Source organism: Trichoplusia ni, chromosome 17 (genome assembly GCF_003590095.1).
Source record: "Trichoplusia ni isolate ovarian cell line Hi5 chromosome 17, tn1, whole genome shotgun sequence".
Lineage (NCBI taxonomy): Eukaryota > Metazoa > Arthropoda > Insecta > Lepidoptera > Noctuidae > Trichoplusia > Trichoplusia ni.
This window is the reverse complement of record NC_039494.1, coordinates 2276585-2398480: the sequence shown is the minus strand read 5'-3', so window position 1 is coordinate 2398480 and position 121896 is coordinate 2276585. Positions and strand designations below refer to the sequence as shown.

At 34.8% G+C, this 121896-nt stretch overlaps 8 protein-coding genes across 9 annotated transcripts; 3 read left to right on the top strand and 5 right to left on the bottom strand.

Moving 5' to 3' along the window:
• Positions 1-14188: 14188 nt before the first annotated feature.
• Positions 14189-15126, top strand: LOC113502454 (protein FAM32A-like). Its single transcript, XM_026884026.1, has 2 exons — positions 14189-14498; positions 14814-15126. Exons 1-2 carry the CDS (start codon positions 14283-14285, stop codon positions 14934-14936), a joined length of 339 nt encoding a protein of 112 aa, XP_026739827.1. The 5' UTR covers positions 14189-14282; the 3' UTR covers positions 14937-15126.
• A 221-nt stretch (positions 15127-15347) lies between these two features.
• Positions 15348-22454, bottom strand: LOC113502453. The gene is made up of 9 exons (XM_026884025.1): positions 22275-22454; positions 22075-22189; positions 21405-21639; positions 20839-21055; positions 20213-20406; positions 19557-19717; positions 19239-19343; positions 18654-19127; positions 15348-16792 (listed from the first exon to the last, which is right to left on the bottom strand). Exons 1-9 carry the CDS (start codon positions 22324-22326, stop codon positions 16510-16512), a joined length of 1836 nt encoding a protein of 611 aa, XP_026739826.1. The 5' UTR covers positions 22327-22454; the 3' UTR covers positions 15348-16509.
• Positions 22455-22852: 398 nt separating this feature from the next.
• Positions 22853-23642, top strand: LOC113502534 (transcription elongation factor 1 homolog). Its single transcript, XM_026884142.1, has 3 exons — positions 22853-22962; positions 23078-23195; positions 23267-23642. The coding sequence occupies exons 2-3, from the start codon at positions 23080-23082 to the stop codon at positions 23397-23399; spliced, it is 249 nt and encodes an 82-aa protein (XP_026739943.1). The 5' UTR covers positions 22853-22962; positions 23078-23079; the 3' UTR covers positions 23400-23642.
• Positions 23638-32768, bottom strand: LOC113502528 (vesicle-fusing ATPase 1-like). The gene is made up of 15 exons (XM_026884135.1): positions 32553-32768; positions 31965-32053; positions 31634-31763; positions 31335-31420; positions 30868-31013; positions 30347-30485; positions 30053-30195; positions 29673-29872; positions 29457-29589; positions 29104-29306; positions 28505-28826; positions 28050-28207; positions 27617-27801; positions 26680-26838; positions 23638-26408 (listed from the first exon to the last, which is right to left on the bottom strand). Exons 1-15 carry the CDS (start codon positions 32562-32564, stop codon positions 26273-26275), a joined length of 2241 nt encoding a protein of 746 aa, XP_026739936.1. The 5' UTR covers positions 32565-32768; the 3' UTR covers positions 23638-26272.
• Positions 32769-33554: 786 nt separating this feature from the next.
• On the top strand, positions 33555-39121 carry LOC113502526 (calcium homeostasis endoplasmic reticulum protein-like). Of its 2 annotated transcripts, XM_026884133.1 has the most exons (14): positions 33555-33813; positions 33897-34067; positions 34167-34456; positions 34717-34879; positions 35049-35196; positions 35608-35684; positions 35862-36060; positions 36132-36693; positions 36774-36907; positions 37009-37176; positions 37397-37527; positions 38105-38234; positions 38454-38623; positions 38914-39121. In XM_026884133.1, the coding sequence occupies exons 1-14, from the start codon at positions 33789-33791 to the stop codon at positions 39015-39017; spliced, it is 2472 nt and encodes an 823-aa protein (XP_026739934.1). In that variant the 5' UTR covers positions 33555-33788; the 3' UTR covers positions 39018-39121. The 2 variants fall into 2 exon arrangements, with proteins under 2 accessions (XP_026739934.1, XP_026739935.1); XM_026884134.1 differs by lacking the exon at positions 33555-33813 and having other exon boundaries at positions 33975-34067; positions 34256-34456.
• Positions 39122-39750: 629 nt separating this feature from the next.
• LOC113502532 (protein misato) lies at positions 39751-42228 on the bottom strand. The gene is made up of 3 exons (XM_026884140.1): positions 41738-42228; positions 41384-41511; positions 39751-41302 (listed from the first exon to the last, which is right to left on the bottom strand). Exons 1-3 carry the CDS (start codon positions 42078-42080, stop codon positions 40142-40144), a joined length of 1632 nt encoding a protein of 543 aa, XP_026739941.1. The 5' UTR covers positions 42081-42228; the 3' UTR covers positions 39751-40141.
• Positions 42229-42789: 561 nt separating this feature from the next.
• LOC113502531 lies at positions 42790-56010 on the bottom strand. Its single transcript, XM_026884139.1, has 9 exons — positions 55862-56010; positions 49760-49867; positions 48760-49670; positions 48553-48677; positions 48366-48473; positions 47953-48122; positions 47308-47457; positions 46595-46679; positions 42790-46386 (listed from the first exon to the last, which is right to left on the bottom strand). Exons 1-9 carry the CDS (start codon positions 55919-55921, stop codon positions 46277-46279), a joined length of 1827 nt encoding a protein of 608 aa, XP_026739940.1. The 5' UTR covers positions 55922-56010; the 3' UTR covers positions 42790-46276.
• Positions 56011-56377: 367 nt separating this feature from the next.
• Positions 56378-68479, bottom strand: LOC113502523 (protein slender lobes-like). Its single transcript, XM_026884128.1, has 15 exons — positions 68296-68479; positions 67451-67582; positions 66155-66403; positions 65706-65789; positions 61764-65486; positions 61215-61316; positions 60585-60740; positions 60020-60199; positions 59675-59767; positions 59214-59315; positions 58503-58592; positions 58229-58333; positions 57837-57920; positions 57638-57711; positions 56378-57553 (listed from the first exon to the last, which is right to left on the bottom strand). The coding sequence occupies exons 1-15, from the start codon at positions 68318-68320 to the stop codon at positions 57089-57091; spliced, it is 5664 nt and encodes a 1887-aa protein (XP_026739929.1). The 5' UTR covers positions 68321-68479; the 3' UTR covers positions 56378-57088.
• Positions 68480-121896: the final 53417 nt, after the last annotated feature.

Sequence of the window (121896 nt, the reverse complement as noted above, 5' to 3'; positions counted from 1 at the left end):
TAAATCAATTTTATATTTATGTTATTGAGGTAAACCTTTTTGTGGTATTTGTTTGTAGGCTTTTGACCTATTGTCATAATATATTATAGATATATCCGACACCCTATATGGCTATACAGGTTTTTTAGCAAATATAAGTGACATCCACGCGGGCAAAGGCTAGTGTTATAATTAACGTAGCCTCAAAACGTGGAGAGGGTAGCTAATATGTATGCTTATTTGTGCAATATTGTAGGTCATATTAATTGCTGTCGAGAAAATGTACAGGACTAATAAACATCCAATAAACATCACCATACTTTTACACTTTCCATACATTTTGAGATAATTATGGCTGAAATCAACTTTGTCAACTCATTTAGCGATGGATAGGCATGTCAAATGTGAATCCTTACTACAGAAGGTCAAATTCCCTAGCGTGGGAGAAGTGTTATTTTAAAGAAAGAAAGATTTCGTTACAATCCGTTTGTAAAACCCATGCATCACATCACCGTCATATCTGTTTGTAACTCTCTGCTTAGTCTATTCTTGGACCCCCGCGATTCTCCGGCAGCTGGTGTGTCTCCTCTGTTCAATACTATCATTAATATAGTCCATACTAACATTAAATTGATTTTAAAATACATTTGCCTTTCCAATATGGTTTGCTGTGAATTCATACGAAGGAATGTACGTGATTCCAAGAAGTTTCTTATACTATGTGTACTTTTGTTGAGTCTTAATATTGGACTATTTACATTTTTTGTTTTTTTTTTCAAGCGACTCCCTCAGTAAGCAATTAAATCTTCGTGTCGCGGAGGTTTTCACAAACATACAAATCACGTGCACAAAGACACCTAGACTCAGAACTAGCATTCGTGGATCACACAAATGCTTGTCCTACACGGGGACCACGACACGACGCCTACAGTGGGCTTGGCTTGGTGACCTCAACCACTCTTCTATCCCTGCAATCGTAATGACCACTCATTTTCATATTCCATTTTACATTACTCTGTCGGTTTTGTCAATTTCTTCTATTGACTGAAAGTTTTCTAATCGGCACAACTCTCAAGAGTCACTATTTGAATTAACGATAGAACAAATTAGTATTTAAAAGCCAAATAAACTTTCGTACCCTGTAACCGCTTCGGTGGTCCCCACAAGCAGACACACGTGCCACAGTTTGTCCACTCCACGCAGTAGAACAAAAGTTCCGGAACAATACGAGTACCCCGTGTCGAGTGCTGGATACTAGGGGTAAATGGCCACCGGCGGAATTAATCGATCGAGACTTCGGGACTTTTAAATTAGTATATTACATTTAGGGAGGGAGGATTTTTGAACGAAGGAGTTAGGGCATCCATCTTCTTCGGTCGAAATTCGACTGTTTAGAAAATCTATAATTTTCTGAATGTTTGGGATTCCCAAATGGTCGTACGGTACGTTTGCTCTACGAGAGGTGATCTAATTGGAATAAATCTGTTACTTCACTAGTTAAAAAATTGTGACGTATCAAGCAGGAATTATAGTCATGTTAGAATGAATTAAAATGTAATATCAGCAAATTTATAAAATATTTAATATAATTTCTATATTCTACCTCGGTGGTCGACCTCCCATATTAAGCACGTACCCTTTGAATCCCTTAAACCTTCCGGCACTTCAGGATAAAAACCAACGTGTTTTATAGTTCATTCATGAAAAAATGTGTAATGCTACCAGTGTCCCAGTTTTCGTACATAAATTCAATTCAAAAAATTAAGTTTTATCTTTACCGTAAAGCTTCGTTTATGAAATAAAATTGAAATCCTGTAAAGTACAAAAAATAGTATTTGCAAGCTTATGAACTGCAAAAAATTACCAACTTAGCACAATAGAATTGGTCGCATTTCAATCCAGGCAATTAAAAAGTTTGCAACCTCACTTTGATTTTGTCCCTAGATCCCTATATTCTAACTTACTTACTATAACAACACGGTGGTCCATACTCATGTAGCACGTGCCTCTGTTTGCCTACTTTAGGGACCACTCAAGTAAAATTTCCGGAACAATACAAGAGCTTTACACTAAGTATTTGATGCACCGCATATTGGCAGCTGCGCACGCGCTCTCAATGACGTCATTGTTTCTAGTGTCAAGTATCGGCAATACCGGTGGTCTGGTGAAGTGACATAACGATAGCCTCTTTCACTTTCCTGCAATGAAAACAATAGCAACAACAATTGAGTGGTTAATATTCCCCTTGCTGCAAACGTTTTGCCAAACTTTGCTTATTCAATCAATCAAAATCAACATGTTTTCGTTCCTAGTAGGCCTACAATGGGCTGTTACGAGATGTTGCATTTCAGAACCGGTGCGATTAGCATAATAAGCTTGGAAAAGAACTGCTTATGATCGGCAAAGCCAAAAAAATCTAAGAAACTTACCATGCGTCTGCTTGATCTTCTGAATTTGGTTTGGAACAGCTTCCGAACACATTATATTTGGCTAAATAGCTTTTCTTCAGATGGGAAATCTTCAAATAACGTCTTTCGCTTTGGTTTAATCTCCAACTGTCTTAAACTCGCCCATGTACCTTAATTTGCCTTTCATGTACCGGGGCCACAGCAACCTTTTTGGACAATCCCGATGCCCTGGCAGGCATCGGCTTATACCTGGAATGCATATCTGAATTAAGTCTATATTTTAACTAGCTATTCATCTGAAAACTAATACAGACACCGCACATAGTTGTTTAACAATCACTTAGAGTAGGTGCCTTATATAAGTTATATCCTGTTATGATACATATGTACTGGTCTCATTACCTCATATTAGTCTAAAGTTGGCGGCACACGGCAGCTGCGCTTTCTCGCGGTTTTGTTTAAACTATTCAAATATTTGTCAATGTCCATATCGGTACCGTAAGTATGCTGATAATTTCTCTGTCACCTAGCTTTAAACAATAACTAGTTCTAATCTAAACTACAATTGAAACGGAAATAGACATTCTAAAATACCGCAATTTTCTTTGTAGCTGTTGTGTTGGTTAATATATAATACCTTATTTGGATGCTTTGGGTAAGTTTAATTGGTAACTATTGCTTTTTTTTTATTTATCCGCATAACCGAATGGTCGTACTGAAAGTGACTTATTAGAATTGAGTTTACGTTTACGCAAACCAAGGTGAATATTATTATATTAAATTAATTTCTACAAGGCATTGCTGTTTTTCGGAAAGTTGAGCCTACAGTCTAACAAGATAATTATATTTTCGTCTAACAAGACACCTGGTTTTATCTTCATAATTTTGAAATAGTTTAATTTAGGGCCAATCTGTCGAATATGTTTGACGTTGTGACAGCCTTTGTACGGAAAATATGACAGCTATATTTATTCCTCAGATAGAAGTTAACTCATGATTGAAAAATCGGACCCTAAAACGTTTTTTTTTTATCTACTTTCTGTGTTGTTTTTCATATTCTCGTTTTACCAACTAAGAAATATTTTTAAGACACTTCTAAGACTCTGGCCTATTAGAAAATCACAAGTATTTTTATTCTTTGAAATACTTGTGAACTGATCTTGTTAAATGTTAAATCATGCCTCGTTTCAGGCTCTTCCAGCAGAGGGTTCATTTTTTGTCTTATTAGAATCTACATGCTGATGTTTTACTGATCTTTCGAACACAAACGTAACCCTGCAGTTGACAATACAGAAACAGGTTGATAAGTTAAAATTTCTGTTATGTCTTTGTAAATAAGCAAGGGCGGGTCGTTTGAAGTGGTGGTACAAAGGGATAAGGGATGGGGGCAGATCGTATCGCCGTGTCCAAACTGCCACAGACAGATAACGGCGTGCGTGTGTGCGTTGAATTTTAATACACCCTGTATTAGTTGCGGCTAAATGCTTAATTGAAACTTATTTTATGTGGATTCTGGATTGGAGGTTGTTGCTTTGTTTAATGATATGGTTTTTAAATGTTGTTTGTTTTTGAATGTTTCTTTGTGTAGGATTTGTGTAGAGGTTTTATGTGGTCATCGGTTAGGTATGTTATTTATTGTTGTATGGAGAAAATACATGAGAATGAGAGCTCAAGAACTCTTTGCTTACCGTATTGCATGTGTAGATAGTAGAACCAACAGTTAAAGCTTGGTGGCTTTAACACGGTTTCTTCTACTTATCAACGACATATTTAAGACAGTACAGACCAATGCTGTAAGGTTAATCCGCCTTAACAGACTATAAGACTTGGTATTTGTTTTATCCGGCACTTTCTTATTCAAATGTTTTAAGACCTAAGGAAACTGATACAATTTTCATTTCATTATGTTATATTTGATGCACCGACTTTAAGGAGATATAGTTTTTTTACCTTTCGCTAAAAAAACTTTTTGTGGTCCTAGATTTTCCACAAGGTTTTCTTTGTTGATCAAGACCAAACGCACATTTATTAATAAACTATCTTACTAAACAGATTTCTCAAAACTAGCTGCATATATTAGAAAAAAAATAGTACAATATGAGATTCTTATCTATACCTCAATAAGTAAATAGACAAAACATTTTCAAGTTTACCCTGAAAAATGTGCAGGGTTCGCATCGGGTCGATACTAAGCCTCCCCGCGCCCCGCAGGTGCGACGAGATAATCCAAGATGGCCGCCGAGATAGGACGTGACGTCACAGCGCAGCCCGCGTACCCCTCCCCCGCGCTCCGCTCTCCTCCACCGCCCCCGGCGCATCCTCGAAGCCTCTCGCCACCCTCCTTAGATCCTTTCAGAAATCCGGCGAATACCGTCAGCAGATGTAAGAAGACTAAAATTTTGGAGACAAAAAGTACATCACTTTTCTTCCATTTTCTATAATACCCACATCTCTATTCCACATTTATCGATCTTTCGAAAAATCCAAAGGACTTGAAAAAATTAAAAAGAGAGTTTGAACTTTTTGTAAAATTTACGTTAATGCAATAGAAAGTCATTGAAATCTGAATTTATCTGTGAAACAAAGCTAAATGTGGTTTCTTTAATTTCTTATTTTTTCATAAAAAAACGTCGTTTAATGGAGTACTTTGCGTAATTCCACTTTCGCTAATTATTTTGACAATTAATGAAACTGGATCACACTTGTTGTAATGAAAAAAAATAACATTTACTTTCTTATAAATTCTCAAAAAAGTATGATAATGTGTCAATGTAATTATCATTATGAAGCTATTGATTAAAAAACGCATAGAAACTTCCGTTCTTGGACCTGTTACATAAATAAACTTCGCACGTGTAAATTCGTAATTAGAATCTGTTTACGTAATACGATTTTTTTTTCATTCCTTTTAAGCAAACTGTGGACTACATACAGGCTTACTTTTGCTACACCATACCAAATAACTTTCCCCATTTTGTACTATGTCAAAGACAACTAGCTCAATTCGCCGTCTTCAAAGGGTGGCGTTCAACTAACTTTCTGAATTAATTAATATTTGATCCAATAGCAAGAGTTATAACAGATCAAATGGCGAATGAAGTGAACTAACTGCTACTGATACATTACGTTTTAAAATATACTTAAAATGACTGTCAACGCATATAAAATACCATGATTCATTCATACAAAACTATACACTACCGAATTTCTTACCGTTTTACCGAGTTTCGAACCCAACCAGAGTCCTTAATCATGAGCTAACCTAACGTATACTGCAGTCATAAACCAACAACCAACAATGTACTAAATCAATAAAAAATAATGTTCTCATAATGTCTTGGAGATAAACGCTCCGTTTCTGACGCTACCTAGGGTGGGCAGGCGCTATGTGCTCTGAGCTATGTAAGGGGTTATCTCGGCAGCGGCGGCTCTATCTAAATCTGTATTATCGCAACACGCCGAATAATTATTACTACATGTACAACTACAACCTGCACATATCTACTAATGTTCATTCGTGATGATCGCTCTATTCAACTTTGATTTGTATCGTAAGTTTTTGAAGGGTTAAACTCATTTAACTATGCTACTGTTTAATACAATTGCTTTATTTGTAGTTATTGTTTAGTTAAAGGTACCATGTTTATGATGTATTTCAGATTCTATATGTATATTTATTGTAGTAGTGGTGATTGATAGTCGTAATGTGTTAATGTTATCATGGTTCTAGATTGATGTACTCATATTATTTTCTCACTTACTGTTGCCTGCGATTTATGATATGTATGAATTCGGATTTTTTTAATTGCATTATAAGTTTTACAGAGAATGCGTCTTCTCCACGTTTTTGTAACATGATTAATTACTGCTCTGCTCCTATTGAGTAATCAAAGCGTGATGGTTATATGGTCTTCGTCGATAAATATAACACTAAAAAAAATTGCAAATCGGATCATAGGAGCCTAGCACGGTCTAAGAAACAAACTCTTCAGCTTTATTTTATAGATTTAATTACAATAAATTTACTTAAAATCAGTTCTTATTCATTTTCTTTCATATAAGATCCGAAGGAAAATTCTTTTAAGAACTTGTGCCATTAAAACTAAAAGCAAATTTCCTTTCGCTTGAAGATTTTTGTCAGATATCCCAAAACTGATCACACCAAAACAAAAGAATACGCATCGCCATCCACCGACACATATTATTTTTTCTTATAATAAAGTTCACAGTATTAGTAAAAAGACTTTCACAATACCATATTACGATGAAACATAAAATCGATGTATGTACATTCGGTACGCAGACAATACGCGTACGGTTTACATACATAAGAGTTACATAGGTACAAAAGTACATAGCAAGGACGATGCCCTTAAGACCGCTAAGCATTCTTTCAACCAGACACCTTGAAAAACTCTCGAACCCGACTGAAAAATCTCATAAAAGAATAAAAGCCTGAAGGCATAAAGGCATAAAAGCTTAATCCCCAGGGAACAATCATGTTTCCCTCTTAATGAACAAAGAATCCTTCATCCGAGTCGATGACGATGTCTGCCTTATCGATTTCATCGCGAGACACTTTATATCGATTCCAATTTCATAATGGTTTAATACTTTAATCGAATACTTTTTGGTGTACAAGTACCTAGGGAATTATGGTAGGGTAGACTCTCGGAATTAATTTTGAATTTCGATTTTTTATTTAATGATAATGAGTATCATCATTAAAACACAAATAAAATTTAACCAAATGTAATGTTACTGTTTTTCTGTTGTGTTTAGTTAAGCTAAACAGGTGATAAATAAACAGCTCTACATTTTTAAATTGAATATTATATTAAAGGCAAATAGTTATTTTACTAACTTGCTTTTTACTTCTACTTTTCGACTGTGCTCTTGAATATTTTTTTTGTATATCGTTGAATTGAATGTGATTTTGAATAACTTCCCACAACCGAATCTTAAAAATAATATTTATTTTAAGCAGCTATAATATTCGAATGTCCCATTAACTAATACAAAATCAGGCTGTATCTATCAGTGTAAAGCTAAAGGCATCCACACACGCGTCGTCTCGCGGCGGAAATGGCGTCTAACCGGATATTGTATCGCGCCTTCATCTCCGGCGCGCTTCCGGTTCCGGCGCCCACCTCCCACCGGCTCGTGCGTCGCCTAATTACTACCTTACATTTATATAGCTAGACGAGAATATACGTTGTTACAGGAATCGATCGATTATGTACAATATTGAGTCGAGTACGAGTAAATAGTTTGTTTTGATTTTTAACAGGGAACTAGACTGAAATTAAAGTATAATGGAATGATTAAGGGCTTTTATTTTTTTTAAGTAATGATGGTCAATTATTTATTTCTTAATTCTTCCCTATACCTATGACAATAAACGTATTCGATATTAATTAATGCAAGTCTCGGCATGTAGTCCTAAAAGATATATTAAACATGAAATACGTAAGTTCAATTGCTATCACCATACGATCACAAATAAAATAGGTTTATTAACAGTATTAACACCCTAGTTACCACTCATGTCCCCTGTGGCCACAACAAGCCACACAACTGTGGTCTAAAAGACCCCATGAATAGAAACAATTGAAGGCCACCTTCTGTAATGTGTGTCAACAGGCGTTATTGCCCGCAATAACAGTATAAACATGTTGTGCAAGTTAACATATTGATTTGTAAGTGTCTGGAGTTTATTTTGTTTGAATGTGTCAGGTCGTTTCGGTCCTGGATTCATCCGAGTTCTTTGTTAGGTTTGCCATGGTGTGCTTCAATGCGTTTATATTCCATAAGTGCAAGTCTTAATTTTAAACGTTGTGGTAAGTTAAGATTGTACAGGGGGTATAATCGTTACTACAATGAAACGCAAAGAACAAAAACAACAAAATAGAAACATTGCAAAAAAATACGGACTTCATGAAATTGAAAACTAATGATCTCTTTAATCTACCTGTGTAACCTAAGTCTGTAATCTAAATCATTGCTCAGGAATACACCGTGCTCATTTATAATCAGTACCTATTAATCACAATTAATACTACGTAAAAGTATTAAGTGACAAAAATGAACACACACTATCTACAAATCAGCAAGCCCTTTACCAAAGCCGTGCTCTATCTATCCCTTTAGTTCAAAGTCTAAAAAGTGACACTTCACTATGACAATCAGGATGTGTGAATTAGCGTTGTGTGCGGTTTGCGCGGGCGCCGGCGCGTGCGCATCGTGTGTTGCGTGATGCGCAGCAGACCAACTTCCCCTAGCTGTCATTGATCTGGATACGTTGTTAGCTACCGCTTGTTCGAATTTATTTGTCTATTTATTTTTTTAGTATTATAATTTTGAATATGGGTATACATCAGCGTTGCCAGACGTCCCGATTTTTAGATCAAATTTAAAGGTCCCGCTTTTCGTCCGTACGAAAGTAGCACGCCTCGTAGGATTCACACCAAGTACGAATCTAAAAAGAAGCTCGATCAATTTTTGGCGGAGTTAAATAAAAAGATAAAAATTTGAAAACCTTTGATATATATATGTGTAATTTATATGTCCCGCTTCTGACTGAAGAATCCCGCTATTTTCACTTAAAAAGTACCAAAGTCCCGACTTGTAAGGAAAAAAATCTGGCAACGCTGGTATACATTGAAAAGGCAACGGAGCTGTGGCATAAATAATAATGTGGTATGTAATTTTCACATCCCTACAATAAATAGTTATAAAAGATAACAACGTAACAAGCTTATACATATTATCAAGTTCAAAAGGCTTTTATGATTCCTATTATTGCACAGCAAATGCTGAAATGTCATATTAAAATTTTAAAAAAGAACGCTTAAAACAAATAAAATGTCATGTTCCATGATTTCAATTAAACGGCCATCTTGAAAATAGAATAAGCTACCGGTACCAAAAACAAAATACGAGCGACTATAAATAAAAAAATACCTGTTCTGAACCTCACAATTAAAGCTTCAATTCTTGAAATAGCTCCTTAATTACCCACCGCTGGTTAATTAATTAAATACATTTATAGGCATGTGATTTTTGTAGTAACTCATAATTCTTGTCTCTGACAGATGCATGATTAATTTCTTTTTGACTTATCCACGTTAAACTAGGCACTAATTGATACAGATGGTATGAACGACTAAACGAGAATGTTATTAATAGATAAGAGTATCAAGTACTAGACTTTGTGGTTTCATAACATACTGTTACCAAAAAGGCAATTTTTCGTTCAATTAATATGTGTAAAACGTTTGAATACAGAAATAATTATTTTTTAAATGTTAAAACGTTGAGAAGGGACGGATAGATATTTGAAAACATTGATTTTATTAAAATTAAGAATATTACAAATTTGAAAGCGACAGTTAAAAAGTTACAAAATTATAACATTGTTCGATAAAGTAGATTTAAAAGACGAAAATCGCATCAAAATAAGTACTTACTTAAAATGTCTGTTACGCTAGCACGGTGTGGGAGGAGGTTGGGAGGGGTGCACCACAATGAGTTTTGATTTACTGCCATCTAAAGTTACAAACTTACAACCCTTCCTACATCGTAATGTAGACAAGCAAACTATTTGACAGCCGACGCCAGTGAGTCTGTAAAAAGTGTTTGTTTAAATGAAATTAAGTATTAAAATTAGATTAGAGCAGGAACTGAAAATAAAAAATAAATTTGACAAACAATTTGACAGATCAATATGATGTACGAATAAAAATATTATAATTTTATTGAATGCCAAAATTATAATTTTAGTTCCTTTTTTGACAGTTGCTAAAATTAAACGAAGTCTACTTACATATTTATGAAAAAAAAAGTTATCTCCGTAATAAAAACCAGTAAATAAAACAACAATTTATGTTAAAAGTAATTTACATTAACACGTCATTTACAGTTTTTATTCGATAATGCATTCGGCCTCAAGTTAAACAACGTTGACAAAAACGCAATTGCAACGCGCTGGTCAATAAAAAATAAAAACCGACTACTAATGGCCAGTCTCCCACCGCGTTAATTACACTAACATTCCTTCCACTCGTTCGATTTCGTTCATTCATTCACAATTACATCTGTTAAATAAACTATCGGCGTCACCCTCGTACTCTGGGGTTCATTTAACCCCTCAGACATAAAGGGAACAATAACATTGACTGGTTCGCTTCGGCAACTGATTGCGCAGGATCAAATCACAGGCGTTGGTGTTTTAATTTTCTTTTGGGGACGATTTGCGCTATTGTTTGGGTCAAAGTAGGTCTCCATAACAAAATAATTTAATTATGAGAACATATTTATTTGATATGATATTTTTTTAGGCGCTGCTGGAATGTGTGTGACGGTTCTTTTACTGAATATTAAGTCCACACATACTTAAGTTTTAAAACAAACCCCGCTGATCCCTTAATCGTCCTAGCAGACAATGAGGATTTCATAAATCAATCAAAGTTTCAAACAAAGATCATAACTCCAACGCAACGACTCTTCTGGAAAACTTAAATTACTCTTTTTTCCGCAATGCGAGTGCGAATAATCTTCTTGACGGGCTGAGAAATTGATGGCGTCGAAAAAACGCCGACTCAAAATCCGGCGAACTTTTTACGTCATCCGAGTTTCACTTAGAGAAGTTTCTACATCCATTTAGAAGTTACTCCTATACGACAAGCTGACAAATTTTAATGAACCCAAGAGGGCTGCTAATGTCTGCGAGTCGCGTAATGGGAAAACTTTGACGCGTTCGCCCCCGCGCCGCTCCCGACGAACGCGCCAAACATTTTTACTTCACATATTATATTGTTTTCAAGACATATTTACCGAAGTCATGACAAAACAGCGATTGTGAGTTCAAAACTCACATTATGAACACAAAATTGTATGATTACATTATCCGCCTATTTCGGTTCTTCAAACGTAAGTTTTGTATGGGAAATGAAATTAGTGTAACCAGTGTAACTGAATACCCCTGGGCGCGTTACAATAAAAAGCGCAATCATTTTGTCGTGTGCCAATTCAACTCTTTTAGTGTGAAGTCGGGCTAGTAAAAATGACATTATAAATTTTAACCTAAACGTTCAGTGACCAATGAAAAAATGTATTAGGGGCGACACGATTGTGATTTAAACGGCTAACCCCCGCTAAAGGGCGGTCGGTGCGTCATCCATCATACGCTTTACATATGTTTGAATAAAGCTCGTGGGAAAAGGATTTCCTCTCAGAAGTCAAATCGGTATTATGCAGCAGAGTAGGGTGGCTAAGAGGTCGGAATCCCTAACTTTCGTCGAAATATAAGCATTAAAATTTAACAAAGTTCAACTGTAGATAGGTTTCATGGTATCCTTTCATAATCAGCCGATTATCGACACTAAAAGATAAGAACTTAGTGAATTGCTTAAATTAGTTTCAATTAAGAAATCGATTTTTTTTTATTCAATCAAAGTCTTTCCTTAATATTATAATACAAGCATACCATAGTCGTCTTTTATTTTAAATATATACAAATTGTTGATCTTAAAACTAAACCTCCAACTACATCCGTTATTCCCACAGAATCCAAACGTGTGGCTTCCCTCCCCTACAAATAGCGGATTAGGGCAGTTTGGCAAACAAGGCGTCGCCGGCGCGTGCGTCGCTTATAACTAATGCTGTATTAATGTCTATTAGCTGCTACCATTGTTCTGCACCTAGCCTTAGCTATTTGTTTGGATTTATAAAAGTAATGCGACGTTGAGGACGTAAGCCCATGACTTTCGCACGAGAGGCGTTAATCGAAGTCAAGTAGGTATTGTTTGAATTTAGAATGATATTCGGTTGTTCCCTTTTCCTCTAGTTTTTGATGAAAATGACAATGACATTTACTGGTCCCAGTACCGACAGGAAGTGTAAAAACGCAACGTGAATCGTTATTGTATGTTTTGTAATTTTTTATAATGACTTTTTGCCTCACCATTCCTTCAGCTAGTAAATGAAATATACCGTAACTATTGCTGCTAAGCGACTGCTACTAATACTTCTAAAACCGACTGCTTATAACTAATTGTTCGCTACTTATTAAAACGTCCATAAAAGGCAATACTGATCCTTGCAATCAACATCTTAAACTGTACTAAAACTACACAACTGGATACAAATTCGTTTCTGATAAATTACTCAAATGCCGTAACTCTCACTAATAAATCTATTTCAGCTAGTTCTTAGAAACTGTACCAAGTCCACAAGGCCAATGCCGCGATGCCGCAGATCGATTCAGTCCGCGATGGCCACGATAACGATGGAGTAGCAGGGGTGAGTGTTATCAGACCAGGCACGTGCCATCGGCTGGCGTTGCACCCTAGCCGTAGTACAGGCAAGACATTCAGGTCAACTCCATTGTAAAGTTATCATTTCTAGTCAAGAAGGATTTCTTGCACGTTGTTTGATATCTGATTAGATTGTGATTTAAGTTTGATTGGGTAAACTACTGTTGTTTGTATTGGTTTGGATTGGCTTCATTCAAACTACTTGAATTGAGTGTTGTTTCAGTTAAATGTTTACAGTACAAAATAATACAAATTATGCTCCCAGTGTGTTCCATATATTAGGTTTATTAAGGACTTGCTCCTAATGTTTGATCTTGAAATGATTTGTTCCTTAAGTAAGTAGTGGCAGAATCATAATTTCAGTATTAGGTATGTTGTCAAACTCGCATTATTTGTAAACTCTGAAAAAACGGAATAGTCGTTCACTTTAACATCAAGATACTGTCCATTTACTTACTAGGTAGTAACTTACTAAGTAAGTACCCTATTATTTTAACTGTTGAAGATATTGGTATGATTAGCTAAGGAGATGCATTTTATGCATAAGTTGAGAGTGTTGGGATACACTATGACCAATTTACACCGGAAGTTTATGTTCTACGGTCAATATTAATTTTAAAAAAAGATTGGATTTCAGTTACTAAAACAAAAAAAAAACCAAAGAAACAGAACCGAAACTAAAACTAGCTACAATTTAATGTGTCATATTCGATTGCAATAATATTTTTTCCTATCTCATTACATCGGCCAACCCACAAAGCGATCTCATTACCGGCGTTTCACTTTACACTTCCTGCTCATTCGTGTGCAATCTGTAGTGTGCAAATCCGTTAATCTTATTTGGTGGGTAGTCGGCAAGCACGTGGCGACACGTGGCCCAAAATCAAACTAATCTCTAGGCCGTACGCGTCGGCGGGCAGCGCGCGTGCGCCGTCGCGATAACGCCAAGAAACGCTATTCATTCCCGCTCTTTTGTAGTGAACAATCACTTATTTATTTATGATATTTGCTACTAGTCAACCTGCCACCCTCGTGAGTTAATGTGTACTTAACTTGGCTAAAGCCCCGCGTCGTCAGATAGGGAGTCTTACAAGGGAGTGTTAGTAGTTGCCTCTACGTATAAATCTTAAACTATGTTATCCTATCTTTTTATTTGATCAAAATCATGCTTTACATTTTTATATCTATTTTAAGAACACTGTTTTAGTACTTTTACATATAATGAGAATTTAAAAAGTAAAGGTGGAATATTCCCCTTAGTAGAGTGTTTTTCAATTTGTATCTAATATGTAAATGTAAAGACTTCCACTTGTACGTCTAGTTTAACAAACCATTATCAGACATAAGATTTTGTTAAACTATAAACTCTCGAATGATCTTTCGGTTTTTTGCGAAACCATGCCAAATGCCCGTTATCCAAATTAAAAAAAAACCTTGTCACAGACGCGAATGGAATGTCAGTTCCCTATTGTCAATGTCAAACCAGTGTATGTATATTTTCGTGAGTGCTGTTCTGTGGTGCTGTTTTCTTTCGTAAATAACAAACAAACCCTTGTTTAAATAAAGTTAAACATCTATAATGGGCGAAGAGGACGAATACGCGTGTGTAAATAAAGCACAGTTAAGAATCAAGGACAACTCTGGTATCAAGAAAAAGAAGAAGAAGAAAGCTAACAAGGACACTGAGAAACTAATGGAAAACGAAGTAAAACAACAAGTGAAGCAACAAACTAACACCGTCGTCAACACGAAAACAAAAGCTGAAATGGCATTCCAAAAGATGCAAGAAAAAATGGTAAGTATATATTGCACAATGTTGTTTAAAGTTTTGTTCATCTCATATTTTAGTTATAACACCAGAATTGTTACTGCGTTGGCCACAAGTGCCACACACGCATTTGAATATATGCTACGATTGACTGCATAACCTTTTTCCGATCTGCGTATTTGTTTAAAAATCTCTTGAAAGTTAAAGAAAACTGACTGAAGCTGACCCAAACTCATGTAGCAATTTTCAGATCCTTTACCTTAAGCAAAATTAAACAAGTTTATTGAAAAAACTACATCTTTTCTCCGTTGAAACAGTACAACTATATTTTTTCTCTTACAGCAAAAGCAGAGGATACAACAGAAAGCCGAGATGACCCACAAACAAAGAGTTGAAAAGTTTAACCAACACCTGGACAGTCTGACTGAACACTTTGATATACCTAAAGTATCTTGGACTAAATAAATTGTTACTGAAACCATGTTCATGCACCTTAATAATTTATTTATGAATAATGATTGACAAATATGTTCTTTGATTGCTAAGATATTGTTAACTGCAACTAGTGTTAACTGAGTATTCTCATAGTATGGTTATCTGCAATCAATAATGTAATAAATAAGAAACAAAATAAAAATATGTCCTTTTTCTAACATGATCTGTTAATTATTTATAATTTACCCATATACTTATACATTTTCATAGTATTTATGAACCTCCATTAACTATACTCCTGGACACAACTTATCAAGCAATATTTATTATTTAAGGGCACTTTCCACTGTTACAATAGCTATCCCTAAAGATCTACAGATGTGTAGTGTTGCCATGGGTAAGAGACTTCATGCAGCAAATAAAATGAAACAAAATCTTAATTCATAACATTTTATTCAGATGTGTAAAAGAAAATTATAAAAACATACAATTTAAAGCAAAACAGTTTATTGGACGGAATTGTAAAATACACAAGGTAACAGTGTAAAATATGATTTCATATTTATTTAAAAGTTATTTACTCAATAAAAGTAATGTCATTTCATGATTCAAATAATTAAAACTAAATATTTTCTTGTCTAAGGCACACTTGAAGGCTATCAATTACACTTTGATATTGATATTCTCTAAATATAAAGTATTTTCATTTTAATGTGTATAAGTAAATAAATGCTTATTTGTTTATAATACCATACACAATATGTAGTATGGACATACATATTTACTTGCAGTAACTTAAATTGAAGGTGGTAAATATTTACAGTACTTAGGACTGCAAAAATTGTATGAGATATAATTGTTTATATGCAATTGCATATAGTTCAGTAGTCATACAACAACTTTTTTTTTACATAGGCTCATGCCCAATGCAAACAGGTTTAATCAGGAGAATTATTTTAAAATCATGGTAAGGAGACTATACACTACAGTTAATAAACAAGTATCAACCAAACAGCTACACATAAGTACATAATGGACGGCCTGACTATCACTATTAGAGATAATAAATGTAATATTTATAATGTCATTAAAAATTGTTGTTCTTAGCCTATGTTAAAATACTAATTTAAAATATAAACATCAAGTACATGTACAATCAGATCTAATATACATAAAATAAACTAATTGTGTTATAGTTGTTATAGTTAAAAGTTGCCGAAAGCTGCATTTATCGTTTTGTTTAAACATATTGTTCTGTAGCTTTGATATTTTCAAGACATACTTTTTCACACCTTCCAGAGGCATATACGTGAGATTCGATAGTAATAAAATAATGAGATGTATTGTATAATTTTTGCACTTACTAAAGAATAAGTATCATTGCAGTAGTGAGAGAGAAATTACGGTCTTACGCTCAACGAGATATAATACTTCTACACCAGCAAATATTACTTTATGAGGTGGCAGAAGCTTTCTGAAGTCGAAAATATACACACGACATCAAACATAACTGGACAATACTGGACGAGTTTTAAAACTCGAATGTTCTATTGCTTGTTGAACACATAAAATCTTGTCATCTAAATCAGTCTAAACTTATTAATTACTGTATCAAAATAATTAAAGCTACTAGATTTATAAGAACAGTACTTAATGCTGTGATTGAACCAGAATTTGATCCCCAAAACGAGAAAGTGAATACTTTAACGAAGTTCTCTTTTGTCGACCACGGGTCACTGCCGTCGTCGAAGTGCATTGGACATTGATCGCGCTCCCTCTCGTATTCCTCCATTTCTATGGCGACCGCAGCGCCCTCTGTGTAGTTCCATGACGTCACGTCTTGCTTCAAATCACAATAAGGACCCAGAGCTTGAGACATCAGCACTCTGAAAAACAAAACAAGTCAAGCTATAGAAATAGTCTTATTAGTCAACAGTGGGCTACGAAGCATTGAACCTTTTTATTTGTCAACTAGCTGTTGCCCGCGACTTCGTCTGCGTGGTCAGAAGATATAAGTTATGACTTTTTCTTCGCTCCTATTGGTCGCAGCGTGATGATATACATAACGCCTAAAACCTCCCTCGATTAATGGTATATTCAACACAAAAATATTTTTTCAATTTGAACCAGTAGTTTCTGAGATTAGCGCTTTCAAACAAACAATTAGTATATACATAGTACATACATAGTATATACATAGTAATTAGTATATATATAGTACAATTAGTATATAGATGCCAACGATATCTTCGCTACGTTTCATCGATTTTTAATTTCTCGCGCGGAGATTTTAATATTACGATAACTCATTACCTATTTACGTTTTTGGCGTAGTGTAAAAGGCAATTTGTTCTATATTACATGCATAATATATCTAACTTATTTATTTGGATAAGGATTAATACTGTATTGTTAAAAAGAGGTTCGTAAGTAACCAATAATTTTACTGTATTAAGAAAACACATAAAAATGGTTATTGTGGGTTATCCTTGGAAGATAGACATATACCACCGCGGACTTTTTTGTAGATCTATTAAAAAGGTACAAACTTGCCATACATTGTTTTGTTGTAACTCGAAAGGTTTTGGCAGCGTTCTCGATGAAAGCTCTCGAATGGCTTAATTTTTTCCGACATGTTTAACTAATATCGCTGTAATATCGTCAGTTTACACAAAACCTAAACTTATTATACACTAAAACCTTCCTCAAGAATTGCTCTATCAATCGTTGAAAACCGCATAAAAATCCGTTCAGTACTTTTCTAGTTTATCGCGAACAGACAGACAGACAGACAGACAGACAGACGCGGCGGGGGACTTTGTTTTATAATATGTAAGGATAAGGATGTAAGGATAGCTGTTGCCCGCGACTTCGTCTGCGTGGTTAGAAGATATAAGTTATGACTTTTTCTTCGCTCCTATTGGTCGCAGCGTGATGATATACATAAAGCCTAAAACCTCCCTCGATTAATGGTATATTCAACACAAAAATATTTTTTCAATTTGAACCAGTAGTTTCTGAGATTAGCGCTTTCAAACAAACAATTAGTATAAACATAGTACATACATAGTATATACATAGTAATTAGTATATATATAGTACAATTAGTATATAGATGCCAACGATATCTTTGCTACGTTTCATCGATTTTTAATTTCTCGCGCGGAGATTTTAATATTACGATAACTCATTACCTATTTACGTTTTTGGCGTAGTGTAAAAGGCAATTTGTTCTATATTACATGCATAATATATCTAACTTATTTAGTTGGATAAGGATTAATACTGTATTGTTAAAAAGAGGTTCGTAAGTAACCAATAATTTTACTGTATTAAGAAAACACATAAAAATGGTTATTGTGGGTTATCCTTGGAAGATAGACATATACCACCGCGGACTTTTTTGTAGATCTATTAAAGAGGTACAAACTTGCCATACATTGTTTTGTTGTAACTCGAAAGGTTTTGGCAGCGTTCTCGATGAAAGCTCTCGAATGGCTTAATTTTTTCCGACATGTTTAACTAATATCGCTGTAATATCGTCAGTTTACACAAAACCTAAACTTATTATACACTAAAACCTTCCTCAAGAATTGCTCTATCAATCGTTGAAAACCGCATAAAAATCCGTTCAGTACTTTTCTAGTTTATCGCGAACAGACAGACAGACAGACGCGGCGAGGGACTTTGTTTTATAATATGTAAGGATTATACAGATTTTTGAAAGAGTATTTATGTGATAATTACCTGTTAAGATCAGCCCGCTGGTACACCCAACATCTGTACTTTGAGAAAGGATCTAATTCATCATAAGTGATAAGATATGATTTCAGATTCTCCTTCCAAAATCCAATACATTTCATTCTGTAGTCAGGATCACTGTAGATATCGACAGGTCTACCCAAATAGTCTACGGACAGACAATAGTTTTCCTTAATCTGTATAGTTTTTTGATCTATATCGCAAACTGAGAAATCACTTAGATTCAACTTGCAGTACAAGTTTGGTCTGGGACTTAAAGTGACACCACCCAATATTCTCGTTTCGAATTTGACATCGCCCTTTTGAGTGAAGTTAAATTTGCCGGCAACCGGGCAACGGATGGGCGAGGGATCCTTCTTCAAAAATATGTCATAACGCCATTCCTGTTTGTTTTTGAACTGCACCCATGAACATACTGTGTGGAAGTTGCTTTGGATCATGGCTAATCCTTTGCGGTACCTGGAAACAAATTGCGGCTTGTATGAAGTCAATTTGAACTTAAGTAGGATGAAAAAGGCAACGAAAAGAGGCCTTTAAAGAAGTAATCTATGAATAATCAAACAACCAAACCTTATAATATTATGATGTTGAGGTACAAAATCGAAGCACACGTAATCTTTTTGGCAACCGTCGACAGTAAGACGCGCCATCATTACTCGACTATCTCGCTGTTCTCTGGAAAGAATAAACATTACATTATTCATGTTTACGAGAATACGATCAATAACACTATTTTGATTTATTGGTAATTATATGAAAAACACAATCTGCTAACTTTCCCTTTAAATAGAAAGAAATGTAATGTAAATCTTAATACGAAAAATTTAAGTTTCAAAGCTGTTACAAATAAGAAAATATCAATACATTACAATAATAATTATGTATTACCTGCAAACATAAATAGTCTTCCTGAATCTTCCTTCATCAGGATAATATGTTTCAATGATATGGGTCTCATTTATAAAAACGTCAGCATCAATATTGGCCGTGTTGATCCAATCTCCTGAGAAGTTTTGTGGCAGCCTGCATCCTGGTTCTACTACTTCAGCCTATAAAGGTCCAACAATGATATCAAGGTCACGCAATGGGAGCCAGCGGATGGTAGGCGCCGTCGGATTGGCGCTAAGAAGCAGTAGCATGTTTGATTAGAACGCATACCGCGTGGGCTAGTTCCAGGTGACTCAGGATCGAGAGTCGTCAAAGGTTTTGGGGAAAGCCTTTGTGTAGGTAATTGAACACAGAAGGCTAGATAAAAAAAATGGTAATCAATACTTGTTCCTTCTCTACTGTTAGTATACACCTCTGCCCAGCTATAGGGTGCTACCCAAAAGTTTTACATTCACAGGTCAGTATAAATAATTTACTTTAACGTTTACATATGTTGCTGGGGAGATAGATACGCCGATTCTTAACTGCATCAAGACCAAGAAAGTGGTAAGGGGAAAACAAGTCAGGGTACTGACAATAGTATGTCACAACATTGAAAAGGAGCTACTTGGTAACCTCATTTGATTAAAGACTCTTTGGATTGCATTTCCATTTACCTTAACCGGCGTAACGTGATATCTCTCTGGTGACTTTTCAACAGTCTTCAATGTATTACATTCCGCTGTGATTGAGGCTCCTATGTATAAGTCATCATCTCTGTTCTTCAGGAAACATCTGTACCGCTCATCCTTTCGAGATTCCTTTGTGTTAGCAACAGCAAAGAAGTGATTCTTATTTACGAACCAATGACCTACAAAATATAGTTATAAGTATTTTGTGTTTACAAATCACCTGATTATTTTCTTAAATAGATCTTATGCAGTGGGATTGTAGTATATTCTTCTTGCTCCAGATCAGCTGTATGTGGTTCAGGTGAAACTAAATGAAAACTTGTAAACAGGTAAAATGATATCTGATCTCTTGGTCTGTGTGCCTAAAAACTCAGTTTAAAAATAAACCGCAACTTAAAACAAACAAAAACCACAATAGACATTACAAAACAAATATACCACAGAAATAAATTAGTTGTGTTCCATGATTTAATTATATGACTTCCTTTTTTATGTACCTAAACAAATTAGTTATTTGTAAAATACTTATATGTAGAGCAATAATGAGCAATAGAGCAATATGGGAGCAATAAAGTAAAGTGTAAATAAATAACATAGTAAAAACAGCTTACCTAAACAGCTGTATTCCACAACACCGTCAAAAGTATTAGACATACCGGCACATTTCCTATACGTAATATTAAACTTCTGGTTGGTTATCAAGAACTGTGTACCAGCTGTCTGACAGGACTTTATCTGTGCATCAGGATGATTGCATTCACCGGTAAAGCGGAAACGATTCTGATATGCAAACTGCCAGACACCTTCCAGGGATGATCTACAATTGACCTAGAAGAAATGAGAATATTTTTGGTGGTTTATGTTGCTTTGGTTAAATTTTTTCTTTATTGAGAACATACCTGAGAAAATGTTGCGTTTTAATTATTAAAAGACAGAGGATGGCTGAGAGACAATATAGGCATATTAGATAAGACAAAGAGTAATGATATATGTATTCAGCAAAACACAAGCATATTTTGCATATCAGAGATTGAAACATTAAAAATTTATGCAGTTTTGCTTACAAATTATGTCTATATAGCACATTCAAATAAAACCCAATTTGTGTCATGCATTTTTCTATATTACTACTTACAATATATGTATAACATATTAAAAGAATTAAAAAGGAACTTACAGGCACATAGTTCTCAGAAAACAGAGTAATCAAGCCCTGATCAGGGTTAAGACCCCGACAAACCCTTTCCACTGTAGGTTCCTCATCAGGTGCCAAGTTAATACAAGGAGACTCAATCTTCTCCAGCACATTCACTGTTCGGACAATCATCTTCACACAGTAGTAACACTTGGTGTAAGAGAATACCATAGTGTAGTTCACTCTGTATTCAGACTTTATGTTGATACATGTGCCTCTGAAAAAAAAATAGGTACTTGTTTAAAACTGTATTGTAAGGTTTCAATGAAGAGGCTGAATATCCTAATTAGTTTCTTACTAGTATACTAGCTATTATTCTCTAGTATAGAATCAAATTATTGGTCAGTATGGTGTAACACAAACATCACACAGTCATACATATACACAAACAAACTTATTCAAGGAAATCTAAGATGATTTAGAAGAATCTTATCTGACTACTAATTTTTTATGTAATGAATTGTCGGTAAGAATTTAATAGATCCTACTGGAGAATTTTTAATAAGAATCATTTTAATCTTGAGTGAAAGTCATATTTAAGAATATCCTCATAAAAGGGGTTCTTTATTGTAATAATCCAATGAAAATACTGGTTGTGAAAATTCATATTTTTTTGTAATAATTCAAACATGACTCAATCATGAAACTTTACCTTCCAGTCATTTCACTGGCATTGATGTCTGTAATTGTTTGTTTTCCATTTTCGAATGAAAACCAAGTATTTCTTAACACTAGAGGTATCATACATTCTGCAACAACTGTAGCTACTGAAACACGAAAACAATAAAATACGTTACAAGCACTGGGCGTAACCAACGATGAATTAGAATTTAAACAAAACAAACAACTTACTGCCCAGCGATAGAAAGCATATCACAGTCACTATAACTGAATGGGGAGCCATTTCTATTTTAATCTTTCACGGAAACATTGAAAAGTAAATGCTAGAGTAAATGGTAACAAAGTTTGACATCAAGTTCAATCTAGCAAAGGGTGTAAGCAAGGTGCGTGCGGCTGCGACGATGATGGGCGGCGCTGCCAAACTGCCAAACGCGATTGGTTACTGACAGTTAAACAAAACGTAGTGAAGAAATATTTTTTTAGAATACTTATTATTATTTACTTACGTTTGATATATTTCCTTCAAAATTAAACACTTACTTTATGCGTGTTAGTTAATTATAACAAAGTTTTAAAAAGTTAGCTCAATTTATACGTGAATGAGATGATTTACGAGAATCTTATCTTCTAGTCTAATCTTTCCAAGGAACTTATAAGTTCCTTGAATCTTTCAGTATCATCGGAAGTAAACTAACTAACCGTTTACAAAAGTAAGATCTTTTATTTTTCAAACCACCAACATGCCAACGTCATATCAATAAGTTCTTTTTTAAATCAAAACGTGATTATTGATCATTCTGTGGTTTAGACCGTCATCGTTGTCATTCTGTGAATTCTGTCAAATTTGACGTGTTTTCATGTTTTGGGTTGGATTATTTTATCAACAAAATATAAATTAAACTCTACCATTAGACGACAAGTAAGTAATATTAACAAAGTGAATCTATAGAATAAAGCGAATTTCTATTTTAAGCCTATAATAAAACTATTACATATGCTGTAAATATATCAGGCACCTGTTTAATATTTTACAGGCATGGGTCGCCGAAAGTCAAAACGAAAGCCGCCACCAAAGCGAAAAGCTATCGAACCCCTAGATCAACAATTCAACTGCCCATTTTGTAATCATGAAAAATCATGCGAGGTAAAAATGTACGTATCTGCCTGGTGCCATATTGTATTTTGCTTTTCGTAAAAAAAACTGTAACGTGTTAATTTTTCAGGGATCGAGCACGAAATACGGCTCGGATACAGTGTAGGGTTTGTTTAGAAGACTTCCAGACCACAACAAACGTGTTATCCGAGCCGATCGACGTATACAATGACTGGGTTGATGCTTGTGAAAGTGCCAATTAGTATAATATGGCCATTAGTAACTTTAAGTTTTAATAAATATATATTAATCTCAACTGCTACGTCTTAGTCTACTGTAGATGCATTTTCAAGATTAAGTTGTTAATTTATGTGGGATTATCCCTTAATTGTGATTTGTGTCTTAAAGATATGTATACTACTACCTTGTATTGTGATTCTACCTTATGATGAGAATGTGGATTTAATGTAACACAAAGGGTATTGAAATAAATTCTGAAGATTTAAGTTGTCATTTACTTTATTTTCATCAACAATAAAGCTTACATGATATATGACACAGCCACTGTAAGCAATGTTCTATATACTTAAAAAGCAATCAATCATATTAACCACTATTGTATTTTCACTATAGTTGTCATTTACTATGAAAATAGATCTTTAACCATTTTTCATATAGTTTTAACAGACTCAAAAAGAAAGAATTAACATTTTTTTTCTAGTATCACACATAAACAATTTATAGTATTCTTAATCAATACTTGGATTCAAAACATTCACTTAGATCATCAAGCATCTTTATGATAAGATAACAATAATTTTGCAAGTAATTGTGAGTTGGTTCATTATTTTCAGAAGCTATGTCATATCATTGATAATAATTCCACATAATTTATATATTTTATTAGACATAGAAGAAATTTGACCACAGTTAGTATAATTAGAAGCCCTAATGCTAATCAGTGATCTAAAAGCTTGATATAATCTTAATAAGAAAATTTCCACAAAACTTACTTCATATAATTGAGATTATGTATATTATATACCACATTTCTACACAGAAACAGTTTTAAATGTATGAGTGGAATGTTGTATCCTACACAAAGATGTAACAATTCAATCTAACCTGTAGAATGTAACAATAAATAACTACTAATGTATAGCAACAATGTTATAGCTATGGTTAGTTCAATATGAGATAGTTATAATTTATAAACGATACTGCAACATTTATTTTATGCACTACATATATTTGTTATAATCATCTACATAACATTCATGTAGAATTGCTTATATTTCTCAAGTATCTTGTAACAATCTGATTAGTCTGATATATTCGTAGTGTCTTAATTGACTGTAAAATTTACTACAAGTGCAGGTAAGTACTTATAACTTTAATTGTACTAATGCCTCAAGTCAAAGCTTCGAGTGCTACTGAATATAACAACAATATTTCTCAAGTGTTCGTAATACTACACATTTTATTGACATAATCAATATCATTCCCTTACAGCTAATAATATTACACATTGATCAAAATATCTCTATTAAGTATTAACATAATAGACAGCGTCAAGCTGTATTTAATTTCAATAACAAATTGAAATAAATAAAAAATCACTCTTTAAAAATAATATAATACATTGTAGATAATTGAGCTATTGCCTAGACTTACAACCCAGGGATATCTGTAACCATGTCATTGTTCACGTATAACTGTATAAATACTAAATTGCACGCCCTATGGAAACATTACATTATTTACAACAATACTACTGAGTAGTTAACTATTACAAGTACATATAGAGACATGACATGGTTACGAGAGCCGCATACCACCGAGCCCCTCTGTGCACAAGCTGTGTAAAGAAGGTATATTAGGTGTCAGAATAGCTCACTAAAAGTTAACCACCTGGTGTATACAAAACAGGACCTACTTTAATCAAATCCTTCTTTAAATTCAATTGGAATGTGTTTATTCGAACATTATGTAATTAAAAAAAAACATCCAAAACTAATTAACAACGTCAAAAACGGCAATCAGTATTACACTTGATAAAATTCATATAACTTTAAAGAGTAAAACATCCACAGAGAAGCACAATTAGTTAATGCAATAGTTTAAACATGTTTTAAGTATAGGTAATCGAGTATTAAAATTTGCCCATGTCTATGAAAGAGTCGTACTGGAGATCGTAGCTGTCACCAAGAGAGTTGTCGTCAGGGGATACGATGTTACCGATGCTCGTTAAATGCTGGAGCGGAGTGTCTGCGTCACAGGTAGCGGTATTATCAGAGTCGTCCGAACTGTCACTGTTACTGTCTATATACTCATACAACCGAGCCGTACTCTCGGCTGCGACGCTGCAGGCATCAGACAATTCGAATGAGCTCATCAACGTTGGAGTTTTATCGACATTAATTGCGTCAAATGAGTTAGAAAGTAAAGCGTCTTCGATGGGAACAGATTCGAAATGAGATGAGCAAGCTTCTTCGGTGAAGCGACCAGAATCACCTATCTCGGATACATTCGGTGATAAAGTTACATCAATTGCTAACGTGCTTTCACATATTACGTGTGAAGCTATGTCAAAGTCTGAGCAAATAATTTGGGGAGTAATCATTTTAGGGAAGTCTTCGACAATGTCTTTAGCGAGGGAATCAGAGCTGTCATCTGATAGGTCACCGTCCGCGTTAAGCGTGACGGAGTCATAGTTTGCGTCTTTATCGATGTGTAAATGTTCCAAATCATCGACGCACTTGGTGGAATCATCGCTGCTGTCAGACACTATCAACTCTATGCTCCTATCCAAAATGCCGGTGTCCGTACACGTGGACATTTCATCTTCGAAAACGATTTCAACACTCCGTATCCTCATTAGGGGCATTTTAGCGAATGATATTTCGTTGCCTTTAGCGGTCATACCTATTTTGTTATGACTAGTATCGAGTAACGACTCAGTGCACTCGCTCACTTCGTCGTAATCGATTTCGTAGCTCCGGAGATCAGAGGCGCAAGGCGAGCTCTCTGTCACTTTAACATTATGGGTTTTTGATGTGCAGATATGTGCATTTGTGTGATCGGGTGAGGGCGAAAGTGTGGTATGCGCATGTAATCCCTAAGGTTGCAATGATTCTTATTGTACATTAGTGCCTAGATCTAGGCCACCCTCTTCCTGCATTTTCGTTAGGAATTTGAAGACTCGGGACTCTTCGTCAGTCTGTTTCACCATGTCGATTAGAGCTAGCAGTTTCTTGATGCCAATGAAGATCCTGCGAGTATAGTAAGTTAGTTATGGAACAGTTTGCAAACATCATTCGACTTAGATATTATTAAATTAAATAAATATAAAGGAAACAAAATAGTTCATAATACAGAAGAAACAAACATAATTTATAATCCAATCATGATCCGTACATAAAAATGACTATCTGTCCTTATACAACTGAGTATGAGACAGCTTGAACTCTAAAAAAGAACTAACCTTATTGCTGTCATAACCAACAAACCAAAGCCAGTAGTTTAAAAAAGAACCCAACATACCTAGCACCCCTGATATCGTGCTGTATCTTCTGCAGGTCCCGCTTAGTGAAGGCATCGCTCTTCTCCAGCACGGCCATCACGTGCTCCGGCTGCGACAGGTTGGGCACGTGCAGGACGCCCGTAAACGCGGACAGCATCTCCATGTCTTCCAGCACTTGTCTGGTGGAAAGAGGATTTAGTTAGTGAGGTCTTATATGACGGGAATTTATCTTCTTTAAATATTTTTAATGGTCGAGAAAAACAGCTTGGCTTGAAATTAATATTAACAAGTAAGTTCAAAGAAAAAAATACATATCAGTCTAAAGTACTACACACATAATTGATTTTCAGCCGCAACCAAAAGGAAAAGCTTCTCAATTTGTCCGCGAAATAACTGTCATTTGGTCCCATAAAATTTTCATCAAGTCATGCTCAGTAGTTTTTATTAGTCAGTCGTATGATTTTACTTCTAAAACAATATTATTATGAATTCTGATAGAGATCAACGATAAAAAAAAACGAGAGAGTTTTTTCATAGATGTGCCTATAAAAAATTGGCAACTTGCCACAGTGCTTGATACTTCACCGCGACGCGAGACAAAAGTGCTTGAATTATCGATTTCCTATCTTTATATAAAGAAGATGCGGTGATCTAAAAGTGGCACTTCGTGTAGCATACGTTGACACTAAACTTTTTGGCTTGGTTAACAAGATTTAGAGACTAAGATTTTATACATAAGATTGTAAACAACCATAAAAAAATATCAATTAAAGAAGAGAAAACCATTTTACGGTAAACGGTTGGCTACGAAAGTAAATGAACTTGCTCGACTGATTTTGGTTAAAAATATAAATGTTCCCATTCCTATGTGCATTCTTTAGAATATTATTCATCATTTTAATGTTTTTTGTTGCTGACACATGCTGTATTATATAGTTATGACTTATTAGTTCTTACCTTCGGCTGCTAGTGCAAAGGATGAGTAGTTTCCGTCCCTTTGGCGGCTGTTTCTTCAGTAACACGAGCAGAGCTTGCAGCGTGAGGTTAGAATACCGAGGTCCGATGGGACCGTAGTCTAGAAGACGTTCAATGTTGTCCACCAGGATGCAAGACAGGCTTGAACGGTAGGCGTCATCGAAGTACTGCAACAATCACACTTATATTGTATTGCGAAACTACGTGATTGTTTGTTTGTGTGTTTATTGGTAACCTCCGTAACAGACGAAAATTCTGCTATTTAGTCTATTGCTTTTTTTAAAGGTGATGTTAATATACGAAAAAAATAACAATATTTTTTTCCTACGTTTATTTATTTAAACTTTTACGTACAATTGTGGTACATAATGAGAAGAGAGCAAATCAGCAATCTAAAACAATCCAATTAACTAACCTTTCTGATCTGCAGACATTTGGACGACTCGGTGAAGCCGACCATGTCTTCTGGAGAGCAAACCTTCACGAATGGGAAGTCTGAGAGCTTCGCAAGTTCCGCAGCCAGAGCCGTCTTGCCACTGTTTGGTGGTCCTTCCAACAGCACTGATACTAAACCTGTATAAAAAGACCAAGAAGTTCCAGCCGTTAGTTACTGCTATGTGGACTGAAAGACCACATAACACAAGGCAATTTATATCACATTGTGTAACAATAGACCTTCTTAGAAGACCAATGTAATGTGACCCTCGTCTTTACACCGCATACCATTTAACCATTAAAAAAAAACTGAATTTGAAAATAAATTTGATAAATAAATTAAATAATTTTGGGAGTAAGGTTTTGGATAAATATACATTTTTAAAGACAAAATTAAATAACTGTGTTAACAATAAAGATCGTATATGTTCTTACCGCTAGCCTCAGTAGCGCGTGCCTGCTGGATATACAACTGTCCATCTTCAAGCAGCGACGACACAGGGCTGCCCCAGTTCACGATACCACGGCTCAAGAAATGCTCTAAAGCTTCAGCTGCCGTACCGAAAGCCGGCTTGATATCATTCTCCAACGCATGCAAGAAGTCCATCCTCTCAACCATGAGCTTCTCCATGGCTTCGGGGTCGACCTCAACTTTGCTTGAAGCTTTGATCAAACGGTTCATGGCGGTTGACTGAGCAGCTCGCACTAAACCTTCCAGTTCTGCACCGGAGAAGTTCTTGGTGAGGGCTGCCAGTTCCTACATACAAAACAAAATAATACAGACAAACAATACTTTGCAAAACAAAATTTAGTTGCTTTTTTGGATTTGTCGTCTACGTAAATTATGTCAAAATATTTGTGTCGCGTGTGTGTGATTTTTATTTTTATATTTTTTACTTATTTGTTATGCTTTACAGAAAACTAGGGTTGGAAAGCTTTCGTAGGCCTGAAGCACTCAACATATAATATCAAATCTACCCCTGATTGTGACACCTTCAAGGTTTTGTACCACCTTTGCATAATTCTTTACGAACCTTGCTGTCAACATCATCAGCAATCTTCTTGTACTCTTTCATCCGCTTGGTGTGAATATTCAAGATCTGCACTCGGCCGGTCTCGTCGGGCAGACCGATTTCCATCTGGACTTCGAGACGACCGGGTCGCATGAGAGCCTCGTCAATCATATCACGACGATTCGTCATACCGATCACAAGGATGTTGTTCAATTGGTCCACACCTAGGGAATACAAATATAATATACTGTGTAGTGTGAAGGGATTAGAAAATGTGCTACCCTGAAATGAAATACTTGAAGTAGGAGAAAAGTAACTTCCGTTTTAATAATGTTCGCATGATGTGTTCGCAAGATTTATATTACATTACTTACCATCGATCTTAGACAGCAGCTGGTTGACTACGGTATCATGGACACCGGTGTTCCCACCAACAGAACCTCTCGCTTTGCAAATGGCGTCGATTTCATCAAAGATGATAATATGGAGACCACTGTTTGGTCCACACTGTAAACAAAAGACTATCATCCGGACACTGGCCACAAATATTCCAACAATATTGGATCCAATATTTGTAACAAGTTAATTACCCTTTTCTCTTCCTCTTCGGCATCAGCGAACAGCCGTCGAATGTTGGCCTCGCTCTCACCCACATATTTGTCCAAGATTTGCGGACCGTTCACGATCTTGGGTTCACGAGCGTTTAACATCTTTCCGATCTGACGGGCCATGAGGGTCTTACCGGTACCGGGAGGTCCATACAACAAGATACCCTTCACGTGTTTGCAGCCTAAAATAATTCATATTGATATACTTTACACATCAATTGACGATTTTGTAGTCTCGTCCAGCCTTCTATCGTTTTGGCATTTTTATACCAAGTTAAAAGATGCATATCGTTATAAAAGTTATATTAGTTTATAATAGCAATTTGTCCGAGTAAACTTCTATAGGGTGCTTTTATATTCACCTAATTGTTCGACGACTTCAGGTGGGAAGACTCGAGAGGCAAAAGCACGTCGGAAGATTGCATTGAACTCTCTATCCAGACCACCGATACCCATCTTGCCGAAGTCCCAGTCAGGATTGATGATAGACTGGCGTGGCTGTTTCCTGTTTTATATATTTTGTGAGATTTTTGTTAGTGTTACGTGAATAATTTATTTTCGCTATGTCTAAAACTATTTAACCAAACACGAATTGAAGGACCACCTTAATTTTGGTCCTTTGAGAAAAAAAGTAGTAAGTCAAAACTTCCACTTACCCTTTGGCTTTTCCAACTAAGTTAAGAGAAGAGTTTTCAGCTTTATCGAATTGGATGTTGCCATCAGGAAGAAGTCGGCCCATTCTGACACGTCGAGGAACAGCGTTGGCGCCCGCTGCTAAAGCCTGAACATCCACAGCTGAAAGAAATATCAATTTGTAGGAAGTTCTTTATGCATGGGTAATCATTCTTCCTTTAAGATTGGCCGAAAATATTGATCACTTTTCACAGGGCTAACAAGTTACATAAGAGGAAAATTTGTTCTAAAACTTCGTGCATAATTAATGTTCTCTGAATTTCACACAATATAATATTTAGGTGGAACTATACAATTCACATTTGTGAAAAAAGGTAATAGTTATTTATTTTGCCTTGCTTTGACCAGTGGGTTGACATATTTTCGGATGTAGATGGTTAGGGTATTACTGACACAAAGGACCAAAGATAATTCTCACGTTAATATAGAGGGCTAGGCGATAACAAGTGTTGTATAGCCTTTATATTTACAAGATAAGACTCACCTTCCAAATTCTTAACAATAAGAGACAAAACTTTTTTGTCTTGGAATGCAAAAGCCAACTGCTGGCCAACAGTGAAGATCTGGTTGGAAAACTGGATTAAAAAGTCACGAGCCATTTGTTCAGAATCATATGGTTCCATTGAAGTGCTGCAAAAGAATACTTTTTTATAAAACTCATTTGTATTTTTTTCTCTTAATAAAACTATATTCTCATTGACAACAACAATTTCTTCATTTGATTGTAACATGTATGTCTGTTTATGCTTTGCACGAAGCATAGCTTGTAGTACTTGACCCCGAAGGACATCGCGCAATCTTAGTGGGCGTGTCAAAAACATTACTTAGTAACTTTTTTGAATAAAAGTAGGTATGTAAATAACTGAAGAATGAGAACGCAACTCATTGCATCATGACGTCATTATAGCATCATAGGGCAGATGATATACATAATTAGATTATGACACTTACGTCTTCTTCACCATGAAATCTGCTTCCAGGGTCACATTGCACAGGCAGTCTGCATTTTGTGCCTTAAATGGCTTAACATCAATAGTCTGTAAGAGATAAGATTACTAAATCAACTGAAAACAGTTGTTGCTGGCCACTAATTGCGAAATACGGAAAATGACAATTAATAGTTACAATGTTGATCATGCAGTTGAATTTTATTCCAGATCGGTCCAACATTTTGTTGGGACAGATTTGGAATACATGTGTATAATTTTATTGTGATTAGGCAATAATGAATTTTTGTTCTATGAACCCACCTGACCGATAGAAAGAGTAGCCCATTTCCTTTGTGGGGCGGAGAATCCCACAGTGCCACGGTCAACACCACTGTAAAACCTAATACTGAAGACAAAATGCTGTGATGGTCCTGTTGAAATTTCTATGTGCCTGAAAATAAATTTTCAATTTTGTTATAACTTGTGTATACTTTGGTCTTTACTTCGGATTCTAGGACCAAAATGTATATTCTTGTATAGAGACAAAAATAAAATCATTCATTTGCCAGAGATATATTAAAATAGTTTCCAAATTGTGATAGTAGAGTATATTGGCCTTTTTATGAAATTCTAGGATTAATTAATTACTTACTTCACATCACTGTTGAAATCATCTGGATTGATGAGTGCACAGTTTGTTATAGCCAACTCGTCCGATGGACATTTGGCTGCCTTCATACGCTGCAGGGGATTATAGAACTTTAATAAAACAATACTTACACAATTTTAATAGGTATGCAACATAAAATGACTATTTAATAATGTGATAAGATATTTGCCTGATGAAAACACTCCGCCCCTAAGATTACCCACTGACCAAAACATTACTTCCTGTATTAGATGATAAACACACTGTAGAACTATTATTATTTTGTTTTATAAAAAAAAAACCTGGAAGGCTTTTTGGTGACTTTACATTATTAACTTGTTTTGGTAAGTAACTTTCATAGTCTGGTATTAAAGATTCTTGCTAGACAAAGTATTCTGTAAATCTGCCTGGTTTTTTTTGTATTAGTTCTGACTAACACAACTTCACAAAATTTTACCCTAGGTAGGTTCTACATGGAAAACTATTGATAAAGCTGAGTTATCGAAATAAATATGATGAAAGTTAGGGTTTCATAAAATATAAAAGGAAAAAACGGTAACTATATTATTGATGAAGAGTAAAATAACTTACCATTGAAGACATTTTTAAAGGAATTCCTATACTATTTGGTGCACTATTTTGACTTTATCAATGATTTTGACAATGATTCACGACTCACGTCGACTGATTTGACATCAGACTTTCGACTACTTTCGTGCCGTCAAATGACTGCATTGAATTTATTTTGCCACAATATCCATTGGTCGAGCGATCAATACAACGAAACCGTGTTACAGTGTAGTGTTGCCATATAGAGTAGTGACGGAAAGGATGTGAAATGATAACCCTACAACCCAGGAAAAGAGAAGAAAATACTTAGTAGCACCTGTAAAATATGTTAAAACCACCTATGCAAAAAGACAATACGTCCAACAATCAACAACTCTGTACAACAAAATAAATAAATTATTAAATATATACCCTTTGACATCCCGAGACTGCAAAAAATCTTTGGTTTACTGGCTGAAATCTAAAAGTTATGATGATATAGAACTGTTTCTGCAAGCAGCAAGTATATGAGCTAGCACAAACACACTCACACACACACACACACACACTAACACGCACACGCACACACACACACAAAACGCACATATTGATCTCAATTTGTTTATTAATGTTTTATAAGTAAGACTTAAGTTTAATTTTGTTTTTTTTAATTTGTAATGTTTAATTTTTATCTACTATTAATTTGATACACAATGTTTATGATGTAATTAGGAAGAGCGAGGCCTCCTAGCACAGGTAAATACTTACTTAAAAGGAGGTCTCCATGTAAGATTTTATGATTATGTTTACTTGTGTCAAATAAAATAATATTTTTTTTTTTTTTTTTTGATAAATTATTTTTAGAAACAAATAAACTAACGGAGTTACACAATTTGCAATATTGAAAGAGAAATTAAACTATTCGTCAGTTGTTTTTGAACGCTTATTTCCAAGAATAAACGTATTTTCCCTTGCCATTCTGTTCTTATGTCGCCAACACTGATGCCGTTACTTCACCCCTTCACCCCCTAGGCCCTGACCCTTCCCCCTGAAATTACAAATGGCCGAAAAATTATACCTATCGTCGTCAAAGAAATGTTATTTTTGCGATAATCGTAACATGTACTGCTGAATTATTACGTGTAACTTAGAATATTATTACCAAAGCGAAATAATATCTGAGTGACGTGATGCTTAGAATAATGGTTAATACATAAGAGACATTACCGTGAAAGAATATATAGATTGGTACTAACATAACCTTATTTTAGATTTAAAATGGAGCTTCCGCAGCCGCCACAAGGTTTGTTTTATGTATTATACCGTATGTTATAAATTATTTGTGTTGTTTTTGCCTGTAGAACTTAATCTTACTCATATTTTTAGATCAAGACTTGCGAAACATAATAGACAAACTCGCACAGTTTGTCGCAAGAAATGGACCTGAATTCGAGAAAATGACGAAGAACAAGCAAAAAAACAATCCGAAATTCAGCTTCCTGTACGGCGGAGACTACTTCAACTACTACCAGTACAAAGTGACAACGGAGCAAGCAAGTAAGCATAATAGAATAACGATGGAAGAGTTTTGTATATTACAATGATCGCTGATTGCGTGTTGTTATAACCGATTAAGTGAACCTCCGCTGTTTATAGTTCTAAAGCAATCGGCCGGTGGCCAGCCGGCTCCTGCTCCCGCCGGGGCTTATATGGCACAGAACAGGCAATATGTAATGCCCCAACAGGCCGGAGCAACTCCCGCTCAGCTGGGCCTAGCGGCGTCGATGGCGGTGGCGCCCGCGCTCCAGCAGTGGCTGGCGGCCAACTCGGCGCCGCCCGGCTCCTCGCAGCACGCCCACCATGACCTCGACAACATCACTGCACAGATCAACATGCTCAAAGAGCAAATTACTCAGTCTGAGAATAATCTAAATGCTCAACACACGGTTAGTCTGCTACCAAGATTTTAAGTTGATACTATTTATGCAAAAGCTTACACTAATTTTGTTTTGACTAACTAAACCTTTATTGTGCTTGCAACTTCCTCTTTATATCTTTATTTCAGTGTGAATCATTAATATATCCTTAGGCTCTCGTTTACTTAGCTTTTTATGTGTATGTCATATCTAGCACAGTCTCTAGAAATGCTTGGAGTTTCGAATAATTATCTTGTAAGATTCTCTCATTGACTTATTATATGTTTTAGGTGTTGATCCAACAACAGCAAGCTAAGATCAACGAGTTGGTGAGCAAGGCTCAAGTGGAGACTATTCAGATGATGGCTGAAGACAACCATATCAGCCTCAGTGAACTTGACAGCATTTTACAACCTATCATAGACACATGCACCAAAGACAGCATATCATCAGGTGAACTTAAAATAAGTTAGAATAAGTTATCTGCTAAGACTTCATATTGGTATCAAAAACCAACATTGTTAGGATTTTTTTATTTATCGTTGAAATCAAACATCAGTTTGCAGGCATGTTGAATTAATGACTATTTTATATTAATGTTATATGATACTCTTCCCCATAGGCAAGGGCTGGATTTTACAGCATGCCACATCACACGACGCCGGCAAAGTCATATCACAGCATCTACTCAGAAAGGTGACACAGCCCGGAGCAGCATTCACTCAGAAACTTCACATCATATACCTTGTCAACGATGTTCTACATCATTGGTTAGTACCAACACAAGACTATTTAACCTATAAGTTCATTTGCCATCAGGGTTCTTATGTATTTGTTGCTAACCTGTTTTACCTACATAATAAAACTTTTATGATACTGTGGGATTTTATTGGGTTCTTGTCAAATAAATTTGTTAAAGTATATTTTAATTAGATTGTTTCAATTTTGTATTTTCTCTACAAGATTTGGAAATGATATAGTCTGTTAAAAATCATATAGTGTCACATTTCCTTAATCTTTACCTTTCTACTCAATTATATAAAAGAGACGGTAATTATCTTTTAACTATATTATAAATCAATACAGATGTATGTAATGTGAGAGTAATATTAAGATATTTATCTCTTTGCTTCGTGTCATTATTAGTCCGGTGTCTATGATGCTATTATTCCTAATTACAGTGCACGCAAAAACGCTGAAGATCTCAAGAAAAATTTGGAAAATGTGGTGGTTCCAATGTTTTGCAATACCAGTATAGGTAAAATATTTATAATAATGCCCTCAAGATGTAGGTCTCTCGTGTTCAATTGTGCATTATCATCTTCAATCTAAAGCATTTTTAGTACATCATCGCCTGTGGTTTGTGCCAGTCAGGTAACTTGCTTAGTGTCAGCCCTGCTCATATGACAACTGTTTAATCATTTTGCTGTTTCAGCCGTCACAGAGGAACAGGAGGCTAAGCTTAACAAGCTGCTGCGTCTCTGGGAATCCAAGTCTAACTATTTCGAAACTGCGGTCATTGAGAAAATGAAGAGTCCCACCAGCTCCTACCAGGAGTACCAGAACAACCTTATTTCTCAGCATTCAAATGCTATTGCACATTTAACACAACAAACTAAGTCCACATTCGAAAAGTAAGTATGACGCCTGTGCAAGGTATAACTGTATCACAATAATGACTAACATAATTGTAATATGTTTACAGCTACCAAACTCAACACCAAGCTTTCGTTGCACATTCAATGCAACAGATACAACAATTGGAAATGCAAAAGCACGCCATAGAATTACAGAACAGTCATGATCAAAATAAAGATACTATGCAACCAAACAACATGCAAAACAATTTTCAAAACAACAGCTTTAATGACCAAAACTTTCCTCCAATGGGTGGCTATGAACCCAACTTCAATCAGAATAATCAATATGGCAGCGAAAATGGCGACAACTATACGTCTAATAACAGTTTGAGTGGTAACGAAAACAGTTACGACAGTCAGACCTTTGATCAGATAACAAGCCAGAAGAAGAAGGAGGTTGTTGAGGAACCTGACTTATCAAATCTTCCGAATGTGAACTTTTCCCAACCGCCTCCTGGCTTCATACCGAACGAACCTCCAGCACTGTTAGCATTCCAGAATGGTCTTCCAGATCTTAGTAAACCCCCACCTGGATTCCCACCGTTCAATGAAGTCATTAATGAAGAATTAATGCCCTCTGTTCCCTATTTCGAACTACCTGCTGGTTTGATGGTCCCACTCATAATGGTATGTAGTCTGTTTATCTAATTTGACTTTTGTTGTTGCTACTCTATTTCGGCCTTAACCTATGATTTGTCCTATTTTAGTTGGAAGATGACATATACAGACCGTTAGATCCAGCGAAAATTCGCCTACCTCCTCCTGCCCCGCCAAATGAAAGGTTGTTGGCTGCCGTCGACGCCTTCTACGCGTCACCAAATCATGAACGACCCAGAGACAAGTACGTGTTACCAAATAAAGCTAGTGTTTTTTCAACTATGTATAAATTTTACAAAAACTAAACTTTTAATGTGCGACTTTGAAATGTTGCTTGTCTTTCAGTGAGGGCTGGGAAAAATTGGGGCTATATGAGTACTACAAAGCTAAAAACGCTGCTAGAAAATTGAAAGAAGAAGCGATAGCGCAGGGCTTTCGGGAGAAGTCCAAGTCTCCTAGTCCAATACCAAAAGACTTGCAGAAACAACCAACACCGCCCGGGAGAAGATACAGGTATGTTGCCCGCAATAATTTCGGAACCGATACCTAGTTTTGCTGATCGAACATACACATCTTATTATTACTCTTATATTTTTGCACGAACTATTCATTCTTACATTATTTAGAATGTTTTTCAACCTTCTGCAAACACATAACTCCACTTGTGATTAAGGATCAGCGTTTTCGGCATTTATTCTTTTCTAAAATAAGTATACTTTATGAATTATCTCAGATCAAAGAGTAAAACACCAGAGAAGCCCTCACCGGCAAAATCAAGGTCAAGGTCGCCGTCTCCAAGAAGAAAATCTACGTCATCATCATCCACATCATGGAGAAGAGAACGGGAACGGGAGGGCCGCGAGAGTGAGTACTGTTACATAAAGTGATACACTTTATAGTAGCTCAAGGAAAAATGTGATTGTGAACTTGAAATGTTAAATAGGTCATTAGGTTATATTGGCTGTGGAAACTCGGTTAACCAGGATAATGTCGTTAAAGTATTCGGATCGGATAAAATCACGATAATCGTATGTAAAAAACGGGTATGGTATATATGTAGTATATAATGTGAATACAAAACAAAGGTTACTCGAACATTGAATTAAACTAAAATAAGTTAAACAAAAAAATTAACCTGAGCGTAACCTGAGCCGGAAATTATTAAAATCAATATAAACCATCCACATCTCTCGGGTCAACAATGCCCGCACTCGAAAATTCAGTTAGCGTATGACCTACGTTCATTTGTTATGTTTAAATTCCTTCTAAGTGAACGTTCTTATCTTTTTTGAACTTTGACATAATATAATAATGTACATAGGTGTAATTGATATTACCAGACACAGACATATATTACGACTATTTATCTTGCAATTGCAAATATTGGTCTCATAATGTTTGTCTTGCTTAATAAATATTTAAAACGATAATATATTTACAGGTCGTCGGCGATCTCGATCTAAGTCAAGGTCACGTTCACGGAGCAGATCGAAGGAACGGGACAGGCACAGGGACTCACCGAGGTCGCGGCGCGTTGAACGATCGAGATCCCCGACTCCACCTAGTTTTCTGTGGGTATTCTTTACACTACCCTTTTACAGTTAATGTTCTAAGTTATTTTTTCCTTAGTCGAGACAAACTTGTAACATTCACATATTTATCGGCATTGCCCAATTAGTTTCTGACTCAACGGAGTGCTTAGTCGTGAGATGGAGCGGGCGGCGGCGGCAGCGAAGTCGCGAGTGGAAACTTTGTCTACATAAGAAAAAACAATGTTCTTTGTTACACAGTGGCGGAGCATACCCGAGCACGTCTACTTCAGGACTTGACGCGAGTAACAAGGGCCACCAGCTCTTACAGAAGATGGGATGGAGCGCCGGCGGTTTGGGAGCCTCCGGTCAGGGCATTGCCGAGCCGATCAGCGGCGGCATTGTTCGGGACAGACAAGATCAGTATAAAGGTATATATATACTAGCTGTCGCCCGAGACTTCGTCCGCGTGGTTTGAAGAAATTGCGACTATACCTTGAGATTTAAACTATCCTATCTCTCAAGTTGGATCAAACTGCACATGGTGTGCGAATTTTATTATAATCGGTTAAGTGGTTTAGGAGTACATTGAAGACAAACATTGTGACACGAGATATTAAAATATATAACATACGTTCTTTCCCATAGAAATGTATTTGATTTTGTCCCTCCATCAGCAGAGATGTCATTATTAACTATTTTTTTAATGATATTGTTTCAGGTGTAGGTGTAAACCTAAACGACCCCTATGAAAACTTCAGAAAGAACAAAGGCGCAGCATTTATTACGAGGATGAAGGAGAGAGCGTTAGAGCGATCATCGTGATCGCTAGATGGACTCATGAATAGGTGTAAATGTGTATGTATGTTGCGTGGTTGGGATATGATTTATTTTATCTAAATCATCTTAAATAAAGATATATAAATTTTCGAACATGTTTAATTTTGTGCCTTTTTACAAAAGTGTGCTTATAGCTAACATCACCAAAATTGATGTTACAAATTATGCATTTTTTGGCAGAATAAGAATTGTAAGTATTTTTCTTTATTTTATAGTTCAATTACCACAAGGTAGTCGTCAAAAGAAAATAAAGTGTCAACCTTATTAAATGTGGAAAAAGGTAACAGATATTATGACAGCTGGATTCTATGAATTTGCTTACATTACAGAAGGCTACTCAAGTCCTAATCTCTGTTTAAAACTAGATTTGAGTTGAGATTTCATTTTAGAATGCTCCTCAAGCATAGATTCGGTGATCATAGTTCAGCTGAGTGTAGATCTTATTCTAAATCATTACTCAGTTCCAGATTAATACTCAAGTAGAGATTTTATCTGTGATTACTCAAGTGTGGTCGACGCCGCGCTTGAGCAGAGATTTTCCTTTGAGTTAAGCAAATAATTGTGTTGTAATAGAAATAATAGATATTTTTGAATAGTTTGATTATTATGATAATTTATTTAACAATATTTATGAAACGTTAACGTTACGCAACTTAAATAACTTAAATAAATTTAACAATAATTTATTTAAATTTTCGAAATAAAACCTACAGTTAAAAAGCTTAATCGTCTTTAAATCACAATATAATTATTAATTCGGTTTGAACCAGAATTTCGGGAAAGATAAATTTGTAAACGAAGACAGTCTGATTCATAGACAAGACATATTCTCTGCTTGAGACGCGATTTGAATCTCGATTCAGCTGAGTGGAGTTTGAATAATGTTCTGAAATAAGAATGACCCTCAAGTGCACATTCAATATTTAAACTATGATCAGGTGATTTAAGATCAAACTGGACTTGAGTAGCCTTCTGTAATACGGACCTTAGTTTTACAATTATTGTAAGTAGGTATATTTAGCAAATATAATAAACAACAGTTTTATTAAAGCTGATTAGTTGTTTTAAAGCAGTTCATTTGAATAAAACTTCTGTGAATTTATAACTACTCAGAGCTCGAAGTCATCTTCATAATTATCTTTGAATTCAGCAAGCCTATCTAAACTATCACTATACTCTGAAGACTCGAATCCTTCTTGCTTAAATTTGTGCAGTTTTGCAAACTTTATTCTGCTAACTTCTCTGTGTAACTTCTCTAACATGTCTGATATGAAGTTACCATTATGATATCCTGCGACGACAGGACAGCTCTCTACTTTGACTGGATCACCCTCACTTCCAACAAATCCATATTTATTGAGTTCAGGTGCAAAGAACTTTGGAAAAGGAGTTTTTACTTCTAAAGGTTTTTCGCATATTGTTAGATTAGTTGCTGAAAGGAAATTGTTGGCCTGGAAGTACAATTCAAACATTTCCTTGACATTAGTGCACCTGTAAGCTGGGATATTCATTTGTTGTTTGGCCTCTTTCATGGGTGCCTTTAAATAATTTTCTGGCACTCCTCTAACAGTAATCAGTTGGAATATTTTGTCTGTTGCTATCTTACAACTAGGAGTAATACATGTATAAATTGGTTTGGTTGTGTTGTTCAAAAAATCTATTAAATATTCTCTTTCATTTATTGGTAGTGGCATTCCTAGTGAAGCAGCAGCCATTTTTCTACCATATCCAGTTAAATCAGCACAGATATCTGACATAGTGTAGATATTGCTCTTATGTCTATATTTTTGACTCAATGTGTCCATAGCAGATGCTAATAATGCTGAACTATGATAATACAGTTCAGGATTATAATTCAGGTAGTCAAACTTTCTAGGACTTCCTGGTTTTCTCCAGCCTTTATCACCAGTGCAGATAGGCACAAATAGGGTTGCATGTTCTGATAGTTCTTGTATTGACAGTGCAGTATTCACCAACCTTATAGAATCTTTTAGATTAGATTTGTCTCTATCCTCTTGTGAGGTTGGATTATTATCAGGGAAATATGAGGGAATAATTGGGTAGGCTAGAATAGACTTTGAGTATTCATCTGCAAGATACTCAACACAGCTGAGAGCAAGGCCTGCAAAGCCATCTGTACAATCGAAATTAATTTGGAATCCTTGCATACTGTCACATTCTTCTACATATTTTCGAATATTGTCAGTAAAAGTTTCGCCATAATCTTGTTTCCATAATGTTTTGCCTTTGTGCAGAATATCAAAGCATTCCTGAAAAAGAAAAGTCTTTTAATAGTACTCTTCTAAGAAAAAGTAAAGATTAATTATTACAATACATTATTTAGAACTTACAGTAGTGTCATCATGAACATAGTCTCTGACAATATTCACCGATCTTGGGTGGAGCCTGGGATATAAGTAGTCAGTCCAGGTTTTGACATCTTGTTCAAGATTGTATTGCTTTTCTTGATGACTTGGACCTACAACATGATAAATCAATAAAATTTGCATGCTGTGACTTTACAGCAGTGTGTTCCTATTAAAGCTTTGATTTTATGGCATATAGAAGGGAAAGGTCTGCAACTTGACAGTATAATTTTTAATTACTATTATCCTTTAAATATTCATATATACCTAGATATAATAGCTGATAACAAACTATTGTACCAGGCAAGTATACACTATGAGCAATAAAAAATTAACTACCTTCAGTATCAATGTCTGATAAGAATTCATTTTTTGGCGGTGTTGGCTCTTCTACTTTTTCAACAGCATCCCAAGAAAATCCTTGTCCTTCTGACTCATAAGGTAAACCGCCACTCTCGGGCAAAGTTTTTAAAGAACCTTTTAAGTCGGCTATTAAAAGCCGAGGAGTGTAAGTGACTTCACCTTTCGTAGTTTGACCTTCTCGATATAAAATGTCGTGATTCACCTCTGTCTTAACAGTTCCAGTATAATCAAAACTTAATTCTTGCAAGTTCCAAAAGTGTGCACCGACATAATTCGCGTAATGACCAAATTGAAAAGTAAGTATTTCACGAGTAGACATTATAAAACAGTTTTTACTTCGTTTCTTTAGTGAAACATTTGTCAATAAGTACAGTAAAACAAACAGAAATATAATTCCGTAAAACTTTGAGCTTGCCTCCGAAAACAAGGTTTTATTAACTGTCAGTTACTAAGTGACAACCTGACAATAAACAAAATTTTTAGGTTACCTATCTCGTAAGGAGGGCGGACCACAGATTACAAAACTAAAAACTTATAATACTGGAATGGAGACTGTAGAAGCGGTAAAGAAAGTAGTTTTAATTTATCCAATATTTTTTTAAATGATTTCACTTGCATTTACGCAAAACCTGGGACTAAAAAAGTATACCAAATAGCGGGTAATCATCCGCCTGGCCTTTTCCCAACTTCGTTGGGGTTGGCTTTCAGTCTAACCGGATTCAGCTAAGTACCAGAGTTTTACAATGAGCGACTGCCTATCTGACCTCCTCATCCCAGTTACCTGGGCAACACGATACCCCTTGGTTAGACTGGTTGTCAGACTTTGAAGGTTCTGACTACTTGTAAGGACTGCTAGAGATGTATGAATAACAGGCCCATAATTTTACAGGCCCCGAGGCAACAAAGGGAGCGGGGCCCCTTGGTTCATCGTTGTTACGTTATTTTCATTCAGTGAAAAATTTATCGCATTACAAGCAAATGCTCGGTTTCGTCCCCCATGAATTGAATAAAGAAATAAAACAAGTTGATCTTAGGTAGGTACTCATTGAATTTTATTACAAAAATGTTATTAAAAATCGTTCACTTCAACTAAGTTTTCTTAGGAATAAGATGCTAATAACTAAACTAACAGCTATGCTTATTCTAAATGCTTATTAATTGGATGTTGCAATACTGGCAGTGGAAAAATACATTAACTATTTTATTGTACAAAATTACATCTAACAATCGGCTAGTGAGAAAATCTATTATTATTGAAGGACTTATATTGTGCATGTATTGATTAAATCCGATGCTTTAGTATATAATTATTATTATTTATTGATCATTACTGGTAGAATAATAGAAATGGTTATTAAAGTATTAATAATGATTATTTTATATCCAAAATGGTTGATGCGGACTTCAATGAAAACTATTAAGTATTCTCAAAGCACAGAGTTCATATCGTTTAAGTATTATTTATTAAAGTTATTCGAAAAACAGCCGAATTGTGTTACAGCTTAAGCCAACTGAACTTTGAATTTTGATAATTTGTACATCAGGTCTTATACTTTCAACTTTGTCTGCATTGACGATAATCGTTACGTGCTGCTTTTGAAAAATATATCATCATTTTTACTTTATTAAAATTTAAACATTTTTGGTGTAGATTCTGTTTAACGTATCCGTAGAAGTGATGATATATTTTCAACTCCTCTACAGCTTTTAAGGAATAATAACATTTACCTACAAACAGTATGTTAATTAATACAAATAACTGGGAAAAATAGCATCTACGCATACAATACATATAAACAAACACGATTGTTTTTGTATATAACATACATACTTTACGCATTCTATTACGATATCAAATTACAGCTGTAATACTACTCGCTATCATTTCCGAATATCTACAAAATTGCATCTAAGTATACATAGAGCACCTAAAGTAGTTGCTTAGATTGAGGTTACTTTTATGGTGTTTTTGTTTCATAAGACTGTAATACACATTTAACTAGGTATATTAAAAACTAGTGGTTTGAAAGACTTATAAACCAACTATTTTTGATAACTTCATTGACATCGGCTGGCACGTAATTATTAGCAGCATTATACAATTAGTGACAGGAGGACATGTTACAAGAAATAGTGGCGAAACTGCAGAGAACTAGCCGCGCCAAATAGTGGTCTCCATACGACTTCTAGAAGCACTGTAGTGGCACCACTATATATCGGAAGCGGTGCTGCTGTAGCGCTTCCACCTGCACTAATTTCAGGGCGCTCTCAAGATAGGTTGTTACTTAACAAGGTTGACATGTGTACTATACGAAACCAACCATTTCTTATTTACTAGTTTTCTGATGTGATTAACAATATATACCGCTGGAACTCAGATTCAATCAAATAGTGGCAACCCTTAGTAGCAAGCCAATGGAAGACTTAGCGGGCACTATTTAGGTATAAGATTTAGATTATCGCTTTACTAAGATGTATGATGATACCTGAATCCGAAAAATAAGTAACCACAAATATTTCAAAAAACGGAACTAGTACGTACAATAGAATACTACACTAAAACTAGTGATTGAAAGTTAAATTAGCGGAAAATGCATGTTAGGCTTATACGTAGACCACAAACATGCATTTTATGAAGGGGCTGCCACTATTTGGGCCCATTTGTTTGAATACGTTTCCGACATCGAGTTTCTATTGTTTTAGTACTTTTCTACTTATGCTAACTTTCGCGAATAATAAAAATATGCGTAAATTTAAATTCCACACATTTTAGTATCTGCTTAGTAAAATATGTCGCGCACAATATTATTTTAGTCAATGTTGTATTTCTTCATATCACAGAATCATCTAATCTAAACGTATGTTGGGCGATAATTGTGTTAATCTATTACTTGTAAAGCATTAGTAATAAATTTAACTTGTCAGGTCTGTCTGTAAGTATATCAGTTTGTTTCTATTAGATGCTAATCAATTGATTCACGTAGTTCACAACGGATGATGGATTTTTCGTTTTAATATGACGGCTTCCAAACCTACAACTAATGAATATCTAAATCTTAATCTAAACTCACCATCCGATTTAGTACATTCGAGAGATCCTCTAACACAACCAATACGACAAAGACGCAATCTAATTCACCCATCTTCGTATCTCATAATAATACATTATTTATAGTACTTCGCGTTCCTTGTTATTCATGTTCCGTCGACTGTAATTTAACGTTTACTTTTAAATAAATTTTAAAACTTCAGCTAAGGGAACATAAAAAATTCGTTACAAATTATAAATTTACATAATTTTTCTACCAAACATTTAGGTTTATTTATCAACTTCGCAGGATCTGAATTATTATAAATATGATACCTTGTATTATCCACTGAAATTGCACAACTAAACGGTAATATTATTGCAACATAAAATAATGATAAAGGTATAACGCATACCTTGCTGCACACATAACATACATGTAGACACAGGGTTATTTATAACAGGTACAACGTAAAGTTAACTTAAAATGTAAAACATATGTGTAGCGAATTGTCGTTGGCGAAAACTAAGATAACTACAAAACATTCCGCTGACTTTTTCACATACCAAACAATACATAGCAGCAAGACATAAATTTAACGTACCTACGCTATCCTACCATACGTTACATTTAAGACTTGAGCCTGTTTTCAGAATGTCTTGCAATTCGATTTTTCGCTTTAGTTGGGCAGCATATTTCCTGATATTATGATTCTTTGAAAAGCTGCCTCTTAGAACAAATAATATGTAAACGAAAATATAAGTAACAGACAATATTTACATACATCCGCGGTGGGAACTTCACATACCCGCTATAGCGTTTTCTGCTAAATTGAGACATCATTTACATTCATCTTCTTCGTAGCGTTTGTACTTACAGTCCATAAAAACGAATTAACCATCAAATAACAAAAAAAAACCATTTCTGAATTAATGCTATTAATTCCTTCACAAACATTATAAGTTAATTCGTTTGTATGAAGTTTCTCGTACTTACAGCTTCGTCATTTACTTACTAAACATCTTTACTACCACACCTTCCAACTTTTTTAATTTGAACACCGATATATCTGTACTTTTTACTCTTGTTGGCGTAGATACCTCTTTACAAATTGTATTATGTGACGAAACGTAAAATAACATTCGTCGAAACCAAGGCGCTTTATCGTATCGATTTCTCCTTAACAAATAAAATTATTTTACAGTGTAAGATATGTAACAAGTGTTCAGATTTTTTGTAAAAAAAAAATGTAAATACACTTATCTGGTACAGACTATCACGATCGAATTTGATACAATATAAACACACTGAGCACTCGACACATTCACAGCTAATTATTACAATTCGAATTATTTTAACGTAATCTAAGTTACCTAATAATGGAACAATCACTGGAGAGACTACGCTATGTACTATCGTTGACCCCATAACATTATGATCACAATTTTCTACGAATACAAGTCTTTAAGTTGTTTAGGAATTTTGCTTATATTAATGCAACCCGGTTGACAAGTGGCGTTTTTCTTCTACTAGTGTGTGTCTGAGTCGTCACGGGCTGGTAGATGAAACTTGTTTTTGCTCGTTTTGTAGGATGTACTGTAAAACAACAAGTAAACTGTTTTCAAATCTGCTATTGCTATACATAATATGTTCGTGTTCAAATTAATCGTACTAATCGAACCTTTTTTTAGTTACTGTAACTAAAGCAAAACATAAACTTTGCTACTATTGATCTTTGTTATTACAGGGAAACACGTGAAATTACCAATTGTTTTTTTATGTATATAATTGAAGTTTAACTTACTTGTATAGTTTTCTGTCATAGACAAATCCAATTTCACAGGCTTTGTAACATCAATATCAATTTCTTCATATGATTGATCTAGGATCTGAAAAGAGAAAAAAAATCGTTAGTACATTTATAGATGACTGCACGGATAGCAGAGTGGTTGAGGTCACCACGCCAAACCCACTGTGCGCGACGTGTCGCGAGTTCGATCCCCGCGTAGGACAAGCATTTGTGTGATCCACGAATGCTTGTTCTGAGTCTGGGTGTCTTAGTGCATGTGAGTTGTATGTTTGTAAACCCCCCCGCGATACAAGGATTACATTCCTTAGTGTGTTTTTTTCACAAAAAAAGAGATATAAAACTATATAACGTAATATCCCATAATGTGAGTATTTCGAGGTTGAATAGTTAGAATTAGTGAAATAAATGATTGATAATATAATATGAAAAGTTTAAAAATATATTAACAATGAATAGAAGAATAGAATACAAAGATTAAATAAGTGGAAATATTTAGAAATTCATAAAGAGCTCTTCCTCTTTTCCATTACTTAAACTTTACTGTGCCCAACAGGGTCCATAATTGTTTCTAAATTTTATTTTATCTTTACCACTGTAATTGTACATTATGGATTGCAATAAACGATTTCGATTTGATTTAGGAGCCGTCATTGCGTAACTGGGGAGCTAAATAGCTAAGTTTTATTCATATGAATGAGAGTTCTTACTTCAATATCGCTGACTTCTTCGCCAGATTCCACGTCAGTAATGTAGGAGGTAAGTGATGACGGTCCTGTGGCCAGCAACCTGTATGTTCCACCAACCATGCCAGTGCCTTCAACTACCTCTTCAACTTCCAACTCCTGATCAGACACCTCCTGTTAAAGACAATATGTTACATAAGCATTATTTCGTGCCCAATTCAATTATGTTTCAAAGTTTCGAAGATTGAGAAATAACTTATTTATAAGCCTTATATTGTAATGTTTGAGTATTGCTTTAAAACAATACTCAAAAATTAAAATTCTTTGAAGAGATTATAAACTCAAACAATTCCAATGCAGGGCAAAGACCTGCTTTCCTTTGATCTTGAGCTAATTGGGTTGTCACTCCTTATTAAAGGCGTCCAGTCCATCGTTATTCCCCGCTTGATCTTATAGGATTATTATTTAATGTGAAAGTAATTCTTATCGTATGTGATGTTCCACAGATGAACCATCTATTGTAATCATATTTGGTAGGGATACAGCTCGAACCTCAAGCAAGGACAGAGGCTACTTTTTGTCGCGATACCTGACATCTACAGTGACCAAAACTTACTACATAGATTAAATCATACAATGCAATATTCAATATTAATTGTAAGAACTCACCTGTTCTATAATAGCCTCTTCTTCTTCAACTTCCTCCTTGACCTCTGGATCTATTTCGACGTCCGCATCGAGTTCTGTGTCAGGATCAACATCCGCGTCATCATCGACGTCGTTCTCTCCACCCAGCCCGCTGTATTTCATCTCTCCACGTTCTAAAGCCTCTAAGTTCTCTGCAAATAATAAAAATTATCAGTATGCCTAGCTTTAAAAGTATGGCTTATATATACTATCGGTCTTACTGAAGCATGACAAGTGCTAAGTAGCTTTAATTATTTATTTTGGATTCATATCCTATGTACGACGTATGTTTCATACGACGACGATTGTCTCGATTCAACTCGATCGCGAATAGTTACATATAATTGATTGTATTGAAGTATTTACGAATAATACAAATGAAAGTTTATTTTCACCTGGATACACCATTGCTTTTTTGATAGCTTGTGGATCTTTCCGTGACCATTTTTGAACTTCCTCGTCCATTTTGCCTACTTTTGATGGATTCATAGCCCACAAACAACCTGAAAACAATGATTATTCGTTTAATTGTCTTATATTTATTACTGCGATTCATGTAAAATTAATTTATATTCGTATTACCTTTTCTTTGACTTCCGTTTGTTGATGGCTTTTCAATCTTTTCAAAACATTTGTTTAAACTAAGGTTATGCCTAACGGAGTTTTTCCAACCATTTGGCGCAGTTTTAAAATAAGGGAAATGTTGACTGCAAATAAGAAATAAACTTAAATTAATACGGTTAGTTTTTAGCAAAATATAACGATAACATTCGACTGTATTAAACTTACCACATAAAATTATAAATCTCTGAAACAGGTAGGCTACCCGTCCTTGAGTTTTTTAGCGCCATAGCAATTAGACAAGAGTAAGAGTAAGCCGGTTTAGGAAACTCTCCGCCACTATTTTTGCTAACTGTATTCACGTACTTAGCTTGGCTAGTGTCAACAGTAAATGCTCCACTAACAGAAGTTTTAATTATTTGCCTATTGTTGTTTAAAGAATTATCAATTAATATTGTTGCCTGGCTTTTATTTCCATTAGCTAAAATTGTTCTAGAAGTATTGATTTGTTGCGGGTCTAGTATGTGTATATTACCAGATATAATTGTTTTAGTTCCTAATGAGTGTGCAACTTTTTGGCTTGTATTTAAGATAGAACAGCTTTTGTTGTTCACCTTTATTAGTTCTGATTGACTTTTTATTCTGACCGTCGTGGGAGTCGATATACTTGATACTTTCGACTTATCCAAATCTTTTAATAGATCCTTAACAACATGCTTTTCATTTTTCCTAACATAAATCACCATTTGTGTGGCTTCTTCTAGGTCTGAACTTTTTTTTAATTTTCCTTCATTGGATTCTTGAACTTTTGAGACTTTTATAGCACTTGGAGAGAATGTTAAATGACTTTTTTCTTCTTTGGGACTTGGAAGTGATATACTATTACTTAAATCGTCATTTGCAGCAGCAGACGTCAGTAACACATTCGAAGCCTCTTCTTTTACTATACTTTTTACTGGGGTTTCGATAAATGAAGAGGGCATGACAGAATTTGGATTAACCATCACTGCATTCGCCTCCGACCCATATAAATCTAGATTATGGACAAAGCTAGAACTATTGTTGAGCCACGTTGAAGAGTTATCAGTATCCATGTCTAGTAAAGGAGGTAACTCCGAAAAGTGTGATCCTAGGGTGTCCTGTAAATAAAAAACGTAATTGATTAATTTCATACAAATAGGTTGATCATAAATGCAGACTATGATACACAATATTGAAATGTACTAACAGTGAAATCGGTCATACTGCTGAGGTCTGTTGCGATTTCATTTTTAATATCCATGTCCAGCATGTCCTGGAGTGAATCGGTGATATATAAATCCATGTCTGCGAACCACTGTAACAAAATACTTTTAACATAAGCTATCATCTCAATTTTAGGTTTCGTAATTTTCCCGCCATTATATTAACAGAGAACAGTTTGAATCTACTGAGCCGAGACAGTCGGACGGGAGGGGAGCGGTACAATGAAACCACTACATAGTACAGCAAAACCTGTTTTTGTTTTAAAGTATGTGCTACCCTAACAGCGGCTGAATACAACCGCCTTGTTTACTCTCATTGAAAAATATTTAAGGTGTGGGTTTAGTTTTATATTTGAAAATTCATATAGTGTACCTGTTATTCTGTACCTTGAATTTAAGATAGTCTGCCTGATTTATAACATAAGGTGACCGAACAAAACATTTTTATACCTACCATGCTGTCCTTTTTTTATGAAGACCTACACCAACCCACGATCGGTTGGACGAGGGTTCGAGCATTTGACGCGTATAAAAAATACTGACTAACGAACGGAACCACTCAGAAGGCTTCCAACATTCGGGACGATGTTTTTTGTACACGCTTTTACTCGTCTCTATAAATAAACTCGTTCTGGTATGCCGTGTGATGTCCGTGATCCATTAAATCGTATATTTACATGAAGCGTGTAATAGTAACCTACACTCAAATTTACTTACATATTAGGAGTATGAATGAAATTATGATAAAGACGTTGCTTAATAGCTTTTATGGTATATACATGCATACATATTATTCTCGTTAAGTTAGTGAATGTAGTAAATACTTTAACTGCAAAGGCTTACTCTAACCGAAGTCCTTGATAGAACAAGTCTTACTGCTTTATCTAAAACGAATATGAACTGATTTTAATCGAGGTTTAACGAATTTGATACTAGGTGTACATTTATAGTCTTGAGTGTAGTACTTTAACGTTTTACAGATGTTTCCATTTCCATAGCGAGCCATCCTTTGATTTAAAACTTGCTTACCCACAATAACTATTTTTTTGTATTCATTATCCGCTTCACTTCATTTTAATGACTTAATCTCGATAAGATAGTGAACTCTGAAATTCTTGGAGCTCAAAAGGATGTGATAAGTAAATCCTTAAAAGTGAATGGGTTTACTACATACTAAGTTTTTTATTTCAAGATTGTGTGAGATGGTCAATCCTCTAGTTAATTGGTAGGCATGAAAATAGGACGTAATATTTGAAATGAGTCGGATGTTTATTCTCGTGTTTTTATTTTTCAAACCACGGGATACCACATACATAGGATAGAGACCTAGCCTCAGAGATTTTATTTAGAACTTTTGTCAAAGATGTGAGGCGAGTCTACCAGAGGCCAGTCTGCTCTTTAAAATTTTGGCTATTATTATAATTGTTTTAAATATAAACGAACTATGGAATAACCGCCTGCCTTTCGACACATGAAAATTAAATGAAATTGGCAGGTTATATGGCGCCGATTCAAAAATGGGCTCCCATCACAACCATTGTGCTATAGTATCAGGAGGCCACTCCATTCAGAGAGACTAAGGGCTATACTTCACCGGGACACCATGGCGGCGCAACCAGTCGCCGCTACCAACAAAATGTATACAGCTCTATAGAGAGTTACTCACCTGGTGTCCGTTTGGTTGCGCAACCAATTTGGCGGCGCGACCAACTCGGACGCGTGCACAGAATGTTACTGGTTGCGCCGCCACGGTTGATTTTCTTAATATTGTGTATTGCTTCAACAAATCATGTTCACACAACTCATCAAAGGACCTCAAGGACATCCTCACATAGCCAAAAAACTTATCCGGATATCTTCTTAGATCGTCGTATATGTTAACGAATTGTCCTTTCTTACAGCGATCGGCTAAATAAGGATGAACCCACCATTGTTTCTTTTTTCTCTTTAACGCTCTTTTCCTACGTACATACAGCAGTAGTGCTGTCTCTTCAACGTCCATTTTGACTCTGTCTTCAGTGTAGTGTGGCGACTCTGGTGTCTGTATGGTGTCTAGTTTGGTAGCTTACGGACACCACGGTGGCGCAACTGGTTGCGCCGCCATGGTGTCCCAGTGAAATATAGCCCTAAGGGTGTAGAGAGGTGGGAAACCGATTTACTTTTATTTGTTGTTTATTGTCGTTTTTGCACCTGAAATTCCTTAAAAATAATTTAAAAATTTAAAGCAAAGCAACGTTTGTAATTATGTTATAAAATATGTATAATTATAATAATCTATTTACGAAATACACGCGAGCGAGTGCAGTGACTGATAACAATAAATACCTACATACAACTCATATCAACAAAATAAACAAGTCATTCATACTTAGGCTTGGTTTGTGTATTTAAAATTCGAAAGGTTTTGTAATGAAAATGGTCGTTTTACGTATAAGAAATATATTTTAGCATTAGTACATAAATACTTAATTATTAAAATTTAATTTAACCTAAAATTTCTGAATGAAATAGGTTCTTGGTTTTGAATTATAAATACTCTAGGACTCACGGTATTCTCAACGTATTAACTTTTCCCGCCGAAAGAGGGATAACGGGATCGAAAATTGGACACACCTTACACAGCACGTAGGAAAGAGATGGTTACGAGTGGGGTGGGTGAAAGAGATAGCAATAAAGGATCGACAGAGGGGTGAATCAACCCCTAATGACATTGCCGCCGCGCCGCGTCCCCTTTGCATTGAGAGGTAAGTAGATAAATACTGGTAGATGAAAAAAAAAACAAAATATGAAAGTTTTACAAACACTACTCATTAAACCTCAATGGATTTAAATTATTACAAAAAATTTAAACTTTTATAGTAACTTCGTGATTTTTAAGACCATGAACTCTGAATTTAATAATCCTCAAGTTCATATCTCAACGTGCTTTATGGACAAGCAAGTTTAATAAAACGTTTTTACATGAGGTAGGTATCTTACTTGTGTACTCGTATAGTACCTATTGAGTCCTTTCTTATAAAGTACTTCAACAAGTTAGTAAATCAAAAGTATTCGTGCTCATTTCGGTTGTACCACAATGTCCACAATAGAACGATTTGTAGCGAAACGTATAAAGTTTTAAGTCACGTATAAGGGCATGAACTTTTTTAGACGAGGATGTGAGAGTAGACGCGCGTTGGAGTTGTCCTAGATGGATTTTCAAAATCTAACATTATTTCAGCAGTGAGGTGCTGGTGGGTATTATAGTGGGGAGATGTGGAGGCGCCGCGAGGGGCCCGCCGCCGCCGCCGCCGCGCCGCCGTGTCCTCGAACCTGACCGCGCGCGCTCGCCTTGAACTCATCGTGGTCGGCTCTTGCGCCGATGGCCGTCGCTCGTGTACGAGATGCGAAAATTCAACGTCTAAGGAAAATTTTACCCAACTGTTTTGGAAAAAACTACAAAAGATAACTAATGAAATTCAATTACAATTATTTGGTTACACATATTGGTGGTTTGGCTCTCTTTACACAAATATGTACGTAATTTTATTTACGCAGAGAGAAAAATAGAAATTTAAGTACTTGACAAGACAGGTATTTGGCGCGAAAAATTGCAACGGGATTGATTTGCGCGCGCAGTCTCTACTTAGGTATACGTTGTTATACAAGGGTGGGGTCCCGTATTGATCGCATGCGCGAGTTTCTCCCCTTGCCTCAGCTTTCTCCAAGTTCCCCCTTTTCGAACGTAGGAAGGGAAACTGAAATATTCCAACAAACTTTTAGTAGTTAGGAAGGTATAGCTTGTGTGTAGCTGTAGTCTAGACTGAACTAATAGGTAAATAAGTATGAGGTGCTCATTTTAAATTATATGAAAATAAATGTGATAAAAAATATACACTTACTAAATGAAGTTTTTTTTTCCACGTTTTGAAATCATATTTCTATTACTTATTGATTATAATTACCAAATGAAATAATAGCGATAAATAATCGTGCAATTCATTTCAATACAAATTTTACGTGTCATGAAAATTGTTTAAGTTTGTACGTTGAAGCAGTAGAAAAACAGATGTTGGAGAGGTCAACGCTCTCACTGTAAATTACTGACTCAACGATCTATGAATAGGAGTCTAGCTAGGTACCTATTACCTACTTAGTTTAATTTTTTCTAAGAGTTCCGCGAAAACTTGGGGAGTATTTTTAACTGATCGTGTAAAACTGCCGTTTTCTTCTTCGGATTGAATTTAATAGATACGTACACCACAATACCAGTTATTAATAGAACAAAAATAAAACTTATCCGTACGTAAGTTTAATTAATATTAAACTTCCGTTTTTGTTTCTAGTCAACAATTTACCTTTCCTAGTAGCACGTATCTACTTAAACAAAATAAATTAAGATTCATATTAAGAAATAGACGTATATAGGTAGGTACATGATAATTATACAAAATAATGCATAATAAACTCTTGTAGGTCTGTACAACACTATGGCAGCACACCTGCCGTTAAAATGACGGAATTAACAAAAGAGTTATTTAAATATTATTAGCATCTATGAAAAGTTGTTGTGTATTTTTGTTTACATACGAGTCCATACGACGTATATGCTGAATTGATAAACTCAGTATATTGATCATAGGTTGCAGTCAAACGTCACCACCCGGCCCGTCTCGCCGAGTGCACTACGGCACGCACACATGCACACAATGCAATGCCACACCGATATAGTGCATTCACAACTACCAGAGCACGTTGCACTCATTGTTCAACGTTTTGAAATTCTCGCCCGCTCAAAACCGGCCGTGGGAACAAATCGGTTCGTGGATTTCTGTACGCTATACACATTATACAATAAAAGATCATAGGTATTATGGTTCTGAGTTGATTTATTGACGTAATAAGTGTAAGGTTAAGCAGCATTTTTGACGTAAATAATTATCAAAATAATTAAAAAATAACTATGTATTTAAGCTCTATCATAGCATGATAGATTCAGCTATAAGTTTAAAGAACCTATAAATCTGATGTGACTTTTTATAGTAGGAAACCTATGATATTGATATTGCAGATATTAATTAAAACACGTACCTTTTAATTATCCTAATTATCTAATTCAAACTACTGTCTAATATATTCATAAAACCTACATTTTGTGTATCAAAAGGGAAGGTAGTTTAGTCTCAAAAATACAGTTTTAATTTTTTAATACCGGCTTATGAAAAATTGAAAGTCATCCACAAAATATCTATCACGACTTCACGAGACAACCCTGAAGTCCCAATACTCCCAATGGGGAAAGAATATAACTAAGAACTATATACTATACGTATAGTACACCGACTACATTTTACAACCGCCCGCCGTAAGCTCGTTTGTAACTTCATTGACTATTAATTGCCGCCGTTTTTACACTACATACCTAATGCCTTTCCAAATTACGTCAATTACTTTAAATAGCACTACTATACTACATCCATGATTAGGAAATTTAATATAATGTACGAGGCTTATCATATCATAACGTTTAAGTTCATAATTTACAATAAATACGTACATGTGAACAAAATAATAATAATCTACATGCCATCCTTATCACAGCAGAGGGCGTAGACTTGAGAGAAAAAGAGACGGAATATAAAATAATAAATGTCCGTTATTTATATTTGTTTAGCTAATATGATGTGGAAACTAAAATAATCTTCAATGATTACGACTGATATTCTAGATATTTGATGACGAGATAGCAATCTAGTAACGGTTTGTTTTCAGATATTACCTAATCAATTATGAATGTAGGTATTTGGTTTTAGTTAGGAGGTAATAAACCCTGTTGAGAGAAAGAGCCGGAACGATTTCCCGCCACTTTGATAGTGGTATGTAACAAACCATAAGACTAAAAGAATACGCAACAATGCACTCAATAATTCGGTAAACATTCAGAATTGTCCTTTAATGATTCCACTACGTACGTAATGACAACAAAATTAATAAATGACATTAAAAAGAGCGGGACATGTTAACTCGTTGGACTTTCCCAATACAAATTCTTGTTTTTCGTACTAAAAAGAATAATACATGTGATAGAGACTCAAAACATGACTTACCGAATATTTATTGCTATAAATATCCTTAAGCTCGACCGAATAATCCTGAATTTCACACATTTACGTTTTTAACGTCATTAGATTGACAGATATACACCACTCACTCCATATAAAAACCACAATCTGTTTTACTATTCTGTGAAAAGGTACACAAAGAATGGTCTTCGATTCTATTGGCCGATACAGACCACGTGACTAAATGCAAAACGATCCCATTGGAGGAGTGCTAAACGTGAGTTGACGTCATAGCACAATTGGGATACTGTTTATGAAGCAAATTTAAGAAATCGTCTTATAATAATTTCAGTAGATCGCAAAAAATCTATTTTAATTTTTAAATTCGTATTTTTGTTCATAGTGTGCTTGAATAGATAATTTTAATAATACTTACCGATTACATGGCTCGTCCATTCACAACAACATGGCGGTTTGTTTACACCGGCATGATAAGGCGGGAAGTATTTCTACCGTGTGTGTATATCTATACCGATAAAAATGTGTGTTGAAATAATCATCTCATTGGAAAGTATATTTTTATTGAAGAAAATAATAAAATGTCAAAAGTTAAGTAAATATAATTGAAAACTCAAGACACATGGGCGATACCACTTTTTTTAGACGCCAGCGCTCTCTAGTGGCCATTTTCGAAAAGTTTGCAATAAGTGGCGCGAAAATCAAAAGAAACAAAATATTACAAACACTTGTCATAAAACGTAGAAATCATTTCTTTGATATTATTGATACTTTAAAATATTTATAGTCATAGAAAAAATTTAATACAACAGATACGGCATCATAAAGAAAAGTATCAACAATGTAAATGCCTTGTATCATAGCCTTCCATAATGTTTTGTGCAGTAAATTACACAAAGCTTTGATTCCAGGCATCTTAAAAGCTAATTACATAACACAAAATGTATATTTTTTAAAAGATATGACACAAGACGAGAAAAAAATAATCATGCTAAACACAATTGTCAACATTCAACATTAGTTCAAAATCTTCAAACATGAAAAACTTTATTTTTAATTTCATAGCCAAACACTGACTCTTTTTTTTTTCAATTTTGTAACAATAACATGTTTCTAGAAGACATAATAATTAAGATAAAAATTATTGAAAGATTGAAACAAATGAGTACAATTAAAACAAAGCCTATATACTAAATTAACACTGGAATAGTATTGAGGCGGTACCGTAGCAATTAGTTCATCAAAATATTATTGTTAAAATTTAGAAAGTTTGACACTCCTTAGTCTTTTACACTTTTCAAAGGTGCCTAATTTTTTTATTCTCTTTTTGGAGAGATAATCATTTTTAAAATTAGGCACTTCACTAGACTGAGCGACAAATTGCGTTGTTTGAGGTATAATGTTGACTTCAAACTTGGTGGTAAAACCAGTATGCGATGTTGAAGCTGTCGGTATGAATGGCAGAACTTTTGGGTTTTTCACTAAACCTCTTTGCTTTTTCTCTTCTACAGAGTCATTCAAATAAACACTTTCTTCCAAATAGTTCGAAGGTTTAGCTCTTCTCTTCTTAGTTTGTTCTACTAAAAATGATGATGTAGCAATGACTTTTGGTTTCTCTGCATCGAGAGTCTCTAGTTTAGGTTTATCTTCTAATTGTTGTAGAACATCTGTTGGTAACCGAGGAACATGCACCTTGTCAAAGGAATTTTGTTTATGAATCTGTAAATATATAGAAATTAGTAAAGTACAATTGAGTGAACCTTATCTCAATAATATGTTACCAACTGCTGAAGTAATACAAACCTTTGAAATGTTACTGCATTCATCATCATCTCTCTCTTTTCGCTTTTTATTTTTCTTCTTGGCTCCTTTCTCACCTGCAAAGAAATAAAACAAGTCTATAAAATATTATATTAATATTATATACACATATTTATAATAATTTACATTTTTGATTTCACCCATTATCTCTTTGGACATAAAATTAAGTTTATGAACATACCATTTTCAATATCTTGAAGTAGTGGTTGATTTTTCTTCTTGCTATTTTTAACATCAGATTGATCTTGAGATTCCTTTACTATTTCTGTAACAAAAAAAAATTATTTCAATTGTGTTTGAGGCATAATATGGAAAGTTGCGAAATAAAATTTCATAATCACTTAGTTTTTATTATAATGAGAAGAGTATATGATTGTAGAAAAAAAAGATCTAGTTACAAAATTTTACATTTTACGATATCATGGACATGCTATTTCGGTTATAGCTATGGAGTCCTATAAAATCTGTAATATTTATTGATATTGTAGTATTCTATTATTGTACACTCATGTGTTAAGTTATCACGAAACACGTAAACTAAAAAAATTGGAGAAGACTGTTTCTCAATAATACCTTGAACATCAGTTTTTTCAGTGTCGTCATTAGTTTGTGATATTTTCCTTTTCTTCTTCTTCTGTTTAGCAGTGGAGTCCTTAGAAGTATCGAGTTTTAGCTCACCTGAAAAGTTTATAGAATTAGAATCATTGTGTAAAGAAAAGAATGGCATGGCATACTTATTGTATCTTAAGTAGAGTAGTTCTTTCATTTTAAACCTATCAGGAGTTAAAATGCGGAAAGCCATATGATGTGGTGTGATGAAAAATTTATGGTAGGTATTCATACTTACTTTCAAAAACAATGTCTTCTATGGTTTGATTCGCGGATGATTTACGTTTGCGTTTCTTTGACGTATCTTCATTGTTTAAGTTGTTGCCTTCTGTAAGAAATTGGTCAATCAATATACATGGTCAACGTATATTCAAATACTAAAGCGAAACTGAAGGTACAAATTATTGTACAGCAAAGTTCGTCAGGACCGAAACTACATAAAAAAAAAATACTAATAAACTTCAAAAATGATTAAATTAATATCGATATGAATATATAGGGTATTTGTCAAAAAAAAACTACATAGTCTGTCAGACAGATTTCCAAAAATATTGAATAACTATTTATAATTTTATCACATCTTTAAAAAGTAAGGACGATAACAAGCAAAAAAGTTTGGTATTGGCTAAATTAGGTGTAGTAAGTGACATAACACGAGATTTCAAAGCACTGTTCCCCTTTATTTTTGTTTAAGGGATAAAAGAAAAACTATGTATAAAATATTTATGGAAATATTATGTCTGATGGACTAAACAGATTTTTTTTTGGCCAAATACCCTATTCATTCTTATGGGTAGAGGCGATAAATATTGACTAAAGCAAATACTTTTATTAAATATTTTTACCTCCTTTTGTGTCAGGGTCTAAAAAAATTATTTTACCAATACAAAGTTACGTTCGAGGGCTCAGACTAGACAAGGGTCAGCGAGTTGGTTATCACGTAGTTTACCTTCAGAAGCTTCCACTCCAGAACTCTCATCAGCTGTTTTCTGTTTCTGCTTTTTAGCACTGCCTATTGAAACATTTTGAACTAAAACGTTTGTATCGCCCTCTGTGAAAGAACATAAACATTTGACAAAATCATTGTGATAGATTACATGTTAACAATTTTGGATAAAAACGGGAATACGTAAAACTGTTCCCAAGACAGGCGTCAAATCTTGTTTATACACATCTCATTGACAACCTTGTCTTTGTCAATAAGACAAGTTGGTTAAACACCATAAAATAGAAAGGAGTCAAAAGCCAAAGTTTTGTATGAAGGTTAGAAAGTTACAAGCTGATCGCTATTATTATACATTGCCTGTATGTATTGCAAGAAAATCAAGATCAAAGTTCTTGGAATTCTATTTAAGTTATTTTAAATTCAGTTAATACACTAATATTTATCTTATACGAACGAATACACACCTTTTTCCTGCTCCACTTGAGATTCCAACAATTTCTTCTTCTTCTTAGCACTGCCTTCTGTGATCGAAGTGTTTGACTTGTCACCTGCGTTAGCTGCAAAACAATGAACATTTTAAGATACTATATTTATTAATGTTATAAACTAAGTACTATTTAAGTCTATATTACATGCACTGACTGAGTGACTATGAGTTAAGGCTCTTTTAGATGATGTGAGAAATATAGTGTGAGATGCTTTACAATGAGAAGCTATGTAGCTCTGGTATCTGATATATGATTCGACAATTGATCCCAAATTGTCGGATCCTTGCATGTTGTCTATATCAGCTAATTAAGAAAACTAACCTTTTTGTCCAAATAAGCTGATTTCTTCAACTACAGACGAATTCAATCCCTTCTTATTCTTTTTCTTCTTCTTTTTGGCACTTTCGTTTAGAATTTCAGCTGCAGGTTCCTCTTCAATTTGAGTTGTGTTCCTGTTGCTTTGGTACGAAACTTCGAGTGGTGCATCATCAGATTCATGGCCTGAAATAATGAAATCAAAGTCACAGCTTGATGAGGAGTAATAAAACATGTTCACATATTATGTTTTACCCCTAACAAACTAGGAAGAGAGAGAAATGAATGCAAACATGAATAAAAAAATGGATTGGTAAAAATAGTCATTAAAGAGGGATAAGAAGCAGACATGTTATTGTTCCATGAACAAAATAATGAAAACAATTTGGGGGTTCTCACACAGGTCACTCATTATTTTACAGGAATAATGTAATGAGATAGAATGGATAAATGGTTCTGGCAAGCGCAATAAGAATATTAATGGCATAATCTACATACACTTTAAAAATGTAAATGTTAAGTTTTAAGGTAATTGTACTGTTGGGGTGCTAAATAAATAAAAAAAAAATACCAGGTTTTTCCTCTTCAATATTAACAAAGGAGACGTTATTCTTCTGTTTTTTCTTTTTGGCACTGCTCTTCATGGAAGTGTTAGCATCATTCTTTTCACTGTCAGCAAGATCCCCAGTTGTATCAATAAAGAAATTCAAATTTGTCTCCTGCTCATCTGGAATAATGAAATTTTCTGTTTAAAATGTGTGTGTATAATGCTTGATTAATTATATTCATTTCTAGACGTTGACAGGCTGCAAAGTGTAATCAAAAGATTAGATTACAGTCTACAGTTTATCTATGAAAATTTTAACTTTAGTAAAAATTGCAACTAATGTGTTACAATAAATAAAATGTTACTAAATACTAAATTATTAAAAAAAAATAATAACCACCAATGAACGGTTGTTGAATACAGATATATAAATAACAAACATCCCCCATGGTATCAATTATGGCTTAGCTAAGGCTTTTCCTAACAGCGGTGCAAGATGCACCGCAGATTGCGGATTGGGCCAACTAACAAAACAAAAAATCATGTTTATTAGATCACAGACTTGACTCTTGAGATGTGGCACCAGGTAAGAAAGAAAAAAAGAATACTTCAATCGAAAATATTTGGTTAATTAATTTAGTTCTTAAAACTTACTCATGATATCCTCATTTTCCACAGTCTGTGCTGATTTGCGCTTATTTTTCTTCTTACTGCTCACATTCAACACTGATTCATCCACAGACTTGTTAATGGTTTCTGAAAATTACATGTATAATTAAACACTTGAACAAATATAAAACAAAAGCAAAATAAGATCAAACAGAAATATGAATTTACAAGTGCATTTGCCTTTGACTATAGTAAACTGTTTCAGTAACATTTTAAGTGAAGTTATTGTGCCAGTTATTAGCAAAATGAGAAATAGAGTTTAAAAATAAAGGTTCTTAAAATCTCGCTGTACAAAATTACATGGGATGTGTTACTCGTTTACTGGTGTTATTTTAAATGCAAAAGTAGCGCACAGCTCCATGTATGAGTAACCCTAGTAAATATAAAGTGATGTTGTGCACTAATACTGTTTTTATTTATGTCATTGACATAGAAATTAAAGGTTCAATAATAAGCAATCGCTGCAAGAAGTCCGCACACAGCGCCGCGAGCACAGACGTGTAGAACAATCTGTATAATATAGTAAGTACCCACCTGAATTCTCAAGAATGTTTGTTTTGCCTTCAGTTCTCTTCAATGGTATGAAATCATCAGGAACTTCGGTGTTTTCGTCTGTTTTCTTGCTATCCTTGGCTTGCTCGTTCTTGTTTACGCCTATAGCTTCACTGTCATTGCTGTCTTCAGGGAACAATAACTTCATGTCAATAGAATCCGACGAACCTTCGGAAAATACTAATACTTGCTTTTCTTTCTCAGTATTTTTACTCTCCTCGACTTTAGGTTGTTCATCCACAACAGTTGCATTCTTTTTCTTTGATTTTTTAACTTGAGTTAGATTCAGTTGATCTACAATAGGTTCTTTGTTCTTCTTCTGTTTTGTCTTTTTGTCTAAATTCAAGGAGATGTCCTGAGTTTTATTTTTCTTTGAGGTAATATTGTTTAAATTGTTAAGCATAGATTCATAGTTTTCAGTTATTTCTTCATTTTCACTGATAGAATCTTCGCTATCGTCATCCTCGTGGATGTCAGCGTCAGGAGCGATAGTGGTTTGTAATGGGTCTGATGTTTGATTAGATTCCAAGATTGTCACATTTTCGTCAACATTGACTTGTTCCGCATCATCAACACTGGTAACTGCTACAGTTGAAATATTTAAATCTTTCTGAGGAGTCTTTGGTTCTGTTTTAATAGCATGCTGCAATGCTAATGGGTCATCTTTGCCTGGTTCAGCTTCTTCACGAATAGTGATTTCTTCCTCATTCGTTTCAATATCTTCGCTTATGGATACAGACATACGTCTGTTTATCTTTTTCTTTTTACTGGATAAAGTCTTTTCGGGGTCAGACTGGTCATTGCTTACATTTTGACTATTATCAAGAGGAAGCTTTTTGTTTCTTGGTTCGGTTCCAGAGACTTCGGTAACAGACTTTTCCTTTTCGTCATCTTCGCAAATGGAAACTGACATGCGCCTGGCTATCTTTCTCTTTGAGATAGATTTATCGGCTTCAGACTGAGCATTGCTGATATCTTCTTGACTAGATTTGTTTTCACGCCCTTTGCTCTTCTCCTCTGATTCAGCATCTTCACGAATGGTTGTTTCTTTTTCATTATCTTCACAAAAGGATACTGACATTAGTCTTGGCGTCTTCTTCTTGGTTAAAGACTTGTCAGCATCAGACTGCACATTGCTTCTGTCTTGACTAGAGTCAATTCTTTGACGCCTTTTCTTCGGCTGTGTTTTTACTTCGTCATCAGATTCAGAGGAAGTCGAGTCTAAACGTTGACGATTATTTTTCTTTTTAGAACCAGTTTTATCATCCAGCTGATGTCTCGCTTCAAACATTTCTCTAGAAGCCTTCTTTTGTTCTTTGGACTTACGTTCGTTGTATTTCTTTTTAGATTTTGAGGTCATTTTCAGTTCATTATCGCTCATATCAAGGTCATCGCCTGATCCGCTAAGTAGATCATTATCTTCCTCATCCGAGCTAACTATGAATGAATCCTTTTCGTATTCATCGTCTGAGTATTCTTCTTCGTCATCAGAGTCTAGAGTTTCACCTTTAATTACAATCTCGTTTTGTTCCTCGTATTCCTTTTCGTCTTCATCTCTGCTGTCTCCTGATTCGTAACCCTCACCTGCTTCTTCGGCCTCATCGTCCATCAAGTTGCTTTTTTCTAAAGATGATTCTTCTTCTTCTTCAGATGCTTCTGAGTCATCATCTTCTTCAGACTCATCATCTTCGGAAGAATCTTGCGACATGATAGAAGCTTCTTTTGTAGAGTTTTTCGTAGTATTCTTCTTCTCTATTTTAGTTGTACTGCTTGGTGTGATTATTGAACTATTGATCTGCATGCCCAACTTTTTCAACGACTTCTGCTGTAAAGGAGTGCTTGTCAAATATGTTAGTGATAAATTCTTCTTATCAGAGTCTTTATCTAATGTTACATTTGGAGTATTAACGGATTTTGATAATTTTGCTGTGGTATCATTAGATTCTTTAAGGTTGTTAGTTTCAGCATTTAATTCGCTTTGAGATAAGTCTTTTAACTGAGACAACACTAAGGTGCTTTTGTTGGCATTGTCAGTCTTATCATGATTTTCTTGTCCTATTGAAGATTTTCTTTTCGACTTACTGAGACTTTTATCTGCATCATTTACTTCATTTAAAATTGATGATTTATCTTTAGATTTATTTTCACTTTTATTCATTACATCATCAACATTAACCGAGTCTGAGTTTGAAGACTTTCTTTTCTCAGTTTCAGCAACTATTGCAGATACTGAGTTTTTGTTTTTAGATTTGTTAAGGCTCGTATTAACAGATTCATCAATAACGAGGGCTCCGGCTGACGTTGTGCTAGAATTTTTAATGCTATCTTCTAATAATGAAGGCCTTCTATTTGATTTATTGGTTATTTCCTCCATGATCACGTCTTTAACTTCCTCAGCAGTCAAAGACTTAGTTTTAGATCTTTTGACATTACTTTCAATGTTATGTTTCAAGTCTATGGTTGAGACATTAAAAACAGAAGAATTTCGTTTAGAATTGTTAGTGTAGCTATTATTTACTGAGCTCTTATCCAAAGATGTTCGACTTGGCAAGTTAGTGCCATCAAGAGTATCTTCCGAAACAACATTGGAAATAGATGACTTTCTTTTAGAATTCAACAAACTGTTGTCTTTAATTTGAGAAATATTTAATGACTTCCGTTTTTGTGATTCATTTTCCTTGTCATCGAGTTTAACTGAATTATTCTTCTGTGCGAAAGTCGATAGAGATATATTTTCAGGTAGAGTTTCATCAACATCCATTGGTTCGTAGCTCAAGTTATTTGCGGCTTCTTTAGTTTCGTTGGATCCTAAACCATGGTCAACAACTGGTACGCATTGATCTCCACTGTCAAAGTCCTTCTCTGTATTTCCTTTGCCAACACTCTCATGATTTGAGTCAGAGTCGTCAATGAATACTAAAGATGTGATAAGGCCAGTAGGTGGTTGTTGGAACAGTTTCTCAGTTACAGTATCTTCTTTAGACGTATTTAAACTTTTACGCTCTTTTTTATCCTTTTTGGAATCTGACGAATCTTCAGATATAACTTCTGACTTTTTTAGTTTAGGTGATCCACTTAAAACTGGATCTGTGGTTTCAGTATCCATGATCAAGGATTTTTCCTGACGCTTCTTGTTTTTCTTATCTGAAAGTACTGAAGTGTTAACGTCTTCATTCTGTTTGTTACTTGTGTTCATAATACCATCTCCAGAACCAGACATATTGGAGGTATTAAGTGTACTATTTTTCTTTTTGCTGTCCTTTTTAAATACTTCACTGTCACTATTGAAATTGTTGTCATGTGAAGGTTCTACGGATATAGTTGTCCATGATTTAGTTCTGCTCCTTCTGGGTTTAGGTAAGGCTTCGTCATATAAAGCATTGGCACTCTTATTCATGTCATTTTTGGCTTTTTTGGGTGCATCATCTAAGTCTTTAATCAATTTAGAACTGGTAATTGAAAGGTTGTTGTTTTCAGATGGCTTTTCTTCTACTGCCTTTGTTGTTTCCTTGTTTTCCTTTTGTGTCATTGATGTATCAGTCTTGCTTGTTAAGTCAAGTTTTTCTATTTGAACCACTGGCTGTGCCTTGCTAAGAGCCTTTTCACTCAATCTGGGACTCTTCCTGATGGGTGAATCCTTTTTGTTATTGTCAGAGTTTTCTGTTTCTTCAACAATGGCTTCTTTGATTTGGCTGCCTTTGTCAGCTGTAATAGTCGAAAGGAAGAAGTTTTTATCTTGTGTATTTATTAATAATAATATTCATTGGCATTCAAATTACACATCGAATGCAAGATAGATGTGCGGCGCGTCTTCCGCGGAGGCCCGCGAGAGCGGTAGGTAGCTTTGCTAGCCGCATAGTTCTTTCTCACAAGTCCAGACATCTAAGTAATATTTCAGTTACTAATAAGCCTTTGTATATTTACCTGTTTTGTCCACACTGGATGTGGAGTCTTTCCGAGTTCTTCGAGTCTGTCTGACGGGAGTAATAGGGGCTTCATTGTCACTGCCTGGAAATGAAAATAATTGGTTATTACTCAGTGGTCATGCTTCTTAAAAAAGGTTTATCTCAGGGCCAGAATTATTAAGTAATGGAATAAATATATTATCATCTTGGGAAACTTTATGAATAATTCAGAAAAAAATCAGAACATAATAATTATGTTACTGTATGATTGGGCTGTAAGGTCAATCCAACACACTTTGTAACATTTTTGGACTGGCCAAATACACACAAAGCAGTAAGCAGAAACTAGTAGAATCAAGCACCATTCTACAAGAGTTTGTGCAGTCACATCCTTCAAGTAGTTTAAGACTTACCAGGTTGTACATCAATCAACTGATAAGAATAAGGTAATAAAAACTGTAATCTAACCTATTTGAGAATTCCTCCTTGCTGCTCTCTTAGCTCTTGGTGTGGTAGTACTTGTCACCTCTGCTACAAGACTGGTATTAGACTTGACTCTGGTTGTACGCCTTGCTGGAGTACTCTTCTCTTCAATTTCTGGAGTCTCCGATAGAATGCTTGTGTTAGAACGAATCCTTTGGCTGCGTCTTGCTGGTGTGAGTACTTTTTCTTCTGCGGCTATGGCTTTGGTTGTCTTGTTTGGAACAAGGTCTGGTACTGTAAGGCGTTTTGTAGCGAATTTAAGAGAGTTGAAAAATTATCTAATTCAAATCAGCAGTAGTGCTTTTGGTTAATAATTTACTTTAATTTCTTAATTATAAAATAGAAAAAACTGTTGATATGATTGGATGATTTCAAACAATAAAATCATTAACGGGAGGTTAAATTGTAAATTGGCTTATGACTTTATTGACATTTATGCATAAGCACCTTCAAAATCAAGCACAGCAGAACATATTTATTAGAATAAAATATAGTTCAATGGTAAAAATATCTATTACTGAAACAATAGGAGATTCATTGGTCTAGTTAAGACTCAGTCTAGAAAATAGTAGAATTTATTAATAGACAAATAAGATTCAATGAAAGAAAAATAATTAAAAAGTACTTGATTCATTTTATGATTCTTTATTAAATTTTTATCAATGAACAAACACAGCTATGTCTACAAACTATAAATAGGAAATATAAACTTATCACACATCAAACACCTATAAAGATTACTCAGTAATGACCTCTGGCATAAGCAATAGTTGAATATTCACATAAGATTCAATCAGAAAGGCCTCAGGGAGCTTAAAATCTATCTCACTTCTGCAGCATGTTGTAACAACCTTTTTTGTGTGGCATTGTTTTATTTGTGTAGGATTTATTATGAGACATAAATAAGACAAAGTATCTGTGTATAGTTTAGTTGGACTTTCTTACACATTTAAATAAATACCTCATTTATTTTAAAGATAAAATAGTATTATACATTGGTCATAAATAGTGCAGTCATTTCAAATCTCTGTATTTCATCTCTTATTTATACCAATACTGGATAATTGAATAACAATGAGTATGAGTGAGAGTATGGCAAGACCCCAACTGACAACTTGAGTTCAATCATTCTTAATTCAAAATCCAATGATACAGTGTGGGGAACATTATGTTTTTTAGAGAGGTCATTGGCCTACAGCTGAACACTTACTGGCTGGTGCAAATATTAAGTAAAATATGGCTTAATCAGCATAAGAAAAAAATATAACAATAAATTCTTACCATTTTCATCAATGAGTTCCAACTGTGGCTTAGCTGCAAGTCTTCCACTCCTCTTCTTTGTTGGTGTTGACTGTGAGGAGGGTGACAAAACATCATCAGCATCAACAGACAACCTTCTCCTAAGCCTTGTCACTGAAAAAGAAAAAATCTATTGAACAGTAGCACCTCTATGTTTAATATGTTTCTTTTTTCATAAAGCTGTGATTGATAGTGGCATTACAACCAGTGTTATAATATGTTAAGATAGGAGATTTGTCCCAAATAAACGACATTGGTAACAATAACTTAAAGATACCTACAGCTACGTTTTTTCTTTTATAACTGAGTTAATTTAGAAAGGGCCTATATTTACAAGTGTGCTCAACTATAATGTTTATAATTTGTTTACTACGATGTCCGACGTAAGTTAAACCTAGCTGTGAAATTACAGACCCATTTCAAAAGCATTCTAATGTTATCCAGCTTACTTTTGATTTACATCAAAAAGCGGTCACTTCTCAACGAGCTCTGATTGATTTCAATTAACCTATATCAAAGCGATTGATATGCAATGAAAATGCTTCTAGAATTCATGAGAACTATTGAGTTATATCGTGAAATAACTTCACATTCCGGTATTGCGTCGTGTTGCGACAATGCCTAAACAAAATGGAACTGTATTGTGTGAACACGTTTCTGGGGCGTAAGCGTCGAGAGAAAAAACTAAAATAAAATTATATGTCATTTGAAGCGCTTTTAAATTATAATAACGCTTACGTTTCGCCGGCAGCGTGATGCTCTTATCACTATATTAAGAACACCATGCTTCCACGCTTCTTTTGATGGTTGTTTATTTTTAAACTTACCTTTTATACCGACTTCTTCTTCCATATTAATCACTTATTAAACATGAACTATACTTTTTTCAAGATAACTCTCCAACACGTGCATACAGCTCAACCGATTTTAAAATCGTGCTTTTTCGAGGCAATTGGTAAAACAGCTGTTAGGACGCGACGAACTGTCAAGTCAAATTCGACGCGTGCTTTTATTATGGCAACACCACGGTTTCCGTTGGGTAAGGATGCGCCAAATGTTACTAATTTAATGCATCGATTTCAACCTCATAATTTACAATTTATCGTTTGAGCGTATAGTTGTGCTTCTTAATTTCTTATTTTCTATAGGTACTTAATATTTATTTATAAACAGACGCTCATTACTGAAGTATATTATATTTCATTAAAAATTGACTTAGGTACTAATTTAGACTTCTTCTTAGATATATATACGATGCTCGCCGTAAAATATAAGTAATATTATTTTTGTAGTTTTATGTCCGTTTTTTTTCTCAGGGTAAAGAAGGCCTTAGCTAATGTGGAAACGAATCAGATCTGTAAGGAATTATGTGAATTGGAAAGCTGATATTAATATTATTAATGTAATGAGTAATGCTTACTGTATACGTAGTACATAGGTATATTGAAAAAATAAAACATGTTTTCTTCACGGGACCTGGAAAAGTTTAAAGGAAATTCATAAGCAGTAAGATTTAATTAGTTAAGGTCCTTCAAACTTTTATTTCGTCTGAGTTTGCCCAGCTTTTTGATGACGCGCAATTAATTTATTTAAAGCGTACTTCTGGGAATGCTTAGGTTACTGCCCCTCTGTAATAATACTGAGAGACGAAGTAATATTTTCTTTTTGGAAGTACTTCAAAGAAAAAGAGAGGAAACTTAAATTAATTTGTTGATAAATTATCTAAACATAACTTTTGAGAGGTGGATTCAGTATTGTTTATATAATAATGATATTCTCATGCTTTTTTATCGGGACCCCTGGCTAGTTTTGGATCCAAACGGAGTCCTTAATCATGTAATTTGCGGTGCTGGGGCCGCAATTCGAACGCATGTCCGTTAATTAACCGTTAGTAAATAAATAGCAAGTTTGAGTTTAATACTGTTGGATTAATATAGATATAGAAAAGCGTACGTACGTATTTCAAAGCGCCTCTGACGTTGCCGGCTAGAATTTCATTTATAAATATGAAAAAGTACTTTACAATAAAATACTAATTAATGTAGATATTAAGCAGAGCTGGTATCTGCCTGGTTCTTGTCTCGAGTAACCCATTAAAGAAAAGTTACTGTCGACCTAGTTGTAGGCGAAAGAAAGTGAGCAAGGTAAGTAAGTAGCTTTTAGTCTGATTTTACAATAGAAGTATTAAAGTTTTATAATTATAACATTGTCATTGGTGAGTATTATTCTCAGATATTATATATAAATTTTTTAGTTCACAAATTGTTTACCTACTCCAGTCTCTACAAGAAAACAAAAGAAACAAAACACCAATTGAAATATTACCAACAATTGAAAATATTAAAGCTTTGTGAATTCCATTAGTTTTTCCGAGTTGACAACGAATAGCAGAAAACTCCGCCCCGAGTTAGGGTTAAGTGGGTCCGCACTTAAAAAGACATCAAGGGTACAGAAATGGCATTATATCTTCCTGATGACCCTCTTCAGAAATTACGTTCAACGATGTTAACCCCATTTCTCTCTGGGGACGTCCGTCTCGAACACCCTAAGAGGGAGATCTGGTAAATGCCAAGGGACAGATATGACATTGATTGTGCGAAATTTAGGTGACTTACCTGTGGGGAACGAACGTGTGGAGATAGTTGTCAAAACCCCGTTTTAAAGATGCTTTTGAGATAGTCGTTCACGTGATGCATTTATTATGGTTCAAAATTATTTAGATAGCATTTGTTTTTATCTAGGAAACTATTGGCTAACTAGTTGGGCATATAAGAGACAGGAGACATTTTAATGTTGAGATTGAACTTGTTACAACTATAGACAGACCCAAGGGTAAGTAAAGGATTACTTATTTACGTATTCTGTAATTTAAATACAAACTACATAAGAATAAAACACTTTTAAACAGATACAATGAGAAATCTTCACAGCGAATCACAAAAAGACGTAGATATGTACGGATGATCGCGTTTACTTAATTTGATTTACAAATTTCGTGCTGGCAGCTGCAGGCTTTTACTTAAATGTGGAGTAGCCTATAAATGGCCATACTTTCATCTTTGGAATAAAAAAAAAACTTTTTTATAGACAAAGAGTCGAGCACAATAGGTGGGAGTTACGACGGTACCGAGATCAGACATTTTCATAGAACAAAACCAGTTTTGCCGTCGTGGCCGCGGTCGGACTTTATTATGCCGCCGGATTTTACAGTTCGGAGTTGCTGGCTAATTTCTGCCCTGATTAAAGAGCTTCCTTACAAACTTTGTAAATGTACGAAACAGTGGCCGTATTAAATAGCATCGACAAACTTTGTTCAACATTGTTTGATCGTTTTACTTTAATTTTTGTTTTGATGTTGCTCTACAATATCTTTGCTATAAAGTAAAGAGGCCATAAAACGTCCTTTGAGAATATTTTGTATTTGAGTTTGATAAGTGATGGAACACAAAAAAAGAACCACATTGTTCCTAAATATAAAAACACAGGGATATAAACGGATTTAATATTGTTTTGTTATTTCGATTTTATTTCCGAACTTTATCCGATCGAATCGGATTAAAAATATTGTGTTTCAATGTGTGTTCATTTCAACATTATATCGATAGACGTATCAAACGTTTTACCCTCTGGACAGTGATGAAAACTACCTGGTTCTGCCTCGCTACTCAATATAAGTTAACGATTGATTAAGATTCCTTGATCTGTATTTCACAATTACCTAAATTACATACATTTTAATACATTAATTCACGACATCCACTTATCGTAATATCTTTTAGTAACTCAAAGCCATTGTAATTCTATTTTTAGTATCAGTTAATGTTCGGAATACTCTTGAAATAATCCTTTAAAGCGCTACGAAGAATTTACTTTGATTTTTAATGGCAAGCTGGTGATATCCATTAACTGATTACATAAGCCCAGATCTCGTCAGAAACTACGAATATTTTGAATTAAAATGACACTTTTTTGCAGATGTTTTACGCAGCCGTAATTCAGTTTTCCATAGGTAAGTATATAGCATAGGACTGCTTTTATTTGTGATAAAAATACTTTGACTTCATTCCTTTCCCATCAATAGACGCTATGATAGTGGAATAACCATTTTTTTTCATATATTACGTAGGTGGAGTACATTTTTTTTACTTCAATAAAGAGCTCAAAAGATTCTTTTGCCACTGCCCAAATACGCACTGATTCATATTCTGGACCTTTCACATTAGGGGTCGGTAATGCACCACCGATTCTTTTGTCGTTACGGAAGTCCAAAGCCCGTGATCAATTACCATCGGGACTCGTCAATCGCATTCCATAAAAAATCGTAAGCACGCGTTTTTTCGTAAAGAACTTCGAAAATCGTAAATATAATACAATTTTTGTCCTTGTGCTTGAAAAAAAATCCGGTCAAATAATTTCGCTTTGTATGGATAATGTTGCTTGAACAAAGATGTATGTAGTGTAAATTGTACTGGTATGCATCCCGTCCATCATTGTCTATTATTTTCATCAAATCCTGCCAAGAATTTTGGTAACTTTCTGCATGATTACATTCAGGGGTCGTTTAATGTCGGAAGCGTTTGCGAGTCCCACTCTGGGACCGGCGCGTAGTTCGTTCGACCATGAAATTGCACCGCCGAGTCTCGCTTAAATGACGTGATAATTTACAAGTGTGTTCATCCACACTTCTGTCCCGTGAAGGCGAAACTTTCATATTAATTTTAGCCGCTGAAAACTGGGGACGTTGGAACTCCATCCGTATGTTTGTTTCGAAATATATTGTCGTGGTATTTTACTTCCACCGTTTAGATGCAGAGGAGGGTTTGTTAAGTTGTTTTAACATATTTAAAAAATTAAAGGATTTTTTCATTTTACAATAGTGATGGTTTTTTATTTATCTCTTAGACAATTTGATCTAGGTCTTACACTTTAGCCCTGTGCATGTCGGGCCGGGAGAATCGCCTACAAGGGTTACCGCGTCCTGGGTACACATTAGGAAAGGAAGGAACATGGGAGTGTCCAAGTCAGTAAAAGTCTGACACTCCCCTCCACTTGAACCAAAGTGGGAGGAGTCATTTGATGATTTCCCATCCGAAAAAAAGGTTCTTACATTTTCTTGCACGTACCAAGAAATAAGTATGAACCATTTCATTAAGATTGATTAATAAAAAGCTTTAGAAATATTTGTATGAGCCTGTTCTAAATAATATAATTGACCACACGGCTTTAAAGGGTGAACATTGTGGTTCATTTAAAGAAAGAGCTTAACGAGCTAACCGCACCTACTTAGAGAGGCTGTAGCTAAAGTAATGTCCCTCTTTGTGTTTTGTTTTGACTTTTTAATATTTCGAAATGAAGTATGTATTTCAGCATATATTTTTATTATCTCAGGTTAATTGTGTCATATCCCACATATACATTTATCTTTTTCGATATTTAAATTACTTGGTACTGCTTCTTGTAGGACCTACTCAGATTCCTAATTTCAAAGGGAAAAGGAATCCAGGTTTAACCCACAATGCATGCAAGTCACCAATACTTTCAGAATGAATGTTCCTCAAACCCTGCAGTAGTTTTTATCGCGTGAGAGAATCACCGCCTCGTTTTAGTGCAGGAAGTTAGGAAGTAGGCCTTTTTACTTGCGATTTTTGCCTGTTCGCGCCTGTTTTTGTCCACATAAAAGCAAATAGCATAGCAATTTGCACGCGATACGCCCGATAGTGTAAAAGAATGTCTGTACTGTAAGAAGTAGACGGGTGGATAACGTAGAGATAAGCTAACTGAAACATGAACATTCAGTTTGGGGTTAAAAAGGGTACAATTTGCAGAACACTTGGCGATTATGTTCTGTGAATGTGAGTGATAGTTTCTATGTGTGGTAATCGTTGCTCTTATGTAATTATACAATATTTCTTATCTTAAGTTGCAAATTTTAGTCGTTTTTAGGGTTTTTGTACCAAAAAGGTGAAACCGAAATTTATTACAGAGGCTGTTTGTTGGTTACGTCTGATTGTTAAAGAGCGGCGTCTCATGAAAAGGTAGACATTTTCACTACAACTCAAATTATAGTATTACGAATCATTTCTTAAAAATATTTATACATTGATTGTTTTCTGGAAACCAAAGCAGCGTGATTCAGTTAAAACTTGTAAAATTACTAATAGGTTGCAAGAAATTCAGAAATAACTGACGATCTATTTACAGACTCTTCTAAACTCAACAATTTTTTTCTATAAACTAGAAAACTATTTTCTTTAAACTAAAATATTCAGGGAAAATTCTGATACGTTTCTTTTACTAATTGTGGAAATAACCCTCTAAGACTTAAGTTTGCTAATGACAGTATTAGCTTGAATCTCCCCTATTCCCCATTTTTGCGCTGATTACCCATTATCAATTGGTCTAACTCCTTATGTTACGTAAGTACCTGAAAATAACCAGACTAACTTAGGTATACTCGCTAAAAATTATTAAATCTTAGAAGATGCTCGCGGTCTTAAAACCGTGCAAATAAATAGGAAAACACGTTAAGAAGCAAAAGGTTTAGGTCACCTGGCAACAGGAACATCGTCTCATCATCAGGGTAGTTACTCCTTTAAAAATGCTTTACAAAACAGACTATACCTCCATAGACCTCCACAGACATCATTACCTAGGTAATGACGTAGAACGCATCGCGCACAATTTACGTTGCAGTGGCATAGGCATACATTTGCCTCTGATGCAGCATCCACTGTTGCCATGTGCTGTATGTGAGTTAGAGATCATTTCGCAAAGAGTATTTAAGGGATGTGTCTAAATACTTGCTTTGTACAAAAGTTGAACCCACGCTTCCCTAGATGGCGTTAAGATTGAAATAGATCGCGCTATGGTTTCGTTACCGAGCAAACTATATATATTTTTATTTAATTTTGTTGTAGTTGCGATTTCTTGTGATTCCTAGTGAATTAATAATAAATTGTCCTTAGTGAAACAGTGAGTGAGTTTCATTGAGTGTTCTCGCCTTCGGATCTTGATATCCTGTTCAGGATGAAAACGTTAAGAAGGACGAAGATCCTCAGTATACGTTTCTTGGCAGTTCTTCTTATAATAACATTTTGGATTATTACTATTAATGTTTCAAAAGTGCTTGAAAAAGTTAAAAAAAATTTGTTTCGTTTGTAATCACCAACCACACTATTATGGTATCTTATTATTTTACGCACTTCATAGATTTTATAACATTAAACCATTACAAGTCTATCCACATAAAAAAATAACTAATAAAAAATTCTTAAGATGAAATAGCTCATATTATAGATAAATACAAAATAACAGACTTTGGATTAGATACGGAACTTTATCGGGAAGTTGGTGTTGTATCTAGGTAAGTTTTGTACGTACTTTCGCTTGCCTTATAGAAGCGAGGCGGAAGGAAACTTCCTCGGGCTCCTTATACTATGACTAGGTATATAGCTGGCATATATTTTGATACAAGATGTCGCTAAGATGCTTATAAACTGGATATACTTAGCTATGGATGGATGTCATTAGTCAAAAAGGATGCGATATCTAAAGAAAAGATTCTACGTTCTGATGAACTTCAGGTGACATTGGTACAAGTAGACTTTAAGATTTTATTTTAATGGTCCAAAAGACTAGCATTCTTTGCGAAGTTGTTGTCCTTTCCTTTTACCGTTTACTCGGGTAAAATTAAGAAATGTCATTACTATTACGTCTTATTTTTGTGAACGCTGGAGTCACTTCCTATCTGATAATGGTTGCTTAAACTACCTAAAATCATTATTCAAGAGTTTGGATGGATGGATATTTGTTTCATTCACACGAGAACGGTTGAGTGGATCTGTATGAAATTTGGCAAACACATTGTATTATCAGGAATAGTACATAGGTTTTTATCCCAATAAAGCCCCGGGAACGGGAATTCCGCGGGTAAAACCACTGGGTTCAACTGGCTTTAACTATTCTATCAGGACTGACGGGATAGTTATTTTTGTTTCGTGTTTATTCCGTTCACAGTTCATGACGCAAATGTTACATAGTTTTTTTGTTTCAAGCTTCTAAAATAAGATGATCTTCCATATTCAGTTTTTTATTCGCTTGTTGTCTTTTGTTTTCTTTTCTTTTTTATTAAGGTTAAGGTCTATTATATATATATTTTTTTTCATTCTTGACAACGCTTTAAAAAAAATCATTTTGATAATTGCAACCCCGTATTCAATCGTCGTACCTAATTAACTTCCCTCTTAGTACTAGCTTATGCCATGACACAAAATAATATAGCATCTAAATAATTACGGAAAAGGTTTATAGCTACCAACAAAACTGAATAAGTACATAGACAAATGTCAACAACGAAAAATCCTTTGTGGTTACGAGGTATTGTTATACAAATTCGGGCAATTCAGTAAAAAACCTTCGAAATAATCATTTATTTTCAGTATACCGACTTGTTTACATATTTTATTATGAGACTGGCATAAAACAGTGAAGAATATTTCTTTTGTTGTTTTCTTTCGAGCATTTTGCCGGTCTAACGATCACAGTCATAAATATAATATAGGTAAGGCGTTCTCCTTAAGATTTACTGCATTCCCTGTCATAAGCAGGAAGAATAAGGCAATTAGATACAAACTGAATGCCGGATTGTGTAATAATTCTTGTTTTCTGTAGTTTTGGAACGCTTTTGCAACGTCTTAGGTGTGGTTGATAAGTAAATTACGGTATTTTTAAGCACTTAAAAAATTATGAAGAGAAAAGAAACATTTCTTAATCCATTATTCACATTGCTAAAATTAGCAGTGGCCAAAATCAATTTAAATATCACTAAAGTGCGACATTAACAAAGTAAATATTATTCCATTAAGATAACTATCACCAAGACTCATTGGAGCAGCAAGACGATAAAACCGACAAAAATCTAAAGTTAAAAATGTTCGTCATTAGAACGATTCGTATCAATGGATCAGTAGCAAGGAGTCTGCAGTCGTAATAAGCGTCTGAACTCGATAGACATCATTAAAGAAAAAGAACCTGTGACTATTGCAAGCTCATAGAGCAAGATGCTGCTTTAGTAGGAGCGAGAAAACATACATCACTGTGTATCGTGCCATCTCTCTTTCACTACAGCGTTTTTGTATTGAGAGTTTCAGTAAGCGTCTTGAAATATAATTCTTTTCTTCGATGAGCACGTCGTACAATCCTAACGACGATGAATGAGATACTCCTGATAATAAGCTGTATCCGCCATTGAATAGCATGTGCTTATTCCGCTTTGATAAAAATAATGGCTGAATATAAATCAGGTTGTCGTGTGTTGTTCTGAAGAATACTCACCCCGTACCATCAACTCTCAAAGTGAGACTGTTGCAGTTGTTGAAGTGAGATGGCGCTCTACAATGTGTAATTTGCTTTCCCGCTCCCACGGCAAGCAAAGTTGTACTATGAGAAGTGATGGTAAGGGCACAACGCCGCGACGGGAGTCGGATGTACAAAGCCTTATTTATTTACAAATATTTGTTTGCTCCGTGGGATCATTTCGAGAGCCTAAGAGCTGAGCCTCTAATTTTTTTGGCTTACACCATGGGGGTGACAGTACGGTACTTTGAGGACAAGAAAACAAAATGTATGGAAAGTGGTGCCATCTATGCCACAGGGCAAGTCAACTAAGGCATAATATTCCCTTAAATATTACTAGATGCCGCTACAGTAACTGCTTTCTTCAAAATGTTATTCTTTTAATAATTTAATAAATATTATTTAATAAAAAGTAAACTAAAAAAAATTAAAAAAAAACTGAATCGCCTTTTCGGTCTTCAATTAATCTTATACGCAATTTTTATTTTGCTAATGACATGACAGCACTGATATGTTTTGAAAACTTTTCACTCAACGTTCGTTTCTTGTGCCGTGAGTTTACCAAGTTTTATTTTCGACTTATTTGCCTATTATTGACCATCGCGTGTTTTCTGGACCTCGAAACTGCTTCCTACGTATTTACTTGGCTTCTCGTGAACGGATACCGACGAATATATTTATTTCTCTTGACCCTGGCATCGTTTAATGGACTACGACGTGTGTTTACATTACTTGATTTAAAAATTTGGCTGCGTTTTTTACGGATTACGATGGCGAGATTACCGAAATACTCTCGCACTCATTGCTATTTTGGATGTGAAGAAGGAGGTAAGATGATTATTGATGATAGAATAAGTGATCTTATTGTAGGAACGATCCGATCGAAGTTTGTACTATTATATATCACTATATTTTTAAAACATAAATTTCACAACCTGCAATTAACTCATTCTTTCTAATTTCAGGTACATTACATCATTTTCCTAAGCCAGACTGTTATAAAGAAAGGTTTGAGATCTGGAAACAAGTTTTAGACGATGATATTATAATGAAAGGAGATACATAGGGTTGACTTTAGAAACGGGCTGCACGAATTACTGGGTGTTTTTGGTTTTAATAGATCGGCAATGATGCCCCGAGTTATAATATAAAGTGTTTTTGTGCGGAAATGTGTAGTTTTTGAGAAATCTTAATTTAAAGTTTTGAGGTTAATTCTCAAAAATGAAACAGAAAATTTTATAATGTATGGCAAAAACTAGTGTTTTCTCACTCTAACCGTCATATTGAAGTGTCACTCAACTGTCAAAGAGTGTAATTACATTCCAATAGTTCATTTAGTTCATTCGCTTTTCGTTCGCGATTGTTTATGTTCCGTGTTTTCGTATTGTGATTTTTCTAAATTGTTATGATGATTATCATATAAATCGAAATTTATGTAAAATGTTGAAATGTATAAAACTAAATCTAGAACCATCATCATAGTTAACACCCCGACTCGGAGCACCCCGACATGGACAGGTTAGGTTAGAAGTGGTTGGCGGGGTCGTTGAGCGAGCGAAGCGAGCGAATAGACCCCGCCAACCACTTCGTGGTTATTTATTTTTAAACCACCCAGAAGTAGGAGCCCCGCGAAGCGGGGCTCCGTCGACCGAGCCGATGACACCGTTTTGACACTCCTAACCTCAAAACTAAATTTCAAAAAATCTCAAAAAATATACGTTTCCGCATCTTTTCCCTTTAGGGGGTATATCCTGGGCACCACCCCTCCCCCCTCCCCCCATCCCCACACTCCTATGAATGCAGCCGATTACTAAAGAATACCCGATACATACATCTACAACCAAATAAGACTATAAACATTTTGAGAAATACTACATAGGTAAAGGAACGGTATTAACGAGAAATGCAGTGCCAACCTTTTACACCAGCCTTATCCCATCAGGTAAATAAATATATTTGCATATTATAACATCCAATTTACATGTAAACAAATATGCAATTAACATTTTGGCAGATGTCTATTAAATGTATGAAATAACTGTGAAATCTGCCCCTAAGATGAACCACAGACCAACAAGTGCTGTTTCAATTTTATTTTCTGTCACCTAATCATCGCAAATGAAGTGCATTAACTGTCCTGTTGGTCTAGTGGCTAGTGTCTTTTAGTGCTATGCCAGAGGTTTTTGGTTTGATTCCCAATCAGGAGAAATATTTGTGTGATGAGCATCATCATTTTGTTCTGTGTCTGGGTGTAAATTATTTCTATATTTAGAAAGTATGTTTATCAGCTGTCTAGTATCCATAACACAAGTTCTGCTTAGCTTGGGACGAGACAACATTGTTTGATAGTTGTGAAATGTTATAATTATGTTAAAATACTTCTAAGTAGTCTTTTGTAGAATTGCACAATTATATTAATAGGTTTTAAAGTATGTGCTAAGTCTTTTCTAACAAGATTATTGCTACTTTCTAGATACCACCAGCTCATCTGCAGTTGCAGAAGTATCAGTTGAACCAGTCGCTTCAGTTTCAATGTTGGAGGATAAGGAAAAGGACATGGAGCAAACATTTGTAGAAGGTATGCAACTCATAATGAAAATCAGTTAAATGTTTTGATTATAAGTATTTTTTATCCATATAAATCATACATATATACTTTTTCTTGTGAATACATATATATACATATATATATTTTGAAATTGATTATATATATATTTTGCATAGGAACATAAATAACCACAAACATTAATGATGTATATATATATTTTTTTGTTTCAGAATGCAACATATTACTAGCTGAGTGTGAAGAAACTGTAGATTTATTGCTGATTTTTGATAAATTATTTGATTCATTTAATGGCCACTCACACCGTGATACAGCAAAAATACTCAAGGGATGTCTTAAAAACAAATCACCACATTTCCCATTCTGGGCAGAAATTAAACCTGTTTTTAAATCAATAGAATTTGAAAAAATTGTAAAAAGTCAAGATGGGTCTCAAACAGTTAGATATGATGATTTATAAAATCTGATGATTTAGATTCTGATTTTGCAGTTGATTCCTTAATTTCAACAATGAGTCAAATTATTTTTAGTAATTTGATTTTGCATTCGGGAGCGAAGAAATATGTACCCTGGATATATAATAAAAAAACTAAATCTAATATATTTAAAAATTGTAATTGTATTGTTGATTTACTTCAACAAGAAATTGATCCTAATGCATTTAATTACATGATTGATTATACAAAAAAATCACATGTGATTCATTTATTAAATTACTTAATGAAATATATTTTATGATTGAGACTTGATCGCCCGAAATAATAAACTTAAAAAAATAATAATTGTGTTTTTTATAAATTGCAGATGTGATTTTTCAATTATTCAATGCGATGAACATAAATTGATTTTAACTAATTATATAATTAATTTGTTCATCAACTTAATTGTAAATAGTTGGTGTACGGGTGTAAATAGAATTTAACAGGAAAAATTGCTGATTTTGATAATAACGATACTTAAATTACAAGCATACAATTTCTATAAAATTCATAAAAAAGGAAATAATGTGAATGATATTTAAAACCTTATTGTTAATTAAATGATTTGATTGATTTAAATCATGTGATTTTTGATGGGTGGCCATTTCCAACCATCTACTTTATTTACATCGATAAATAAAATAGAAGGTTCTCAATTATACCCTTAATAATTTAAAAATGGTTTCTATTAATGTGAATTAATTGGTGATTGTAATATACCATAAGTGTATTATGAATGTTAGCCAATGAAATTAAACCATATTACGATTTTATTACAGAATAATTTTTCTACAGAAAATCATATTACTTAGTAAATTATAATAGTAAAAATGTGTCAAAGTAAAAGTGGTTTAATTTCAATACGTTGTAGACGTTAATTAATAAATTGTATAAATTATCCGTATTTATAAATAAAGAAAAATCTTTATATTTTTGTTGTATTCTTTTTTCTCTTTAGTACATTTTATACACGGCAAAAATGCTGTACTATGCGTAACTACCTATAGCAACCTATAGATATTATGTAGATGAGTGCATACATACATATAGCTATAGATCGCTTCACAGACGCTAGCGCCATCTAGTTTACAGGGCAAGTAGTGAAAAAAAGAACTGATCTGTCAGTGTCTCATCTATACCAGTATTATATGTATTATCTATGGCTTACACTAAGTAATGCTACTGTCTCTTTAAGTAACCTATAGAGTATCCACAGACTGTATGTATGTCTTCCATTGTCATAATATTCTATTAAACTCATCCGTAATCGGACTTAGTAATACACCGTGATTTTTTAGTCGTCTTACGAAAGCAGCCCAGTTCATGTATCCAATGACTAGAACACCTTCATGAGAAAAAAATTGGTATTTATGAGATTTGAAAAAAAAAATACAATTTTTATTCAATATTATGATGCAATTCGTAGTTTTTTAGAAACACAGCTCTGTTGCGGGGGCGGTCCGAGCCTTGTAACAATGGTGAGGGGCGCGGGCGGCGGCGTTTTTATCATTTTTAAGAGTATATTTCATATTTCTCTTGTTTAATTTTCTTCGTACTTATTATCTTAGTTAAAGATAAAAAAATAATAATCGCGCCTAGGGATATTTTACGTCGGATACATGAACTGGGCTGCTTTTGTAAGACGACTAAAAAATCACCGTGTATGTACTAAGTACCTAGTAAGAGAATCTAAGTAAGTGCCAGTAATACGTTCAAAATTAAAAATAAAAACATTTTACAACGTAATCTGTGTTGTTTAGCTTCAAAATCCTAGAATATTTCATGCACGTCTTTATATATTAAAACTAAAAGGTATTTTAATTTCATTCGGCAGCAACGAACTACTCTAGAATTTCAGTGTAAAGTTTCCAGAATGTTCTTAGTGTCCATACAAGCTATTTAATGAATGAAGCTTGTTCTTTCGCACTCTGCGAGGAAGCATGTGAATTAAATTACAAGACACCTCACTACACGTGAACGAAGTATTTATAAGATTAGAGCTTGAGACGGGAAAGTCAAGACGAGGATGCGCTAAGTTATTAAGTCTAGTTATATGGTTAATAGAGTCTTACTTAGTCAACGAACTACTTAAAACAATATGGCGACATAATATTATCTTTGCATATTATACGTTATCCATAAACTATAAAAATCTGTCATATTTTTTTTTTCTAAAATAAAAAGAGTTTATCATAAAAAAAAACTTGACATCACAAATTCACAGAAAAAGAATTGACTAACCCTATATTTGCATAGCATAGTAATAAGTATGTTTTTATCAAACTTTTTATTCAGTAAAAGCTTTCATATTTCTGTAACATTTACTTAACCAAACCTCTAACATAAACTCTAAAAAAACGAACAAAATTGTCTTTCAATAATAGCAACTGGCATTAAAAAAACATTTGTATCTATTTATTTAAATAGGTTTTCAAAAAAGGAACACACAATGGCCGCCGCTCCCGGTGTGGCGTCGCTCCGGACTTCTTGATTTACACCCTTGTTATTTGGTTTTCTTAATGGATTTTTGATACATATCTGTTTCACTTTATATTATGGGTAGCAGTAGCAGCTGGCTTTCTGCCTCGTTTATGATTAATATACGAATATTGCTTCGTTTAAATGCATGGAATGCTGGTGTGTAATTATAAAAGTATTGGACCTTTGTGGTGACTGTAAAGTTGAAATTAATTAAAGAACTGGCAAGTTTTTAAGTGTCTTATGAAGAGATTTTATTATGTAGCTAGTCGTATAGTCTATTAAGGTGCTTGTTACCAATTTTGGGGTTTGACAATTATGTCCTTAATTATTGCATTTAGTAAGTCTTTTAAACTATTTCTTAATACATCATAATGACGTATCCACTGCAACGAAGCAGCGCGTTATTAAATTATTCAGGTCTTACACAATCTCCGCAGATCACAACGCAAATAAACATCTTTAAATTCGAAGTAGTACATTAATCATCTCAGCACAGTAATAAATGACCCCATTAACACTAAAATTTAATTTTAATCACCCAATACTACTTAGAAACCCATTTACAATTAATAAAACCGTGGCGTACTATGCATAAGAAATGAAAATACTCGTCAAAGTTTATTCCGTTAACATTTGCGCGGGCGAACCCTTTTATATGAGAAGTTCCCTCATAAATTAAATGGTGGAACACCTCGGCCACCTCGGGCCTTCAAAGTAAATACACAATGATTTAGGAACGCCTAAATAAAACGAAGATGAGCTATACAAAGATTGGAGGCGTTGAACCTCCTTCGCTAAGTAGCGTAAACATTTCTTTGATCTTTTTATGTGCGAGTATGTACCGTATAAGTTTAGATAAAGACAAGCGTGGAATTTTCGCAGCAAAAAGGGTACACTATAAGTCAGCGTTGGTTTGGAATAACGTTGATGTATCTTTTTTCTTAGTTAGTTCAGTGCTGCCTTCTAAATATTTATTTATATCCACAGACAGATTTATTCTTAATATATTTTGTTCAATATAAATCAATACTGTTGTAGTGTGAACTGAGTCTTTTTATTTCATTGTTACTTTGGGCCGTGAGCCAAACTCTGCACCATGGCTTGAGCTGTATCTTTATAAGAATAATATTAAATTGAAGTTTTCACTGATGATGCCCGTTTCCAACCAAATAACAAATACAAAATGAAATAATAAAGCAAGGTTTATTAGCAGTTGCTACGATCATAAATTAGGTGACTAGTTGATACGCATATATTTAACCTATTCGTACGGAACCTTTAGTCCACGAGTAAGTCTCGCAACGACCACTTTCTTTTTCTTAATCTGTAGTAATTAAATGTAAAAAATATCGATGCAAAATAGCATAAGTAAAATAAATGTTAATAAATAACACGACAGCATAAATCGCTACAAAACTTTCACATTTGTTTTGCTATTATTACACAATTAAAAGATAAAAATCAGCAATAAAATACTGTAATAAAAGTTATAATCAATCAGTTAAAACGCATAGTAATCTGTTTTTACGGCGCTCCAGCAGACCGCAACTTTCTATTATTAATTAGTTATAACAAAACGCGACGCACAACATATTCCTTAGCCTATAAAAACTGCGAATTACTTTTTAAATTATTTTCTTAATGCACGCTATATTTTGCGAAGGCGAAGTCGCTTAACCGTCGTTAAAGCTCAGTTACGCTAATGACGGCGACGCAACCTGCTGTGGGGTGTGGTGACTATGTAAGTCACGGCAGACTGTGACAGCGTACCGCACTGCACTCAAACTATTCCTGCTAAAAGTATTCAACTCCTAACCAAGCGTAATGGTATTTTAGTTAAGAAATTCCGCTTGCAACTTCCTAGGAATTGCCTGTGTGACGTTAAATAGGATTAGAGCATCCAAAGTTTATGCATTCGTGCAATTAATTGATTTCACAGAGAGGCAGATACGTATTGTGTTGTCACGTAGAGAATTGAAATGTGGGTAATGGTAAATGGGTAGTGCTGTTTCATGGGTTTCAGAGTTTATGTTTGTAAATGAATGCCGATTTACTGCTTCTATCGGCCTGACAACTGACTGCCTGACTTAAACCGATTTAGTCCTTAGCACTTACTTTTGTAGTCCAGTGTTTTATTAGACACCCTCTCCAAATCGATCTCGATCTAGTTAAAAACTTATGTGACGTTATTAGCCCTCTTCGTATTTTTTTTATTGATTTAGTAGAATAAAATACTTATCTAATATCCATTTTAATCTGAAGGACAAATTGCTTTCTTTAAGTGAAATTAAACATTGCTGGCCGATATATATTTTATTTAGAAAAGCAATCGGCTTCAAGAAACGATCTTTCTTTAAACTCAAAATTGCAAATTCTTATACTCAATTACATAATTATACATATTCTACATAATACGTCAGTAAAGTTTCAATCAATAGAACATCTTACATCTCTTAACTCGAGTGCCGTGTTCGGATCGTGAGTCCTGCGAGGGCTCGCGAACAAGGTGAGCTAATTACCTATTAATTAAAGCTCCAAGTGTGCACTTTGTTACGAGCTGAGGGAGTGAGCAAGTGAGCGAGATAGTCGGGGTAATGGACCATAAATACATCGGACTTTTTAAGGAGTTGCATTTTGCCTGCGTATTCATGGATCTATCTAGGTACCTACCTACTTACCTGATAAGCTTGAATTTTATTTAGAGATGAGAATGAAAACAGGGATTAATATCCCTACATATTTAAAATTATTTTAAACTAGCTGTTTCCCGTGGTTTTACCAGTATAGTACCCCATCTCGTGGTTATTTTACAGTTTGTTTTTTTTTGTCTTTACCGCAGTTTTGCCATAGTTTCTCACCGTTTAAACCTTCCCTAGACTGAATGAATATTTCAAAACTAAAATAAGCCAGAGCGGTTCAGCCGATCTCGAGTTTTAGCGAGACTAACGAACTAATTCATTTTTAAATAAGTATATAGAAGAAAAATGTTTCGTAGTATTAACCTAAATTTAATCGACGTTTTTAGAGGTTAAATTATTGGTTTCGTAGAAAAAGATTAGCGTAAAAACCGGAGAGCGTTTGCCAAATGTATTTTGAAATCAGCTACCTATTTTACACCTAGTAGTGTGAAGGATTTTATTTATACGTAAAAGAAAAGTTGGCACTGCCCAAATGTTTATCTTGCTGAGTGTAAAACCGAGACCAAAATCCGCCGAAAAAAGGAATTTAAAGTTGTTAATGCACATTATATGGACGTTAACTTGGATTTTATGTGACCAGTGTTTAAAGAAATATTGTAGTTACATTTTGTTATACTTAAGTAGTTTAAAATTCGTTGGATTGTTCTTTTTAGTGGTCAGTGCCAATGACTTTAAAATATGGCAAGAAGGAAGCCGTCAAACAGGCAAACACATAATTGTGATGTCACTCAAATGAAGCCTCCAATCTAAATCAGATTATCTCATCATTATTATTTTTTTCTATTTTTTTGGCCTACAGTTTCAGTCTGTATTTTTTGATGTAGGCATCCATTGTGGGTCCGGTTGCAGTCCCCTCCCCGCGGCCGCCAGAGGTCGCTAGCGGTCAGCTCTGCAAACCAAACAGAATATAATGGCAAATGTACATTTTCAACTGCAAGCTTTATGGCTTCCTTTTGTTACAGAAAATATATTTTTAAATATATGAGCGCTTTTACAGAAATGCTTCTTAAATTTTATGTGTTCAGAAAACAACATCGTGAATGGTTTCTTAAAGACTTATTGCTTCGTAAATGTAAGATTTTAGTTATTTTGCTTTTTAGATTAAATTATGGTCTCTATAAATGGAAAGAAAAAAAAACGAAGTTTTTGTTAAGTTTATTTACCAGTTTAGCTAGCATAATTTCGTTAAATTATTTAAATTTAAATTAATAAAGAGAAGGAAAAATTCATATGGACACCGAAACTGCATTTTTGAAGTCAGCATATGGACTATCTGCCGAAATAAATCTTTTCCCATCCTTTCAAAGAGTGCAATACATACAATTAAGAAACAAGTCTAATTTAAAACATTCAGCTACTTTACAATTTGCAGCGGCGTGAAATTTAGTTAAAATTCCGGGACTAAACTTGAGCGAGCATTGGCGGGCACTTAATGAATGAACTTTCTTGTCTTTGCAATTCAAGTGTAGAAAACGGAGTGTGCACGAAATTTGTACCGCACCTTCACACCCAGACCCAGTAATACACGTAAGCAGTTTATTTTGTATAATACGACCAATTCTGAAAAGGTAAATTTAATTATTTTCTTTCGTTTGCTGAGTGAATTTCGATGGGATCACTGGTTTTATACCTATATTTTATAAGGAGGTTTTCATTTTCTTTTATATAAACTTTTGTGAGGATGTTTTTTTTATTAATTGATTAAAAAAAAATTGTTTTCTTTATGAATTAAAGGCAGACATAACTAGAGGCATTAGAGAAGGCAAAAAGTAAATAAAATATACAGGACAAGTGCGAGAGTCGTACATACCGGCTTAAGCAATACTTTGTACAAAATGTGTCGCTTAAGCTAAATGTTAAGAAATACGTCATCTGTAAAAAAAAAATACAATGGTTCTAAATTAATCTGGTATCTATATTAAAGTACCTAATTCCTAAAGAAAAACTTTGCATATTTCTGTTTAATTATTGTTATATTTGTCCTTCTATAAATGTAGGTCGCATGCTCGTTGTGAGCACGTGGCGAACTAACTTACTAAACAAGTACAATGTACGGAGCCCTGGTGTGAAACGTCCGAGTGGATTGAGTTACGCTTCTTCAAATTAAGTAAATTGATGCAAGGATAGGTATTATTACAGTTAGCTATATACACTTAGTCTTCTTAATCTATGAAGTTTTTTTAAGTCATCATCATCAACCCATATACTTCCACTGTCAGACCTGGGCCTCCCCAATTGTACGAAATCGAGATTTTTCTTCAGATGCTCGCATCCAGCTTCTGATAGCCATCTTTTACGGTACACACCGTTTGCCGACTTCTTGTGTATTGTTAAAAAAATGTTGAGAAGTAAGTTTTATAAACCTGCATTGAACATAGTACCTTCCTTAGTTATTATTTCAGACTCTCACAATTATTATGAACTCTATTATTACAATTCTTCATCAGCAAAATAAACAAGTAAAATTCGTTTCAGATCAGCCATAAGAGTGACGTACAACCCAAACATTTTGATATGGTTCTGTACATATTTGGAATTGCGGAGCCACCACAATTTCGTTCACGAAGATTACGTTGAAATTCTATAATATTGAACGGGATGGCAGCAATCTCAGAGATATAGTGTAAACAATGTCCTTTCAAGTTTTCTACAAACATTTTCAACAATGTAAGTTTGGTTGCACGCAGTCGCGTTTTATGGACCGAACTGTAATAGTTCGCCGAGTTGATAATCTTTAGAATTGTTGTAAAAATTGATAGACGGAAATGTGGACTGTTAACCCAGTTTCACTTTAATGTACTTGTAAAATTTATTATGAGAAATGCAATCGTGTTATATCAGTTTTAGTTGCATTATGGAGAAACTAAACACAGTTAATTAGTGACCTGAAGAGAACATAGGATAGCTTTTCATCCTAGTAAAACATTTTTATACAAATTTGTCATCGTGATATCGAGACCGTAGGCTTTTTAGAAAGAGCATTAACATACTCAATCTTGGTAACAGATGGTTGATGCGAGCTGCAAAAGATTATGAAGTTGGCATCCATCCTCTGTCGTTCGCTTTCTGGAAACCGTCGGTCCACGGTGTCCTTAAACACGACCTTCACTGGCTAGAAGAAAAAAGACAGTAAATGTCACAAAAAATGGGATATTATTCGGTTATTTATCAGGTTATGGTACCTGACTAGTTTCGGACTCAACCGGAGTCCTTCATCATGAGCTGACGAGGCGGTGGAGTTGCGAGCTACAAAGAATCCACTACACCAAAGTTATTTAAATTAAGAATTAAACATCACAAAGTAAGTAACATAATATTCGTCGTAACTTAAACATTTATCTCATTAATGAGTACGAAACAGCTGATACGATTAGCACTAAGCAAGGGATGTGTAAGATCGCTTGTCACGCTGGGTATAAACTATCGACGCGTGACGTAGCGTGCATAGCGACATCGACACGAGATTAATTATACCAACCTCGTAGTGATCACTGACTGATATTACTTGTATAATTTATGAAGTATCTATGGCATGCTTCTATTTCTTACGCCAGGTAAGTTCTTTTGGTGAAGATACGATGGTGAAATGCTTATAATAATGTATCTTGATAGGCTTTTTTGCTAATAGATAATGTCAAATTCTAATAAAATTGCTGTTCTTTTACAAAAATTGTATTACATTCTTTTTGCGTGCGATCCCGAAGTATGTTATTACTATGTACAACTACTTTTTGCTTCCTATAAAAAAGTGTATTCTGCGTGACAGAGAGAGTCGATAGAAAAGTTTCACCACAACGCATCCCAGTTTTTCCATAAATAATCTGATTCAATTATAACTATTATTGCTTATAAATTTTTTAGAAATGGGATAAATAAGACGGGTTTGTAAACGCAGTGTATATTAATTAACAATCATTTACTACTGCTAAGTCATTTCATCTTAAAGTTTAATTTATCTGTATGGCATAAGTTATGAAACCTTTTGCATTACATTAGAGTATAAAATCGCATAAACATAAGTATCAACAGCAAAACAAATTGAAAAAGTTTCCTATTATTTGGCACACCAATACTCACAACTTTTATCGAGTTAAACATCTAAATCTCACACACGATAAGAATTTACGTTGGACGAGAAAAAAAAAACATGAAATATCTGTTTTCGATTTATCTGAAAATAACGTATTTATGGTATCAATAAAGTTGTCAAGATAGTGCGAGGGTGACGTAAAATAAAAACGTGAAAATAATACGAAATGATCTCTCTGCGGCTTACAATGGGCTGAAGGGAACTTATTGACTTGCTTTTATTTATAATAAATCTTTCAGTCATTTAAGTTTATATGTATATAGGTAAGATTATGACGTAAACTGGTATTGTAGCACGTTTTCACTTATGGTTTTATACAACTATATATTTTTATTGAATTTGCGCCAGCGAACCTGGTTTGATAAACGGTTACGTTGTTTATCAATATTTTTTAACAATATTTTGATTTTATTCTTATTTCGTGTCTAATCGGAACACATCACTACAATATGGACAATTCTGTAACAAACAAATATGTTTTAGTAGTTTTCGTAATGTTAGTCTAATTAATGACTGGACCTTAATCATCGAATCTCGTCACGTCTTAAAGTAATTATTATAATGCATGACATCGCAGTACACCGCGTCGAGCAGCTTCTCTGTCATGTCATCTTATTTCTCTCCCATAATGTTACTTTCAGACGTTGCGTCATTAAGAACCCAAATCATAAATCGTACATTCAAATTAGCCTACGACTTTGCACTTATTGAAACTCAAAGTCGACATAGGGCAACCTTGAACCTTATTTCGCTCAACCTTCACTGCTTTCCAAACCCTTTGTCTGTAAAGAAGTAACAGACGAACAAACTTCACAGCATAGCACGTTGTTCTTCAGTATTCAACGAGATAAAATAGAAAACAATTATTAAAAGAACGTGCCATCTATGCAAGACACAGTTTACAGGTCAACGCAAAAGGTAGGCCCCCAGATCAAAGAAACCAGCTAGTAGACTACATTTTTAATCCATTAGTCGCTGCACAGTTCGACTAAACCCCAGCCTATTATAACACCGTGGTTAAAGTAAAACATAAACCATGTAGAGGTGTCGTCGACAAACTATTTGTTATGATAACGATCTCGCTACGTAATTAAATTGGGCACAGCAGGCACCGATGAAGGCATAAATTGTTTTGTATCTGCGTCGATCTTAATTAATGGATCTAACTTAGTGAACGTAAATAATTTGAAAATAGGTTATATGGTTTATATAGGAAAAGTTTGCATGTGATGGCTTGGCTAAAAGTGCCTTAGTATGACATTGCATAGTTATAAGTAAGAGTGGAAAGATTTTACAAGTACTTAGTTGAGGTATTTTGGGTGTCTTACACCACGGTAGGATCAAAATGATCAAACACTTCAGCTAGCATATCGTTTTGATTTCGTGTCTAATCGAGACAAATTTAATGTCTAAAATATGGACAGATTTAGAAGTGAATAAACAAAACGTAATTTATTGTTTTTTTTTTACATACTTCTATGGTTTTAAAATCAGAACAGACTGTTATTAAATGAACACATGCTATTTAGAGGACATTTGGTTTCGTTATTTTAAATCATATCTAAGTTTCTTTTATGCCACAACGTTTTAAGTTCTTTTCGTTTATAGTAATATTTAATCCTGGACCGTAGTACATATTCTGCGCGTGCTGCTGTAAGCTGTGGCCAGTCATAAAGTCGAGCATTTTTATTATTTCATCAAGAATTTAGAAAATAATAAAAAATATGACTGTGAATTTTAAAATGTGCTGGTTTTATGAAAGGTATGGTGTTTTTTTTTACTGCATGATCCATACCATTTTGTTGATTAAACCAAGTAGATTTGACAGTAAATTTCCCTAAAAAAATATATCTCTGTACTGCATTTAAAAATGACTCCAAATGAATGAATTTAGAAAAGGTAAGGAGATGAGGATTTTCAGAAGTTGTAAAACTAGTTGTTAAAACTCTTGACAACCGATGAAGGTAAACATTACAAAACCTAGATTCGAATATTGGAAATCTGTATGTCTATCTACCTATATTTGCCAGACCGCAAGTGAGACAGCTTGGCGACTGTCAAATGTTCTTTATCCATTACATTTTATTTTTACAAATAGTATATCATAAAAGAACAAATCCCAGCTACAACAAAGAGTAAAAGACAAATGAGAAAACATCGTCGTCACAAGAAAAGAATTAAATAATACGATCCTGAGACACTGGAAACACAAACGTTACTGGTTTTTCGACGTACAAAGGATTATACAGCTTTCCTTTTTGTGCTAGAACCTCTTTCGTACATATTGAAATTTTAATATAGCATAGTCTATCAATGTAGGGGACTAATATTCCAAAGTGAAAGGAGGCAATAGAATACGCGTTAGTGCGATATTTTCCACCCGCCGCGCTCTGGGAGCTTACTATCATGTCTTAAAATACTTATTCGGGTGAGGAAGGGAGACAGTGCTCTAGATGGTGTAGAGCGGCATCTCGTTTCCACAATTGCTACAGTTTTATTTTAAGCAGTGCTGGTATGCCGTCAGTAAAGCCAGGGTGAGAGCTAAACGAGTGCATTTCACGTAAAATAAAATTCACCCAATATTCTTCATGAAAGTATTAAGGAACCCTTCTTTTGGAGTTTGCTATACAAAAGATTGTTTTGATTCTAGATGATGTCAGCCTTTGCTTGAAATCAAGTCTTGTAAGGTAGGGTAAGGAGGTTGGTTAACGCGGCATAAAATTGTATGTTATCGAGTAATCTAGCTTTAAAACTGTTGACGACAGCGAATTTCGAATGAAAAAAAATATATTATGGGATATACTCTATGTAGGTTTATGCTTTTGTTATTTATTAATAATTTTATTATGTTGCACACTGTTGACTGCCAATATCAACCACTTCTCCTACCGCGGGTCTGCTGGTAGAGATTTCTTCAGAAATAAGCAGCACCCTTGTACATCCTATTTTGTAATTTTGTGTTCTTCTTTTATTTATTTTTGTGTGTACATAAATTATTAAATAAATAAATAAATAGAAAACCCACGTCTGTTTGCCTTGCGTTATGTATTAAATGGTTATAAAAATGGTAGTCAAGTCATGAAGAAAAGTACCTCAGCGCGTCCGCGACAGGTAACGCCATCTATACGTATTACGTTAATCGTGAACAATCGTCGTACGTGGGGTACATTCAGCGTACTGATAATACTCATTTTATCAATAGCAATATTTATCTCTTATATGAGCTTGTTTGTAATAAGTACTATTTTTTTTGGTAACTCGGAGGAATGCTCATGGATTCGCATCTCTTTGGGGAAGTTGGTAGTGTCAGATTCTTAACGACTAAACCCTAACCGCCGTGCTACATCACCTTCGTTTGGCCGGTGCCTGGAAATGCATTGCAGTTCATCAGTGGCGCTAGTAAGTTGAAGTAAGTATTTATCTGTTTTTTAACGTTTAATACAACTGTTAACAACTGTTATTGTCTTACGAGTAAAACATTTCTCAAAAGAGTACTTACTACATCGTAAAATGTGTTAATGGCGCCCAACATGGGGCAGACAATAATAGGAATCAATTGGTATCAAATACACTTAAAATTGTGTAAAAACCCAACATTTTAAGGCATTACTACTATTGTTTCCATTTGTAATTATTTTATTTTATTTGATGTATTAAGCCATCAATACCATTGTATGGCAAAGGTCTTTAATCCTCCCACTTTATTCCAGCATAGGGCTTCTTCTGTTTTTTGGACGTGTTATGTCCATCCAGGTCGTTTCTCTTTTAATATAGACTTTAGTATTATCTTTATTTTTAACATTAATATTTTCTTCCTACCTTTTAGACTTTTAATCATATCCATAGCCGAGTGTAAGTTACGGCTTTAATCTAAAATGTGAAGCATTATTCTAAGCGACTACCATCCGTCGTCTGCTAGTACAAATTGGAATCTTATATTTACTTAAGTCTACACGAAAAAGGCTATCTTTACAGAAAATTATAAAAAGGAGCGTCTGAAAGTAGCCTGCTTTATACAAAATTATTTTAACGATACTAGGAAAATGTAAATAACTAAGAAAATATGACTTAATTTTACAATTTTTATTGCTCAGATATTTTGATAAAAATCGAAAAAAAAAACTTATTTTTTTCTATACCTTCTTCCTACTAGTTTTTTCCCACCGTTACATCGGCGAGAATTTCGGTTATAGCTAAAAAAGTAGCCCATGTATCAATCCAAGGTACTTCTCAGCTGCTATTTAATCAAAGTATTTAAGCTGTTTGAGCTCGCAGAGGTGACAAATATACTCGATTAACAAAACGCACAAAAATTTTCACCTTTATAAACACAAGTGTGATAGACGAAAATACTATTAACCAAACAACACACGTGCAGACAAACATCAAACTCAATCTGACTTAATGAAATTTATAATTGACAAAACAAATGCAAGTCGCGTAGAACTCGGAACGATTAAAGAAACTGTACTGTCTCCAACAAGGAACAAACTGTTCACATGCAAACTTTGTAACTGGCACGAGATGACTTCTCGGTTATGACAAACGCGCTCGCTAACTTTCTTGTACCCATCTTGGATAGCATTAATTAAAAAAATATCATCATATGTTTGAGCAAATTGAATTCATTGTGGATGTAATAAAGCTTTTTCTTCTATGGCGTAAAATGTTTTTTTTTCTAAATACACACAAAATGTGAGTGGGATATATAGAAGTCCAGATATCTGTACAATATTTTAGACATGTAAGTAAACTAAAATATGATATTCAGTTTTAATTTAAAAATCTACTCTACTACTATCGCCTACTGCCCTTTTATCATTTTTTAATTATAATAATTGTTTGATATGTTTTATTTTATTTCAGTTTTTGCCTTTTCATTAATACTGAAAAAATAAGTATATGAAACTCTAAATCACGAAGCTTTTCAGACAGAAAGTAATGTCAGAATGCGTGAGTGGCCTCTAGTTTTGTTTTCACTTTCAGAAATGTCCTGTCTTAGAAATGCAAGGCCTCGCATGGTCTTTAATGTTAAATAAGCTTAATATACAGATAATCAAGGAATCAGTATAAATCATAACAGAGAAATGAATATTGTATTCGAAAGTCCATCAAGATAGAACGTAATTTGAATAAAATAGCACTTATAAAATATTCTAATCAAGGTTTGCTGCAACCTTGGGAGAAGTGTAATTTGTACTGAAACATCTAGACTGGGTACTCTCATCCCTCCTGGGTAATCATAACTCCTAGTCTTACCAACTAAATAACTCCAGACCGCGAACGAGGTATAGCTCCAATAACAAGTAAAATTGCAAGCGAAGCAATAGCTACTACTAATAAAATACTCTTTCACTTAAAATACGTGAGGTTTTCGATAAAAGCAACCTTACAATTTTCAATATTCGATTCTCGTTCAATAAGTGCCGGTGCCGTGGGCAAGCCGTTGTAATGGAACAATGGTTGTGTACGTTCACCGCAGCTGGAGCCACTCTCAACTGTGCATAGAAAGTATTGCAATACTTAGCTCAGGAGTGCGTCCGCTCTATTATTGAACACAACAATTGAAGTAATAGAAACTAAGTGGCGCAGACATTGGGACGGAGTTACTTCTGCAGCACTGAAGGTGCTTGAGAAAATTAAGAAAGCAATTCCAGTGTTAGTAGTTTTAAACACTAAACTTGTTTGACGATCGAATTTTCACAATAGCCAACTTCAGCACTTTCTGAGCTGTTCAATTGCGTGACCATTACAAATACGTCCGAATATAAACCGACAAAGCGTGAGTTGAAAACGCGACAGTAAGAGGCTGACTACAAATGGGCTAAAGAAAATGATAATTTTCTTTAGAAGTTTAAAGATTATGTGGATTTTGTTTCTATTACGTTTTTTTTTTGTGATTGCGGCATCAGAAATTCGTCATCTGTGAAAATTTTGAATTTTCAACGGTTCCTGAGATACAACTTGATGACGGACTACCAGACAGACAGCGGAGCCTCAATAATAGTGTTCGTTTTTAATCTTTGGGTAGAGAACCCTAAATATGCTTATTCTCATTACATTTGCTGAACGTGGTGTAAAACTAGACTGCTGAATGTCATTGAGATGTCTCGCAAAAAATAGAGACGTTTTGTAACGCAACAAAAAATCCTTACGACAACATATGATAACAATAAAACTGATACTCACACTAAGTCAAGTTCTGTAAGTGAGCACTCACAATATTGCCAACACAATCCTAGCTTTACAACCTAGGTTTCCTAAAGCTAAGGAATAATATATACGAACCTTAATTCAGCGGCATTTCGTAGATTAATACATTAAATGGAAACGAGGGTCTCGTCTGTTATAAACATAAACACTGCAAACTCAATCAACAATCTTATTGTTAAATACAAACAACAGCCGAACTTATATTAAGAAAACTCCAAAGAACTTTAAAAAGTTAACAAGGCGAGTGAGGCCGAACTATTAAAGAATAAAATGGTTTTGTACATCTGGTCTCCAATATTGAGGCCGGAGTATTAATACTCGCGCTAAATTCGAGTTCGATTCAACGATATTCTATCTCTATTTTTTGGGTTGGATAGACAGAGATGCGGGCTTAAGATGTTTGACAAGGTGTATTGCAAGATATCGGTTTTGTTGCACTATCGGTCGCGGACTGCGACTCAAAAGACAATCCAATTATTGCGAGATATAACGGCGGATAATAAGATTGCAATCTTAGGTTTGCCAAATAGAAATGGGCACGAACGAAGATCGGTTTTGATTTCGTTCATTATTTCTTAATTGGTTTTATTGGCCTTTTCAACGTATTTCTAGAAACAAACGTGAGTGAAAAACTTAACACAGTACCGGCGGGTTCCTAAATGGGCAAAGAGGTTTTATAACAAAAATACTTTTGCTCGATGTCCATACCGAGTTACCAAGGAGTATGTGACGTGTTACTGCACGCTTCAGAAATGAAACTACAGCCATAAGCCTCACACAGTCTCTTCTGATCCACAGTCTGACAATGGATTAGGCCAGGCCTAAACCAAAACCAGGCTGCGTGATACACGGTTGCCTATTTCTTTACGCCGCTCTGGGCGCTTAGAACTATAGACCAGTGTGACGTAGTGTTAGAAACGAAAATAAATAGAAACTTGTATATTTTTTTAAAGCTTATGCTATTTTTCACACGGTAAATTTAGCTACGAACCCATATTTTTATTTTTGTCTTTCAATTATTTTATTTCCCGGTACTTTCACGATTTTAATAATATCATTATTAGCAAGTTGTAGTATACAAAAAGACAAAATAAAAGTAATGTTCATATTGATGAAATTAAATATAAACTCTTACTGTAGGTATTGGTAGAAGGTCAGCTTGTCAGAAATAAAAAAGGTTATACACCAAGGCGGTTCAATGGCTGAATTATAAGAATACAATTACGAGAATTGCCCGTGGGTGGATTGAATTGACGTGGGATCACTCTTGGAGTACACGGGCCTTCCATTCAGAGTTGAACCTGAAACAAAGTAAATGGCAATATTACTATATATATATTATTACTAATTGATATTATTTACTTGCAGTTAGGTATTTTCATTTATAATAAATATTAATATAGCCGAATCTGTTTGGTTCCCCGTCAATGGCATTAGTAGATATGATCATCAGTAATTCCAAGTAATGGATTAGGTTTCTAGGTTAATGTACAACCTCAAATCGACAGCTGTAGATGCCATTGAGGTAATCAGTTCCACAGCTTATGAGGATTATCATTGAGCATCTGATTAGTGTGTACACAGTTGAATGCAACTACTCAAAGGCAACTTAATAGTACCATAAAAAAACAACTAAACTTGCAGGAAAGAAATTTCCTTTGCATAAAACTTGTACGTAAGTTTTGAAACGTAATAATATTCAGCATAAACATAAAAACAATATTTACTTTTAAAAAGTCAAAAATAGAACGCAGTACATTGTTGCGAGATAGCAAATTGACACCCGTCTGTCATCGTATAAATCTTGAGTTTCGAACGTCGTTGAATAGAAATATTTTTATCTTATTTTTATATTTAGCTAGAGTGAAATGTCTTCAAATAGATCAAGTACTAGCAATTTTGTTTTGAGGTTGTATTTATGGACGCCACTCCAGACAGCGAACAATATTAAAGATAAGAAATATTAATGTCTTGTTACGGAATAAAAACCAGAGGGCTGTTTTTGCTAGAGATATCGCTTAAACGTCAAGAGCAGATTATAATGATAAAACTCAGATTAACTGAGAACGTGTGATTGAATATTTTTTAAACAAACCTTGAGTCAAACCTTTTTGTGAGTAAGCATAATTTAAAGAATATTAGTGAAAAAGAGTATATTTAAAAAGTGATTGAGCGTACATTTCAAATATAATAAATCTCAAAATCAAAATAAAACAAAAGGGTACGTCAAGAAACGGGAAAATCGATTAAAAACCTAATTCCACACGTTATTGCCGTTACGTGTATGATGAATAAATAAATTCGAGCGACGGTTTCCCGCGCGTCGCCTTCGCCTCGCTCAGAAAAGGCGTGACTAACGTTTTACTTTTTTTTAAAGCACTGACAAGTTCCTTATTTAAATCATCTGCTTTACTTACAGCAATATTAAAATTGTTGCTTTTTTTCTGGATCTTCACGGTTAGTGTTGGCCAACGACAATATTAAAAATTCATGTTTTAGAAAAAAATATTAATTATCATTCTAAAATTGAACAAAAATAGTATTGAGAATATTTATTTTTATTATAAATGTGCAGATAATGAACATAATTTGTAACTTCATAGTTTCCTGGAATTATTCAGCTAATTGAAGTTTAACGTTGCTATTTTAATAATTTTGTGAAAATAAGTTTTAATATTTTACTTTAATGTAACGTGGAAACTTATTTTTTTTTGAAATATTACTTTTAGTATAGTTTTATACACGTGTCTGAGACTGTTACTGTCTGGTATATCCTCAACCGTCGTGTTTAAGTTTGTACCACGTTCTTTATTTATTATTACAATGGATGACGTTTTGTTAGTGTGTGATGTAAAACTGAATGAAACGTGGATTTGGATTGTTTTATTTTATAAGGTTAACAAAAACTTTTATTTTAAGCTCTTTTAATGTTCACGTGTTTAAGCTATTTAATAACACCCAATTCAAACCACGATAGATCATGTCTGCGTTCTAACTGTACGGAATATATATGTTTGAGCTTCCACGGCAATATATAACTCGTGAAGCTAATTCATAATGTATTCAAGCCTCGCTAAGCGGTGTGCATTAACATACAAAGGTATATCATCACGCGACGGCATTCATTTAGCGGATCTCTGGGATGGGGTATAGCTGGGTGTGTCGGCATAGCGGGGAAAGTCGGGGAAACCAACAAACAGTGACGCTCACGGGGGAACAGTTTCATTTCCTTTCGCACATATTCACGAGGCGACGAACAATATCTCAGTAACAATGGCTTCGTAATTTGGACGAGATGGCGCCCGCGGGACAATACGTCAAGTGACTCATTATTGTGGAGAAAAGCTTCGGGCAGAAAAATCATTCTTCTCTCGAGCGAACAATGTGTGATGCGTGCGTGTGAACTGACTGTACGTCGCAATACACGATTACCGCTCAACTACGACGCACATTCGAATATCAACCTTACTCCGTCATCTTAAGGTGTATTAAATTTGAGGTGGCAGCTCCTTAGATTGTGTTCGCTTTTATTCAATATTGAGAGGCAGTGGCGGCCAGTTTCCCTCGCTAACCATTAGACGCGACCCATTCAAGAGAACTGTTTTTGCCTATTATTGCCAAGATGTGCAATTATATCTGAGGGCCATTTAGTTACATTTACTGCATATACTCGGATGAATGATCATTTTTTTTACAAAATACTCTTATTTACAGCAAGAGGCTCTTGTTCAGGATATGACTAGTGATTAAAAAAAGGTTTTGTTTGCCAGAAATTAAAACCTTTTTATCTTATTTTTTTAAGAATATAAATAGCCATAATTCATATCTTTTACGCATTAGAACATCATTTATTCTCCAAACGCCTTTTTCGTTACATGTCTCCGATCCCTATCTGTCTGCTTGTATTGTTACCGTACATATGCGGCGGTAACTCTCGTACAAACAGTAACAGATGCGAAAGTTTGGGCGTTACTCTGGAGTATTTCGGGTGGATGTATTGTAGAGGACGTATGCCGCACATATTGTCTCGTTGGGACAATACGACACACGGCAGGTAATCTGTGCGAGGGCAAACACACGTCGTTTGTAATTAGCCTTCTCACGTCGCCGCGACAAAAGGCAGGCGGGCCTAGCCATAGCCTTTGACTCGTTCCGGTAGGCACGCGACGCAAGCCATGCGTGTAGAATGGCGCTACGAGATACGTAGCCGCTACGACGTAGCTATTCCTACTACGTACTGTGTGAGCTTCTAGATTAAAATGACTACGGAAACTCATTTGGAATTTTTTTCATTTACTATGTAATGTATGAGTTTTACAGCTAATTACAACATGAAATACAAACGCGAAATACTAAATGCTTTTCAGTTATTTATGTTTGCGTTAATGAGTAGACGTGAATGATTTTGGTGAATGTTATTAGGATTTTAGGATTGCATTTAAAATTAACGTTAATTAGAATTACATTCATGGGCACAAAATGCATTTCATTAAGAGAATACAACTTTTTATTTCTGTTTTTAGGGTTCCGTACGTCTGAATACAAAAACGGAACCCTGATAGGATCACTCGTGTGTCTGTCCGTCCGTCGCTTACAGTTAATTATCTCCGAACCTATTAGACCGATTAAGTTGAAATTCGGTACACATATCAATTCCTGTGACTCAAACACAGAGGTGTGACGTGAGCAGATGAAATCTGTATATGGGGGGTCATTTTTGGGGGGGAAGGGGAAAATTAAAAAAAAAATCTGAAAACTTCATCGTGTGGCATATCAAATGAAAGTTCTTGTTGAGAAGATCTTAAATGTATTTTTTTGTAATTTTAAAATAAATAGTTTCCAAGTTATTCAAGAAAATAGACGAAAGTTGACCATTTCCCCCTTTATCTCCGAAACTACTGAACCTAAAATTTTGAAAAAAATACAGAAATTAGTTTTCTCCTTATAGATTATAGGAAAACCTATAAGAAGTCCATGATATTAAAATAACATGGTAAATCACTCAATATTGTGCGTACCATCTTACATTTGCAGGTGGAATGTGTGGGAGAACATATTTTGAACATAAAAACATGATAGGTAACATCGTTCGGAACCCTCTTCACGCGAGTTCAACTCGCACTTGTCCCCTTTTTTTGTATACCGTGTCAAAGAAATATTTTGGAAGTCTACCTTTGACGGATGGTCTCTCAGATTGCTTAACCGGATGATAAGAGGCAGGAAACATCTCGTCACTAGCCGAGTTCGGAATATTACTGTGAATTAAATAAACAAGAAATTTTAATAAAGAGGAATCGGGTGATCTATCGAATAGTGACTCGTAAAGTTAAGTGATAAATGTTTATGACGATCAATAATTTCTGATCTTCTGGTTACAAAATTAAAAGCTTTGATTGTTTAGAGACAAAATATGAGTACGTCGTACAAGCATAATTGTACGTTTATACCGTTTACCGTATCATATGGAAGTGAAAACGGAAACTAATTAGGTACTGCGTTTTGTGGTAGCCAGAACATGTATAACCATGTTAAAATAAACAACAATTATTCTCTTTGTTCTCTACCCAAACTATTATGTTTAGAAAATTAAACTTTTTTTCAGCAATATCCAAAGCCAGTATTTTAATTTATCAATTACTAAAATTGATTAACAAACCAACAAGCTTGAATTTGGAATGAACGAACACATTGTTCGAATCGCAACTGTGAGGGGAAATTTAGATAACCCCGCTCAACTCGTAGGGGCCGATTGTGAACATCGCAAAACAAACAACACGACAATTTTATCAGTCACTCGACTTTTTTTAATGTTACAAATAGTTCCGTGAAGTTTTTATATCGAACGATTTCTAGTTTTGCGACTGGCACGTCTGAACGAACGTGACTATGATGAAATATATTTGCGGAATTACGACGCGTTAACGGTTGTCTCTATATTTTTTATCGTTTTTGTTGACCTCTCTATATGGAAGATAAAGTTGAAATGCTGTATTAAAGCTCTCGGCTTTATTATGACGGTTATAGATTTTTGGATGTGCATTACAACTTTTTGATTGTAACCTCATTTATATTGAAAATGTGCTTATTGATAGTCTGTGGAAATTTAGACCTTGTTACTTACCGGATTGTTGTCTCTCAAATACTGAAACGGTGTTTTGAAGTATGATGGATGCCTAATGGATAAATTGAATTTGAAACGGTAGGCTAGTGAGTTCGTATTCGTCTTATTTTATAGTAAATGCTCCACTGCACTCTCCTTATCTTCCATATCTCTGTGAGTTTGCTTGTAGTCATTTTGTGGTTTACTAATTACTTACCTTAGGAGTAAAACAATTCTGGCTATTTCGGTTTCCAGTTCAGACACAATTATAAAAAAATATTTAAGCCGATAATGACTGAACATTTAAATTACAATCATATTAAAGTGTTGACATTTAATATCATAATAGGGTTGAGGACGTGATGCCTCATCACGGACGTTAAATGTATGAATATACATGTTTATTTATTATTACGTAGACCACAATATATGCGGGCTGTAACCAGCCAGTATTCATTAATCTTCGGTTAAATATTTATTGGTTCGAAGAACTGAACTTTTTTACATATTAAGGGCACTTACACTTGTACTATATTATTCTACTCACACTTGTTTAAGGCAATGTTTGCGTATAAGTAGTATATGGGGAAACAATAAATACATCTGAGTGATTTGATTTTTTTTTTCTAATTTGTATCTTACAATGCTGTTCATATGTTTGCTTGCAAAAAGTTTTTAGTTGTTTGAATAATGATTCAGTGATTAAACTTTTTTGTAACCCACTACGTTCCATTGCTGTACAAAGGGTTCCCCAAATACTTCCGTGATTTCATATCTTGGCTCACTTAGAAAATTTTACACAGGCATTCCTCTGATATGGGTCGAAAACAATTTCAGAGACATGACGAATAAAATTAAAATGTTTGAGAACTTAAAAAATACAGCTTCAGCGAGTATATGTAAATGAGCTGTAAGGTATATAAAACAACGTTTTTTATTTTTTCTCTGACGTAATTTTACATTCCCACTACATTGTTATGTTCATCGATCTCGAGTGCCATATATTACGTCATGCTTGCCCCATATATTTGCGACGCGGACACCTCGGCCGCGTGAACACCATAAACCAAAGTCACATGTACAACATGGTATCTTAATTGTATTGCGACCTGGTATTCCGATGCGGGGGAAAGCGGAATAAAGTTGGTATCGCTTTTTTTTTAATTTCGGAGGGAGTTGTTTATTTTGTGTATGTTTGTGTGATTTTTTTTTACTGAGCGGAAGTTTGTATTGAGTGCTTAGGTTAGGTGATTTTGGCCTCCTATATTGCCAGTGTCTACATGTCACACCATGGGGTTGGGTTGCGCTAACTAACATCCTATCGAGTCTAAAATTCTTGTACGTGTTAGGAGGCTAGATAAAAACTAATTAATAAGAAATAGACGATTGTTGACGGTATTGCAGTAAGATGGTTAAGTATAAAAAAAGCAAAAAAGTATTTATAACCTTTTAACACTCTATATCACAAGGCACAAAAACTAGGTAAAACTTCAAAAGCGATGTTTTAAAAGTTCAATTTAATTTCCTTCTATTTTCAAAATGCTTTCCGTACTCGTCCGTATTGAATTTCAATTGAACAATTAGCAGCCGGTGTATTCGGCGGCAAGTAAACGCAGTATCATAACAGATCGATATGTTTTACATCCGCTGTTGCTCACTAAATAAATATTTTGATGTTGTGTTACACGCCGATATATCGCGATCCCCGTTCCTGTATTGTAGGTTCTACTTTGTTATTTGTTTGACGTAGTTTTGTGAACAATAGAATGTGAAACATAGATGCGTTGATAAATTGATATTTTAGTAAATCAAACAAAGTTGTATCGAAATATTGAATGTTTGGATCGGTTTTCTATTGTTTCTCTCACTTTCAATAGCCCTTTTTTATCTGAATTGAGTTTTTCTTTCCATTACGCTTCATTTGTGAATACTTTTTATGTAATAGACAGTCAAAAAGGTTCGAATGAAAATAGCTTATCCCTCTTCCTTATTTTACTTAAGCAAGTTCCTATCGAGATCCTATATAAACTTGATACATCCATTTGATATCGGAAAACTACGAAGTTCGTACTCAAACGGAGCCGCGGGCACATCTAGTACAGAACATAAACATCAAGACCCGAATCGAATATCTGTAGGTCATACAAATAACAGTCCCGATGCGGATAGATTCAGCGACCCGGGGATAAAAGGTTGATGCCCCTGAGCGCTTTAGGGCCTTATCACACGGATGATTTGTGACGAGTTGAAAGCGAGCGTTTGACGTGTAAGCTGCACGCGCATGACAACTCGGCGAGAGAGGCGCCATCTTGCTCACATGTAGACCACGACTAATGCTGAAGAGATGAAGTGAAGATATTACGGTGAGTGGAAGCAGCAGTAATAATGTAAATGTCGCTTGATAAGGTCTAGTACTACTGAAGTGACTTCAAAAGAGAAGGTTATTTGTTACGTATTTCATATTAAGCTTTAGACAAAGCAATCTAGTCTCCGACTAAGCTAAGATTATGTTATGAGTTCCAAGCAACTGATAAACATACTTATATATTTCTAAATACATACATAATGTAGAAAAAATACACAGAATAAATGCCCGTGTTTATAACACAAACATTTGTCCTGGGTGGGAATCGAATCCACGACCTAGGGTATAACAGTCGGGGCCACTACCTACTAGACCAACAGCCCAGATAAAGATACGTCAGATGCAGACATCAGAGTGAATAGCTTGCGCGGATGCATTTCTAATTTTCTTTCGTTTGCTAATCAGCAGTGTGACAAGGCCCTTACAACCCTCAAATGTCAATGATACGTATTAGTAGAACGCAAACCCAAGAGGCATTATTTCACATAGAGACATTAAATAAAATCGATTCTCGTACCTATTGAAGTTCGGCGATAAACTACTCGGGGCTCGACCTTAACGTTGATTGCCGATAGCGTCGCGGATAACAATGTTTGAATACATTATGTGTGCGGTCGTATGATTGATAACGTATTTTTCGTACTAATAGAGTGTAAGTTGTGTTTTGTATGTTTAGGCTATAGAGCGCCTTGTGGTTGACCGAAGCACAGATAGTGAATACCTACTTGCAAGCAGGTGTACATATGGTTCGACATTCAAAGTGGTAATTCTATTCCTATCCTGAAGATTTTTTTTTCATAGTGTTTTTCATATGTATATTGTGTACCATGTAATTATTTATGTTTGTCAAATCCTCTACTCATGTGGTGTGCAATAAATAATGTTTTCTCTATCTATGTACGACGCCGATGGCCAGAGTGACGTCTATTACTCCACGTCAAATCCACTAAGCTCGAAGTGCCGCGAGTTCAATCCCCGTGTATGACAAGTATTTGTGTGATCTACGAATGCTTGTTAAGAGGCTGTCTTAAGAAAAAATGATTTGAATCTTGATTATTTAGTAGTCGTTTTTTTTTCACAGTCGGACTGTCAATACGTATTTTTATAATGTAAGTATTTCTCCGTTTTTATTTATCGCAAAACCAAAATAGCATAAACGACTAGCAGGAAAATTCCCGAATCCACAAAAACTGTGCCATTTGAAGCATCCAATACTTCAAATCTCCGCACAGGTGATCGTGACACAGACAATCCACAAAGCACATCACTTCGTGTTAGAAAAAAATACCGCGACGTCCCAAAAAGTGTTGAATATAGTCGTAATACGTTCGCCAATATCTGAAATGCTATGGCGTGATATGAAAGGATGGCGCCATGTTAGGAAATAGGTTCCCGCAGATTGATGGAGGGCTTTTTCTGTCGTCACAACACGTTCCACATGAGACTACGTTTTTCCAGATTTTTCGAGAACTCATTGTTCGATATTCGGTATTTCTGGGAATGATGACGTCGATATATCCCATTTATGTTGGAGTTTTTGTCGGCTTCGCCTGTTGTGGCTTGCTTTTAACGGCATTGGATTTTTCGTAATGTGTTTCGGCTATTAGGTTAATATAGTTAAAGGAAATGGTTCTATGGCTCTATGTTCGAATAACATTCAATGTGTTGACAAATAAGTATTTTCTTATCTTGTGAAGGAAAAAGTAACAATAGAAATTGGGGCTTCGGTATCTAAAAGAAAATTCTTTTTCCTGAATTATATGATCACAAAATGTATTCAGTACAAACATGTATTCGAATGATATTATATATTTGTAACGAAAAATACAACTGTCAATTTGTCTATGAGGAAACTGACAATATTCCAATCAGGAAAGTTCACATGTGGGTTGTACATTAATCATAGGAAAAAACCCTCATACTCCATAAAACAATGAGATGAGTGGTTCTATCGCATGTTTCAGACTTCAGTAGGCCCACAGATGATGAATGCTGGACATAGGTGTGACGTCATCAAATGCAGTCAGCTAGATAAATGGCAGCCCTCGCTGTATCCACGTCGCATCGTTCGTTAGGCCGCCAGTAAGATGTGTCGGTACAACGTAAATACTGGGCCAATGCTCTATTGAGTGTAAAATCGCAGCCAGAGATTCGAAAATTGCTCAGTGTAATTGGAGAATGGGGAAGAAAATCTTAAGTGGGTAGTTTCATTTCAGATAATGTGGCGTTTGGTTATGAGTTGGGTAAAGTTTGAATTATGGTTTTCAGAGCTGTATTAAGGCTTTAGTTGTGTAATAAATATTTAATTCGGATCCAATAAATTTAAAGTTTGTCACTGGTAAAGTGTTTAACAAGAATGTCCAAAAAGAAACAGAAAGATTCAGAAATGAGACTCTTAACTTTACGTTATGTTAAAATTGTTAATGGCTAAAGCTCAGTATGGAAGAATTGTAATCTTCTAGTGACAACTCTACAAATACATAAATAGTTTATGAGTAACCTTTATTTTAATGATTTGTCGCTACAAAAATGCTTATCTGTGTACATGTCATAATAATATACAAATTTGTGACGGATAGACGAACACACAGATCTGTAGGTGAAAGCTAAAAGACCTTAAGTCCATTTATGTCATTTTTATGTTTTAAATTATTTTTATTCAGAATACCAGCATTGATTAAATGGTAAAAGGCATTAAGTCCAATAGCCGCTTATTTCGCAGATATTAAATTATAAATAACATTAAGTCCCTAGACATCAATATGGGTATGAACCGTCTTTAATGAGCTCTACTGAATACTTCATAAAATGTGATTTAAGGTTCTTCATTTTTCACCTACTTTTCAGTTATAGAACCCAAAAACATACCGGCAACAATACTTGAAATAAAGCCTAATACTGGAATGAAAAATAAAATAAAAAGCATCGTTCATGCTCGAGCCGGGTGTAGCACGAGTGATTCCCATCGGTATACTAATACTGTGGGTATCTTTATTGAGCATATTTTCCGATTTGCCGGCGCATGCCCGCCGATGTGATTTACGAGTGAAACCCATATGATCAAGTAGAATGTAGATATACGTTGGGAATGCTTTCCACGAGTCATTTCCACTGATAAATGACTGGTCGGAAGTTTGGATGGACATTATTGGATCAGTGTTACTTAGCAGCTCTTTTAGTGACGTTCATCATAATTTATGGTATTTGGATTCTAATCTTCTAATACATAATCGGGACATTATTTTCTTACGATTTCCAAAAAAAACACGAGACAGTTGAAATGTTTCAATATGTACAAATACTTACAATAAAGATCCAGGTTAAGCGATGTTAAGGTCATAAATTTGTTGGTTGGTGAAAAGTATATTTGTGGGTGAAATTTATTTTGTAACCAATTTATTCGCTTTGCCTATTTGTACGGCACCAAGCGTTGGTTTGATACGTCGCAAGTAACAATCGCAATTGACCGGATTATTTGTGGGTATAGTTACCGGCACGGATCTTGAGCGCTCGGCGCAAGAGTGAGGATCGCTTTGGGCATCGTAAAATAAAACGCCAATGAATTGCGCGTACTCGTCGTCTTGCGGCGCATGCAACTGCAGCAAAGAACGAATTTCAACCAATCACGAGTGACGGCTATGACGCGAGGCGCTGCGGGCCAATCACTGCACTTTATCCGCCCCGCGCCTCACTTCATACCGCAAAAGGGACCCAAAAAAATCACTTCTGCGCAGGTGAAGGTCAGCGCTCAAGATCCGTGCCGGAAACTATAGCTGTCTGTTTAATTTATAAATTTATTTTGTTATCTCAGAAAATAAAGGTGTTAATCATGATTACATTATAAAGAAGATCGTTTATTAAAAATAATTTTGATACAAATATCTTTTTGCAAAAATGTGCGCTATTTTAACAATGGCGAAAATGTCACGAATTTCTTTATAATGAAGGTTTTTAATTTCGCTAGCTAAATATTCTATTAAAATAAAGGGTCGAATAAGATTCTTAAGATACTTAGTTGTCATTTTTCTTATGTTATTCTTAATTTAAAATAACATTTTCAACAACAATGTTGATTAAAATAACAGCGTTGTATTTTAAGAGAAAAATAAAATGAATGAAAAATTCAAAAAACTTTCAATTTAAATATAATTTAACCTTTTTTAACCATTTTTTACTTAGTTAACATTTGCCTTATAAAAGGCAAACAATAAGAAAGGTTTACGGGCACAAAACTGTCTTAATTACCCACAAAATACACCAAAAAGAACAGCAAAAACCGGTGTAAAAATATATAAAAGAGATCTAATAGACATCGCCGAAATATAATCGACCTTATAGCTAATTATAAGAAAAAGCGTTGTGAATGTCAAACTGTCACAGCTAATGTGCGTTCGACGTAACATTGAAAAGGTCACGTCACTTGCGTAGGTTTCTAAAATTAGTAATAACTTAATATAATATTGATAGGCCGACGCCTAGGGAACTGTGGCACGATGTTTTGGCTCCAGGTGGTTTAGAATTGAATCGTGGAAGTATTTATAAAGTAAGTAAATCATTTGCCCAATTGTACAATACAGTATTCTAGATAAATTACAAATCTCTTTTGTAATGTATCAGAATATGTGTCTTTACATTTTCGTCCTATATTTTTGCCATACTCTGTAGCAGTGTGAAACACAAGATTTCTAAAACTAGAAAAACCAATATATATGGATACTGTAAATACATGTAGTCCGTATTCTTATTACTTGGGTATTCCATTGTATTCTCACAAACAGAGGCTCGAAACCTAAAAAACTAAGCCCTATTCACCCAACAATGGCATTTCAATATCCCGCACCGAATCTTCGCAAAAGTTTTTCGTTTTAATAAAAGTCGTACATAATTTCGCCGTCGTAACTATTGTTTTTCGAACAAAAGTACGTGTAATATTATACTGCAAGCTTCATTTCATCTGCGTATTGTTTTGAACTGGAGTAATGAAAAATTCGACTTCATTCGTAAATGTCTGCGTTGCACGCTACCTGAGAATATTCTTTTTGAATGTACAGACAACTGGTAAAGTGCTTATGAGTGTTCCCGAAATTGTGAAGTATGGAAATTCTCCCCTGTTACGTAACATGTGTACTTACATGAGGCTGGAAGATTTTTATTGGTATTTGATTTTTTTTAGCTTTATAAATAGGTTGTTTTTTACTATAATTGAGTACCTATAAGTCAATTGGGATATATTGCATCTATGAAATAAAATTACTGAGGTCTGACTCCTTTAAATAATTGATGATTACACAGTAAAATATTAAGATACAAAAAAATATTTTATCTTCACAAAAATAAATATATTGGCACCGACGCGACTGTTAGTTATTCCTGTAGGCTATACAAAAATTTGTTTTTCTTTTAATAAAAATACCGATTCGAAAATGAAAAATACTGGTCGATTTTGTCTCACGAAAAATGCTTAAAAGCAACGAACGAACAACGGAAATTTATTTTTAAACGAGGTAAAAAGAAAATTCACCGTGTACCATGTAGGTACGCAAAATGAGGCGCAATAACTACTTCCCTCTTGATTATTTCCACACCCGGCGCCATCTTTTCCCGCTTTATTATTCTCTCCAACAGGCATTTGCAGACTCTTAACTTTATCAAATTCAAATTTATCGTTCGAGAAGATATTTCGCAATGATTGTTCTGAGTTTGACTTAAACTGAAAAAGTTTAATTATAGTTCGGAAATGTTTCGTTTAACTGGGATTGTTGTTTCATTGTATAATTGGAAATTGTTTATTAAATACAACGTTGGTAAAGTACTTGTTTTATGGCTCAATGCATTTAAATCTAGTCAAATTATTCTATGATGAAGTGGAAGACTATCTTTTTAGGCTACCAAATAGCTTAAAATGAAATAGGCTTAGTATTTTGGTAAGCTTTGCCTGAACTGATAATATATAGGAGTAACTATCGTTGCAGAAAGACTTGAATTGAAATAAACTGTCTTTGATTACTAATTCATTTGTTATCCTTTAAAACCAAATTAGATATTTCAAAAAAATTCAGACGCTTTTTCATTTTCGAAACTATAAAATTGTTTCTTTTTAAGGTTCTGTACACAAAAAGTGAAAAGGGACCATATTACTGATGTTTTGACGTCCGTCTGTCTATCCCTGTATCCCTCACCATTCTGTCTCATTCACCGTGATAGATAGACAATCAAAATTTTTACGGATCATGTACCTATTTCTATAACAAAAAAAACCCGGCCAAGTGCGAGTCGGACTCGCGCACCGAGGGTTCCGTACAAACCTGCAAGGTTTACAAAGTTCGTTCATTACGACAATCGAGTCATATAAATATATATTTTGAAATGTAACTAAAAATTTATGGTTTTCGTAATTTTTCCTTTATCTATGCTATAAGACGTTGCTTCGTACCAAATTTCAAGATTCTGAGTTCACGGGAAGCACCCTGTAGGTTTTGATTCCCTTGCAAGTGTCGAAAATTTGCGGCATAAACGGCTGTATCTTTTGACTGCGTTGGCTTAGAAGTTTGATTTTTTCACAGCTTCAAGGGACAGTAGACCTGAGTAATTGATATAAATTTCAGCTTCATACCTCCACGCGTTCCCGAGAAAAAGGGTCTTGACAGACGGACGGACGGACGGACAGACGGACGGACGGACAGACGGACAACAAAGTGATCCTATAAGGGTTCCGTTTTTTACTTTTGAGGTACGGAACCCTAAAAATAGTTAAAAACTAGTAGGTAAGTTGTAGTTCCAGTCATAAATTTTTGGGTGGATAGGTTATTTTTGCCTATTTATACGGCACCACTGACCGCCCCCGTAGTACTTGATCGTTTCTTTTCCTATTTCTCAGACAATGATTTGCTCATCGCGTGATGTTACAGTGCTCAGATAAGCAGGATCACTGGAAGTGATTTGATTTGATTACTTTTCCCTGATTTATTGCAAAATTTTGGAATCGGTCAATGCGTTTCGGAGAGGTTCAATTACGTACACCATGACACGAGAATTTTATACATAAGATTATAAGCACGGTATCACACAATTTACATGAATAAAGAAAAATATAGAAAGCACTTTTTTTTAATGATTAAGAAATAATTATAGTTCATGCCATATTCTTATTACACATAATTGAGACTGACGAACTGTGAAGTCGACGACTTTTACCGAAACCCTCCAGATTCCTTCCGTTCATATAGTTTGTTATTCGAAATAAATATTCCCTTTATATCGTCTATAGTAACTATAAAGACAGGCAAGAGGTGTTTTGAAGTAATTAGATAAGTTTGTAGATATTCTGTGGTGGCCGCAGTAACAAGACCACTTGGTACTCGCTGCCTTGTAATTAGGGCATTAGCGCTCCTCAAATCCTAACGACTTCACCTTATAATTTATAGTTCTAAGACTTTGTTGCCAAGCGCTGTTATTAAATACGTGTTTGGACACGTAAATAGGATAAAATATTATCAGGTAGTTTGAATATCTCAGGCGTGTATTACGGTAATATTTTCTCTTATTTTTAAATATCTTGAAAATAGTATATCAATCTCCCAACTGCATTAAGTATAAGAGATATCAGTTTTATTTAATGTATGTAATAAATGTAAGCTCTCACTAGTATTGTATAGTCCATTTACCTTATTTGAATCGCAATCCTAAAAACTAATATTTTTGATTATGAAACAGTCGTGAGGATGATTCATATTTAAAAAAACATGTTACGAGCAGTCCTTGATAATGAGCTGACGCGGTGGCTAAAAATAGCTAACATACGTTTAAGTAACCCATTGCATTGCCTTTTTTTATATTACGGTGTAGTTTTGCAATTACACGTAATTTTAATCACCTATTGTATGTGTTTATGCCGTAGTAGTTACCTATCATTGTCAGCCCGAATGCTTCGTGGAAGCATTAATGAAAAAGCCTTGTAATAACGAACAGATTGTGTTGCTCTTCAATAAAAATGTAAATTGCAAAGTTTATTGTTTGAAAGTATTCTGCGAACACAAAGTTTCAGTATTGCAATTGTAAATAATACTGATGAATGCAAATCACTCATTATTTTCTATTACGCTATTCGAACCGCTGTTCATAATAGTAAAATAGGTATTATTGCCATTATAAACGTAAATGTTGACAATACGGTCCCTTTCTCGACGCATATTTTTTGTTAACAAGGGGTTATTATATGAGTTAACGTGTTCCCTCGAAAAACGAATATTCCTGTGACCTTTGTAAGCATTTATTGGGATCCATTTTATTGCTTTTGCTCGTATTAAGTTTTCTACCGTTGTGTTCCCTAATTTGCATAATCCGTGCGCTGGCATGTCTTTTGTTATACTAACAAAGAGATTTCAATAATCCGCCGATGTCCCAGTGTCGTCTTTTCGTTGAAGTCGGGCGCAGCGTCCATTGATGCTGGGCACGTAGTCAACTTTCAGCGAGGAATCGGCCGACGCCTGCAAAAGTTAACCGAAGTGTCGTCCGCCTGCACCGAGAAAGAACTCTACCATTATGTGTCCCATTTGTCAAAATATATGCTTCCCGATCCTATAATACGTATATTTTGCATTCGAATACTGACGGTATCAGCGTCGCAGGGGAAATTACGTTAAGGTGCTTGTGTCAAATTGCCCAATGTCACGGGGATGGCAAAGAGACTTAATAGACACACTCACCCTTTGCCCTCGTTACCCACTCGCTCAGATATTTTATTCACTTATGCGTTTCTAATGCTGTCAGTCATTTAATTAGTGCTGTGTGACGGAGTGATAAATGTAAATCACTTGTATTCTGTTCACGAACACAAAGTTGTGTATAAGTAAATTAAAAGTTGGTCACGTTTCCCTCTTTTCCAAATTACCGAGTCGTCGCCCGTCAACTTAGCATTTGTCGAGATATATTATTATTATAAAGTTATGATGGATGCGAAACGTACTTTGTTAGATAGAATGCGAATAACATCGATATTTTACTGGTATTTTTAGTGCAGAAGTTGCTACGTAGCGCGTTTGAATAAATCACTGAATATGAACACTCAATATGGAGTGATTTGTGATGAGTCTGTGTGCTCGATGTTGTGTTGTTTGGCAGTCGGAGCACGTCGGTCCAAGTTCCAGCTCTCGGTGGCTTTCTGGCTCCAGATATTTGTCAGTTTGGTAACGTACTAAGTATATCGGACGCAACTCGCTCTTATAAGAGTTGGCACACTGGCGTACATACTTTTTGTAGTTCAAAGGCATAGGTTACAGCTAACATAGTTTTATATGCAAATTGTTATGCCTTAGTTTCTTGATTTCTTGGGAGTGAGTAACTTTGGGTACATAAAAGTTTTATTAGTTTTGTATAGACCCTAAAAGTTAGGGACGGGTTGACGTCGTATTACTGTCACATTACAATACTGTTGGATGATTTATAAGCTATGATTTCGCTGAGTAGTTATGTTATACGTATTTTAGTAACTTGGCAACAGAACGCGAGTACATTAATTTCGAGCTTATATCGCTATTAGAGTTTTTATCGCTATCACGCATAATTAGGCCGTTTTTTGGCCAACACTCATACTCATTCCACGGAGTTTGCGATGGAATTTTTAATAATTATTTTGGTGCGGTTGTATAACGTGCTATTTAAAATTACCTAAATAGGTAATGTGGGTATTGACTACACGGATTGCCGACTATTATACAGACTAGTATAGGTCAAGCTTATAGTGCGCGAAGTGTCGCTGCTTCGATCCCCGCTTAGGACAAACATTTGAATGATTCGTTAATGCTTGTTCTGAGTCCGAGTGTCTTTGTGCATGTGACTTGAATGTTTGTGAAAACCCCCGCGACCAAGGATTAAATTATTTTCTTATTGTGTTACGTCTTAGTACGGGAGTCGTATAATAAAAAAAATAAACGATGGTTATAAAAATGGTTTAGGAATTTTTGTTAGTACCGCGATGATGATGCAGTGATAACGCCTTGCCATGATTTTATGTAGAGCCCTTTGATAAGAGATGTATCAGCATTAAGCCTTTTATTTGGCTATCAAATATGAACAACAAAACTGGACGAACTGAGCTGTATTTTTTGTGTCTACGTTATAGATTTTGATATAAAATTGCCCTAAATTTTTATACTGTTTTCTTATCGCTGCATATGAACTATGAAGTGAAGGGCCGGAGTTTTTTTCTCCGCTTGAAGTATTTGTTTTTGGGAAGGCGTGACAATATTTTTTTTTTATAAATGGAACACATATTAATTAATTAATACTTGTGTTAAACTTTCAAGTCATATGCAAAAATAAACCCAGACTCATAACAATCCTTCAAGGATCACCCAAATGCTTGTAATACACAGGAATCGAACCCGCAACATGTTACGCTCAGTTGGTTTGGCGTAGTGACTGCAAGTAAGCAGAAGTAACTATTATTGCAATCAAATTTACTAAAAATATATCTCGTCGTTTTATCAATATTCATCTTTTTTAATGCTTTCGCTCGAACTTAAAGATTGTATTAGGAATTGCTTTCTTAAAGCATGCAGATAGTTCTACGAACTCGTGACACGACAGACGAGTTTGCGTATAAAAGACAGGAGATCTACCATCAACCCTGAAAGAAATACAGTTTCAGTAGTGCAAGAGAGACGCCGCTCTACAAAATGCAGTGCCCTGTCCCGCTCGCACAAATGCCACAGTATTACTTTAGCCCGTGGTAGGCCTTCGGGTAATGACGTAGTCGAACGTAAATGCATCGGACGGCCCAAGTTCCCGAGTCCTTTACGCAACATGAAGAAAGTTTAATTAAAAACATCTCCTTAATATCAAGAATTTTCAAAGCGTAGCATAGAAAAAAGTTTTTATGTTTATTCGAAGTACGTTTCAAATTAAATGTTTGTTTTGAAGTTAAACGGTTTTTTTCCCCGGGATTCTCTTGTCGTTGTTACTTTTCCAATACATTATGATTTGCAAGATTCCAGTCTCGTTTGTCCGTGCCGCTGTGATTTTATGAAAAAGGTTGTTTTCTTTTTGTATTCGAGGAAATTACTGGAACTTGTTAACTGTTGTAATTTGTTTGTAATAGCTTTGTTTGGTTCGGAAGCTGGAATTGGATGCTTAGGAGTATGTTTTGTATGTTTCTTTGGCCTCTTACAAGAAAAAGTCATATCATCAAACTGTTTTTTGCAGGTGCCTTGTTTGTAGGATGATTAAAGTTAAATGTCTTAATATTAATTACTGAATTAGGGATATATTTATAACAAGTTTAAATAGATCAACGTAATGTCTTTCTTTTTCTTAAAAAAAGATTCGCGCACTTAGAAATTTAGTCCTTGTGTCTCGGGGGTTCCACAAACATACAATTCACATGCTCAAAGACACACAAACGTTTATCCTACGGGAGCATTAAATATGCGACACGATACGACACTCAGTTATCCGTGCAGTAAATTTTAGTCGTCATGTTATCACTTGTCAGACAGGTGATTTTTAACTAAGATTCATAACAGCATCATTAATTTCACTGACGTGTAAAAAACTACATTATACTGATGAGGCCAATGGCTGGGGCACTCGATCACGGGGCGACGATTCGAGCTCTTAATTACCGAACTTTGAAAATAACGTGTGTTTTGCGCGCCCAATGATTTATCGAGTGTTTTATTTGTTCCACGAATATCGTCAGATATTAGTTCTGTATAGGATTTACTGTTGCTTGTTGTTGTTGCGCATGGATATAAATTATACAGTGTTAGGGTGCCATATGCAAATGGTAAAAACTGAAGTTTATTACTAAGACTCCGCTGTCTATTCTTCTTTGCGTCTGTTTGTACGTCCGTCTACCAGCCAGTCTCATTACCTTTACGTCTAGAAATTTTCGTAGGTTTTTCAGATATACCCAAAAGACAAATAATCAAATTCGAGGTTCATAAATTTGTTTTGTATAATGGGAAACGGGAAAGAGAAAATGTTAGATGATGTCCACCTTGTTTTTATTTGATTCAGGAAAGAGTAGGATGTAGGTAAAGGTCCTTGTGTCGCCGGTTTTTCAGAAACATTTGAGTCACATGCACATAGATACCCGGACCCAGAAAAAACATTATTGATTACAAAAATAGTTGCGTTTCGCGAGGATCAAATTTGAAACACGTCGCGAACAGTATATGACGTGATGACGTAATCTACGTCTACCTACTATTCGTCAATCTGTGCAGTTACTACGAGAAGTAGTCACTGTCTACCTATTACAAAACTCCGTCCACTATTTCACTTGTAATGAACGAACGGGTTGACTGTAGCAGTGATTCTGCGCTCGTATTGCATCGTATAGCAGATAATTTAGTTTCCGTCGCCGACGCATCCCCGACGCGGAGCCCTGACAGACGTGTGGTGAACGTTGTCGCTGTACACATGGACAAAGGACGGAATAATTGGCATTGCGAAAATGCCCAGGATATCTGTAGCGTACAACCAGTAAACTACATATGATATGAAATTAAATAATTTATTCTGTAAATAGATGTCATCTGTTTTACATGACATTTTTAGCCAGCTGGAGTAGATATTCCAAGCTGGCTATCCTGAAAGAAAGGCCGAAATTCTATAAGACAGTGCTTTAGATGTCGTAATGTTTTTGTATTATATGAGTAGTTAAGTTGCTTAAGGGATTGAAATTTGAACGTAAAACTATGTCTATCTCGCCAGTATTCCAATACGGTGCTTGTAAGCGGAACTCCTTTGTTACTTAAAAACCAATTTCGTTAATAAAATAAATACACACTTGTATGCAACAGAGATTATTCCATACGTATATATTAAGATTATTCAACTCACATCGAATCGACTGATCGCAATCCCACTGAATGTTCAAAGTTTTATTGGTTGTTTGGCGAAGGTGGAATAACTTAGAGAACACCAAGGCAAGTCGTCTTGCGTGAGATGCGACGAAAACTCACTTACGTTTATAAGATTGATGCTTTTGTTTCGATTTTGTTACGAGTTACGTTGAATTCTGTCGAGGAAGGAAAAAAATATATAATGCTATGTATGTAGGTTTAGAGATCTTTATTTCTGAAAAGAGTTTATTGTTGGTAATTAGTTTGCTTACATGAGATAGCTTAAACACGTGAAAAATAACACTAATTTGTAATTATAATAAAACAGAAAAATAAAGTGTTATGATACAATATCGAACATTGAATTGAATCATATTGATGTTTTACAAGAAGTTAAGAATTTTACACACGTTACACGCTGTAAGAAAGATGCGCTGATTTTCATCATCTATAAAATGAAATCAAATTATTTAAGAATAATATTTATAATTTATCTCAATCAATATTAAGTTGGAAAATGTAAAGATTTTGCATTTTTTTACACTATGATTAACCCGATTAATTGAACGTGTACTTTAGCACATCTTCAAATTCTCATAGCTGAGCGACAACATGTCGTGTGAGAGGTTCATAAAGAACAAAATTTAAATAAACCGAACACTCAACTTTACCCTGACCCACAGCCACTAATTCAACATAGTTACCGTACTAAATAAAAACTCAAACGACATAAAATTCACCACAAGTTACAGCTAATGTAACACGAAGGGACACAAATCGCAAATTAAATAGATATCTTGTATAAGTAGGGGCGGAATGCTTCCAAACCTTTTTCTGTGACCGGGTTAAGCAATAGAACCTCGGCAATTATTTTCTACGAGGGAATGTCTCAAACGTAACATTACATTCCGCCATTACAACCAGTTTCGGCGCCGTTATCGCAATTCAGTGAATACGAAATCTGGTATTAACAATATTCCGATCCGAGTGCCTTGATTACGTTATTTTTGTATGTATTCGTACCTTTGGTGTTGAACTGATTCGAGGTGGCGTTATGTGTACACCTTGCCTTTAATACCTTTTAGCCGACTCCAAAAAGCAGGACGTTCTCAGTTCTCAGAACTTGTTGATTCATTTTTTCATTTAACATAAAATAGCCGTCTTTTAGTCAAAAAAAATTCATCGACTATAGCTCAGTACTTTCATTTGAAGCCGGTTGTATGTTGTTTTTGGTTCATATTACCTTTTGCGAGGAAACTATGCTTGTGACATTACTTATAAGCAAAGGTCGATATGCGATAATCTGGAAAGGGTTTTCTAGTTTTCAGCCGTTTTAAAACCAAACGGGATGAATCCAAGTAGGTAAATAGGGTTTAACTTTTGTTCTCGTGTGTTATTGTATAACTTTACTATTTTTATCTTGCAAGCCAAGTTTGTGCTGCTTTCCATACTTCCCGAAAGCATTTGTTGCATGTTGATAAGTGTTTTCTTTCTCTCTACTAGAACTGAATAAGTTTCCAGCATCCCTAACCAGATATATATTCATAGATAGGAACAGATATAGGACGAAAAAAAATTGTAACACGAATTCGCAAAAACATTATCACCCCTATTGATACTCATTCAATATCTATCTTATAAAGGAAAACCCGCAAGTAATCCATCATTTACTCATACGTATATTGGATTTCCTTTCCTCAACAAAACACAAATCTATACTTCTATTGTCCTGTCGTCTGTCGAACTATTTCATATTGAATGTACAGACACACGTTGTTTTATACCTCCTCAATACTCATTTCAATACCCAGTGTTATTATATATTGAATGAGCGATAAAGCCGCGCTCACAATACGTTTCGACGAGGTAATCCAGAAGAACAATCTCTCGTATCAGTGAAGTGCGTCAGTTTGTTTCCGATCAAATGGCTTGTATATCCACGGCTTTATAGACACAACAAGACACAAAGGGAGCTGAGATAAGCTGTGTAAATCTTCAAGCATACAAATGTGGACTCACGGGGCAGGGGCCTACCACGACGTCTTTAAGTTATGTTATTCTACCTGCGGAAGCGTGACAGCCATACTCGTGTATAGTGCTGTCTCGTTCCTACGAGTGCGATAATGTATCCTTGAGGTGTTGGTAGGCCCACAAGATACGTTTGTTCATCTCTCGCTGTGGCTGAAGTTTCCGTCCATATATCATTCGACGGATAATGTACTTCGAAAATTGCAAGGTCATGCAAATGTTTTGTTTGAGTTTAAAGAAATGAGATCTTCTTTGAAAGTTTGGTGCACTTCATTGTGTTTATATCAGGCGGAGGACGTTTTATGACGTTTGTTTATATTTTATGAAAACTTGGTCCTAATTTACGTGAGTCTTCTAAAGCAAAAAAGAAAATGATGTTCTGAGTTTTTATAGTAATAAATTTCCGAAAATCTATAATTGAAGTACCAGCAGAACCTTTTTTCAGGTTATGTCATGTCAGGGTCGGCTACCAGCCTCAGCAGATTTTGCTTTTTCTAACTTCTTCTTTTAAAACATTTTAATTTCTAAAACTCCCCTGGTTCAATCAAACCTTTCAAAAAGTTTGACTCAAACTCATATATGATTTGAACGAAACAAAAGTAGCATTAAAATTTATTATTTTGAACAAACCATCTACCTACGTGTCTAAGCTCCCTTAAGCAACTGACATGGATCAAACCTCACCCTAATCTTTGACCTGATCGTTATTTATGACGTAATGTAAGTCAAAATAACACTGGAACATGCAATTTGGTTGCAAGGCTCCGGTAACTAGATAACAAGAATATTGGATCCGTTCCCTCCTGAATATTTCAACCGCCTTATCTTCCCTTTGCTGCCTTCGCGAGGTATTAATTCCTTTGAATAATCTAAGCACAGCTGATAGGTGTATATCCTCGATTTTTAAAAACGCTGGACGTGGTCCTGATATTTAATTCCGGCCTACCTCTCTATCCAAATGATGTTTCGACAATCGTTAGCGAAGTTAAAAGGCTTGCATGTACGGATATGATAGTTCTAAGATACTTATCGGAATAAAATGTCGTTACCATTAATTTAAGGCTTCTACCAAAGACCTATTTAAAACATTACAATGATCTTATTTTATGTTGCTTGTTGAAAATGTTGTTTAAATCTTAGAATCAGTGTAATTAGATGAAGGAGTTATGATGTTTGTCTGTCTCGGAGTTAAAACTGGCCTCAGACAGATTTTAACTATATAAATGGTGTGTAAAAATAGTATGTTTACATGGTAATTAACAACTGAAATCAAATACCTGTCCTAGTATACTGCCGAAAATGAAATGACACATTTATACTCAATAGTTAAAAGCTGATCGCAATTTGTATGCTCTTGTATGACGAAAAAGAGTAATGATTTCTTGTAAAAAGTGTATATTTCCAAAGAAGTAAATTAGTCTGGGCTTAAATTTTGGGTGGAATATAATAATTAATAATAATTTCCTGCTTTTTGAATTCGACGAAAACTTTAAAAATTAAAACTCGGTATTAAACTTATACGCAGATTTCAAAGAGATTTCCTTTCTTATAACAGTGCAAGAGGTAGATAATTTTAGCATTTCTGTCGGAAATCCCGTTCCCATTGTTATTCTTTCATTTTGTTTAGTCGTATTACTTTAATATTAGCAGGATTGTACCAACTGGTGTTGCTTATTGTTTTCTATGTGGATGAAACTTTTCTCTATTAAGTAAAGTAAGCAAGTTTTTCTCAAAGAATGAACAGTCAACCCTTCAGTAGGAATTTTGTTGAAGAAAATTCCAATAAGTTTGTGTCCGGTGAGGGCGATGACCTTGGGGAATGTCAAACAAAGTTGCGACGAAGTGTAGGGATTAGGGGCCCGCTCTCGCGGGTGCGGCGTCAAGAACCGACATTCTGTAGCCGTTAGTCGTGACGAGAACTGGAATTCCAATTCCAATTTGAAATGACAGCGGTGGACACAGAAGGGTGACAATAAGCGAGGTGCCCGCCCGTACGTCTGGTGGCCAGGAGTTTACAAAGGATTTCTTTGTTTTATTAATTTTATTTATTAATTTTCTTAATTTTGTTTAAATGAATGTTGACTGGAGAATGGCATAGCTGTGGATATGAGAAGAAACTAGATTAACTAAACTAGTCTTTTTTATTATTTTTCGCGCATATTAAAAAATCTGAAAAACTAACAAAGTACTTCTCTAATGAATAAATACTAGGACTTGATGGTTAATTTTTTTTATAGTTCGACGTGGCTTTTTGAATTACAAATAAATCAAATAATAGTTATTGTTACCGTAATAGTCTTTTCCTCCATTTTTTAACTGAGTTGTGTAGTAATTTAAAATCTGTCTTTTGCATTTAGAATAGAATAGAAAATAATGTTTATTTAATGCCAGATAAGAACATAACGATGAAATGGTTTCAAGGAATTTCAAAAGGCCAATGTTTTACTTAGAAACTTATTTCCCAGAAAATATAAGATGAGTAATATTGTTATTTCACTGTATTTTGTGCTTTTGTAAACAAGAGATATAGTCACAACAACAATTTAAAGTTACATTTAGATTAATTGAAAAATAAATACAAGAATTACTCTAAAAAGGAAATGAAAAAGTTTGATTATGGTTAGTTATTTATAATGTGTATAAATGCATTTCTTTTTTTATCAGTCAATCTTTGTATTTATTTCCAGTCATGCGCTGGCTGTACCAACTATCTTGATTAAAACTGACTTATGTCTTTTAAGGGTCAGGCGATCTAGACAATCTCAGTGTGCTTGGTTTGATGGAGGTGATTACTTCTTCAGTGAGATTACTACAGCAAGGACATTTTCAACAAAAATAGCAATTGAAATATAATTAAATTAGGTTTTTACATAGTAGCCGTACCACTTTTTTAGATTATCTATGAATCAGAAATAAGTTTATGCCCTGTACTATTAGGTAACTGTTTGCCTCTGTTACTGTGTAAGACATGTAAAAAAAAATATTTTTTTAGGACTGTATATTAAGATTGGAAAATGTCGTTTTAATAGAAAATCGAGACTTATTTTTCAACTACAGAGGTTGCATCTTTCTCTTACCGAACTGCGTTGATCGTAAAATTGACTCAACAAAACAAACATGTAAATCAAAAAACTTTACTTTCATTAAAAATTATGATATCCCAACACAGCAACTGCTAACCAGGCAGTTCTATATTATGAACCGC

Coding starts and splice junctions, on each gene's coding strand:
- LOC113502454 (XM_026884026.1), top strand. CDS start 14,283: ATGGGCGAAGAGGACGAATACGCGTGTGTAAATAAAGCACAGTTAAGA. Junction 14,499..14,813: donor AAAAGATGCAAGAAAAAATG/GTAAGTATATAT, acceptor TTTCTCTTACAG/CAAAAGCAGAGGATACAACA.
- LOC113502453 (XM_026884025.1), bottom strand. CDS start 22,326: ATGGCTCCCCATTCAGTTATAGTGACTGTGATATGCTTTCTATCGCTG. Junction 19,718..20,212: donor ATCACGTTACGCCGGTTAAG/GTAAATGGAAAT, acceptor GGACCTTTATAG/GCTGAAGTAGTAGAACCAGG. Junction 16,793..18,653: donor CAGCGGGCTGATCTTAACAG/GTAATTATCACA, acceptor TTTGTTTTTCAG/AGTGCTGATGTCTCAAGCTC.
- LOC113502534 (XM_026884142.1), top strand. CDS start 23,080: ATGGGTCGCCGAAAGTCAAAACGAAAGCCGCCACCAAAGCGAAAAGCT. Junction 23,196..23,266: donor AAATCATGCGAGGTAAAAAT/GTACGTATCTGC, acceptor TTAATTTTTCAG/GGATCGAGCACGAAATACGG.
- LOC113502528 (XM_026884135.1), bottom strand. Junction 29,873..30,052: donor TGAAGTCGTCGAACAATTAG/GTGAATATAAAA, acceptor GAATTATTTTAG/GCTGCAAACACGTGAAGGGT. Junction 26,409..26,679: donor CACGATATCAGGGGTGCTAG/GTATGTTGGGTT, acceptor CTATACTCGCAG/GATCTTCATTGGCATCAAGA.
- LOC113502526 (XM_026884133.1), top strand. CDS start 33,789: ATGGAGCTTCCGCAGCCGCCACAAG. Junction 35,685..35,861: donor GTTTTGCAATACCAGTATAG/GTAAAATATTTA, acceptor TTGCTGTTTCAG/CCGTCACAGAGGAACAGGAG. Junction 36,694..36,773: donor TGATGGTCCCACTCATAATG/GTATGTAGTCTG, acceptor GTCCTATTTTAG/TTGGAAGATGACATATACAG.
- LOC113502532 (XM_026884140.1), bottom strand. CDS start 42,080: ATGTCTACTCGTGAAATACTTACTTTTCAATTTGGTCATTACGCGAAT. Junction 41,512..41,737: donor ATCAGACATTGATACTGAAG/GTAGTTAATTTT, acceptor ATCATGTTGTAG/GTCCAAGTCATCAAGAAAAG. Junction 41,303..41,383: donor ATGTTCATGATGACACTACT/GTAAGTTCTAAA, acceptor TTTCTTTTTCAG/GAATGCTTTGATATTCTGCA.
- LOC113502531 (XM_026884139.1), bottom strand. CDS start 55,921: ATGTGTGAAATTCAGGATTATTCGGTCGAGCTTAAGGATATTTATAGC. Junction 48,678..48,759: donor GAGATTTATAATTTTATGTG/GTAAGTTTAATA, acceptor TCTTATTTGCAG/TCAACATTTCCCTTATTTTA. Junction 46,680..47,307: donor AAGAAGTCAGCGATATTGAA/GTAAGAACTCTC, acceptor TTCTCTTTTCAG/ATCCTAGATCAATCATATGA.
- LOC113502523 (XM_026884128.1), bottom strand. CDS start 68,320: ATGGAAGAAGAAGTCGGTATAAAAG. Junction 65,790..66,154: donor AAGGAGGAATTCTCAAATAG/GTTAGATTACAG, acceptor TTTCATTTCCAG/GCAGTGACAATGAAGCCCCT. Junction 65,487..65,705: donor ATCCAGTGTGGACAAAACAG/GTAAATATACAA, acceptor CGACTATTACAG/CTGACAAAGGCAGCCAAATC.